Consider the following 121896-nt stretch of genomic DNA (forward strand, 5'->3'; position numbering starts at 1 on the left):
AGTGGATGTATTTTTCTTTTGGCTACAGAGGTTCATCATTTATTTTTTTTTCTCTTTAGTGAATATTGGGGTGCATCCTATGCTGTTGTTCTCTCGCCATATTAGTTTATTTCACTCTTTAATTGTTGGATTTCTTCCAAAAATGAATGAATAAATAAAACTTTAAGGATCTCTGTCAGATGCAGCAGGCAGTAATCTTCCCTCTAACCTTCAGCCTGTGTGTTATACTGGAGAAAAATGCATTTGTGTCATAATATGTTGAAAGAGCTCACCATCGGCATAACTGATATGACCTTTGCTCTATAAAAGAAAACAGTATCATCAGTGTTCGGGGTCACCTGCTGCCAGGTTGGTTCACTAGTTTGGGATCTTATATGTTAATATTAAACTTTCAGAAGGTACTGACGTGAAAAGTTGAGTTGTATTTTTTTGTGTTACCCACTCTACTAGCAATATCCAAAGTGTTACCAATATAAAGCTATTACCAAGCTGTTGCATATTATGAGAGCATGCAGCAGCTGGCTTTAACAGTTGCTGGTTAACACTTCTTATGTTTTGTTGCAATTTTAGGCTCTGATTTTGACAGGAAGTAAATTCCCTGTGTTCTCCTTCCACTCTCAAGTATTTTGTCATGTGATGCTAAAACAGTTGAACACTAAAGGTAGTCTAATAAGGATATACTTATAGTATTTAGAATATGCTATTTTTACTGCATGTAAATGCAAGACGTTTCAGTAGATTGTTTTTGTCGCCTACATTATGCAGACGTCTATATGATATGCACTGCATGTGAAAAGGGAACTCAAAACACTTTATACATCAAGCCTTATTCACACATTCACTCAAAAGCAGCCAGGGATCAAACCCCCAACCTTCTGATTAGTAGTTCCCCAGCTCTACGTCCCGAGCCGCAGCCAGCCCATAAAAAAAAGGTATAGCTAAGAAAGGGTGATATGCAGTAGCCACTGTGATATTATTCACTGGTTTCTACACTCCACATTTTTAGGCCTCAAAGTATTCTGGCCTCCACCAAATTTCTTTTTTTGTGTGATGCCATAAAAAAACAAACATTTAAAACTACTGCAAAAACAAACAGTTATTGCAGTAAACTGCAGAAACAGCAGAGGGAGAGTCCTTTTTTCATCTCACAAAAGTGAGTACACCCCTGATATTTTTGTAAATATTTTCATTTAATTACAAGGAGCAACTGGTACTGGTGTTTGGGTTCTAGGTATATAAAATCTGACGGTTAACCTCCTGTCCAGCAGCATTAAAACCGTGTTATGTTATTATATGCATATTACTGAGCGTAGTAAATCAAAGTCAACATTAATCTACAAACCCACCAAATGTAGTTTCCCTGTAATGCACATCTGGAAGAAACTGGTTTGTAAATGTGATGGAATGCTGCACAATTGTCTAAAACTGAGACCACAGATGCTAATAAAAAATGACCAAACCCTAGGAGTTGGATGTCAGCCAAAAGACTCTCCAGAAATTAACTGAACCTTAGAGAGCAAATGTTTACCGCAGTGGGATGAGAAACTTGCAATTTGTCATTTGCTTTAACTTGGTCTACAATTTGTCATAAACTCGGCTGGTTAGCGTGGTTTCGAAATAGAGGAGAGGATTCGAGCGTCCTCCCTGACACCAGTGTTGTATCACCTCCTTTCCCACTGTGCTGCAGATTGTCACACGGTTCTCAGACTTTGACTTATGAAGCCTATTGTCGCACTCTATTTGAGGCGACCATTCCACTCTGGGGCTCACTGATCACAAGGCCTGCACACACTTAAAGACATGAATAACTAAGAAAGAAACCCATACTTATGCACTGGTCATCCCGTATTCCCTGCCGCCTCACATTATTTTACAACCTCTGTGGCCTCTCTACCGGAGGTCTTGGCTGTCATTACGCGGTCCTGCATTTGAGTTTTGCAAGCATTCACCCGCTGATTTGGTAAGCGGATGCTTTCTTTTAAAAAAAAAACAAGGTACTGTATAAAGAGTGGTTTAATCCTTTTTGCCTAAACACAAGATGTCAGGGCCATTAAGAGCCCCGGACCTTTCAGTAAAACACGGGCCAGAGCACCACATATGGTTGTTGAGACATGCTCAAAGAGAGTGCAGATGTTTATTTTAGAGATTTCTTGGAGGCTGGTTTGTGGTCAGCCATGTGGTGCAAGGCCATACATGAAAGGAAATGCTAGATTTGAATGCAGGGGTACCAACATGCTCTCCAAGTAGATGGAAAAATGCATGCATACTGTGAAAGGCTGACACATGCAGAGTGCAAAGTGCAAATATGATGTGAATCGTGATGCCGTGATCATGCCTCTCTTAGCAAAGTACAGCATGGGGAACAATTGTATTTCTGTTTTTGATGTCTTTCACCTGTACAGTGCTCCAGTCGGAAGTGCTACAAGTATATGAATTTCAGTGGACTTGCTGGTTTAACCTCTTAGCATCCACAAAGTCACAAGTGACCCATCTAAGTTTAGGATCAGAGTTATAGATAGGGTTTGGTTTATTTCCTCACTGCCTGTTTACAACACCCCAATGGAAAATCATTTGACAGAAAACTGCAAAGCTCTAGTTTCCGACTTTTCACGTGGCCAAAGAAAAGCATGTGTGACCTGGTGGATATTCAAATGAAATACTGGATTAGAAGCAAACGGGAACTTTTCTTGTATTAAAAATGAAACGTATAAAGAAGGCCTGTGGGTAATTAAAAGTACAAAAAACCTAACATGCTTTAACCACAGATGTAGAGTATTTATGGTGAAACGTAAACTTCTGTTTGCCTACATGGGGATAAACAGAGCAGATTCTGAGGGATTTTCTTGAAGTCCCCTAATTTAATCCTCCAGCCACTAATCTAGTGTGAACCCTTAAACCCTTATGCACACAAAAGCTGACCGACATAATCATTCCCTCACTCTTTGGACCGCAAGCCACATTTCCTACCCTCCATCCCTGCACCGACTGCCCATCACAGATTTAAATTTGAAGGGAAGCAATGAACTTTAGGAACCCGGATGAAACAAATCAATGCTAAACTGCACAAGAGAGAAGAGCACCACTTGACCTGACATTATTAGCAGCTGTACCATCGGAGGCATGCATTTTCCTGTCACATTACCTCCCTGCAGCACATACAGTATGGTTTCAAATGGGAGAGAGGGGCAGCCTTGACGAGCTTGGCTCCTACCCACCCCCTTTACTAAAATAAACCACATTATTTGGAGAAAAATCCATGATTAGGACCAAAGGAAAAGATGGCCCCTCGGCTAGGGGGGCGAATGGGTAGAAGAATGAGTGGTGGAGGGAGGGAAGGAAGACTGGTGGGTGGAGATGGACGGGTGGGGTGTGATGGGGGGCACAGTAGGGGGCTAATTCTCCCCATGCCCTGCTGCAGCTGTGCCCCTGAAACTGACTGACAGATCCCTGTGTGTGGGGGGGTTGGGGGGTGTCTGCATATGTCAGAACAGTGAGGGGCCTGCCAACTTCCTGTTACAGTTTTCACACGTTAAGCAGCAGATGATCTTAAACTTTCTCTCTGGGGAGCAGTATTGTCGCAAATATGTTTTCCTCTGTCCAAAAGGTCATTTTAGTGCAGGCTATTTTGAGATTTTACTGAAATGCAGTAATAAGGCTCCTTTCTGCCAAGAATAGACGGATGAAACATGAAAAGTTGAACCGAAGTCTCCTCACTTTCTGTGACAGAAAATATGAGCAATGAGGTTAGTTATGTTCATGCCAAAATCATTTGTTGACACACATGTGAAAATATCATCAGACCTTTGAGCCCCGCAGTGAGTGTTTCCTATTAATTAACCGAATTAGAGTATTCTTCCAATCCTGTCTTTTTGGTTTTTCAGCACAATATACAGACTGAGTCAGTTAAATGCTAAACACCAAATATAAACTGAAGCTGAACATGCCTCTCTTATTTTATTACGTCTCTCTAGTTTTCCCATCAAGTAAAGGTGTAAAATTTCTAAAGAAAAAGATGCAACTGATTATTCAGTATTTGAGATTTAAGCTAAGCTACATGTTCTTTAGCAAATTCAATAGGAAACACCAAACTCTGAAGTTTATTTGAAGACGAGCTAGAGATTGGTCCACTTAATACATGTGGGAGCTAACAATATGCTGCTTGCAAAACTAGCTAACCACTATTGCTCCCTAATAACAAAGTAAAACATTTTCAAAACAGCGTTATAAAGAAAATTGTTAATAAAATAATACAATAACTCAAACTAGGCAATTTGCTATCTGTTAATAGTGATACATACTAAGTTACCTGAATCGTTCCAACAGTTAGCATCTGTTAGCTTTATGCTGAACTTGGAAATTAAATTTAAATTAAATTTAGCAGCTAAAGTTATATACCCACTATGTTAATTCCGCATTGGTTGCTTCTACACGGGGTCAATGGTACATACAGAGACTAGGTGTGGCCATACACGTAAGTAAAACATAGGCTGTAAATGAAAGATGAATGTGAGAGGGCCCTAAACCTGTGTTTGTTCTAATGACCAGTAGGGGGCAACACCTCAGGTTGTAGAAAAAGGACTGTTTCTATTTAAGCATATAAAAAAGTGATTGTTTTTTTTATTTATTTACGTTCTCAGTAAACATTGTACTAATGACCTTAAGGTCTTTTTTGTTGAGTCAAGTCTTTTTTTAATATATATGGTCTTCATTTTGTAAATTATGGATCCTTTTAAGAAACCCACACCAAAACAAAATAAAACATTACACAGAGTGTGTATTAAGCTATGGCTAATTGCTATTGGTGACAGTTGCTATGTTCAACCTTTATTTATAATATATGGGTCTAGCTAGTATTAGCATTATGGCTTTACATGTGGTTATTACAAATTATTAGAAAGTCTGAAAAGAGTTTAAGGCAGGCACTGCATGGATGCATGTACCCTGAGCAGCATGTCCCTGGGTTCAGATCTTATTTGTTCACATTTGCCGTTAGCTATCTGCAAATATGTGCAAATCTTATTTTGCTAGTGCTAACTAATTAGCTATAACGGTAATTCTCACAACCATGTTGTCTAGAAATTTAGCTAAACACATTCACCCAACAACCAAAAATGGTGCTCACAGCTGTATATATATAATGTTAATGAACTACCTCATGATGTGGTAATTTTTAAGCTCCTCCTCCTTCTCCTAAATCCAAAATTGCACAACACTGGCATGACTGCAAGAAAATGTGAAAACAGCCCTTTTCTTTTCTTTTGCTGACTGTTAAACACAAAAGAGAATAGAAGCACGACCTTGATCAGAACTTGCTCCTTTAGGGGTGCCCAGGTCCAGGAGAGGAGCCTGTGCGGGCATTTAAAACAGGAAGACATGAAACACTGTACTCCTAGAGTTGGGACCCCTCCTGTGGTGGGACCCTAAGCACAGTAACCTTATATCAAAGCTTGGCATGTAGCAGAGCAGCCAGGGAGAGGCACATTAATTATTGAGGCGCATACAGTAACAAGCTCTGAGCGCTGGTGATGGTCTATTGTAAAGAAGACTAGCACCCCATGTCCGATTATCTATTGTCAGCTTAGCTTTTTTCTTGTGTGTGAGAGCTCACTAGCTATGTGAGAGTAGGCGATATCCATTACCGTTCTCTCTCGTTCTTTCTCTTAACGCACATACAAACACACATGTCAGGGTACAAAGGGGAGGAGAATGTTTTATTTGGCCTTCTTTTATACTTGAACACAAACACAATAACCAACACACTGTCTCAGACACGCAGTTGGATGGCTCAAAGGGCAAGTTATTGGCTCAAACAGTGGAATAACATGTCAGCCTCGGGGGATTTTGACAGCGATACCTGCTAGTGCAAAAAGGCCGTTTGCAACCATTCTCTGTACTTCACTTTATCTTCCACTTTGAAAGCTGACCTGGAGCTGGCTGCTGTTCACTGCCCTTACAGATAAGCAAAAAGGACCACCAATGGATAATCAAACAAATGCATTGCCTTTACCATTGGCTCTTTCGGTCACTATAACATATAAAGCAGATGGGAGGATTGCCCATGAAACCACCAAATGCGTAATTAGTCAAGAACCATAATGACAGTAGTAATGACTGACGTACAGAGAATCATCAGTTCAATCTGCAGGTCGCCCAGACTCTGTAGCGCTTTACAGTACTGTGCAAAAGGCTCAAGTCACCCTTCATTTCTTTATTTGTTGCTAGGAAAATGGGAAAGACGCGCAGCGATTTACTAAACTGTGCAAACATAAATGGAATGAGGTCTATAAGAGGTGAATATTTGGTATGACAACTTTTTGTCTTCAACACAACTAACTTAGGCAAGTGTTCTGATCATTTCCTTAAGTTACCTTCAGGAATGTGTTCAAAGTTCTTCTTTGGATGTTGGCAAGCTTTTGTTTCATTCTCTTTCAACATGATCCTATACTGTTTCAGTAATGTTGAAGTATGGGCTCTGGGGAGGCCAGTCAATGACTGATAAAGTTCAAGTGTGTTTGGGATCATTGTCAAGCTGAAATTAAGCTGTTAATTAAGCTGCCAATCAGACATTTCCCAGATGGTGTACCTTGGTAAAACAAAATCTAACTTCTGCATTTATAATTCCACCAATCCCCAACGCCTCTGACTGAAATGTAGCCCCAAATTATGACAGAGCCTCCACTGTGTTTTACAGATGGCTGTAGATAGTCAGTGTTATGCCTCTCTCCTGACCTCCTTCATACAGCCTGAAGATGATTTGAACCAAAAATATGAAATTTGGATTAATCACTATAGAAGACCGGTCACCACTGATTTTTAGTCTACTTCTAAGTAATTTTCGCATACCTCTGCCTTTTCTTCCTGTTTTCATTCCTCAACAATGGCTTCTTCAAAGCCATCCTTCTACTGAGAAGATTTCTGGTGAGGCTTCAGTGAAGAGTAAGAACCAGGTATATCTATCAGGTCCTGTGTCAGGTGTTTTCAGGGGTTTCTCAGATTTCTTAAGGATATCACTTTCTGATACTGTTCATTGTCTGCAGATAGCTTTTAGGCCTGTTACTACTCCAAATACGTTTTCAAATAGTAGAAGAGTTTACTTTCCAAATGAAACCTTATAAATTAATTACAGCCTCACAGTTTTTCTGTTAAAAGATGTCAAGCCTTGGTGTTCTAAATAGGCTGAAATTTTTAGAACATGGGTGAATGTTAATCCATGGATGAATGATGACAATAGGTACACAGGTACAGGATATAAACACTAGCCAGCAGGAGAGTTCAGAAGGTTAACAATAGTGTTGCTCAACAGTATCTAATGTGGACGAGCCCTTAGCTCCTATCAGTGCACTCTAGTTTGAGGGAATATAGCTAATCATCAAGGTAAAATGACTTGCACCTGTTTTCATAATGGTCCAAAGGGTAATTGAATTTAGCTGTTGAGTTTCCACAAAGTCAGCCTCACACATGAAAATCATTGTCCAAGGGTGAATAGGCCAAGGACTGGGTCAGATGGCAAGCAGCATTTGTGTGACTCAAAAACTAACTTAGTCAAAGTAATGTGTGTAAAATATTTTTTGAATGCTTCAAAGAGTTTTTTTATTTTTTTTACCCCAGTATATGAAAAATCCTCCCCAGTGAAGGTAGAGAATGGCAAAGAGCCATTATCAATTGTGAAAGGAAAAAATAGGCTAAAAAAACCAAGAATTGTGTTTGTATTAAGAAATGTATCTGAAAGAGTTTCTGAGTGTATACCTGTTAGTTATGATGCAGTTAGTAACTGAACTGCTATGTTGTTTGCATTCGTATGCTTGCATAATGTGCTACTGAGCTAGCAGTGGCCAAACAACTGAAGAAAAAGAATACAGGACTCACTTGCACTGTTTGAATGTCTACTTGTGTTCTATCAGCTGACAGTAGATCAAACATATTTCTGCATTTTCTGCATCCAAATTTGTGGAAATTCTGCTACTTTACAGCACTGCTTCCCTCTGCTGTGTTTGCAAGATACAGCACAACAAGTTTACGTTACATTTTAACGCCCTTACTGAAAAGACTGATGTTGGTAAATGGTAAACAGACTGGTTCTTATATAGCGCTTTTCTACTCTACCTGAGCACTCAAAGCAGTATGGACGACAATTAAAATCCAAACATTAGAGAGGAAAATGGCCCCAGGGAAAGGTTCACGTCTATCAGTGTGATACCTAATAGCTATTTGTTACAAGACTAATAGATGAGCTATTTGCTGAAAATAGTGCTTTGAGACTACTGACGCTGCTTAGTGTTCATGGTCAAACAGAGTAAAAAATTTCCATTATCATCAGCACCACTGTCAAAACATCTTGTTTTTTTTTATTTCCAATGGAACTAGGTCTCCAAAGAATTGGAAGTGAGATGTAAGGAGAACATGGATCTTTATTTAAGCGAAAGATGTTAATACACATGAATTAAAAAATGTACATTAAAATCAAAGAAAGCCATCATGTTCTCATGAACGCACACATAAACTTTTTGTGAAAATGGAAATGGAAAAACTGTCAATTTTGGAAAAAAAACAACCTTAAACCATTGGGAAATTTTGGTGTTAAAAATTAGCATTTTTTCCCCTGAATACACGTATGCACACACCCAGAAAAACCCACTCGGGCTAGCTTATAAAAGTGAATGAACTCAGAGGGGCTGACCAGTCTTGACCGCTCTTTGATCAGGCAGTGGTTTGTTTCCTCAGGCCTGTGACCTCTGACCCCCACAAGAGAAAGGGCACCTCCTCAGCTCAGCGCTAATGATCCATTTAACACCCCTCAGCAGTGTTAGTGTGTGGCATGCCTTCCCTTTAGCACAAGACAGATTGTGCTGTTGTTAAGCGCTTCAACCAACACTTCAACAACATGTAACCATAGACTTTAATGGTGCAAAATGACAACTGACAGAGGCCAAGCTCTCACTTTTATGAATGTTTCAGTTACATTTGACAGCTTCTGAATGCAAACATGACCAGCATAGAGGGAAGTTGCACATGTCTCTAATAGTCACGTTAGTCCTGTCGCATGGCAGCCAGAGCCTCTCACACAGAGAAAGGAAAAACCGCAACTTTTCCAAGGCCTCCAACTTTGCACAAACCCTTCGCCACACTGCCTCCTGTCTTAAATTTATTTTTAATAGCACATTAAAGGGAATTTTATTAATTAGAAAGAAAAAAAAAGAAGCCAGCGTCACACATTCGGCTTCTGCTTGCATTTGATGCGATTTCTGTTAAAAAAAAAAGAGCATTCCCACATGTCGCAAATCCCTGCTGCCGCTTCGCCTAAAAAACAATGGCAAACAACAAAACAACAAAAACAGCCACTGAGTCAAAGTGGATCGCTCTCAGTAGGAGCCGGGGCCAGAGTCCCCTTTCAAGTGCAGTTGCAACAATTATCTTCAAAGCAGGAGCTGAGCGGGAACCTTTGTTTTCCTCCCAATCCGCATGGCTTGAACCTGACCCTGTTTCTTCAAGCCTGGTGGAGGATAACATGTTCCTACAGTTTGATAGCAAGAGTACATTTTCTTATGACTTATTCATCTTTTTTTCCTCTCTCCAGCTCCTTAATTTATAATTCATTTGATCTAAAATTTCATTAATTTTCTAAAATGTTCCAATTGGGGCCTTGCTGGGCCCAGGCGAAGGGGTTTTTTCTTTGTCCAACCCTCTTTGTAGTCGCCTATTATTCTTTTATGTAGCAGCCTTGTAGAGGTTATCGTCTTCTGAGGGCAAACAGCGCTCGCTGGAAAAGTTTTAATCAGCTTTAATGAGTGGGGTCAGTGCTGGAACCAGAGAGGGAGAGGGAGACAGACGGAAACTAGGAGAGAGAGTGAGAGGAAAAGATAGCCAGCCTCTGAAACATATGGACATTTTTATCTTTTCTACATTTTCATCTCTCATTTGCACTTTTCACTCTTCTTTTTTTCCCCTGTCCTTCTGATAGCCAGATTTAGCTCAAATTGCACTGGCATCTCAGGCATGGGAACAGATTATAGATAATGAAGGAGAAATTCATTTTGGGAGCTCACTATCTTCAAAGTATCGTTCCAATCAGACACTACAAGGATGCAATTAGAAGGTGAAAGCTAATTTTTAAAGTCGTCCGTCAATAGCGCTGGAAAAAATTCCGTTATAGTCAAGACGAGGGACTCGGAAATGCCTTAAATTTCTCCACAATGATAAAGCTAGTTTAGTCTTACTGCTTTGACAATCCCTAGCTTATCGTTCCCTGAAATACTCCGATATCCCTCTTTTACCTTCTCCTCTTTAAGTTACCTTGCTTTTCTCCACTCTGTCTTTATCAAATGTTACTGGCCTTTCTCCTGGCTTTAGCCTTGGACTCTAATCTTCTTTCAAGCGATAGTCTAATCCATTCCATTATTTGCATTTTATAGCCAAGGCTGGCTCACTCATCATGACATAGTTTGCGTCTCTTCTCAGACTGCATGGCAAGAGTATGACATGCCTCGTTTGGATGGAAGGTCACTGCAAAGACTTGTTACACTGTCAAAGTTGTGAACCATGAAAAGCTGGTCACTTCATATTAAAAGCTCTCCAGCTTAAAGAGTTCTTTACCAGGGATTTGTAAAGCATACAAAATATAAAAGCAACGTGCAGTGATATTTTTTCCTTTGCATGTTTCTTTGTTTTTAACATTGCATGCAGATAATCGCAACAGGTTATATTACTGATAAATGTAATGTGATTGTTGTAACCTGTTACACCCAACACTGTTTATAAGGTAGCAGAGTTAGCAAATCGTGCTGATTTTAGTGATGCTTCCTCTAATGAATCTTGACCTTTGTGTTTCTGAAAGAAAAGCAAATTTATGATCATTTTGTAATCATCATTACGCTGTTTTATGGCATGGTCTGTCTTGGTAGCCATAAATTTGAGCTCTATTTTCTGTCTGTACTCTGGACAGGTGTGCTCTATTTAATGTTCAGAGATTACAGAAGCTTTTATCAAATATTTGCCCCGCTGAAGGTTTAGCCAACAAGAACTCAGTCAAATATATGAATTTGATCTAAGCGTAGCAGGACATTCTTTTCCCAGTAGATAATGCTGTGGCCTTCGTGCAACTATGCATTGTGTCATGAGCATGATGAACTACTGAAACACGGTCATATCTGGGCCTATGAGCATGGTCATATTATTGTGCAAGGGATCAAAGTGCCAATTGAACTCAAAGTTTCCTACAGTTGAAAAGGGATTCTGGAGTTTGAAGTTCACAGTTGTAGGAGAGAAATGCTTTTTTTTCTGTTGAATATGAGTTGCAGAATGAAGTTGTGGTCAATTTTCCACAATAGATGTTAGATCCCAATATGAAATCCCACCTTCCTCAGCTCACCTCTTTCACACCATGAGGCCACAAAGCTCCATTGATCTTCCTTTTGCCAGCGTTACTCTGTTTTCCTCCCTTGTATGCCAAGGGAAAAGGTTATTGTGTGTATGTGTGTGAGAGTGCATATGCTAGTGCCCATATCTCCATCATCCCTATTATCTCCTTCCCCACATATCCAAATGTCACTACATCTTTCTTGCAAATGTCTTCCTGGGTGTGTGATTTGTGAATTTATGTGTGTCTTCTTTACATGCATTTGTGTTGAGGAGTACGTGCTTTTCACTCTTTGAGTGCATGTGCATGCATGTGAGTGTCTGAACATTGTACGTGTGAGTTTGCGACCAGATCGTGATGGAGCCTAGCCTCGCTGCGCTCCCAGTGGAGCTGCAGCCCGAGCTCAGAAGGCCGGCGCTTAGCCCCAGTGTCGATAAGCGGTCGCTCTTCAAAGAGCGTTGAGGAAAAACGGCTCGCCCCTGTCAAAGCTGGACAAATTCCCTGCTAACACCCTGAGCCTCGCTGCTCAAACGGTTCAAAGAGTGAGAGGGAGAAAAGCCAGGAATAGAAGAAGAAGGGGCGGGTGGGCATAAAGTAGAAATACAGATGGTGGACAAATTAAAGCAAAAACTTAATCTCTTGGCTGCTATAGTGAGGGGATCCGGTAATTCTGTGGGGCACCATCTTTATTATTAGCAAAACATGATGGTAGTTGTCGTCCAGCACCACGGTCCAATGGGTTCTCATGCTGGTGCCTCGTATTATGCTTTTTTGTCAGATGTTGGTTGTGTCATCATTGATGTCCTAGGTAGCAGTTCTTGACTCCCCAGTCATAACTGGGAGGCCAGTTTTGAAGTCCTAGCTTTTGGATTTTGTACTTTAATTTAGGGCAGAGCCATTGCGGGGGGGGGGGACTTCTAGCATAATGGACAGGTTTTTGACGGGGCTCCCACACAAACGCAAAGCAGGAGATGAAGCATCGCTGAATATGTTTCCAAACCAACTTCATTCTAAGCCAAAGACTAGAAAATATGGTGAAGCATATCTGCCCTTTGGTTTCACCTGCATAAGTGCCGAGGTAGGTCTCCCCTGCAGAATTGGTTTTCTCTTCGTCGGGAGCACGCGCCGGGCTCTCCAAATCACGGGCAAACAGTATCCCTCATTCTTGATTTTTAGGTGGTGGGGGACGCGAACATTTTTCTTGTAAAACAAAGGGGGGCCCAGCAAAAAAGTTTGAGAACCACTGATTTAGGGTTTAAAAGAAAAGACTTGTTAAAAAGGTGCAACATTAGGTACGAGTGTAGTCAATCATTTTTTCCTTTTCATTCATATACTCATATACCTTTATTTATTCAACTAATTGTCTCACATTCACAGTGACATAAAAAACAAAAACATGCGCTCCATATGTGGCATTCAATAAAGGAAACTATTTATTGAAACAGGCGAGTATCTTTGTAACTGTTTTCCAATGTACAGAGCTGTGAAAAACTATGAATCCTTGTTTATTTGTCACAGATCGTCAAATTGTCATAACCAATGTGCAGGCTGGACTCAAACGCAGGACCCATGAAAGAAAGTTTACAGTGAACTATTTACAAGATCATGAGACAAGGGATTTCCAGTTAGTGAACGTCCAAGCAGCATCACCTACAGCTCCCAGACAGAGCTCTCCTCCACAGATTACTCTTTCTCAGGTAGGCACTGAGATATCTACGCAGAGGACAAAACAGGTGAGTTACAGGCATGGAGGAAATCAAACTTACTAATGTAAAGAGACAGTTTCACTAACATGGTTAGTTCAATGTTTAGCCAACGCCTGAAGGATTCCTCCCATCTTAAATCGCAGCAGGACCTGCTGCCTAACAGGTGAACTTCTGATGTGCAGAAACAAAGTGCGATCACTTTTTGGCTCAACACCTGGATCTAGGGGGCAAAACAATCGGATGAGTGCTGCTGTTTGACTGAGGAAGAATAAAGTAGTCGTGGTAAGCCAATCACATGACCACTTCAAGATGACAAAGCAACAAGGTGATATATACCAGTTTTTAAGTTTTAGGGGAAGTTTTAGGAGTGACAGCGAGAGAGCGAGAGACAGCAGAAAAAGAGAGAGAGCGAGTTTTGAGATGTGAGAGATTTGTTACGTTTAGCATGTTTGGAGTGCGTAGTTCATGCGTTGTCTTGTGTAGTTAGTGTGTAGTGTTGTGGATAGTTTTGTGTTGTGTGTCAGAACAATGAGGCGACTGCTGTCTCCAGGTAGAAAACAGGAGCAGTGATACACCTGCTGCTGTCAGACCTGCAGGTATCAGGCTGTGATGTTCTCCTTTATAGTGGACAGAAATTTTTTTTTTTTGGTGTGGCACAAATAATTTGTGTGGCATCTTATTGAACAGCTGGTTGTTATGTAAATAGTTTGAAGTGGTTATTTTAAAAAAAGGTAAAAGGTAAATGGCTGCAAATAACTTTGTTGTTTGCAAAACTTGTGCATAGGATTTTAAAATTGACCATTTATATTTGCATTTAAAGTTATGAAATATGATTCAATAAACATGTTTGTGGTTGTTACAGTAAAAAATATAACTTTTTCAACTCGGATTTTATGTTTTCTGTCTGATTTTAGATCAATTGTGTTAATACAGTATGTCAAAATGAAAACATAACTTTAAATTCAGATACGTGAGGTTGTGCTGAAAAGAATGATGCCAAACAAGGCAAAGTAAATAGTTTTTAAGGTGAAATGTGGAGGGAAAATCAAAAGTAGTTAAAAATGGCCAATTATACTCTGGACCCCAGAGGGTTAAACACTTTTTTTTAAGTAACACAATAGTTACTTTTCAAGTAATTAATTACTTTTAGAATCTGGTAACTCAGTTACTAACTCAGTTCCTTTTTGGAAGAACTAGTAACTATAATTAATTACTTTTTCAAAGTAACTTGCCCAACACTGATAACAATAGATTTTATTTGTAGATGCCTATAAACTATATACAACTATAAGAAACAACACAGTTATTAGACTGCAGTTCTTGCAGTCAACGATGGCAAAAGCAGTTATTAGATTTAGGGGGCATTTACTTTTTCACAGAGGGTCTGGTAGGTTAGGTTAGGATAGCTTTTATTCCTCAGTAAATAAAAATCTTCATCTGAATACTGCATTTTGTATTTACTTGGGATATCTGTGTTTATTATTAAAATTCCTTTCACGATCATGTAAATGTAAAACACGTAAATTTGTCAATTATGAAAAAAATAGGAGAAGAAGAAGAAGAAAGGTGGGGGGAGGGTGCTTTTTCACAGCACTGTAAGGTGTTATTACACTTTAGTCATCACTAGTCCTGTTTCATTAGCTGACAGTCTTCACCGTGCCTGGCTTCAGGACAAGGTTTGATCCAGAAACACCTCAAAATGACCAGCAAAGCCTTTCCTTTTGGAACAAAACAACATATGATGTGCAAGATGTTGTACAAAAAGAGAGGGGGGTTGTAAAAAGCCTGGCCTCAGCAAGTCCGCATTTTTTATAGTTGGCATTAATTTGTTCTCGAGAACAACAAACGATTCTCTGATGCTCTTGTGAGGGTTTTATTTTTTTTCTTTTATCTGCCTCTCAGACATTAATTATATATTTATATACAGAATATGCAAAAAAGAGCTGAGGAATGCTGGGAAAGGCAAACTGATTAAAAATTAAACAATGCAGAAAATCACTCTGTTACCTAAAGGGATGCTACAGCACATCTCTCTCGTTTTTATCTTTATTTTTACTCCCTCTCTCCCTCGCCGCTTTCATTTGTTTTTTGTGTTTTGTTTTTTCTTTTCTTTTTTCTTTTTTTGGGGGGGGGTTGGGGTTTCTTTAAAGCTGTCTGCTCCACAGGCACCCATGCTTCCCGGCCCACAGACAGCCTCAGAGTGTGTGTTCTGCATATGCCTGTCTTTTCAGTGTGTGTGTGTGTGTGTGTGTGTGTGTGTGTGTGTGTGTGTGTGTGTGTGTGTGTGTGTGTGTGTGTGTGTGTGTGTGTGTGTGTTTGTAGCAGCATCCAGGCTATTTGTCATGGCGTAGGCTGTTTGCTGGGTCAGTCCAGATAAACTAATGTGTCAGTGCAATGGGGCTCCTCCGCTGACCAGAGCGCCTGCAATATGCAAAGACTTTGAATTATTTCTCTGCCCCGTGGCTCACCCACAGAACATCATGCAAAAAGTAGAGAGAAGAAGACCAGAAGAGGAAAGGGGAGAGAGAAGGGATGAGAGAAGACGACTGGGAATAAGCACGGGGGGGACAAAGAGAAGAAAAAAACTACTTAGATATTGGAGGACAGTGAGGGAAAAAAAGAGAAAGCGGATTTGGGAATTGTAAAGGAGGGAGTTGCCAACTAGCAGAGGAGGAGGAGAGTGCAAACAGGGAGGAAGAGATAGTGAAGGATGAAGGGGAAACACATGAGAAAATGGAGGTGGGGGCCAGTTAGTACTGAGTGTTTGCCCTCGGGGACGGCATTATCCAGCCTTTGAAGAAAGAGAGGCTTACGAGGCAGCATTGAGACACACAAGGTCACAGGGTCACTGGTCACACTGTTACACTGTGAACGCGTGTGTGTGATTTTAAGGAAATTGTGTACCTGGTGGTGACCTGTATGTCCAGATGTGAGAAACACATCAGCATTGGTAAGAATTTGCTGTCGCACTTGCATCTGATTGTCAAATGGGGGTGTTGCACGCCTCATAGACTGTGTATGAAAGATAAGCATAGCAACCATGATGTCACTGATTGGCCAACTCCCTGTTATCCATGGCAGCCCAGAGCACCAGTATTTGGAAGGTGAATCTAAAGGTGCAGCTTGGTGGTCAGATCGATGCAGAGATTCAGATAAATGATATTCAGTCTTAAATAAAGAACTATTAAAATGCTATGATTTTACTGACCACAATTATTATTGTAGGGTCTACCTTACAATAAAAAGCACACTGAGGCAATTGTTGTTGTGATTTGGCACTGTATGAATAAAATTGAATCGAAATTGAATTCAAACCACTTGAATAACATGTATCACACAGCAAACTCACTGGCTACTTCAATGGGTAAGTCTCCTATTCCACCAAATCACAAAAGTTGGATTAAATCCTGGTGATCATGGAGGTCAGCACAATAACTCAGTGTCATATTCAAGAGCCCAGTTTGATATCATTTGAGCTATTTGACACGGTGTTACCCTGCTGGATGGACATGGTAAGCATCAATACTTAAGTTGTGGTGCTCTCAGGAGTCATACCAGGTGTGGTCATCTGCTGCTGCAGCCCATCTGCTTCAAGGTTCAGCAAGATGCTCTTCTGCATTGCGGGGTTGTAACACGTGGTTATTTCTGCTTCACTTTTCAGCCCCATTGTTTGCCATTTAGTTAGTGTGTGTTAATAGACATGTGTGATGTTTTATGTAGTGTAATGTAACTGTATAAATAAAAAAAATCTTCATTTTTGGATGTAAAGTTTACAAAGGATTTTCTTTGTGACAAAGCCAGCTTGGAGTTAGCATCATTTCTGCTCCGAACACATCTTGTGCATATCTCCAGTTCTAACAACAGCAGTGCTTAAATGAGAACAGGTTTTCCTGATCCCAGGCAGATGGTGACCATCTCTTCAGAAAAGAAAAAGTTGTTTCAATTTACATAAACCAATGCTTCAATCTAGATTTCAAAAGTTGACCTCAGTGTCTTGTTTGCATCCATGGGAAAATACTTACTCCTTGGATTTTGTTGTCCTGAAATTGCCTAAAGATGGGAAACTTACAGGACAGAACATCAGCTCCAACCCAGCAATGTTGGTACTGGGCTTCAAAAAACCACATTAGTCAAAGAGAACTGGTAGTTTACCACAAATTTACTGTAACTATGTAATCATAATGACCTTGAAGGCATATATTAGCGTGTACACGCCTATGTCCCCCTCCACACACAGTACCCTAAACACACACATAAACAGGAATACACATGCTAGCGATCATTATGGTCTTATATTTTGTCAAACCTCAGATTGGGCCTGTTTGCCTCTAGCTGACAACTGTGTGAGGGGAGATTTTTTTTTTTTTTTTGCCTCATTTTTGGCAAATGATCAGACAAGAAGCACAGTGGTGTATTAAAATGTCAGCTTAAACTGAAAATAAACAACTTAGGGGAGGAAAAAGGTTTGGCGATACAGCTAATATCAACCCCACCCCCAGACAGACTTGGTATGGCCCTAGGGCAGAGTGGAGATTGACAGGTGGGGAAGCTGGATCTCACAGCCGCAGGGGGGTTTCCCTGTTTGAACGGCAGGAGCTTTAGGTCTTTAGTAAAAGACTCTGGAAATAAACAGCGATAAGGCGCAAACATTATTCAGCCGAACACATACAACCTATATATTACATGAACATAAATATATTCTTTATTTGTTGCAGCATAAATGTAAACACGCAGAAACATAAAAACCAGAGCATCAAAGGTATCCTAAAACGATATTTGACACTCTTTCTGCTTTTCTGTGTAAAACTGTCAGTTTGCTTCAAAATATGGCCTTACTGCATCACCATACGTTGGTTCTGACTTTAGAACTGGGGCAGTGGGTATTTATTCCTTGATCTGCAATGTCTGTGCTCCATCTGCTTCTCAGTCAGGGGGGTTTCCAAAACTTGGTGGTGTGTTGGAGCTCAGGAAATGTGAATATTTAATCAGAATTTAATACATCACCACTTTGCTGTCTTCTGTCTGAAGGATATTTGTTTCTGGAAAATTCATGCAGAAAATATTGGTAACAATTTGCATGCACATTCTACTGCCCAGTTAAAGATGGCACTGTGGTTATGTAAAAGTAATCATACTGCTTAAGTAATTGTACAAATGTCGCAACTTGTGTTGGGTGTAACGTGTTATTGTAATCACATTACATTTTTAGAGTAACACTGTACTATGTTCAGCAATTACATTACAGTCACAGTTATATATACATTGCATTGCAGGTGGGACAACCGAAAAAGGGGACTAAAACTAAATAGATTTTTTCAGTTCTGTCACTAGTTAGCTAACAAACTAATGTAAGCCTGTTAACCGCAGCCAACCAACGGTTAACATCGCGTTCTGTGCTAGTACAAGATGGCACTAAACATGTCCTAAAAACGTTAAACATGTATTTCAGTAGTAAATCTATGTCAGTTTTGAGAGCAGGGATCCACAGTGTAAATTAGCCTTTATAGATATAATGTTTCATGTCCACTTTAAAAGGCATCCACATGTGGCTGTGACTCGCAGTGATGACACAACCACTGTGTGTCAAACAGTTAAGCAACAAGTACCTGAAGAACAACTATTCCATGGCTCGTTTCCATCACACAACCAAAGACTCAAAGCTGAATAAACACGCTGCCTCCAACGTTCTGTCATGCACTCCCAGCTGGACATTTTCAGAATAACACCTGTTATTTTTTAACTGGCAAAAAATGGCTTCTCACAGCAAATGAAAGCTAACCCGTACAGTAGATAGGCAAATGTGTTTTTGTACCTATAACAGAGCAGACAAAGCAAAATATGGTCATCAGATTACTGCAATAATTTTTTAAAAATATAACAACAAGAAAAAATTAGGACATTTACTGCTAGTATTATTAAACATTTTTAATATTTTTTCCGTTTTTTGAAGATCAATGTAAAGTTTATTTAACAATTTGAAATCTGCTAATGGCTCTGGTAACCAATTTCATACTTATACATTATATCATGTTGTCCATCCACAGCCTCACTTTGTCCATTTTCAAATTGTACATCCTATCCTATTAGTACATGTGGTGCCTGCTCGCTCTACCCTGAATTTTTCCCTTTGCCTCCTATTGTATAAATATACAATTAACTAAAAAAAGACATCATTTGTTTGGCTCGGTGCGGTCCCCGAGCGTGTTGTTTTGGCCTCGTGTACAACACGGAGAGTGTTTGTTGGCGTTAACTAGCACATGTGTCGAAAATAAACACCTCGCTCGACAATGCTCCATTAATAACACGCCTTCGCTTTGTTGCCCGCTTGTTTCTGCTGCTGCTGCGTTTTGTTACTTTGCTGTCTTACTTTCACTGTCTTTTGTAGTGCCTGTGTGCGTGTGCGGGTGTGTGTACAGTAGCTTCTTTGTGCATGGGTGTGTGTACAGGAGTGTATTTGTTGTACATTGCTTGAAGTATGAATACAGAGATGTGAACAGATAGGAACAAAAACATGTTGAGAGTAATCAAAAGATGATCAGATTTTTAACTTGAACTGCGGAAAAAAATAGAGTGTGTGTGTGTGTGTGTGTGTGTGTGTGTGTGTGTGTGTGTGTGTGTGTGTGTGTGTGTGTGTGTGCGGCCTCTTGCTTGGTTGTGGCTTGAGCAGAGAATCACCGTAGCTTCTATATGTAGAGTATGAGTCTGTAGAGGTGTAGCAGGACCAAGTGTCAGCTCTGAAGTTCATAAAAGGAAAGTCTTGCAGAACAGAGGTTTGCATCATTGCACATGTAAACTGTGAACTCGTACATATATATGTTTGTATTACTTGGATTATTTTGTGTAGTTGGCATTCAGGAAAAAACACCCAGAATGTCACAAGAAACCAATAACTCGCCCCCCTGCAACCACAGACGCATATGAAACAAAAAACCCACAAAAAATAGAGAGAGAAAACCTTTCCTCATGAATATGCAAATATATCACAGAGGAGTCGGCACTTGTTTGAAGAACTGCTGCATTTGTTTCCAGCATTTAATGGTGCAAACAACTATCCTCCCTCTCTCGCTGTGTGTGTCTCTCCGCTTCTGTCTATCTGTCTATCTCACCCAGTCTGTGAGTGTGGTAAGCAGAGAGGATACAACTCACTCCGCACCCAGGTTCCCCAGATGGATTGAGATTAGCAATGGAAATGGAAAATACATAATGCAATAATAATAATTCCAGTCAGACTGACAGATTTTGAATAACCAACTTTTTAAAAAATGAAAAAAAAAAAAAAATATGGTCAACTTTTGAATTGCTGATAACTCCCGCAGTCTTCAAAGATCTCTTCCTAAACCATGGTAAGTTAAGAAACTTTAAGAAAGTTCAAACTTAGAAAGTTGTTCAGTTGCAGTATGGCAGGGCAGTGTGCATTGTGTAGTACGATACGATACAAGTACTAGCTCATTTGCCGTGTACATGACATACTTTTACAGAGTTAACCATCATAACATGATGCCCAAAGAAAAGCCCAGGCTGACAAGACTGCTCAATGTTCGTCGTATCATCAAATGTCAAAGGTAATCAAACCTTTTATATTTCAGGTCAAAAGTATGTGTACCGAATTTAACTGCAATTAATCTGAAAGCTTTTGGGACACTTAGGCTACGTTCACACTGCAGGTGAAAGCGCATCAAATCCGACTTTTTTGACCCTATGCGACCCATATCCGATCATGGAATGACAGTTTGAACAGCACAAATCTGATATTTTCAAATCTGACTTAAGTCAGTTTCATGGTACTGAATTCGATACATATCTGATGTTTTAGAAAGCGACTGCTGTTCGAATGGTCTGTCGCATTAAATCCGTCTTTTACGTCACTGACACAAGACAGACGGCACCGGAGAAGACAAACGAGAAAGCATGGCAGCGGAAGCGAGTCAGTGGACAGAAACTGAGGTTTTGGACTTGATTAGCATATGGGGAGAAATTGATAGACTGCCGCAACAACACCTACTAGCTCTGTAGCTGCCATTTTTACTTCCATAAACAGAGCGTGTTGCGGGCCGCTTTGAGGACCGTGAACCGTTTGCTGAAGCGCGTATGCTGTCACATTTTATTTGAAGTGTGAATAACCAGACAAAAAAATTTGATCAAAAGGGGGATTTGATCAAAAATCAGAATTGAGCATTAAGACCTGCAGTGTGAACGTAGCCTTAAATCATCCAGTTTTTCTCTAATAGTTGATTCTGATCAACACAGATACAGAGAAATGAGTCATTACCATTCAGATGACAAATACTTGTGTAGCTATAGCTAATCAGAAGGTGCAGCGTGGTGGGCTTGTTTACTCTTTTTGTTGCTAGCTAGCCAGAGTTATACAGAGAAAAGCACATTAGCATGTTCATCACATCATACTGGTAACTGGATACAACCAAAAGTCTTCAATGCATCTTAGCACCATTATTTAATCAGAATTTACATTTCAGCCGCAGAGTCATAATGTATGTATCCTTCCGCAATTTCTTTCTGATAAACTCTAGCTGAACCTCGGTTCCCCCTGGTTTAGACACCTCAATCCTCATATTTCTACAGAGGTGGACGAGGACAAGCCCTGTCACATTTCATGAGTTGCTGTGTGCTGAGAGAAGAGGGCATCTGTCCACCCAGCACAGGCTATTCCTCAAATATTAATAATGATAATGAGGCAGGGGCCGACCAGGGCCCGGGGTCCACAACTACCATTCTCTTATTAGAATAACCCCTGCAACTCTCTCTCACACACACACACAGACTCACACATGCACTCAAGTGAATATGTACATGAACTTGTGCACATGACAATATGATGGGCAATATGCACATATATGCACACGCAAATGCATTCAAGCCAACAAAGACATGTTATTCAAAAGATGGATAATGTGAGAGCATGCAAACACACATAAATGGGACAGACATGCAAATGAGCACCCACTGGGACCGAGAAGAGGATTCCCCTCTGGCCAGAGAGCTCATACTCTCAATCACCCCACCCCGCTCCAGCTCTACCCTCCTGACCCATGTCACACACAATCAGCCTCCCAGTCCAACACACGCACACTTAAATTCTCGCTATCTCTTTCCAACGCACCCCATCATCTCCCTATACACACTGTCTGCGTCTCTCCCGCACACACACAGACACACAGACATGGCAGGTGCCCTACCTCACCCCTGGACCCCGTTGGTCATTAGTATGGAGGCCTGTCTGTGTTTGTTTGGCTTCTAATGGACCATTTAAATGCAGAATATTCACAGCAGACAGGGCCATCCTCGGGGACAGCGCACACTGAGGCCTGAATATGCTTCGGCTCCATTATCCTGGAGGAAGTTATCCTTATTATCATCACACAACCCCACACTGACTGGCAATGAGTTAGAGCGCTCTGGCCCTCAGCTGCCTCTGTCTGCTCTTCATGTGTTGCTGAGAATGGAGGGCTATGTTTGACCACCAAAACCCACGGCGCCTGCAACACCACACGCGTTTCATATTGTTATCTGGACCGTAGTAAATGGTGTTAAGATTGCCTTCAGTGTTCCTGTTGTACTATTTTGCATTTATGGATTCTTCCTTTGATATCACAGATTTACATCACACAAAGGGGATTTTACTGATTTTATTCCTTTTTTCCACACAAGTAATTTGAACTTTACTTTTCTAAAACATTAGCTTTGATTTTAATGTTTTTCGGGGGAAATCATTCTTAAAACATCTAACATTTTGCTTACTGAAAATACCATGACATTTATAAAAAGATCAGCATTTGACCCACTTATTTGGAAGAGGAAAGGAGAAGACTCAAATAACTATTCACTTGGTTCTTCATTAGTCAAAACATTATGACCACCCTTGTCTCATGGGGCTACTGCAATGGCTGTGTCCAACTGAAACACAGATTTCATAGAAGTGTCCTGTTGAATCTGGGTACTAGGAGCAGATGGGTTCTTTAATACCTGTAAACTGCCTCTGGAAATACAATAGTATTCTATATAGTATATGTGTGCAATAATAATAAGCCATAACTAGTAATTCAATTTGATTCCAATCAAATGTATTTATATAGTGCTAAATAACAACAACAGTCACCTCAAGGCACTTTATAATGTAAGGTAAAGACGCTACAATGATGCAAAGAAAAGAGTCAAACAGCTCCCTATGGGGAAGCACTTGGTAACAGTGGGAAGGAAAAAATCTCTTTTAACAGGAAGAACCAGGCTCAGGGAGGTTCAGCGATCTGCTGTGACTGGTCGGGGGTGAGGGCATATTTATACTAATAAGAACAAGGCTATAATATTAAACTTCATGTAAGAAAGCACAATACTAAGATTGAGAGTAACATACTGTATTAACTCACTGGATCTCAAGAAGTAAAAGCATATCATAAAGCATTAACATTATTGGTGTCTAATTATGTTTTTATTGTGCATCCTATTGGGCTTCTGCTCTATTTTAATAGACGGAGCACCAGTCCATTTGACCATGCTGGCCTGTTCGGTTTTGCAAGACTCAAACCACTTTAAATCGACTCGACAGGCAAACAGGCAATAACAGTAGCTTTGCCTGTGCACCCACAGATAATACTGAAAGTCCTTTCAATTTCTAATATTGTGTGAACGTAAAGTGTATTTATTCATGCATTGATTGATTTAATACACATTTATTGTAAAACAACCTTTCTAATGCTTTCTGCCAACATCCAAGGCTGAACGATACGACTCCTTTTCCAGAGGCAGGAAGAGATTCCCACTGAGCAGAGTGAGTCTCAGCAGTCTCAGCTGAACAAACCGAGAGTGTTACAATTTTCCCCTGTTACAACTGGGGACTGCTGCTACCCTGGGGGTCTCATGGTTTTGTAGTTCCCTTACCCCAGTCATGATTTCAGTTGTCAAACATGCTCAGATCTTTGTATCAGCTTATTTCTGTATTTCAGGAGCATCAACTTAACTGTCCATGTATCATCTAATATACTGCTCAGAAAAATTAAGGAAACAATTTTTAATCTAAGTATAGCATGAAGACAGTCAAACTTCTGGGATATCGATCTGGTCAGTTAAGTAGTAAAGTAATGCTTTTACAGGTGGAGGCCACTGATATTTTCCCCTCTCATCTTTTCTGACTGTTTTTTCACCAGTTTTGTATTTGGCTGGGGTCACTGTCACTACCGGTAGCATGAGGCGATACCTGGACCTGCTGCGGTTGCACAGGTGGTCTAACTCCCCCAAGATGACACATCAATATGTGCTATTGCCGGAAGGTTTGCTGTGTCTCCCAGCACAGTCTCAAGAGCATGGAGGAGATTCCAGGAGAGAGGCAGTTACTCTAGGAGAGCTGGGCAGATCGTTAACGGATCAGCAGAGGAACAAGAGTAACATAGGATGACTATACAAAAATATTCATGCCAACTTTCATGGAATTTGGCTCACGGCGTGACAAAAGAAACATATTCAGCTCTTACAAGACATTGGTCTTCTAGACTTATCCTGCTATTCTTTTCTTTTCAATAACCCTCTCAATTCAGATATCCTTATTCTCCTTTTATCTAAAGTTTCAGTGTTTCCCAAGAATTCCAGGCTCATTCATCAAGGAACCAAAAGAGGAATAAATTCTAGGGGGAAAAAAATCTGAATTTTTGCCATTTATCAAATCTTTCCAACCTCATGGATTGATGCATGGATGTTCTTATTTCACGTCAGCTCACTTTCTCTCCTCTTCTCTCAGCTTCACTGTGTTCTCCCTGAGCAGACATGACACTAGCATTATATTACCTTTAGTGCAAGAAAAGTTTCACAAGAGGTATAAATCCATCTGAAATGCCTGGAAAGATTCAAGAAAGAAGCTTACGGGGAAACACACCATGAAACAATAGCTGTGTCCAAATTAATGGGCTGCATCCTCCTGAGAACCCGGCCTCCGCAGTCTATGTGGGCCGGTGTTCTGGGAATCCATCCTACCTGAAAACACATCCTGCCCAATGTTTCTGCACAGACATGCGCACAAAACCAACGCCGAATTAACTTCTTTTTTTCTCACCCATCCGGAATACTTCTTAAGGTTATGGTTATGGTTAGGGTTATGGTTAGGGGTAGGGGTAGGTTTAGTCGCAAGTCACCGTCAAATTATAATACGGGCAGGACGTTTTGTCAGAGTAGGATGGTTTCTCAGAAGGTCGGGTAGGCCGGAAGTAAACGGCTGGGGAAATTGGACGGTCTAGCCTTCTGATTAACGTCACCGCTGTCTCGGTGGAGTTGAATAAACTCGGCCGTCTGCTTCTTGCTATCTAAAATATAACAGGACACTGGCGTAAATTCTCGACCGTCTCACACTTCTGTTTAATCAGTTTTCTGTTTGACCTTTATTCAGCTGTGTGAAAACCAAGGGGGAACCAAGGGGATTAATAAAGTTTTATTTTATCTAATCTAATCTAATAACTTTAATCTCAGCCAAAGTGATTTACTCACGAACAAATAAAACACTGAAAAAAGCCCAACAATAACATTTTTAGGTTGTCTAAGTGATATGTCTGTGAAGGTTCTCAGTCATCCAGGTCATCGTAGTCAAAGGAGTTTGCAAAGAAAAGCGTCTGGACTTTGAGATCCCTTCCCAGACGCCTTAACGCCCACTCACATCCTGGGCCATCTGATCTCAGGAATTTGCATGATAAGGTGGGGCCAGGTTTCACAATGAACTCACCCGAAACTCTGGCTGATTGGGACCCACACCCAGTTTCACACCTTGGCTCAGGCGATTAGAGGATCATCAGGGGGTCCTTTTGTCCCTCTATGGGGGGAAACTCCCACTAGGTTTATATCTGGGACTCTCCACCATTTGACCTTAGAACTGAAGAAGCTTCTCGGATGAGAGGTGAAACGTCTTCAAGTAACTTAAAGAAGTCCAGACGCTTTTCTTTGCAAGCTCCGTTGTCTAAGTGACTTATATATTATGTTTAACCTGAGTAGCGAAAGTCCGCGGTGATCTGAAAATGATGTGCCGGGAGTTGTGCCGTTCTCTGCGGCTTCAGTGACCCTCGAGCTCCCAGCTTGCTATCGAGCTGGTGGGTAACAGACGTCTCCGAAAACGTCGAAACACTTTTGCAAATATGCGATATCTTGATAAACCGAGCAGATATTTGAAGTTTACACACCCACATTCTCGCCTGAAAATATGTTAAAAGTTTCTTTTGTGACCCAGAAAGATTAGTAAGAGTAATTTTAAAACTTAGTAGCGGCCGCCATTGCCGGAAACTGGAGTTTGGCTGGTCCGCGCTATGAATTCTGGCCACGATATGGTAGGCCACGAAGGACACACCCAACCCATCCTTCAAATTCGGGGAAAAGGAGGACGCACTTGTCGGCTGCATTCAGAGGAGTCTACGAATTTTTTAACTTTGGAAAAAACTTGAACATTCAGGGTTATGAGATAAAGTATACAAAGGCAAAAGGAATCACAGAGTCTGTGAGATTAGGTTACATGCAAAAAGAGAAGAAGTTTTTTAGTTACTTTACTGATATGTTTTGATTATGGCCTTCAAAACCCAAACATCACTCTGCACCAAAACATAAGCTGAATACTTCAATTTTAATTATTCTTTGCTACATGAAAAGATGTCTGTGGATCCGGGACATGACCTACAACCTGGTTGTTTGTCAACTGTTTGGATGTAATATGAATTTGTATTACTGGACGTGTCTGTATGTTTCACAGCGTCCAGTTAACTTCTCTTATTGCAGCATTTGTCTCTCACATTCTCTTCTTTCTCCTGGTTAATCTTATAAAAATGAAAGGGACTTTGGCATGAGGCTGAGCAGAGTGCAATCCTCTGCCGCCGGCTGTAGATTAGCATAATGTTTTAGAGTTTAATGTGTGTGCCTCTCGGTCGTGTGTCTGAGTCATATAGGTATGGATATGCGTGCCTGTGTATCTCAGCACATGCATGTCATTTTAAAATGTGTTTGTGCGTGCAAATTAGGCGTTTAAGACCACGCGCATGCACATTTTCCTGTCAGGGTGTGCATTTATGCTCAGTACTCTCTAGGGAGTGGTGGTGGAGGAGGAGGAGGAGGAGGAGGGCTGGAGGGAGGCTGCTGGCCCAGTGGGAGGCTCCAGATGTGGGGCTACTGAGCTGACAGGCCTGGGCCCCTCTGGGCGTATGTATGCCAACCACAACCTCTCTGACTGAGCAGCAGCCCCTTCTGTGGTCTGGTTTTGGTGTATGGACAGAGAATAGAGCAAGAGAGCGAGAGATACTGGACCATAAAAATGAGAAAAATAAAAAGGGCGAAGAACAAGAAGGGACGGCGGGAAAAAGGAAATAAGAGAGAAATGGTGTCTTAATGCCCTGGCTGATATTTGCGTCTTTAGAAGCATTCAGAATAAAAATGTAGAGAATGTGTTTTATTTGCTTTATACCTGGATGGCTCGAATCCCTAGGAGCTGACACAAGTACATCACATTGCTTTTCTGTTGCTCAGTACATCTTCAACAAAGCTGCCCTTCAACAAATCCAAAACCTTCACACTTACATGTCTCGTGTATTTAAATACTTTGACATTTTAGCAAATGTACAGTACTATTCAATTCCTAACACATTCTATAAATCAAAAGACAGAAATTGCACTATTTAACCACATTTGTAACATTTTCTGAAGTTTTGTTTGGTTGAAGCAATTTTTTTTCAGATGGTAAAAAAAAAAGGATTCTTTGCTAAGTTTGAGGAAAACTTCAAGGTCTCAAAAGCATTTAGTTACAACGTGGAATAATAATGGCGACACGAAAAAGTCACTCACCCCAAACAACCAAACAAGTTGCCTGTTGGTTCCCTGTATAGCAAAATGAATGTTAATAAAGGATTAATAATCACAGTTTAACAATAACAATAGCTCTTTATGATGTGGCAAATGTGGTAAATGTTTGGCTTACTTTAGAAAAAGTTCAGGTGTTCATCTGAATCAAGGTTTAGGTTTAAATATATACTTTATCAGCTTTAAAAAGACTTCAGTTGTTACCATAATTAAAAAACTGTGGTTATGGTTCAAGGTAGGTCATGGACAAAGTCAACTCATTGGTGCCATCTACTCACTCTGACTTCCTCCCTATATATATATATATATATATATATATATATAACTGTGAGAGAGCACTGTTATTAGCATGTGGAGGCATAAGTAGCTTTTGGAGCATTTGTTGAAAAGGCTGATGCTGGAACACTTTTTAATGACCGTTTGACATTTTCTTGAAAGATGAAAGTAATGTATTTTTTAAAGAAGCTTGCTTTCTGCAATAGGAATGAAACCCAGCGACACAAATGAAAGTCTACGAACAACTTGTGCGTACATTTTGGAGTTTTTTCTTGGTAGGCTAAGAAGACAGAACATCCCAATAAATCATTTTGAGTGTAGGCGGACGCACTGAAAAAGATGAGTCTTCAAGCTCAAAAAACTTGTTTTTTTGAGGTTTGTTATAATGAATCATTTTGGAAAATGTGCTTGGTATATTCTGAATGTACCATAGTTTTCGGGTCATAAGCCGCTACTTTTTTCCCACACTGTGAACACCGCGGCTTATACTGACGTGCGGCTCATGCATTTTTTTTTTTTTTTTTTACTTCACACACAAAGTACACTTTGTACTTAGGGGTCATTTTTATCCACGAGGACCACAGGTGTTATGAAATCCAATAAAAACCCCATAAATAAATCAAATTACTTAAAACCTATTTCAATCACGCATAGCATAGTAATGAATAACTTCTGTTATTTTCAGACCATTTGATGAATAAAAAACACTTTTTTGATAGCAAAAGATTTCTTTAGAGGACAAAAATGACCCAAGGACAACACAAGGGTCAAGCTCCTCCTTGACCAATTTCCACTCAAAGACACTACTAAATTAAAAATACAACCATTTACCCCGTCACAGAATAAAAGTAATCCAAGTATTGTGCCCTACACTTTAATATAGTAAGAGCGCATTTTCCCTTTGCACAGTTAATCAAATGCTCCTGCTTTTCCAAAGAGAATTTTTCTGCGACAAAGCTGTTTTTTCTGAATCCACACCAGCAGAGAAGTGTAATGCCAATGACAGCTGAGGGAATGCGAGCTGGAAAAGTGAGTGCATACTCCGGCCCTTAAGCAGAGCCCGTTAAGCAAGGTACTGAACCCCTAACCCTTCCAAAATACTTGCTCCATCATCACCAGTACAGGCTGCGGCTTTACTGGGCAAGTCCAAAAAGTTTAAAAGAATCCAAAGTAGAAACGAGCCAGTGTTGAAGAAGCGTGTGCTGCTTATTTAAAATTCCCCTGGAAAAAGAAAACGAGAAGAAGAAGTAAAAAACAATAATAAAAGAAACACACTCAAAGCGATTTATGGACCGACTCCTCCATTGCAGAAGTGCTGGACTGCTTTATTGAATCACGAGAGTGAAGGCGAATCAACAGCACACACAAAGGAGTTCTTTAAAAGTTTTTTTTAACGGTAATAACTCATAATCTTCTGCAAAGATGCACGCTCACACCCATGTGTAACAACAAAAACAAATTGCTCCCAGACACACAGATGCATGCAATTTAAGGGACTGTATATTCACGCACAAACAAATACAAAAAAATGCATCTATGAAACACACACAGCTTTGGGAGGTGTGTGTTGCGTGGAGTGCTGTGTCAAGCCTGCAGCAGCTCTTCCAGTGAATGTTATCTGCTCTTATCTGTATGTGTGACTGGCCGGGTAACACTGTGCCTGCTCCATACGCCTTATCGCTGGGACAGGCAGCAACCCTCTCTCACACACACACACAAGCACACTCACACATGCATACACACAAATATATATGCACGTACCATATACAGCCAAATGTGTAGCACATAGAGGATATGGCCATCTTGAGTTCATGCTTTAAAGAATGGTAAAGTGCTGATGAAGGTTTCTTGACTGAAAAAGTTAGCTGCACTTTGCGTCTGTTAGCAGGAAAAAAATGGGTCCATATCTCACATTTTGTAGGCAGCCGTCGCGTCAGAGTGGCTTCCTTGCAACACTATCAGAGGTGCAGTGTGAATACGTGCATGAACTGTGCTCTCCGACCGGTGAAAATAAGCAGCATCTTTAGGACAAATCACCAGCAGCTTTCCCCCCCTCTCACTTCCTCAAAATGTTATATATATATATTAAGAAGTGATTAAAATTTCTGATTTTTACACTTTAATCCAAATGTTTACTCCATTTTTTTGCAGGACAACAACATTTTAGAAAAACATTAAAGTACCAGTCTACTCCAATTAGACCCAACCTATGCCTTACTTCACAGCAACCACAGCCCATCTCATTCTACGCACTGAGATTTTGAAACTTCAAAGTTTTTCCTACCCTTTTTAAATCCACAAGGTCACCTGCAACATGTGTAGGGTTAGGGTAGGTTTTGTTTTAGTCACATGGTAAAAAGAAAAAATGAATAGATGTTAAAACAGTTTCTGGTTTTCTGTCTTAAAACTTGTTTAAGTTTTCCAAATGTTCCAAAATTCTGTTATTCTGGATAATTCTGCATTTTTTACAGCAATGGGGTCGGGGGGGGGGGGTTAATGGATCTACTTATTTTTATCATTCCTATATGATAAATGCTGTTCCCTTTATCTATCACAGATTTTGTACAATGTTCCAATGTAATCAACTACAGCTTTCAATGATTTTTGTTAGTCTCAAGGCTTTTCTTGCAGTAATTCTTGTTCCAGCACAGTAGTGATTAGCCACTACTTTCCAAGCAGTGATATTTTCATTCTCATGTATGACCCCTCACAACTTACAGTATCCTTTCTTTACCAGTGGGCCAAAATGACAAGTGACAAGTTTTAAGAAAAGAAGAGTTTTTAAAGCGCTCATAGATGTGTTTAGTTGTGCTGTTTTCTAAATACAGGCAAATTGCAAATTGGAAAAACATTTTACTATCAAGATAAAAAAAAATACACATGCTTTTTTTTTTACAGCACAGCTAGCAGTAAATTGCATGTCACAAATAGTGAGTTAGTAAATCAGTTTGTCCACATGACTGAAATATTCTCATTTCATACTTATACTGACTTGAAGCTAAGGTACTTGAACACAAACCCAAAGCCTACCCGGAGTCATCAGTAGTAATGATCCAAACCAAGCAGAAGGCAAAGTGGACCACCTGCTGACGGTCCTCTTTGATTGGTTGGATCAGAGGGAATGACATGCAACATGCAAATTAGCAGCCAATTTAACTGAACACATATAACAGACAGATATCTAATACAATTAAAAGCATTGTCATACAAAACTGCACGTATCAGCATGGCCATATTTGAGCATTTACCTCTTTCTCTTGACTCTTCCTGTCAGATGGCAAAGCACAAAATTAAAGTGCATTCTTCTTCACAGAAGCAGAAATGTTGGTTGATAATCAGATTCTTCAAAGCAACAGTCTAATGAAATTACAAAATACTTTAATTTATGTGATATATTGTCCACTATGGCTACTAATTCCAGAATGAACCTTAGTGCTTTTTATATGGCAGGCCTTTACGTTGCCTGAAACAGAAGAGAAATTAAGTGGATGAGTAGGCTTTGAGAAACTTGTCTGGTCAACCCAAAACTACTTTGTTCCCTTTTCTTCACTTTCACCCACATTATGAACTTGAGCGTGCACGCAGACACACGTTTAGCACGCTTGGTTGCCCCTTGGTGTGCTGGAGGCGGGTTGGGTAAGGGCAGGGAGTTGGGTGAGGGGGGCAGTGCCTGGGGCCATATGGCAGAGACACACACATTTACATAATGTCATATTTTATTTAATTAGCCATTCTAAATGCAATCAAAAGCTGATGAGGGCTCCGAGCTGCTTTGCTGATTGGCAACATGATAGCGCTCTGACCCCATACGCAGACGTGCCGCATCCCAATGATGCAATATTGAAACCATCCCCGTGCTCCTACACAAACCCAACACACAACTCTAGATGCATGTCGGAGAGAGAGGGAGAGAGAGACACAGAGGGCAAGTGGGTGTCTCTGTGTGAGTTCATTGTTTTTGCTATTGCACTCTCATAAGATGTGGAAGTAACTTCATCATTTAGTCATTGAGAAGGGGTGGGGGTAAAAAGAAAAACAAAGTTGTGGTAAAGTGATAAAGAAAAAAGAAAGGAACACATGCGTGGAGGACAGGTGTGAAAGAAGGATTCGGTCAGCCAGTGTGTGTCACATGGTTTAGGTTATATTTGGGGAATTTGCCTGGCATCATGATGCAGGTGTGTTTCTGAGAATCAGGAACTACACTGATAGACTAGTCCTCTAGGACCACCCTGCTCAGCCAAGTGTCAAGCACGAGTACAGACAACACACACACACAGACACACAGGCTGAAACTGTCATCCCAGTGGAGTGAAGCGTTGGTGGCTAAAGGTACCCAGTTCACTTGAACAGGAAGGAAGGAAGCAAGGCCTAATGCCAGTGTGAACACACACAGACACCAACACGGCAGAATGACTGCACAAGCTTGAATGCACATGTATAAACGTATCAAAGCGCAAACACACACATACACACACAAGTACAACTGGGTGTTCATGCACGCGTTCTGCCTCCACACTCGCAGCAATTCTCTCAGCAGCAAGTCAAATAAACAGTTTGAACAGGGCGGTCAGGTACTGCATGGTTTAACAGGGTTAAAAGGGTTTTAAAGAGCCTGCTGAAAGGCGCTCGATAGGGAATGGGATATTTTTTTCGGAATAATTTTTTGTGCTCATCTGCTCGCAAATCCCCTGCGATAAAACCAAGTTAAACCAGAATGTATCATGTAGAATTTGTCCCGATGCTGTCACTGCTGCGCTGTGAAAGCATTTACTCTTTTTCTTTTTGTGGAATAGAATTTTCGTGTGTTTGGAGCACATAAGTTTAAAATCTTTGAACACGTTAATTGCAATAGCAAAACATCTGACGCTCCGTTTACTCCACGAATGAGGTCACATTTTCATGTAGGGTGTAGAGTGGGGTCACGTTAACGATCCGTTTAAATTTGGCCTATGCCAACCAAAGTCTTCGAGGTAAATCTTAACAATTTATTGACCGAAAACAGCTTTACAGCCTCAAACCTATGAGTCGTACAAATGTGGTGTGCAGTGTCAACATATAGAAAGCACCGTATAAATATTTAAAATATCCTGTCATACACCTCTGACCTGCCCTTCAAGGGTAATAGGTTGAGCTGAAGGACAAAAAGATAATAGTGCTGTATAACATTCATCTTTAAAGACAGATATAAGAATAAATCCACATAAATAAAAAATAATTGTAATCAAAATTATGTCCACTATATTGAAACAGGTGTCACTAGGCCATAAAACCAACACCTGCACTTTGGTTTGTTTTTATTGCACTACAGACTTTTTTAGCTCATAGTTTAAGTGTATTTAACAGTAACAAAGAAAGCAAAAGTAATAATAGAAAAGCAATACTTTTCCCTTTAAAGGAAACACTGAGCGAGCTGCCTCGGTGGAGGTTTGCACTCTCCATATTTTGCATGTATCTAAAACAAACCCAGTCTTAAAGGGTTGCCAATAAAACTGAGGGCGGTGATTAAGCCCTTATTAATCCTTCTTCACAGCTATCTTTGACCTTATGACATTTTCTATTATGGCCAAGAAAAAGTTAGGAAAAGACAAGCGAGTTACTTTTTTTGACTCTTTGATTGCAACCACAACAGGGTCAAAGGATGTCTTGTCTTATTTTGTGACTTACTTACTTTGACCTAGAATTTATCTTTCTAACTCTAAGGCTTCTTTCATTCAAACCTATTTTATGTACTTCTTAGACATACAGTAGTTATGTGGTTGGGTGGGGGGTTCTTACATACAACATTTCCATCTGTGAGAGGAGCAAGCACTTATTGGAGATTATGTATCGACCACGCCTCCAAACACGCTCCTTCCGGTTGTCATCTATATAGGTTCCCCCACTTCTGCAAGCTGTTCATTCTCGTTTACGTGCCCCACCCTCCCTGCCTCCTTGTTCTCAATTCTTTAAATTCTTCATTTCTATTTAGTACATGGGGATCTGCCAGGCCCGGGAGCCATCGCCAGTCCCCTTCGAGGCCTTCCCCAAACCGCAGCTCAATTCACGTCAATTCACTTTTACCTACTAAAACGCTGTCAAACCTAAAATGAGGATGTGGGCCCAGCTAGTGAATAAAGGGTACAAATGCCTGACCTCCTCTTCATTTCTGTGACTTCACCTATTAAAAAAACATGCCGAATTTTGCATAATTGCAAGTGCAATTGTGACAACACACATCCATCCTTCCATCCACCTTCTGCTTATTTAATCAGCATGGGGGCTGGAGCCTATCCCAGCTGTCATAGGGCAAGAGACAGGGGTACACCCTGGACACTTCACCAGTCTTTTGCAGGTAGGTACTAATGGCAAAAGGAAAAAAATGAAAAAGCAAAACCCGGTATGGAAGTTTAGAGATGAAAAACATAACAATATTTTATTTGAATGCCATAAATATTTAAGACCACAGAAAAAGTTACTGAACCTAGGCTATAAAGGAGACAGCATTCAATTATGTCCATGTGCTTCGTGTTAACTCTAGCCAGAGTGTGAAAAAGCACTGAATCACGGGACACTAAAACCAGACAGATGAAATAGTTGTAGGTGCTTCAGCACCTTTTTAGCACAGGGTGAGAGAGTCTTTGCTTAAGTTTTCTACTGTGTTATGTAATATCCTCCCACACCACCACACTGGACTGATTTGTCAGACATCTAATGAAAGAAGCAGACTTCTGCAGACTGTAAGTACTTATGGTGGGTTTATTAAATATATGATGCTTTCAGTCAGACAACCTTGCATCTATATAGATCATCTTTTTTTTTTTATTTATTTCATTTGTTCATTTGAAAAGGGTTTCATCTTTGCACTTGGGGTCATCACCAATGACGACTTAGACCTCAGAGGGTTAAATTCAGTCTGAACTAAACCACTTCATTGATGCAGCTCTCTCAGAAAAGGTCAAATATAACTCCTGCTAACAATAAACAAACTTAGGGGAAACAGCCTGTTCTAACACTGGAATTTAATAGAATAAGATTTTGCCTCTATTTAGGATCACTTTTCCAAATCTTTTAATAAAACTGTCACTTTTGGTGTGGTGAAACTGCTGTACATGCTGGCCTCACTGATTTGCAAACCACTGATGGTTACATTGAGTTAACAGAGTGAGTTTGGTGGCATCATAAAGGTTCTTGGGGCAGACCTCCAGTTAAAGTTGCTTCATTTCAAAATGCGTTAATTCACTAGAAATTAGTGCCTGAGGACATTTTTCCATCATACACATCCTTCCTCCTTTATTAAACAGTGTTGAATGTGGTCATAAATATTGTGGTAAGGTCAGTTCCCATAGACTCCGCATTTAAATGCCCAACTTTACAGTATTTAATAAAAGAAGTTCACACCTTCCCTATAAAAAGAAAATGTTATTTATGTCATACCCAAAACTGAAATCTTATAAGAACTGCAAAATGCCTAAAATACATGACTTGATGTGAAAAGTAACATCTTCAACTTTCTTATCTGTGGTTTAGCAAATGATGCTTTGAATGCAAGACTTTTCTCACTTTCCCTTTAACGTTATAATTTCTGAAACTTTCGGTCAAGCAGAATTCACAGTGACCACAGAAGATAAACAGCTGCGAATACGCAACATTTCTTCCATCTAGAGTTCTTTATGTTGTGACACCACCCCGTCAATCTGTGTTAATTATTATCAATCTCTGGCCTGGTTCTACCAGAGGTTTCTTCCTGTTAAATGAGAGTTTTTCCTTCCCACTGTCACCAAATGTTGTTGATATTTGGTGCTGTAAAATAAAACTGAAAGAAAGAAAAAAATAGCAACCATCTCTATTTGGTTTGCCTGCTTAACTCTTTGAAGTATGCCATAATCAGTGATTATGTGATTTTTTTGGGGAGGCATCCTCTCAAGTCTTGGCAGCCATGGAAGAAAGAAAATAAAGATTCTGACATTTATTAAAATGTATTTACTTTTTTTTCTTAAAAAGTACTTTTTTCCTGTCCCCAAAAAAACAAAGAATGAGAGTTTTGGGGATCACACTGGGACTGACAGTGTCTACATCTCGGAGGGTTATTGCTGTCCATTTTGACTAATGTGAGACAATAAGACAGGCCCGTCATCATTTGAGACCCTAATTTCTCTTTAATTTCTAATACATTATATGAATCGCTTTCACTGATCTCAGTTTGTGAAATCTCCCAAACGTACTTTTCCTTTTCTTACCTTGACCGGCGCCAACAGTACATCACGTCCGTTTGGGTTTAAAGTGTAAGAAATGTGCTTCCTTACACCTTTTTGCCTGTCACACAGCCATACTGACACACACTCAGTCTTTTCAGGTTCTTGAGGCCCCTCCTATTGTTCACAGAACCAACAGCGGTCTGGTCATTGTGTGTGGGGAGTGAGTGGCGGTGTGGCGGGTTTCTGTCTGGTTAGGCATTGATTCAGTCTGGGACTTGGGTGGAAGGTCGCAGCCTTGACGGTGACCCCACCACCAGCCAAGGCGTTAAATGTCTGTGAACCTGTGTGTGGGTTCTTATTCTTATCATTATTTTTTAAATGGAAATATATGAAAAAAATGTACTTTTGGTTTTTAAGAAGTCTGCTGCGTTTACACCGTTTTAATAATGTTTAAAATGCCCTTACGTTTCACAGAGCGTATGTGTGTTATCCCCATGACAAGCTGTGTCTCATTAGGTCCCGGAGGAGGTGCAGGGTCACTCCAAAGGTAGAGGAGATCGATCAGGAAGGATATACCCCTCCGACACCCCGCTATGCCCATCACCTGCTGTACGCGCAGCTAACAGAAACATAAAGACACAGTTCCATCAAATCCCAGAAAACACTTTATTGTTGAAGCAATTTTAACACAGTTTCTTACCTTCAGCTTTCACCTCCCTGCACACTCACACACGGACACTGTTAGCAGCCACTGTTTAGTCCGCTACTGTCGGTTTCTCTGCATTGACACGTGACAGACAGGCGCATTAACAAGTAAATGAATACAAAAGAGATGTAGGCACACAGTGAAGGACAAACGCAGTGCAAAATGACCTCAACACACACACACACACACACACACACACAAACACAAACACATTCCAATCTAAATTACGGGTGCAAATTGGGTGAAGGGGGAGACGCAGGAGGGGGTTGGAGGCAACTGAAATGGAAGAGCCGGACTGATCAATACTGCTGGAGATTTTCCTCCCTCCACTCTCCTCTCAATTGTCATGCTCCCTCAAAGCAATTAAAGGCACTCTGTCTCTCTTTCTCAATCTACCCTCTTTCTTTCTTTCTTTCTTTTCCTGTCTACATGTATCTCCCTGTCACTTCTTTCTTTCACATTTTCCTTCCGTGTCTTTCTCAGTCCTTCATCACCACACTTTCACGCCCTTCTTTAAGCGCACTTATCTTGTGGTAAAAGCATTGTACATTGTCCTGTGCCACATATATATCTTATGCCTAAATAGGTTAAAAATAAAGGCTTAAAAAAGACCTGACCCAGTCCAGCATTCTGCTGTGTTTGTTTGCCCAACACCTGCACTTAACAAGGTAGCTCTATTTAAGACAAAAAGGGAAAAAAGAAAAGCATTGAGAGTATATGACATTGTAATAATATGAGATTTATGGGTTTGCTTAATAAATGTTCATATTACGTATTACACTAATCCAACATCACTTTTTTAACATAATCTTTGTTTGTTAGTATTAGTGTGATGTGTTCAGTGTTATTTGTAGCAGTGTGTATGATTTCATCTTTGCCCAAAAGACTTTGGTGCCTTTTGTATGTCTTTGTAGTCTGCAGTACACGTTTTCAGATATTTTCTCAACTAAAAGACATTCATAGTTTGCACTCATGTTTCACTCAGAGGTGTAGGAAAAGCTTTAGATACAACCACACATCTAGCCAATCGCTGTGCACTCTGGGTGTCATTGTTTGCTATGTGAGCGCTCAAAAATGAGTAGAAAAGGGTTCAGGGTTAGCGAAAGCAGCATTTACACTCACAAAGTTTGCAAAATGTATTTTTGATGTTTGATAACTAGAATTTGATGTAAGTAAATAACTGCAGGATATACTGCAAAACTATGTTAAAATATTTCAAAATAAGAGGAAACCCAGTCGCCATAGTTCACCTACAGGGTGGTCACAAGATGGTCTGGAGTATTGGATCCTGGGCTGGTTCTCTCTTCTTTTAGCTTTGTTCTGGCAATCTCTCTCTTTTTTTTTTCTTTTTTTTTCCCGCCTGTCCCGTTTGGTTCTTTTGCCATCAGAATTATTGTCTAAAGGCAAAGAAAGATGCTAAACGGATTTACTTTATCAAATGTTCTGGCAATCTCTAATTCTCTTTAAGAGTTTTCTGGACTTGGTTAGATGCTCTGAAGCTGTTTTTCAAACCAACTTTCTTTTTTAATTTCCGCCCTCATGGATTTTAGTCATCTTCTGCAGTCTTTCAGGACACTGTTGCTGAGACACCAAGTGCATGCATTTTTTTTTAACGATGAACCAGATTGTTGCTATTATGTCTGCTTGATTTATCATGAAATGACAAAAGAGCAGTTTCACCTGACCATGAAACTGCTTCTCAGTCAATCGTCCCATTAAGTGTGAACTTCAGAAAATGGTGTGTATAAAAATGGCCCTAATTTTTAAACACTTAATGTAAAACCAATTTAAATCCCCTTGAATTAAAGCTGAAAGTTTACACTTCGGTCACATGGAGTTCATTTGATTTATAACCTATTGTGGTGGTGTACGAAAGGAAAAATGACAAAAATTGTGTCTTTCTGCCTGATATTACTGAAGGCACTATATGACTCTTGAAGAAAGGACCTTTTATCCAACATAGTCTATAAATTTGCGATGGTGCATGAGCTGAAATTACAATTAGATCACAGCAACAACTGTCTTTCTTATTATAGCCTTGTAGATCAAAAAAACATAGAGAAAAACAAATGTATGAGAGTATGTATTAAATGCAATACAATAGCATGAAGAAGTCAGTGCATCAATTTCATGTCTAACAAGCCTAACTCTTGTCCACTACCCCAATGAAAATGAAAGTTCTGAGAAGGGAACTGTTCAGACATTTTTGGGGTAAATGTTATGTTTTCCATCACTATTGCAAAAAAAGACTTATGGCCTGTGGATTTCCTCCATGTCCACCAGCTACAGAGATCCAACACAGAAGTGTGACGAGCTTTGATCAGCTGCTCTGCTGGTTATCCACGTATCCATTTGAGCCTGGCTAAACTGCTCCATGAATGCAGTAAATGAGAAATGTGTGAAAAATCATAGTCTACACATAGAAGAATGTCTTCGAAGGAGAAAATTAAACTGTATATTTGTGCCAATTTGCACATGCTTGGCACTATTTATTTCTTTATTTATTACATGCTTTGAGGTCAACTCTGCATTAATATCATGATTTCATTCCTGTTCCATCTGTGACCTTGCTGTGAAATGAGAGAGATTGCCCAGTGTGTATTTGAGACACACAAACACATTTATACACTAACATTTACAGGCCAGTGTCTATTTGCACACACACACACACACACACTCACACACACACACACACACACACACACACACACACACACACACACACACACAGCAGGTGGCCACAAACAGAAGCATACAGATGCTAGGTCAGGCTGTACACAGCAGGTCAGTGTTGGCTTTGTGTAACTCAGCATGGTACCAACATAGATTAGCACCAGTGTGTTGAGGTAACACTTGGCTAAAGAGCCGGTACATGGGTATTTTAATTAGTCATCGACCTTAGCATACACCAAAGCCAAAGCATAAATATGCGTGCTACCGTGTGGTTGTTATAAGAAAACTTCTTGATAGCACTTTCTGTTTCAGCTGAGTGATAAAGGGATAATAGTAGGGTAACAAGGGAAAACATGTTATTACCATGCAATAACCAAAGTAATAACCACTTAATATCTACATAATTTCATGGTAGCAACCGTGGTTCTAGTTGAGTAACATTTATGTAACTTAATAATTTATGTAACTGAATAATAAGGGCCCCTAACTGAGAAATTACCCAATTACAGTCTTGTTACCCTATTATTACCCCTTTTATTACCGGTTGTTGTGGTGGATGGTGGGTGTACCCTTTCATGCACTGTCCCATTTATCATTATTTTCGACGGTAAAACCTCAGTGCTAAAGATTTTTGGGAGAACTAGAGTGGGCTTTCTGCTGCTTTCTAGAAAACTTTACAAAAAATGTCTTTTTCAATCTTTTTAATGTATTTTTTGAGAAATCCAGAAATTTAGACACCCAGAACACATAAGCTATTCATTTAGAAAGAAAAAAAAAAGAACTTGTCTTGGAAAAATGCACAATAGTTTCTTTGCTGACTTGCGAAACAACTTTTTGTTTCCCACGTTTCCCTGATGGAACCGCAGTTTGTGACATAACAGCCAAACTGATGGGAAATAGCAGACACCAGGTTCAAATATAAAGGACCTACTGCTTGAGGTTAAAAACAGAGCATGGCCTTTAATAAATGTGCCTGGGTCTTATCCATGTCAAACCAGAAGCATGAAATAATTTCCAGAAAATGTAAATTTATAAAAATTAGAGAAAAGGTTAAATCTGTATCATTTTTTTTTGTGTGCAATGCATTGATTAATATTTTATTTTGCAGTTTAATTAGGTTTTTCAGGGGAAAAAATCACAGTGATGTGTTCGAGGTCTCAAGAACTTGGACATTTCATGTATCAAATATGATACACTTTGCGTTACATGGTTAAGTAACAGCTGCCTTTTTTTGAATTAAACCACACCATGGCTGTTCACTAACTTTAACCAAGTGCTGCAACATGCCTTCACTTAACCATTACAAATGTTCTGCTTAAATCCACTCCCAAATGTACACCCCCACATCTTTTAAAATATACCATTTTTGCATTATTGCCAAAAATACCATTGTAGCAGTAACTTAACTGGCATTAGTCTTGCAACGGTAGTGATAACAGCATTGTCTGTAGCGGTTGTAATAATATCAGTTACACTGTGTTGCTGTTGGTGGTGAACTTAAGTGTCTTCCCATTCTTTATCCCAGTAGAAGAGTCTCTGTGTCACTCGGGCTCCCTTAGGTGTTTGGTGTGGGGGTGCAATGTCACTAAGAGAGAGCAAGAATTGCATTGTGGTGCTCTGAGTGTGACGCTTCGCCTTCACAGACAAATCGATTAGAGACAGTTCACCACCGTGGATGCTTGAGGCATTTCACATAGAGGAAGAAAGGGAGAGGCAGAGGAGGGAGGGAGAAACGGTGAGCGCTGAAGTTGGCCCTCCCCCAACTCATTTTAAGGCAAGCGGGTCCTGCCAAAAACTGAATGCATAGACACGTGACAACAATACATTGTATATTGTTTTGCCTCTAGACTCATACAACATTTGATGTGACATGACATGGTAACAACATTGTTTGGCTTAAAAACATATGTTTTTCTCCTTTATGAGAACATTTTAAATATGGAAGGGATTTAGGATTTTTTTTAACCCAGCTAACCCCTTATTATGTGTAGGTTGGAAATACAGACCCAGATCCCTGCTTGTATTATTTCACACTGTCCTAGAATCCACAAGCCTCTAAGGCCCAGAGTTTGTTTAACTTTTAATATAAACCGTTTCATCACAAGGTCTATTAAGTTGAGGATAATCTCCAAGCCTTTCAGAATTTTCACAACAACTAGGGAAATTAATTTGATCAAAAGCTCCAGAACAGCTGTTTTACATAAAGTTAGCTTTGGGTTTCCTTGTAGCCACGCACAACATTTAGAAAACTAGAAACAATACTACTTGTTGGCATCAGTGTTTCTCAGTAAAATGTTTTTCATTTGGTTCCAAACAGGAAAAAATCTCTAACATTAATGGACCTGGTCTGTAAATAACTTTCTTTGCTACCCATCTACAAGAATACACTTTCAGTCTTGAACTGAATTTGGATGAAAATATTTGAAAGTGCTTAAAAGGTCACAAATGAAGCATACATAAGAAGACTTTGTGCTCAGATAAAGGAAAATTTGGAAATTCCTCCGTCTGTTAAACTTTTATCCCTCTGAGGTCTGAGTCGTCTCCGAAGATAACTCTTACTCTAGGGCTGGGTTTATCACCGATGATGACTAGAGTCTCAAAGATCAAGGAATGTCCATGTTACTTTCTGTTCTGTTGATGCATCTGCTGGCAACTGATCTGTAATTGCAAAACCTGGTTGCACAGACAGATATTTCATGTTGCTTTTACATATATATGGTGGCCAAAGGTCAAATGCACGGCAACAGAAAGAAAGAAAGTGTTGCAAAAGTACACAAGACACCAGTAGTCTAATAAAAGACAATTAAAATAGAAAAAAAAAAACCACAAAGGAAGTAAATATCCGAAAATATCCGAAACACAACGGAAGACATGAATATGGCAGAACAGCTGTGGAAGGGACGGAAACCTAAACATACAAAGGCTCGCACTGAGACACAAAAAAGAGAGGATTCAATGGTGTTGTAAGGGGGAGAAAAAGATGCAAGGTAACATGTTTTAACTGCATGATTCATAAAATACTTTAGATAAATTTCCTATTAGCTGTTTACTGTTAGCTTGTCACTTCTACAGCTGTTCCATCTCATTATTGTCTCCCCCAAAACACTTCTGCTGTTGCACCCCCCCCCCCCCCCCTCCATTTATGTTGTGTTTTATTTAACTTTCATTTTGTTTTCTGTGCTTTTTTTACTATTTGCTAGTGTTTTCTTATGTTGCAGTGAACTGGACCTGTCAGGTCCACCATACACATTTTTAATATATTGCACTTAAGTTACAATCACAGTGTGCAATTCATGAAAACCAAGCTCTGCCAAAACGTACACAAAGACAAATAGTGGAATCATCCTTGTTGTCATTTTTTGTATGATAGTAGTTAACTTTGTATTGACAGGATTTCTTCACATTGAGTTGGATTTAATGCATTATACTGAAAACTACCTATAGAACACAAGTATATGTTTTAGGTGAAATTATTCTTTAGGATAACATCTTTTAACAAAGGTCCTATATTCCCTTTTATGCTCTGAATATTAAAAAGTTAATTTATTATAAACACATGCAGACACCTTCCTTGTCTCCTCCATCGCACACACACACACACACACACACACACACACACCACAAATCGCGCCTCCCCTTTGCCCTGTCTGGGCTGAAAGGTCAGAGTGTCTGGGAAAGCCTTCCTGGGATCCCCTTAAGTCATTAAAGGTCACTTGCATTGAGAGCAGACATATAGGCAAATATATAGACACTAGCTACACTTATAGCCACACGTTTAAACATGGAGATGAGCTGCGTAGAAGCGCTCGTAAAATGAAAAATGGCTGTCCCATGTGTAAATTAAAGGACACCACACTTTCAAATGAGCCTGTCAACATGCTCTATAATAGCCTGAGTTTAGACAATAATGGTGAAGGATATTCAAAAGTGATACTGACTGAAGCCACACAGTGTGAGCTTCAAGTACTGGTGAATGGCAGCATTTTCATTGCTGAAGTTTGATTTTCCTTAAATGAAGTCAGCTCATTTCAAATTAGTGCCACCACTGACATGACAGGTGAGAAACTTCTATTGTGATAAAAAGTATAAAAGTGGTGACAACGGTAACACTATTTAAGAAGAGAAGTGTGTAAGACTGAAATGACACCTGTCATGAACATGGTAGAGTCTTTATCAACGTTAATTACTGCTCTCATTAATTGTCCTTCCATAATAATTTCAGCCAGACTGAACTCAGAGATGACTTTTGTAATGACAGCTTGACACCAGAATGATTAGAGCTCGCTAAAATTCAACTGAAAAATAAATGTAGGTGTGAGACAATGTTATGTACTTTCAAAACCAAGTAAAATATAGAAAAAACACACAGAAAATCTCTTTATTTTAGTCTTTGTCAGTTTAGTTGAAATTTCAACACAAGTGACCTAGTGGATGCTGAGAGGTCAAAGAAACTGGTATATTTCTATTTGTGTATTACCAGCACATTTAATATCGTGAGACTCATTTAAATGTGTTACGAATATTCTTTAAGCTCAACTACAGTTGTTAAATTGATTAAAACTAGTCATTGCTTGGTTGGTGTCGATCTCTCAAACTAAGTCAAACCTTTAAAATAAAGAGACATGAATGTCTGAAATACCACCTAAAGGCAGTAAAAACAGTAATAAAATCCCCCAATGGTGTTGTGAAGTTTTAGATCAGTTCAGCTTTGATGCAAGTAAAACTGTGAAGCAACTTGAGGTGACTGCCATGGTAAAGACCCTGTCATATCACTCCTATGCATACATTTATTTATGTAGCATCAAATCACAACAGGCGTTGCCTCAAGGCACTTTATTATCAGAATCAGAATCAGAAGACTTTATTTATCCCCAAGGGGCAATTAACAAACATTATTGTAAGGAAAAGACCCTACAATGACACAGAGAACAATACAACAATACAGAGACAAGCACTTGGTGACAGTGGGAAGGAAAAACTCCCTTATAACAGGAAGAAACCTCCCAAGGAACCAGGTTCAGAGAGGGGCAGAGACAGAACAAAAAACCCTGTGAAGAGACCCAGAGATTAATACATATTGATTAAATGCTGAGTGGTGAAATAGCACATAGCAGTATCAATGGTTAGCTAATAAGGATGGAGGATTTGTACATCCTGTGAAGTATGCTGTTGTCCTGCATTTATGTTCACTTTGCCTGAATGTAATACATGTAGTAATGTAAGCTGGGACCATATAGTTACAGAAAGTAATCCTGCAGTGTAATGTGCACCCACTCCTGTCTCCCTCTCATAAAGAGTCCTTGATTTAGCTGATTGCAGACCAGGGGCAAGAGCCATGCTTGCCGATTATGATAATGGCAGTCTGTGTTAACAAGAGGCCTGATCTGAAGTCTGAGAACGGACTGTGGTGATCCAAAAACTGACCCCAGTTTAGCATGACAATGGAGTTGAGGCCTTGTTGTGTTCGTCTTTCTCTCTTTCTGTCTACTTCTCCTTTGTTCATTTGTCTACAGCTTGGAGTAAGATGGGAACATATAGTGTATTTTTAGACTGGCCTGTTGGTCAGCGATGGAACCACTCACTCCAAACTCACGCCAGTGGATCAGCTGCTATTTAAGTTCTCCATGGTAACACATTAATGGTTACATGATGTGTCATTCAACTGACATTTAACCTTTTATGAAAAGAAACTGCATGTTGTTTGATTATATATAGGACCATAAGTACTTGATCTTTAGAAACAGGTGAGCATGAAACATCTATGACATACAGTTAGGGTGCTCAAAACCATAAACCTAATACTGGGTTGATCAATAAAGAGCTTGTATGTGTTAATATGTCTACAAAATACATTGATATTTCGGAGCTGGTAATTTTCTGAGTAGTTTTAGGCTAACGTGCAGCATAGTTATAGACAGTGAGCTGCATGAGTCAGAAAATAAAATGCTAATTCTTAGTATCATCTACCAAGATCATTGTCTTACCCAGCAACTGCTGGATTTCAATGCTTCTGTTATTGGTTGCACTTGAACTGTTTAAACTAGTGAGGTCAAGTCTATGCAGGTTTTTCCCTAAAAGTATAAAATATAAAGGAGATCTATACTGGGTGACCTATGACCTGGGTTAGGTTTGGTTTACATTAATGTCAGCTTCATTATATACAATTTTAATTTTCACCTGTTAGGAACACCACAATGGAAAAGAGAAAAAATTATATTTTGTGCAAAATGTTGTTGCGGTTGATAAAAATAACTAATCATAAATGACGAGATTGTTCTAACAGCTAACCTCTGAAAAGAAGAAGACGGGCAATTTATTATTTTTTACCTAAAATCACTGTCACACACTTGAGTACTCACACAGACCATCACACTAAACTGTCTGGGGATTATTCGAATAATTATGAATAATACATGAGTGTTTCCCCTCCCCCTGGCTCCCACTGCTGCCTCTTATTGGCTTTGGCACACTGCCACTCATTCACTACTGTCGGCCAGTCGGTATGTCTGCCTATCTAGCTGTGGGACCTCGACACAAGACACGCTTCCAACAATCAGACCTCATTTTCCCTCATAAAAAGAAGATCAGTGCTGCCCATGACCACAGCAATCACATTAGCAAAACCCTTTCTTATGAAAACAGGCCAAGTTTATGGAGCAGGGTAAAATATGGGGTAGCGCTCAATCACCAAAACAGAAATATATTGTTCCCAGTTTTTGTCGGTATGAGCTTTTAAAGGCTGTAATATTTTAGAATGTAGCTGCCTACAGGGAAGAATTTGTGCCAGTATATACTTTTAACAGCATCAGTGTTACAATAAACCATTTCTTTCTTTTGGGGTTTTGTTTTCACTAAATTGTCACATTTGGGTCTTTACACCTGTAAATTTCTTTGACATCTGGCAAGCTGACTACAAGAAACGACTCCCTTTTTGCCATCAAATATATTCTAAACCTTCATATCCAAAGATAAGAAGACATTCGCTGTTAGTCTGCAGTTGATTAATCAGGGTCAGTTTGTCAAATGAAACAAGGTCTGATTGTGGACTGCTTATCAAGTTGGTCTAAGAGGCAATATCTAAAATACTCACATTTTGACTTTCATTTTTTCATTTTCATATATATCTGCAACAAATAGGCATAAGATTATGACATCTAAAAAGCTCATTCCTCCCTCGTTGTGTGTTAATTGTGAACTTTGTTGTCATTGTTGATGCAGTCTCAAGAAAAATTTGAAAAAAGCACATTTTTAACTAATATTTACAAGAAAGCATCAAGAAATCTGTGTAGATTTAGTAAAGAGATATTTACCACACAAATGTCACCACCTTTGAAACAAATGGGTTTATTCCACGTGTGAAGCTTTTTCTAATAATTGAAAATCAAAATTTACGATTTCCAATTTCTCTTTCATTTGGCACAAATTGTTTTAAAAGCCAAACAGATGACATTTGAACAGAATACTACTTTTTGATAAGTGCACAAAAATCTGAGTGCTAAAAGAGCATCATTGCTCTTTTTTTGCCCAGCAAAAAGCTTGTGTGTGATCGCCTGGCCGTGTTGCAAACAAGCAGGAAAGATGAAAGGTTGGAGGGGAAATCAATAGCTCCTCTGAGGACATCGCCTGACACAACCTTGTCAGACCGGGGCAAGGATATTCTAGGACACAGAGAAGTAAGGAAGGAAGTTCACTGCCAAATGTAAATACAAACACAATTCACAATGTTGAGATTGAAATAGTTTATCTTTTACAAACTGCTAAAGGGGAAAAGTCTCTCCTACAAAGACTACATTACCCATTAATACTGTAGGGTCCTTTCACAAAGAAAGATTTATGCCTCATCGAGGAAAAAAAAAAGCCCTTTGTCTTTCTACCATCTGCTGTTGCCTAAAATACTCCGAGTTTTAGTTGCGTTTCTGTGGTTCGGCTGTTAAACATGCACCACATTTCTTCCAACCCATCGTGGCTGCATGAAATTTTCAATATGGTCAAGTAATGTTTGCGTTCTGTATCTGACAACTGTTGGATAAAGGAACCATTAAACCTTGATCCCTGAGACCTACTATCCGTTAATCGCCTGGACGTCACTGTAATTCCTCCCCATTCCTTCGTCACATACGATAATAACATTACGGTGAACTGACACAATGTGCAGTGATGTTGGGCAGGGATGTGCTAGGACTCACGCAATTCACTGGCTCAGACAGTACCACATGGGGGATTTGTTCCAAAATCTCTATTAAGGTGAAAGGTGAGCTGGGGTCACCAGACTGCTTCTGTGCCATCTATAAGAGTGTATGCTGGCGTATTGGGAACAGTACAAGCTTGTGTACAAGTATGCTCACCCTTAGACAGTTGATTCTGAGGCTTTAAGAAGGCGAATCAGGTCATCAGTGTAACCGGGGGACAACCACCAGTCTGCTGTCTGCATAGAAACGCACACACACACAAACACACACACACCTCTTGTCCTCCTTTTTCCTTTCTTTTTTCCTTTATACCTACAACCCTTGTAAGAGAACATCATTATACTGCAGGATCTATCTTATGCGTTGACAGGACCATGTAAAATACATGGAGCTTGTCTTGGCTTAATGTATTGCTATGGAAGCAGAGGAGACCAGCCTAATGACCACATGGGTTCATTATTTCAAATATTAATGTAATTTCCCTCCTTTGTGTTTCCTGCACATTATAAAGCAGACCACCATCATGGCAGACCCACTGTAGGATGTAGAAAAAGAAGGCCATTTAATGTGCATAATCCACATTTTATCTGTTCAACACTGTCAAATAGTACAACCATTGAGACAAAAAATAAACCAGTGATTATTCTGATTTAATCAATAGAAAAAGCATTATTTGTCTATATATAATTTCCATTCCCGGTCATCATGCCCACAGCCAGTTAATACTGGTACTTCCTACCATATATTAGTTTTAATACATTTAAGTCCTGCATTATTGCTTATTCTTAAGTCAAAACTAGTCAAAAAAACAGAATTTCTTTAAATGATGTGTTTAGAAATTAAAGTTTAAATATGTTGTAAAATATACATATATATATATATAGATATAGATATAGATATTTCTGAAATATAGGTCTGAAAGTTATGATGCTGACCCAAATTGAAATATTAATATAAACAAATAAAGAACAATAATTAAAGCTAAATATGCTGGAGCAAAGGACACTTCACTGCAACTTAGCTAGCTAGTATAGTAGGCTAGCTGTAGGTACAAGCAATTCAATTCAATTTTATTTATACAGCGCCAAATCATAACAACAGTTGCCTCAAGGTGCTTTATATTGTAAGGTAGACCCAACAATAATACATACAGACAAAACCCAACAATCATATGACCCTCTATGAGCAAGCACTTTGGCGACTGTGGGAAGGAAAAACTCCCTTTTAACAGGAAGTAACATCAAGCAGAACCAGGCTCAGGGAGGGGCGGGGCCATCTGCTGCGACCGTTTGGGGTGAGAGAAGGAAGACAGGATAAAAGACATGCTGTGGAAGAGAGACAATGAGTGACAAAGGTGACTGAGAAGAAATACTCAGTGCATCATGGGAATCCCCCAGCAGTCTACACCTATTGCAGCATAACCAAGGGAGGATTCAGGGTCACCTGGTCCAGCCCTAACTATATGCTTTAGCAAAAAGGAAAGTTTTAAGCCTAATCTTAAAAGTAGAGATAGTGTCTGTCTCCCGAATCCAAACTGGAAGCTGATTCCATAGAAGACGACCCTGAAGACTCTGTCTCCCATTCTACGTTTAAATACTCTTAGAACCACAAGGAAGCCTGCAGTGCGAGAGCGAAGTGCTCTAATGGGGTGATATGGTACTATAAGGTCATTAAGATAAGATGGGGCCTGATTATTGAAGACCTTGTATGTGATAAAATGACAAAACTTTTTACCAGGTAAAAGGTGATAAAAAACAACAGCTTGTAGCGTCATACATCACGGAGCTATTGGCTTTTACCAATCAGAGGTTTTGTGGTTCACTTCCTGAATCCTCCAGTCTGTATTTCAAAGTGTCCTTGGGCAAGATAATGAAGCCTGAGTTGCCCCACAGTTGAAAAGCACTATAGAAGTAGCACTCGGTTTACCATTTTACCCATATATGTCCCTATTGTATCACTATAGCTGTTTCTGAACTGCATTTCATTAGTTCTAAAACAAAAAACAATTTGTTCCTTACAAGAACAGAGATTTCTGTTAATAGGTGTAATATTTTAAGTTAATTTTTAAATTGATTGATTCTGTATACAAGGTTTAGCAGAAAGAATCTTCCAATTTTGGATGGCTATGTGTTACTAAGTAACGGACATAGAAGCTTGTGGTATTTTATAAAATACATGGATGAATATAAAGTTTTACATATATAAATATATATATAAATAAAATTGAAATCAACTTAATCAACTATCTTCAGTTTTTTCTTCCAGCTCTTGTTTCTTCCTCTTGTCAATCTTCAACCTCTCCTGCCATTCATAATTAGACCGATACAAATCCTTTCTTGATCTTTTCTCATTTCAGCTTCACATATCCGTTGCATACCTTTCTTTCTTCTTTGTTTCTTTCACTTTTTTCTTTTGCTTTTCCTTCACTCTTTATTCTCCTTCTCCTACATGTACTGATGCCTCTATTATTTTTTCTTTTCACCTCCACTTCTCCATTCATTCATTCTTCCTTCCTTTCCTTCTTCCTGCTCTTCTCACAGATCGCGACCTTCTGCCATTTTTCTTTTTCTCCTCATTTCCTCCCCTTTGCCAGAGAATCAATTTCTGCCCTGGGCATGGTCGACATCCCTTTTCGCTGCCACACACACACACACACACACACACACACACACACACACACACACACACACACACACAAACTTTTCGCAAGGCAAATAGGAATATGAATTACACACATCCACACACACGCACCCTTGGTGTGGTCAGGCGACTTGGGCTGACCTTTTCACCGATTCCCATTATTAGAGAAACTGACATTCAAACCTCCTCAGCCCCCAGGACACTGAGACCACTCCTGTACCACACAAACACACATATACTTTCCCTACACTTTTTTGGTCTCGGAACCTGACCGTTCCATCTCTCAAAATTCAACCAGCCGGCCTTCAAACATCCATCTGTGGCTGCTGGTATAAGGTTCCTTCATTAAAACCAACAGGAGTGCTAGAAAAGTCCAAATCCATCTAAATCCAGGAAAGGAAAAGTGATCCCTCTGTGGGGTATGCTGATCAATATGTGTGGTTTGAAAAAAAAAAGTCTTAGCGTGTAAAACAGTTTTACCACTTTTACATTCCACTGCCAAAAGATTTATAATCCTATATTGTTTTTGATCCACTAAGTAAGTCAGGCAACAACTCAACACTTTCAACTCTAAATTAGTTTCATTAAAACATCATCACATGTTCTGTGTGCTTGATTTGTAGGCTGATTGCAGGCATGTTGAGACTTCAGATGAAATACTCACCACATCACTGATTGAGATGATTTGTATGCACTGTTCTGGCAGCACAAGGCAAAGCAAGCATGGAGTCTAAGCACTTTTTTTAAAGGGGAACTCCAACGATTTATGCATGAAGGTCAATTTTCTGCTCTTGGGGAGTACCCCTGGGGAAGTTAGCCTGTAAACATATCTGAATATCCGAGGCTACATCCCCAGTGATGTCATGCAAAACTAATGTCTTGAAAGCCCTTTAGTTTACCCGTGAAGTCACTGGTCTGCACCTTAAGCACCTCTGCTTTGAGAGCCTGTAGAGTTTGCAGATCGCAGTATGCATGTTGTAACTGTGTACTGTCACCTGAGGGCACTGTCAAAAATATGTGGAGCAGCTAGTAATGTGGGCTACTCTTGTTTATGTTTTTTCCTTTTGATTTGATTTGATTTGATATACCTTTATTAGTCCCACAAGGGGAAATTTTGCTGGTTCTTTAGCTTAGCCCCAGCAGCAAGAAATACAGAAGTCTTATTACACAAAGACTTCCTTTGTAGTCAAGTAAAACCAAGTGTTAAAAACAATAACAACTCTCCATGGATGGCATTATATGTGCTTCTCATGCTTCTTTTTAATGTTTTCTGGTTCAAGCCATCTTTTCAACTAGTCGTCACTTTATCTTCAAAATGTGCCATAGCAGTGGTTCTCAAGAAGAAACATATGATGATTTATTTTATTAACGGACAGAGGATATCCATGCTTACATGGCTCTGTGAGAAAAGGATCTCACAGCATTTCATAAAGAGAACATCATACCAACAGTTAAACGTGGTGGTGGTAGTGTGATGATCTGGGGCTACTTTGCTGCTTCAGGTCCTGGACGGCTTGCCGTAAATGATGGAACGATGAATTCTCTTCTATTTTAGAATATTCTAAAGAAGAATGTCCAAGTGCATTTGTGTTATGCACCAGGACAATAATCCAAAAACACACCGGCCAGTCCACCTTTGAATTGTTACAAAAACCAAAATGAATCCAATTGAGATACTTTGGCGTGACCTTAAAGTGCCGGTTGAAGTTTGAAAACCCTCCAACGTGGCTGAATTAAAACAATCCCGCAAAGAAGAGTGGGTCAGAATCCCTCTAGTGATGTGAAAGACTCATTATCAGTTATCACAAATGCTTCATTACAGTTCGTTCTGTCAAAGATAGCAAAAGCAGTTATTAGGATTTGAGGGCACTTACTTTTTCATTAAGTTCCAGGTTTGAATACCTTTTTAAGTTAAATAATGAAATCATTATGCAAAAGACAGTATTAAGGCCACTGCACACTGACATGTTGTGAAAACACAAACTGAAATTCAAAATTTTTTAGATTTGAATTTAATATGTATATACCAGACACGTGATGCAGGGGAAAAAAGTTAAGTTAACATCAAATGATGATGACAAACAAGAAAAGGAAGAAACCGAGATTTTGGATTCATCCCATTCCCATGAGAAGGCATCAGTCAGGAGATCCAGAAGTTGAAATTGTATTTCAGGGTGTCAATGCCTCAGTCTGAGCTCTTGTTAGCAGAGTTGGGACCCAAATGGATTTATTTTACTATTTCTGTTTCCAATACTGGTGCACATTTTGAGCTACAGCACACTTGCTGGCAAATGCAGTGGTCTGACTGGTCAGATCTTTTTATTTAGATCTGAAAAGCTGAAACAATAATCCTGGTTAAAAAAAAAAAAAAAAACTCAAAATAGTCCAGATTTCACAGTCATTGTGAATGGCTGCATTAAGAACTGAAGAGTCCTAAAAATACTTTTAACACAGGAACTATTGACACAGATTTTATGTATACAGACCTTTAGGCTTTATTTTTGTTTTGGCTAGTAACAAGATCTAGACTGGTACCTGTTTTAACCAGTATCAGCTAATTTCCAAAAACTAGAAGCCTTTACCTTATAAATGATTTCTGATACATTGTTTTCCTATCTTGGTGTTCCAAATATTCAAAGAGTCTATACAAAAAGTTGACGTTAAACTGATCCATGCCCTATTCCTTACCCTAGATAACGTACCAGTGGCCTGGTGGATGTTAAGAAGTTGAAAGAAGACTCGACCAACCCAGCATTATTCTAATGTGTCAATCTAATGTGATTTTCACAACAGCTTGTCATTTGTCATTTATTATTGCATCTTACTTCTGAGGTGCCAATTCTATGCATTACAATTATGAATAGATTTCTTTATTAATCTTTTTTTAATAAATGAAGTCTTCCCAATCTTTACGTTTGTCCAGACTGGTGAAAAGCATTAATGTACAGGAATTAAGTACATACACATGTATGCATTTATTTGTGCATGACCTAACCACAGGCAGTAATTGAGCATAACAATACCCTCACTTTGGTCTTATTTAAAATGGGCTGAACTGATTACTGTTATTACAGTGAAATGGTGCCTAGTTTACTGGAGCTGGCCTCAGCTCATTTCAAGTACACACACTCACATACACATGGATGGAAAATAAACACAATCAGCTCAGCCTGTGATCAATCTATCATTACTTTGTTACTGTTTTAATAGGCCCAATGGGTGGATGAATGGAAAGAAGAGATGAAAGCAGGGAAATGTTCACATATTGTCTGTGTGTGTGAGTGTGTGTCTGTATGTGTGCGTGCGCACACCTCTGTCTACAGTTTGATAATCCTAACAAGTTCCAACATGTGGGCCCTTAGCAGCATAATGGACTCGGATTAAAGCCATCAATCACCTGAAAACTGATTGCACCTAGCAACTACAATAACCTCACACACACAAACCGGTCGTGGAATGACAATAATGCACAAATCTGCTTGACCGATCCTGTGTGGACGAGTGGCAAGCTATGAGCAGTTCTTTGGTCATTTTAAAAACACTGAATGTCTATGTGAGATGCACATGAATGCGCATGTTTGCTTTAGCAGACAGCCTTCCTGCAGTTTCACTCAGCACTTCTTACCTGTGGGTGTGGCTGATAACAGGTGTGTGTGTACCTGTGTGATCTTGTGTGTGTACAAAGGTGTGGATGGGCCAGTAGAACAGGTCAATCATATGACCGGTGCTTAGGGGCATGGAGTGCGTGGGTGTGTGTGTGTGAGAGAGAGAGAGAGACAGAAAGTAAAAAAGAGAGAGAGTTTCTTTGTGACAGTTTCTGGGAAAACAAAGAGATGACTGGCATAGAGCCAGCTGTGTATGTTCAGCTGTGTGTGTGTGCATGTGTGTGTGTGTTGAGGTGGAGGGGGTTATTCTGAACTACACCAGCCGGAGGCGATGGGACAGATAGGATACTGTACATGTACACCTCTTTTCTTTCTTTCACTTATCACCACTTTGCCTTTTACACTTTTTTGGCCCAATAATTTGATCGTCTTTGCATTCAAATATGTTTCAAAACATGAAGAGAGTGATTAGTGTTCCAAGATGTCAATGTCTAAGGTCTTCTTAGAGAAATAGTTCATTAATTATGGCAATCTATAACTCTCCCATGTCTATAGACCTGATAGCTTTAAAGAAAGAATACAAAGAAGAGGACTGATTAACCTGCTTGAGGATTTGGTTGATTCATATATTCTGCTACTGCAGCTGTCACCTCCTTGGACTTTCTTAGGCCTTCAAGCAGCCATACTTGGTTTTTTGGTTGATAGCATAGCTGGACTGGCCATCGGGCCGATGGTGATTTTTCGTTTTTATGGGCCGATGGTTTTTTGTTTTGTTTTGTTTTTGGGGGGGGGTTGTAACGGTATAAACAATGAAAGGTCGTGGCTTGGCCAGATGCTGGCAGATGTGTAAAAATTACTCAGTTGTTTGGTGGTGGCAATGGCGGAGCTTCCACAGAGTCCAGCACATGGATGGGGGAAAGGGGAGGCAGGAGGAGGAGAGACCCGAGGCGGCCGCCGGTCCGAGTGTCAGGTGAACTGAACTTCAGGTAAGAAGTTATGACCTGCAGTCTATCTGGGTCAGACATAAACTAAGTTTAGGTGCAGTTTATTTTTGTTGTGCTGACTTTTTACAGTCAGTTACAATAACTGGTACTGCGTACTAGCTAGCATGACGGAGTTTCTACACAGCTGGGCGGGTGCTATGATGTTACTGATGTTGAACTTGATTTTATTCATAAGGTTAGTGAGTAGAGTTGCCAACCGTCCTGTAAAAAAACGGAATCGTCCCTCATTCAGAGAAAATATTACGCGTTTCGTATTGAGATGAGAAGGAACACAGTTTGTCCCGGACTTCAGCTAGAATGAAAAAAAGACACAAAGCTGGAGTTATTCTGGTCTTTATGCTGTCAGCTGCTTCTTCTTCTCTCATTCTCTCCCCCTCCCTCTAATGTTGCTACTTCAGTCATAAAACTGATCAATGATCACCTGATCAGCTTTTCTCTCTTGTTTGCTTATCGCGCACTTTGCGCCAGAAAGAGGAAACCAGCGGAGGACGCGCTAAACAACAGCAGCACGTTTAAGCTTGATCAAGCTGTTGTTAGAATTTATTTAATATTAATTTCTAGTATCAGCTGATGTTTGCTGGAGCCACAGCTGTAAACCTGCTGGTCATGATGTCGGTTTGGATATCTGGTGAGAGGGAAACATGAAGATGAAACCAGGAGATGTCCTTACTGAATCAACAGAGCTGATGGAGAAACAGGTTTACCTTTTAGGTGACATGAATGAGTTGAAGGGAAGTTATGAACTGTTTCTGAGAGACAAATAACACCAGGATCCTTTTTTAGGTAGCTGACAGCTGGTAACTGTGCAGGGGCGGGTCTAGCAAAGATTTGCCAGGGGGGCAGGTAGGGCATTAACAGGGAGAGGGGGGCACAAGGAAATACTTTTCTTTCTTATTCTCATTTAAAATGTCTAGTTTTTATTAAATAATTATCTGAATCTTACAACCAAAGTTTTTATCTGATGTACAACATATATATATATATATATATATATATATATATATATATATATATATATATATATATATATATATATATACACCATATACCACCATATACCAACAAGACAGTGTACATCACTGTCACAACAGCGTCTGTTTTCATTCAAAGGCTTTATGGCTTTTCCTATAATACCTGGTGGGCCGGTCTCTAGTCAAAATGCCCGGGCCGATTTTTTGTCCCAGTCCAGGCCTGGTGGATAGCATGTGTCTGAAGAATAATGAGCTAATACTAGGTGTTTAATTAGCTTTTAACTCACCTGAGTAGGAACTTCTTGGGTGGTCTATTAATATTTAAACCCTCAAATCCGAATATTTGTCATATAAATAAAGTTTTTCTCTTTTTCTTTTAGCTTCCTTATTTAATGCAGTAGGATTTGCAAGGACAACAGAGCCAGGAGTCCTCATTGGCCTCCCACCACCAAATTACGGTAAAGCACAACTTAAAAGGAGGTTCCACAACCAGTAACAGGGTGATGGGAAATGTATGTACTTCTGTCAGTGCTGCTTCTCAGTCCAGCTGTCCATCGACAGCTTTTATTAGTCTCTATGAATTTTTGATTCAACACAATTACTGTAAGAACTTTATCATGCCAGAATCCCATACTGGCTGTTTATGATAGAAAACTCAAATACTCAGAATGCCTAGATAATTTCATGGAACTTTTTTTGTGTACATCACTCCCTCTCGCTCTCTCTCTCTCTAGCTCAATCTCTCTCCCTTTGTCTTTTTGTTTCTCCTCAGTGACCCAGAAAGAGAAAAAGCCAACTCATCAGGTTCACCCTCCACCTGTAAGTCAGAAATAGAGCTGGTTGAAGAGACAAATACACTTTCTGTTCCAGGAAAAAAGGAAGTAGTGTAAGATACAAGTAACTTTAGTCAGTGTCAGTGGATTTTAGAATTTCCCAAACCAATTTGACCCCATTTCTGAGCAGTGCAAAAAGTTGGAAGTATAGAAAACACCAATGATGACAACTTGACCACCAAACCTGTTTAGGCTGCTGTCTGTCTGGTTTCATTTGTCACTCATGAATGCTTGAGAGATAATTTTACTTGTGTCTGGAAAGTTAGTGATGAAGCTGTTAATGAAGGCGAGCAGTACTTCCACAAAGTTTCTTTTGTTTGTTTGTTACCTGTTGAAATCAGTTTTTCATTTACTTTAACAGACCCGACAATAACAGTGTACGTTTGTATATAAGTAATTCAAAAAAAGATTTTTTTTTTCCTTGTCTGATTTGTACATTTTTTTACTAGTCTTTACAGACCTGAAAGGGTTTATTCAAAAACTTTGGTGGGAAAAATTATATGAAATTACAGGCAATTCCAAAGGCTTGCTTCAGGCTTTGTGAGCTATTTCTTAGGACACTGGTAAAATCTAGCATCAGGGTCCTCAAATGTCCACAGTAATAATGTTTCCATATGGATGTTTAGTGGCCATAATATCTATCATGTTTACCATTTCAATACAGCATACAGACAAGCTAATATTTGCTCATTTAAATTTTTTAAAAACACCAAAGCTGATGCCTGTGGCAAGGACTGGATCATGAGAGTTAACATCTGGAGGGGAACATGATTATGTGTAACAAATTCCATAGCGTTACATCCAAATCTTGATGAGGCATTTCAATCAAAGCTATAAATGTGAGCCTCGTGGTGGCAGTAAATAAAATGTTAGGGGATTTCCAAAGTTGTTTTGATCTTTATGAAATACAGATCTACCAAATTCCAGTAGTGGACATTGTAAGTTTTGTATGTAAAACTTTATATTGAGCCATGTATTTTAAAATTACCGGTGCTTCTTTGCCCATTACTTAAAAAAAAAAAAAAGAAGATTATTTTTGATTCTCCCTGTTTTATGTCCCAGGACGGGGTCAAAGGTCTTTCAGGGGTGCTGACCCCAGACTGAAATGAATGTAAAGTTTACAAAACCAAAATTAATTAATTAATTAAAGTTGGAGTTGACGTTTTGATGATTCTAGTTTTGATTCCAGCTTTTGAAATACTAATTCCCCCTAAATTTATTTTAAACCACTCCTTTAAACAGCTTTGTGATTGTCATGGAATATTAAAACAGTAAACCGGTGTAAAAGAAACTCTTTCCATGGAAAGGAGTTCCTGAAGGCAGGGTGAGGCTGGTTTCACTGCAGGTTTTACCAACTGACACCTCTTGCAGCTGTTGGGAGTCTGTATGTAAGTCTGTTGTGTGTATTGTGCTTGTGAGGCGTTCACACGCTTCCATGCAGTCCCGTGGTTTTAAGCAGACACTGAAACCTGGACCTGGGTGAAGAGGTGGGGCTGGAAGCTGTGTGAACGTTAACTAGACGCAACACACTAGATACACCCCCACCGCTTCTAAGTGTACCCACACATGTTTAGTCTTCCTCCTGCAACCAGCAACAAAGGTGTTTAGTCATGTGAAACCCAAGCCTCAAACCCACAGGTTGAACTTTGACCTTTCACACACACAAATGAACGCGCAGGAGGAAAATGAGTGGAAGAGATTAAAGGACAGAATGGCTGTGTGTGTGTGTGTGTGTGTGTGTGTGTGTGTGTGTGTGTGTGTGTGTGTGTGTGTGTGTGTGTGTGTGGAGCTGGGTTATAGATGTGTTGTATATATCCACACAGGTTCCAGACATAACATCGCAATATTTTTTTTCTTTTCCAACAAAGGTGACTGCCCCCCACCCCTCTCATCTGTGTAGCTGCAATTAACCTCCATAACCTCGGTGTGTATGCGTGCATGTTGGAGATTTTGTGTCCTAAACTTGGTTACACAAGATGGGCATGAGTCTCCAGGGTCATCACACACACACAGACACACAAACACACATATTCACACTGATAATCCATGCCTTTCCTGGACATCCTTTTATCCAGCTCAGGCCTCAGGGATTTTCCGTTAGCCCAGCCAGGCCGAGAGGCCTCTTTCTAGGGTCAGAGATCAGAGACAGCCCTTAATGACCCTGGAGGATCCGAACCCAGTGTAGCCCTTGCTGCCTACTGCTGCACTGTGAGGTCGAGGGGGGGTTAGAGTACAATCGGGGAGGATGATATAACCGAGAACATTATCAAGTGCAGTCAATGAGTGAGCTTATTCTTTTCATCTTTCAGCCACACTGCAAAAGGGTTATTTGGTGTTTATTGGCCTTTACTGTTTTACAATATGAAATCCCTGAAAAATAGCCAGCATTTTAAACTGTCTCTGAAGTGGCACTCATAACATATTAGAAAGGATCATAAATGCTTTATAAGCATTGCAGTTGTTTCGTAATTTTTCTAACTGGAGAAGGAAGCCATAAATACAAGCAAATGATTTAAAGTGTACATCATCTATCTGACACGTTTAAAGTTAATGATGTGGGTCCTGATTTGTTGTTTGTCACAAACAGCTCGTTTTAATATCCAGTTATATTTAAGGAAAATTGGAAAATGCTTTTCCTTTGCTAGCCCCACATTGACACATGTTGCTCTGTTTCCTCCCTGACCCTCCCCCACCCCTTCATTCATTCACTCATTCATTCTTTCATTCATTCACTTTGACAATGAATTTGAACTTCAGACTGGGTTCGAGGGGTGGGGTGAAAGAATGAAAAGAGGAGAAAAGGGAGGGAGGTTTCTCTCTTTTCTTCCGCTAAGCCTGCTCTCTCACCTTGCGACCCTGCAAAGGGCCAGACGCCCTTCCCCCTTTCCCCCAGTTTCCTCAACCCTTGGCATTCTCAGTTACACCCTCAGCATATGCAGTTTTTGAAGTGAGTACGGCAATGTTGGAGGGGAGACAAGGGGAACGCAGACACAAATCAACACACCTGCCATCACCTGCTGTTTGATTTGTCTTTTCTCCACCTTGCATTCCTTCACTGAAAGGCTATCAATAGACTTTGACCTCTCATGGCTCAGCTTAGCTTTGTGTGTAAGCATGTGTGCACTTGTGTAGGCTGGGGGTTGACTAACTGCTACACCTAAAACTGATTCAAATAGCACTGTATAATATTATCAGCAAGCAGTGAGAGAGGAGCCACACATTTCTTACTAAATCAAGAAATTTGCAAATAATCTTCTCTTCTAGGAACGTATCAGAAACACAGTCAAAGCATGGGCAGTGGGGGCATGATTATAAGGTTCGACATGAGATTAAGTAACTTCGAACGCCGCTGTGTTTTCCATGGTGTTCTTTGAATAGTCTCAACAATTCCAGCAGCTACACCAAGGACAGGTTTTGAAAAGTAAAGCATTCAACACAGTTTTATTTGTGGGAATAAAAACCTTTTGGTGCTCATGAAACACAAAAATCCTCTTGTAAGAATCAATAATCTCATCAAAACAAGGCACACGGTAATGACACAAGTTGGTGAAATCACAGCGTTTTAACAGCGGAGCGTAAGATGCTGTTGTTTTGTGAGTGAGATACACAGATGTACCTGCTTGCTTTTGTCTGTCGGTTGATTTATCACAAATGCAAAAGGAATCTGACACCTACAACTATTTGAGTGGATTAAAATGGAACATTTACCTGTGACATAGACATTGTGCCCTGTGACTTTATCATCAAAGCCAATGCATAACGACAGTTTCTTAAAATAAATGTGTGTGGGGGGGGGGGGGGGGGGTTCAAAATCAAATGGTTCATAAAATATTTGTTATAAATTAAGCTACCCACTGATTATTGTTTGCAGTGGTTATAATGTTGAAGTCCCACTCTTCTTGGAACTGACGATAAATCATAAAGACACCACACTTCACTATTATTACCACAATTAGCATTATTGTTTTCTAATTATGCATTTAAGCTTTTATTTCTAAACATTTTTACAGTGCAGTATTAGCATTTTTCTTCCTGCACTGCCTCCACCAAATTTTTGCTCTGTTAACACAAAATAGGGGTACCAACACAAAGGAATATTTGAAGAAAACATGGGGTTTGTCCAGCAGTCTGCTGAGCAGTTTTTCCTAATGTTTGACAATCAAAAGCCGCATATATGAGCATGCAGTTTGTACTGTGGCCCAGGGAGGTCAAACACACTCCAACTTGAGAAAATGGAAAAACACAGGTTTGCACTTAGACACAAGAAGTGGAAGATTCTTCAGTGTTGTAAGGGAGAAACAAATACACATTTTAATCATGTGATGTATATAATACTGTTGATAGAAACGTTTGTGATTAACTTTTGCAGTGTTTGCATCACTTTTGCAGAATCAGTGCTCTTTGTCATTGAATCTGTTATGAACAGAATTTCTAGGCACAGTCACCTGGCAAAGCCAAGCAGTGGAAGGCTTCATCCATTGTGGCCTCAGTAAAGCAATTTGCAGCTGAGTGTGAAGAATGAGGATGAGAATTAGCATCTCCAAGTCTGAGGCCATGGTCCTCAGCTGGAAAAGGGTGGAATACCCACTCCAGGCAAGGGAGCATTTGGCGCCTCAAGTAGAGGAGCTTAAGTAGCTCAGGGTCTTGTTAAGAAGTGAGGGAAGCTATAGACTGAGAGATGGATTGGGGCTGGAATGCAATGATGTGGACACTGCATCAGTCCATCATGGTTAAGAGAGAGAAGAATATAAAAGCAAGGTTGTCGATTTACAGGTCGATGTAAGTCCCCAACCTCACCCACAGCCATGAGCTCTGGGTAGTGACTGAAAGAATAAGATCCCAGATACAAACAGTGGAAATGTCTATTCTCCGAAGGGTGGGTGGCCTCTTCCTTAGAGATGTGAAGAGCTCAATCATTCAAGAGTAACGCAGAGTAGTGTCACTACTCAAAAGGAACCAGTTGAGGTGATTCAAACATATGAACACCCGGGCAACCAGGATGCTTCCTTGGTGCTTCATAGGCAAGGTGTTCTTGGTTTGTCCTACTTAAGAAGGCTTGGAGTAGACCCAGGGATGCTGGAGAGATATTTTCCAATTGACCTGGGAATGCATCAGTTTCCTCACTGACTAAAGAGGTGTCTGTAGAGAGGGAGTTCTGGGTTTAACTGCTCAGGGTGATGTCTCCTGTGAACCAGGCCCAGATAAGCAAAAATGGATGGATGGATAGTTATGTCAAAGAGTATCTGAAGCTGCCACAAAAATGGAGGCTATGTGAACTTTTGCATCTCTTTGTTTTGCTCACAGACAGTTTGGTTTCAACTCAAAACAATGCATTGTTGGTTGTGATGGGTTTGAGTCTTGCCTAATCTTATGGTGAGTGTTTTGTTATGACTATAAAAACCGTTGGTCAAAAGGGCAGAAAAATACGAAGACGACAAGAAAAATACGTATCTCTGCAGAAGCTGGCTGAATACTTTTTTCTTTTCCTTTCACATGATAGATTAGCTACCTTTTATATGTTTCAGCCATGCTATACAGGTTATTCAAGTTAATCAAATGGCATCACCACCATGAACCAATAACTCTATTTTCACCTCAAAGGATGTGGACAAAGATTTATTCTGTGGTTCTTAAGTCAGTGTGTTAAACTGGAACTCCTACACAGCAGCGTTAAGTGTGCTGCGGTCAAAGGCAGTCATTATTCCTTTACTGGCTTTGATTGCATTTTTCTATATAGTGGACTGGCCTTGTGGTCATTATAAGTGCTAAGTAATGTTCAATGACTTTCCATTATAGTAAAAGGCATTTACTTTGCTGCCTTTTCCTATAGACTACGGGGGTCAGTGTATAATAAACTGTTCGATATGTATAGACATAGCTTCTTCTATGTATGGCAGAGGGAAGCTGGCCAAGACAAAATGCACTTCTGTGGTACAGATGCCAACTTATAATGAGTTAGAAGTAAGACAGACAAAACACATTCATGCACACACATAAATTCCTTTTCTTTATCAAGATTCCATTGGAACACTGTCATGTCAAGGCCACACAGTGACAAAAGCAATGTGAAAACATGCTTTCGAAAGTCTTTGGAGAATCTCTTATTGTTGAAATCCTACAGGCCAAAGACAAATCCACAGGAGTTTATGGAGGACTGCAGGTCATGGTCATATAGATTTTATAATGGTGACAAATACAGTATACTTTTCACATAAACCAGCACAGGAGAGGCCTGCTTAAGCAGAAATGACTTGAATGCTTCACACATTTATAACATGAATTTATCACAGAAAGAGAAAATGAGCCGGCAGTGGTAGAAAGAAATAATGGTGCTGATTTGTTTTATTTGCCCAGTCAGTGGTGCTGGTGACCAGTTCTTTAGTCCTATCATGTCAATATATACTATACATATACAAGATATATATACAATGTCAATATACACGAAGCATTCACTCGTCTGCCTTCACAAGTATATGAACTTGAGTGACATCCCATTCTTAATTCACAGGGTTTAATATGATGTTGGCCCACCCTTCTCAGCTTCAACACTTCTAGGGAGGCCTTCCACAACGTTTAGGAGTTTATTGGAATTTCTGAGCATTCCATAAGTTTTTCCTTTCCAGTCACCTTTCTCACTCACTATGTGTTAACAGACCTCTCTGCATTGAATCATATCTGTTATTAATCTCTGTCTCTCTTCCACAGCATGTCTTTTATCCTGTCTTCCTTCTCTCACCCCAACCGGTCGCAGCAGATGGCCTCCCCTCCCTGAGCCTGGTTCTGTCGGAGGTTTCTTCCTGTTAAAAGGGAGTTTTTCCTTCCCACTGTCGCCAAAGTGCTTGCTCATAGGGGGTCATTTGATTGTTGGGTTTTTCTCTGTATCTATGAAGCGCCTTGAGGCGACTTTTGTTGTGATTTGGTGCTATATAAATAAAATTGAATTGAATTGACATTTGTCCTGGTCAGACACTGATGTTGGATAAGAAGACCTGCCTCACAGTCTTATCTCTAATTCATCCCAAAGGTGTTCTGTCGGGTTATGGTCAGAACTCTATGTTGACCATTCAGCATAGAGTTCCAAACTCACTCATGCATGTCTTTATGGATCTGGCCTTGTGCACTGATGTAGAGTTCACACACGTTATACCACTGCATCCCATCCTTTGTATAGTGCTTGGTGATGTAGAGCTTTGATACGGCTGCTCTGCCATGCGAACCCATTCCATGAAGCTCGCTACACACTGTTCTTGAGCTAATCCGAAGGCCACATGAAGTTTGGAGGTCTGTAGCGATTGACTCTGCAGACAGATGGAAACCTCTGTGCAGACTGTGCCTCAGCATCCGCTGTGATTTTAAATGCCCTACTACTTTGTGCCTGATTTGCTGTCATTCCCAACTACTTCCACTTTGTTATAATACCACTAACAGCTGACTGTGGAATATTTAATAGTGAGGAAATTTTATGATTGAACTTGTTGCACAGGAGGCGTCCTATCGTGGTACCATGTTGGAAATTGCTGAGCTCCTGAGAGCGAACCATCATTGTTTGTATAAGCAGTCTGCGTGCTTAAGTGTTTGATTTTATATATCTGTGTCCATGGTAGTAATTGGAACATTTTAGAAGTGAATCTTCTAAAAGTCAGGACATGAAAGTAACTTAGCAAACTTAGTTGCACAAACTTTGCTTTTTAGTTTGTTTTCCTTGCATCCCTTTGCAGCCTTTGTTGTTGTAGGGAAATCTGAGGCTTTTGCACCTGAGGGCTGCCCAGTACAAGTGACATCTTTAAATGCTCTTCTCTGCACCAGCTGAGGTTCACTGCCTTGGTCAAGGGCACCTGAAAAGTAGCAGGAGAAGTTGTTACTCCCCCAGCAGCAGTGACTGCAAGATGTTAGAAACCTGCTCCCAGTCCCAACCAGAGATCCGATTACTTCCGAGTAACGAGTAAAATAAGGGATTACTATTGCAAAAAAAGTAATTGGATTACTGTTACTTTCCCATAAGCACGCTGCGTTACTGCGTTACTAAACCCTGATTTCGTTTGCAAGAGTGTCTCATGACAATGATGTAAGTGAGTGCGACGTTCGTGGCAACAGCTGTGTGCAGATCAAAAATGGATAATATAGCGAGTGCGGGAGAGAGTATGACCGTGCAGCGTTTAAAGCGTGGAAGTACTGACCTTACTTTGAGTTTGATTCCATAAAAAGTGACAAAAACATTAGTGTCCGCTGTTCACTGCGTGGGAAGAAAACTTATTTTACAGCGAAAAACCCCTAAAGCACCGAGTACGCTGCCACAGGAATGTGAAATTCACAGAGAAACTCCTGGATCCTTCCACTGACAAAAGTTAAAGATCAGAGATCATCTCTGAATTGCGATGTTTTGTGCAAATGTATTTCAACCTAACATAACTCTGTCTTTTAAAGATAATTTTGGTTCTGATTCAGCAACATTTCCCACTTCTTGTGGGGTTTTGAATCACTTCTACTGTTTAGGTCAGTAACAGCATGCCAGGCTTGGATAGGATCTGAACAAATCATAAATTTGTTTTTGACCATAAGTCTTATTTTTATCAAAATACAGCATGGCCACATTGCTCGCTAAAGCTACAGTAAATAATAAAGACAAATAATTAACAACATCACTAGTTGATGTGCTGCAGATAAAATCTGGACTGGTTAGGGAATGGAAAATAACAAGAAACTTTAATAAATAACTTACTGATAACGGCACTGTGTGGAGTAATGGGAGAGTCCAAAACAGTGATAAAATCTATGCATGAAATCCAAGCTAACAGTAGCAAATGGGAGAATAAAACAAAGGAGAACAGAAACATGAGGAAGATACGACAAACTGTCAAAGACTGAGGGAGAAAATGGCATCTAAATACAGACAAAGGTGGAAAATGTGGCAGGACGGCGGTGCATTGGTTAGCACTGTTGCCTCACAAGATGGTGGGTTTCAATGCACCATCTGACCTGGACCTCTTTGTGCATATTCTCCCTAAACCTGCATAGCTTCTTTCTGGGTGCCCACAGTCAAAAAACAATGCAGTCAACTGATGATTCTTAACAGACAATAAGTGTGAATGTGAGTGCAAATGGTTGTCTGTCTTTCTGTGTTGGTCCTGCAACAAACTGGTGACCTGTCCTGGTCATACCCTTCCTCTTACCCTATGGCAGCTGGGAAAGAAACAATAAGCTCTGGACAAAGATGAACGCAAAAGGTACAGAATCGAAACTCAATACAAACCCAAATGTAATAAAATTCAGGATGCCACATAGATTAAATCACAGATTAAAAGACCATGACACAGGTTTCATTTAATGTCTTAGCATTCACTAGTTTACCAGTGACCTGTCTACAGCAAGAGTTATGTTTTGTGTCAAGCACATTAGAGTTAATTAAATTAAAGTCTCACACATCATAGCACTAGTCTTTAAACAGGAGTGTTTAAAAGCTTTTTAACTCCAGACAGGTAAAAAAAATTCTATATAAAGGACTCAACATTAACCAGATACTAATCCTAACTCTAGATGGCTCACATGAAGAAAATGTTGATTTTGTGATCGGTATCCACTGCATGCATATGCTAAAGAGTGTGTGCAGTGTTGATCAATATTATAATATTAATAGCTTTGAAAAAAATACCAAACAACAGAGAGTGTACACATTTCTAGACTGTTTAAAGATGTGTTGATTTTTTCTTATGCTGCTTTAGGTGATCGGGGAAATCCTTTATTACGTTTCCTGTTTTGAATGATTCCCACACTAAATGATATTCACAATGACTAAATCTTACATGTAATAGCAGGTATGCGGGTGTTTTATAAGGACGCTCAAGTGTGTGTGAGAGCTGGATAGAAGGGTGTGGTGTGTGAAGGACACAGTGCTGATTGATCCTGACAGTTTTATGAGCCTTTGTGACTACTGAACAAACAGAGGGGTAATGGTAGATAATGATATTTACTTAAGTACATTCTGTGAAAGTATATGCATTCATACGCTGTATGTATATACACATGTGTGTGTATGTGAGACTGAGGTCCCATAAGGGACATCTAATATCAGCAACAGACACTCACTGTAGTCTGAGGAGTGACAGCATAGTGCACACATGTGCTTTAAGATAGCGTGCAAACTAAGTGGAAATAGTACCCACGTGCACTAAAACAGCTAAACAGCTGGACTGTGTTGACCAGCAGATAGGATGGCACATACACTGCCCCCCCCCACACACACACACACACACACACACACACATGCACACACATACACAGAGCAAGTAATATAGTGGCCATAAAGTGCTTGAGCAAAGGCTAGGGTGACGTTTGGGGTGGAGAGCTGAGTTCATTAGGTTCAAGGAACAGTGTGAAGCAAGTATGTCAAACATCAGTCCATCAGGGGCTAGAACTGACCTGCCAAATCACTCTAATTCAAACACTGGATGTCTTTGGAAGAGGTGAAGATGAGCAAAGATTTTGGACTTTTAACTGTAGCTTCATAAGTTTTTGAGCTTCTCCTACTGATAGAGACAGCACACTGATAGCTACACCAAAGTAACTAAGCAAGAAATGAACAATTAAAACTGACAGAAAAAAATTACAGAAAGGTTCATGTTCCTTCACTTATATCTATATATATATATATAAACCTACTTAAAATGTAGTCCCAAAGAGTCCATATGCTGACAGATTTCTTCCATGACCATTTCTTCATTATGCAGACAAACAGTTGAAATCTACTTATTTTTCTTATATTCAATGTGTTGTTAAAGAAAGAGGATTTTCACTGGTCTGGCCCACTGGCCCAGATCAAAGTGGGTTATATGTGGCCCACGATGTAAATGAGTTTGGCATCAATGGTGTAAGCCTTGTATGTTAAGAAAATCAGATCAGACACTCGCTCACTCTGTTGGGGGAACTGAACGTATGGACTTGTTACAAATGGCTTTTAATGGAAGAGTTTTGACCATTTTTTAAATAGGAGATTCAAAAAGATACAACAGTAATTGCTTGATGACGAGTTTGCAACTAAAACATAGCTGTAGGGTGGGGTGGGGGTAATTACATACACATACATGCATGCATACTTGAGATAACTTGGCACACACACACACACACACACACACACAGTGGAGATAAGCAACAAGTGCCATTATACTTTCATTTTTTTATTAATTGTTTTTTGATAAAGGGACAAAATGGGTGTGTGAACAGGATTATGCAGACATCTGCCAGAAAACACAGACAGTGGTTTTCCCAATACAACTGAACAGAGACCCCAAACAAGTACAACAGAAATTAAAGAGCTCCAATGACCATCGGCCACCATTACAAAAAAAAACAAATTAAAATTTAAAAAATTAAAATTATAACATAACCAAAAAAAGTAAGAAACCAAAAAAACCAAAAAGAATCCATTCCATGTCTCTGTTTTAAACAGAGCATATAGGTAATAATAAATAGTAACTCCCATAGTAAAAGATAAAGTTCAAGTTCAAGTTACAACAAACAGCTCTCAGAACAGGAATAGAAAAGGCTGATAACAAAATATTCCGCATTGCCATTTACAAAAAAGTCTCAACTCAAGCAGGCTTCTCCACGTCCCCCGGGTCATTTTTAAATATGCTTTGCATATGAAAGTATACCCAATCTAAATATAAAGCACCATTTAGTATTTGGCAATGAAAAAAACTGCAAAACATTAAATTTGTTTTTCAACGTATTTATTTTGACGCTTTTTCGTAATCCATGTACTGCATATGAAGTTTTTTTTTCTTTTGTTTTTTTCCCCCCTAGCTTCTTGATGTTGGAATGTTGTCAGGTGGGAGGGGTGAGAGAGACAGAAGCACACAACAGAACAGGCCGACGTCAGCTTGCATTACTGCATACAAGAATGGCAGCGGGGGGGGGGACAAGGGAAGGAGGTCTGAACCAAAAAGCAAACATATGTACAACCACCTCTGTGGACAGGAAACAGCAGCGGCCATCTGATGGCCCCACGACGCCTCCCAATGCCACATATTTTAGCTGCTTTTTATGTTTTTTTTTCTTTTATTTCTTTAAACATACAAATAATTCGCACTATATTATCCTGCCAAATTAAAAAAATATACCGTGGCAGCTTGGGATTTTTTTTCCACTACCAAAAGAAGGTATGGTAAATACCTTTAGAGAGAACAAGCAACAGTTAAAAATACGAGCCTCAATATAAATACTATAGTGCCTACTCTAAGTGAACATTGAATTCAAATACAATTCTAGAAATACAGAAAAAGTAGACCATAAATGTGTTTAAGCATAGGAATCGACATGAGTGTGCATTTTCCTATATTTTAAGTTCTTTATTATATATTCATATATAATTTTAATCCTTTCCCCAATGTATTTCAACCTGAAGAGCTGTGAAGAGCCAAGGCAAAACAAAATACGGAAAAAAAAAAAATCACAGAGTTTGTTTTTTTTGTTTTGTTTTTTGTTTGTTTGTTTTTCATCTTTTTTTGTATCATTTCATATATACTGTGATCGGAGTCTTGAACACCACCAAGACGCTGAGGAAAAGAGAAACGACAATTAAACTTAAATACATCTTCCCCTAAGAGAGCGTGAAGTGTTATTTGAAAACAAAAGTTTATTTTCATATCTATAATTAAAGGAAGATTTATACAAAAAACAGATTCTTGCAGTGTGGGCAACACAACTTGGAGTGTCAGTTGACAAGCCAGTAAGGTCTATAGATTATTCAGGTACAGACGACAACAACAACAGCTCCTTTAAAATAAAGAAGAAAGAAAAAAAGTGGATGTTACAGTGGCCAGCAGGAATGAAAACTGTGTCCATTTGACGGCCGTGTAGGAGCATCGGTTACTCGCTGTGAACCTTTGAATTTACAGATCTTGCTGACAACAATGAAATATCAGCCCAGGCTAAATGTTGGGGATTCCAGGGGTAACAATTTGACAAATGGTCAAAGGTGAAATGGCAAGGGTACAGAGGTCATGAGGGTGGAGTTACAACATATTATGTGTCTTATCTTTTACTGTTCAGAACAATGGGACCCTCATTGTCTGACAGCATTTCAGTGAGGTTTTCGTCCCCTTTGACGTAAACTTGTAAACAGGAAAAAAAGGAAACAGTGCACTTTATGTCCTATAAATGACAATCTAGCTTTTAGACTCAACCTGCATTGGTGTGGCACAATGCACGAGAAACGTCAGTACGTACCCCAGGTGGAGTGACAAGTGAAAACTGTGAACGGCTTGAATGAAACAACAAAAAAAAAAAAATCTGCCTTTGGGTTAAAAAGCAACAGCAAACAAACAAAAATGCTCTGCATTAGCCTATACACACTGATTAAAATGATCTCATTCTGATTTTTTTGAAAGAGCCCTAGAGTACAGATAGATTTTTTTGCAATTCTCTATTTTTTTCTCTGCAATAATACTTATGACCCTGTTTTGATACTGGAAATGTAAAGTGAAAGACATTGCCTCTAATCCCCGTAATATGTAGCTTCCAGTTCTGTGTAGCTTTCTGTCTGTCTAGCTTGTAGTTATTTCAATGCTCTCAAATAAAGTTAGCCTCATTTGGAGCTCATATATTACTTTATGCATTGTTCCACACACTGACGTATTGAAGCAGCGTTGTAGGTTTGTGCTAACGCAGATACATGACACTTCTCAGCCATGCGTTGTATCCCTCAAATTCAGGATTGTACACTACAGGTTACCTTTGTTTTAAAAGTACCTCCTTACCAAAAAACAAAACTACAAATAATTCAGATATACACAATACTGCTTGTACCATGCTTGCCATGAAATCCACATATTAAAGATAGCCTATTGAACATGTAATAGGTAGCTAAATGATGATTAAAGAGAACTCGCTGATCTTTCATCATGAATCATCACAGTCCATTTGAGCAGTCAGGTGCTTGATGCAAGGACCTTCGCTGGGTGGCTTATGTGACCCCAAACTTATGCCAGATAAGGTTATGGCCGATGCAGTCTAAAGATATCAAAGGCACTCTTTCTTATTCTACCGAATGATAGTACAAATTGAATTCTAGCACACCCTTGTCTTTTTTAAAGAAATTTCAAGGCCCACTTACAGTTTAGTCCTCAAGCCAATGCATGTTGTTTTTTTTTAACCCTGTCTGAACATGGTATCTTTTAGAAAGATCAGGATAAGTGCATTTCCAGGGTTGTAAGAAATGGATCAAGTCAAAGAATGTTCACTTTCCATGTTACAAAACAGAACTGTACATGATATGTGTTACAGAATGTATGCAGCATGGATGTATCTTTCTTGTCTTTTCTCTTTTTGAAGAATAAAAAGAAAAAAACTGAACAAGAGAAAAACAGCAACACATTTACTCAACAACTAACCAACCAGGGACAAGTTCTTTTCTTTTTCTTTTTTTCTTTGATTAGCAAAAACATACTATGCATGCTGACTAATTCTTAAAAATGGAAAAGGAAAACTCATAAAAGAAAATAGTACACAACATGTAAATTATTGCACAAGAGAAAGGCTCGAAGTTTTGCGTCAATGCAAGAGTATTGCCCCGATACAGATCATGCATTCAATGAGTAATGGAAACAGGGTGTGCTGGTGCAAAGCACATGGTCTTAAACTTCTGCCAGATTGGCAAAAGTGGTGTGTTGGGATTGGGGCAAATCTACAAGGGGCAGGGAATAAACCGGGGACTGATGGTGGACATAACTGCGGGGAAAAGGTCCCATTGTTCGGCCTTCTACTCTGACTTAATTTCGGTACTCAAAGGACGGTCACTGTGCCATTTTTTCATGTGTTTCTCCAAGGTGCTGTAGACACTGAAGGGCATCTGACAAATTTCACACTTGTACACGTCTTTGCCCACCTGACCATGGGTCTTCATGTGGCGAGTAAGTTTGGAGCTCTGGGCACATGCATAATTGCACAGCTCACACTTGTACGGTCTTTCCCCTGTGTGGCTGCGCCTGTGCACTGTCAGGTTACTGCAGTTCTTGAACACTTTGCCACAAAACTCACAAGTATCACTCCTGCGGCCGTCCTTGGAGCTGGGGCGCCCAGGACCACCGAGGTGTGGTGTGCTGCCCCCACTGCCTGTACCACTACGGCCTGACATCCCACCATCCAATTCCCCCGGAGGGGTTGAGAAACGCAGGCTGCCGTTCTCTGAAGAATGCTCCGATGAGGATGCAAAGGGCGATTGTCTGGAATCCCCAAAGTTCAGAAAAGGGTCCTTGAGTTGTCGGGAGGCAGCATAGCCAGCCAGCCACTGAGAGTAGACATTCTCAGTGTTAGGGATTGTAGAAGTGGGCAGGTCAAACTCCTTTTCCAGCTTGATGCGTTTAGAGAAAGGACTGAGTGGACTGGGACTACCTAGAAGCAGTTTCTTGGAGAGGCCGACGGAGGCGGATTCATTAGGTGATGCTCCTCGACCGTTGACTGTTGAGACTGAGCCCTCCTCCCCACGATCGGTTTCCAGCACTGAGTCTCCATCGCATATCTCACGATTGTGGTGATGGTCTCGGTTGAGGTGGTGGTGCAGGTGGTTCTCTTGGGCCATGGCATTTCGTTTGTGTGCATTTAGGGCTTCACTGAAGTGCTGCATGCTCGCAGCAAGACCCATTCCCTGCATCACCTCAGGCAGCGAACGAGGGATCGAGCCCTCATCGGCCACTCCTCCCAGTCGACTTCCGATACTGCCGTTGTTTTCATGCTGACGTGCCGTTTCAAGGTTCAAGCCAAAGTGATAGCTGTTATTGTTTCGTCTTGCTACCCTCTCTCCATTCTGCTCTTCCTCCTCCTCCTCCTCCTCTTCCTCCTCCTCTTCCTCCTCCTCCTCCTCCTCTTCTTCCTCCTCCTCCTCTTCCTCCTCCTCCTCCTCTCCATTTTCACGTAGCATACGGTCATTCTCACTTTTCAGCTTGGCCACCACTGACTTGAGGGCATTGCTTGCGCTGCCCACATGCTCACTAGTTCCAGGCTCCGGGGATGAGGCTGTAGAGAGCCCGTCTTCTGACTTGCCTGTATTTGGTGAGGACGATTTATGCATGTGTGTCTTCATGTGGCGTTTCAGTTTGCTAGCCTGTGTGCACGCATGATCGCATAAGTGGCATTTGTACGGCTTCTCTCCTGTGTGGCTACGCCGGTGCACGATGAGATTACTCTGAAACTTGAAGGCCTTGCCACAAAATTCACAACACTTTGATTTCAACTGGGTGGTAGAGGAGGGTGTAGCCCCTGCTGAGGGGAGAGGGGTAGTGGGCGTGGTCTGAGAGCCCACAGGTGACTGCATGGAACCTGGAAGAGGCGGTGGAGTAGCAAGATATGGAGGTTTGCTGCCCCCTGCACCTCCTGTGCCTCCACTTCCTCCTCCTGTCTGGAATGGCTGGAGTAAGCGTTGCATGGGGCTTGGCCGGCTTGGGGACAGCGGGGGAGTGGACCCTGAGGTGTTGCCCGCCAGTTCCCGAAGCCGCCTTGAGAAGTCCATTGTTGGAGGGGGATCTAGAGGCAGAGGAGGATTGAGGCGCAGCACCCTGTCAAAGGCACTCGGGTGGTGGGCTGCCAGCGCCAGCTCCTCTGGGCTCAGGTGGTGGGGGTCCAGGTGGTTCCTTGGAGGGGGGCTGAAGAGGGGTGGTGTTGGGGGGAAACGCTGATGATGGCCACCACCAACAGCGCCAGTGCCAATGCCACCTCCTGCTCCAACACTGTCCCTTCCACCTGAGCCCGAGCCAGGGATGCGCAGGAGGTTGAAGGGGCTTGCATCAGGAGGCAGATGAAGGCCATGAAGTGGAGGCTGAGAAGGGCAGTCTGCGCCTCCGCCAAGGGAGGAAGGGCCACCCATGCGTGGGGTCAGAGGACTGCCATGTTCACTTTCCAGGTAGATACGGAAGCCGTGGGTGTTCTGAGCATGCTGCAGCAAGAACCAGGCGCTGCCATAAGACTGCTTACATGTAGTGCAGGTATAAGTGGTAGGCTCCTCCTTACCTGTTGTGACAAAGAAAAAAGAATGGGGGTTAGAAGAAATGATCAGTGACCTTCAACATGATGCAGACTTTGTTACATCTGAAACAGTTAATGTTATTGTACAGAAGCTGAATTCTTTTAAACATTTAATGCATTTCAAATGCTGCTCATTTAGTGTCATTTGACTCATTTTCATTGAAACAGCTGTACATGAACAGTGCTATATACGGAACGAAACACATGAAGAGCAACTTTGTTCTCAGCTGAACCAGTCTTTAAACCTAAGGCCTAACTGTTACAGCTTTTAAAAGTGGTCGGCACATGGTGTTGAGGGCTTTGCAAATACAACAGTAGCTTTTATTGAGGTCATGCCCCACATGAGTAGCATGTGAGAAGTGTGTGTGTCTCTCTCTTTTTCTCCCAGACTGCTTTGGGACATAATTTCTCCCTTTAGACTGACTGTGAGTCCTCCATTGTCAGCAGGAGAACAAAGAAACGGGGTTATCCCAGCGGACGACCACTTCCCACTGATCTACCAAAACAGAGGCTCACTGACAAACACACACACTCCCGAACACACAGGAGAGACAACACAGAAGAATCCTCCAAACTTGTAATTTACTACTTCCTTATTTCTCCAGCAACAACCTAAATACATTAACCACCTGATTCACTAGGTCATTGGAAACCTGTCTGGGGTTACAATTAAGAGTAGATCCATCCTGTTTCATAGATTTTTTTTTACCTGCCAGGCGGTGTACTGCAATGACAAAATATGTGACTTCATTCAAAATGTAACATGTTCTCCCTTCTGAAAATTTGCCTATTACACATACGGTTAAAGCAAAATTCAACCGTCACTCATGGCAGGCTCTGGCAACCTGGAGGTTGAAGCCATGAGTAGTCAGAAATGCTTTTCTATTTTTATCTCAAATGTATGCAAGTTCATTGATATAGACTGTATTTTAGAATCATATGTACTGCCCACACTTAAATGTGCATGCACACCCTTATTCACACAAACACAACAAAGCAGCTCAATCGCCCAAGGATGGTATAACAGTAGGAGTGCGAAAACATTTAGGCTCCAACTGGAGAGGAAAAATAACCCCTTGAGTCTGCTTCAAAGCATCTTCTGTCAGTGAAGCATGTAGAGTCACTTTGAGACAGCAACAAGAGGAACATCTAAAACAATAATTGCCTTTGAATGGCCCTGGTGACGATGACCTGTGGCAGGACCCGCAATGCATGTGTAATCTCATTAGGGCACTGATGGACGGCCATCAGCTCGTTTACAAGATTAGATGATAAACAAACCCCCCCATCACTGCCATTCAGAGTGCCTTCCACTATTAAGCACTGTGCAGCAAGGGTACATTAAACAAAGTGAACATGCAGATATGCACATTTTATACATTAACGAGTTTATGTATGATCAAAAGCCCAAAGCAAAAGAGAAAATATTCAGGTAGACAGTAGACAGCTAGTGTGAGGTCAGTCTGGAATTTTAATTTACACTAAAACAGAAAGTAGCTATAGCATAATAGCTATATATGTGACTGTACTGAATGACTAACACCATAGCTTTGTCCCTTTCACTACCAACAATCGTAAAATATCTCATTTAATGCATAAAATGCTTGAGCTGTCTTCAGTGTGTGGGTAGAAATAGAGTTATTTATGGAATAACAACAACTGCAATGAAAAAAAAAGTCAAAAAGTTGTAACACATAATAAGCTGAAACAGGCAATATTATTTCAAAAGCAAATGGGTGTCATTCTCGGGGTCGTAATATTGATGCTAATTATCTCAGATGATTTTTTGGTTAAAAGCTATTTTGTTGAATCGTGTCGTGGACAATAAATTACAAAACACCCCATTAATATGTAAACAGGTTAGGTGGGTTGTAAAAATACACACTAAATTGGGACGTATCACCTGCTAATTACTGGCAGAACAAATACGGCAAATTAACAGTGATACTAAAAGGATGTCATGGTTTAGCGGAAGCTTTTAGACGTCGGCACACTGCAATTTACCTCTAATAGCCAGAAAGAGAAAGTCAAAGAGGTTTTAGGGATGGAAAAAATACTTCAACAAATACATGCAAAGAGAAAATCTCTGTGTACGAGTGTGTGTTTAAATGAGATCTAATTTTACTGACAGTACAGAGCTTACAGACAGCGATTTAAATTGACAAAAGAAATGTTTTTATTCACATAAACGACAATGAATTGCGACAGAATAGCTTGTCGTCATAAGGAAGACATGATTGAGTTAAAGTGCGTGTGCGCGGGGGTCTGTCTGTCTGTGCATTTCAGCATCTGGTCGAAAGATTCGCCTTCATTTCCCTTCCCTTTTCCTCTCCCGGCTTCTCTTTCTGTACACACACACACACACTTATCCCATATGACCAACCATTTGCAAAAGCAGCCAAATTATGGATCATTAAAATCGGCACAAATTACCACTAATTGTAGGCACCTGCAAAGGATCTAACCTGTGAATATCATTTGCATTATCAGGACCAGGGAGGATTCATTTATTTATTCATGTTTTTTCCCTTTGGTTGATCTGCTCTGGTCTTGGACACTGACAATACAACTGCACTTTTTCTACCTGGACATTATTTGGCCTTCCCCTTATTGACTAGACAGTAATTTCAATTAAAGGTGAATCTATTTTTTGTTTTGTTATTTTCCCCTGCCTGCCACAACTTTGGAAAACAATTTAAAATAATACTCTAATAGCCCAGAACTAGGGTGAGAGTTGAGGTCCTATTAGCTTAGAGCCAATAGGTTTAAAGGCATCTGACATCATCTGTCATCGTCCCCAGTTGGTTACCCCTCCCTCAGCCTGGTTCTGCTACAGGGTTCTTCCTGTTAAAAAGGAGTTTTTCCTTCCCACTGTTGTTGTTAGATCGCTGGGTTTTTTCTCTATTATTGTAGGGTCTTTACTTTACAATATAAATCTCCTTGTGGCGACTGTTAATTTCAATTTAATAGAATCTGTAATAGAATCCTCTAAACACTTGGTTTCCGACAAAAGCTGACTTAAAGAGATGGGGAAGGTGCCTAAAACTGCTTGTTTCATTCAGTGGTTGAACAGAGGATGCACCGAGGCTCAGTACAAAGCTACTCGAAGAATCCAAGCATAAGAATATGGAGAATAATAGGTCCCCTTCAAGCAGTTACAGTTTCAAGCAGTAATTCTGAATACAATCATCAAGGTGCCGGTCTGACATCTCTATTTTCATACACACAAAATGAATGAGTCCAACAGAACAGAAAAAAGGTACAATGTGTACTGAGTTAGCACAGTGTGAGCAAGTTTAAGAACAAAAGCTGCCCTGTATCTCCCTGAAAAATGTCACTCTATTACAGACTTTTCAGGCAGAATAGTATCTGAGGCATGTTTTGCAGCAGTCAAAATACGACTATTAGTAGGAAGGAAGTCTAATATTTGTCTTACTTGCTGTGTAAAAAACAGAAACGCTTGTTATATAAAACTTAAATGGAGCTTCTCAGGAGTTCCAAAATGTGCATATGATTTAGTCCAGTGGGACTGGGAACCCTACAAATAGATGCAAATCAAATCTGACAAAATAGGAAATATGTTTCTCATAAGGAATAACCTTCATGCCTTTGCTTCTGACAAAAATGCCTCTTTGGCTAAAGCGGTCACATGTGCGGATCATTTCATTTGTGCAGACGCTCACAATAAGCTTTGTTTTAAGACATCTTGTGGCAAAATGCTTGGGAATCACTGGTTTATCACCTTCTTTGAGAAAAGTTTCTCTCTATATGTGTGGTTCTGCTCAAACTGATACTCCTACAACACTATACAGAAATCTTTTTCTGAGGAATATGGTGAATGTGCACTTGGTGTAAATCTTCAACTATGTCATTAAATCATGAGTATCTGCATATTCATAATTTTTGATTCATTCTGTGTCTGTCCCCGGGAAAGTACTGTCATTTGATTAAAAAAAAGACTTGTATAAAATGTTGACATTACAAACTGTCTGAAAACAAAAGAAAAAAAATGTTTCTCTCTCTGTATAAAGATGTGTGTAAAGTATTAAGTAAAATAAGTAAAAGGCACAATAGTGTAACTCTTAAGCTAATATGCGCCTTTTTGACTCGTAGCTCAGACTTGTCTGCATGCTGATTGAAACTGTAAGGTTAATGGATTTTAGAGTAGGCGACCGCTCCACTCTGTCTCCCTGTAATATACTCCCATCAGCCACTTCATTAGGCAAACTCTCCACCACTCCAAGGTAGAAAAATGAAGTGAGAAAGTGGAATGGAGACGGTGGAATGAAGACAGATCGAGCCAGAGAAAGAGAAAGAAAGAAGATGCAATAGAAGTAATCTCTGTGGTTTAAGTTTAGATAGAGGTGACAAATACCTCGCACAACTTTAAAGTTTGGCTGCACGTGTGCACCAGGTATATGGAAGGAGACGGGTGGGCAGATGGGGGAAATAATAACATCCGCTTCTTTACCGAGGGTAAATGTCAGAGCCGTGTGCCTGCTAGTGAGACTCCAGAGGACACACACACACACAGTTTCAGAAATGTCCTAGCACTCAATACCAGCCATGCTACAGTGACAAGCGCAGGCATTAAGCCTTATTAAGCCAAGGGCATTGCCTGGACACTTATGTGGTGCTAGATGGGAGAGGGAGGCAGTAAGACAGCTTGGCTCATGTTTCACAACTCCTTTGTGTGTGTGAGAGAGAGAAGGACAGAGTGCAGCAAGTTCCCCTGGCTCTACCCATCCCTCTCAACAACGAAGTGTAACACTCTGAGCCAATGGCTGTGCAAGGGGCTGAAATAAAGCCAGTGCACCAAAGCGTACAGCGACAAAACGGATAGATCGAGACCAAAATACACCAGAGCATCATATGTGGTTCAGGATTATTGAAATTGTTCTCCCAAGTCTTGGCATTCAGAAGGTGAAAAATAATTATTCTAACAGACACATCAAAAAAAAAAAAAATTGAACGCATTGCTTGGTGGTCACGGTTAGGGTCAGGGTGCTGCACTTTGATAGTCTCTCTCTGAAGCTAATTTGTTTTACTCCACTTTAATTTTCAGCTTTTCTTCTGCTGTTATCAGCTATTTTTTTCCTTTGCTTTATAATTTTTATGTCAACTGTGCTGTAATACTTTTTTTCTTTTCCCCCAGTCATACAGATACAGCCACTTAAAATGGCCACCTCGTCCCTGACAGGACCAGGATGGAATCCTGACCAACTGCCAACTGATAGATGCCCGTAACGATACTCCCCGCCTGTGACGTGGACAGCGCAACCATGAGTAGTGACGCCCCCTGAGCATCATCTCTATCCTGTCGCTGTGAACACATGCAAATGGTATTCCAGGAATCACTGATAGAAAGCATTTACAGAACAATCATCTTCTTTGTATTTTGTATAAACTTTATTACAAAGTTCAAATGAGGAATTTTTGCTTTTCTCATTTTAGTGTTTGTTGTTCAGCTGCTGTGCTTCATTTGCATATCGTCAGCTTTTAACGATCATGAAATAAGAGCCTTCTGCAGACAAGCAGCAACCCCCATGTGACAGTAACACAGAGTGTGTTACTGTAGCTAATACACCTGCAGTCTTTGAATTTATAACTGTAACTTAAAAAGATGCAGAAGTCATTTCTACTTGATTGAATGATCTCACAAGTCAGAACATGCCTGTTTAGTTTATTTAGGCCTCAGTCAGAGAAACAGTTTTCAGTGCAGAGCTGCGTTCATGAAAACTCCGACATCAGAATATTAGTCTTTTTATATTGGGGTAAATGTTCTCTCCTCCTTGAAACAAATTGAAGGTTTCAACAGAAACAACAAAAACTAAATATCAAGTAGGAAAACCCTAAATTTATGGAATTCACATAGTAGTATAGACTGCATTTTTTTGGTAGTCTTATAATGTTGTCGGCCACAGTGAAGACATAATGTTGATGAATGTAGTCACATTTTGAAGGTTAAAATGGCAAAAAAAAACTTCTTTTCTTTAAATATTCAAAAAATAAAAACGTACTGAACGATAGATGCTTACAGCATTTGAAACTGTTTTCCACAAGTTGCTGCAGTGACACATGACCTGTTACCTCCAAATGTTTCATGCATGTCTGTGTAACCAGAACAAGACATGTTGGTGGCACTAAATTAAAAGCGTCAGTGTATCTTTAAGATGGCAGCACATTTACAGTATAAAATGATTTTTATTGAATCCACCTCAGAACGTCAGCCAGCATAGTGGTCTGTCCTTCAGCCAGAATTCTGGCCTGTAAATTAGCTGGACTGCCACCATTACATCCCTCCACAACCAGCTGGGAAACAAAAATGGATGCCAGGTCTTGGCTACCTTCTAAGACAGACCTACAACTATCCTTGTAGCTTTACATGAATTCTTTTAATTCTCTATCATTTATGATGATTTCTCCATAAATCTATCCTCCTTATTTCCTTTCTTTTCTCTTTTCTCTTTTTTTTGGTACAAGCTAGGACTCTCCTCTTTATAGCCCTCCCCTCCCTTGCTCTCTCTCTCCTCCACCCATCGGTAGTTCTCTGGTGGTGTCCTTGGCTGGGTCCACCTCTGGGCGAGATGATAGTAATTGAGGTAATGGAACATCGCTAAAACAGGATTAGGTACGCATACTGAGAGTGAGGGACAATGTCCCTTAATACAATTTGGGATTTCCATCGGAGCCTCAGGCTTTCAGGATCTGCTGGTTGTATTTACATCTGGGCATCGCCGCTCACCCCTGATGAACCCCTGCTTTACCTTAAAGGGATACCTCAACATTTCACTAGAACTTCAGTTCTTTCCTTATGCTTCACCAAGCATGTCTTGCAAAGCTGGGGTTATGTTCATTTATTGTCAGATTAATTGTCTTTTCCTCTTTTTTTTAAAGAACAAAAAAGAATGAGGAATGTGCCAAAGCAAATAAAAATAGAAATAATTGAGCTGTTACATGTTGGTAAAAGGTAAGCCAGTCAGTGCGGGTCAATCTGATTTTCAAGGAATCTAACAGAATGCTATTAGAAGAATCTGCAAAAAAAAACTGCAACAGCTAATGCCTATGATTGAGTTCAGTGATAAATATGAATAACTAAGAAACCTAACAATTAAAGGCTTTAATATTTTCAATGATTCGTTTGGTTGGGGCAATAAAAGTTTGCAGAAACATCATGGCTTGGGTTAAATGTTCCCCATCAAACAGTCAATTTCAGGGCTTGTCAGACTGTAACTTTAAAAAGGGCTCATAAATATAGGCAATAAATCTGTACTGCAGTGATGCATACATACATCTATGGAACATCTAGCATATTTTATTATAACGAGTTCTGCTCACCCTTGGCCTCACTCTCTCTACACATCCTCAGTGACTCAGATACTTCGGTCTCATACTTGATACACTGACTTACTTACTTTACTATATAAAAAGTCGGTTGTGGCACGGGGAGCACACCATACCAAAGAAAATGATTTTTAAATGGCTTCAACAGGACATTGAAGTTATTGACTCCCCTATCATAAGCCATCCATCGTCTTCACCTCCCTCCATCTTTCCCCCATCATACAGCACTAAAGTGTAGCAGCTGTGGTTTGCTGCTTCTTCCAGCCTACTATACGTCTCACAAGCACTTAGCCATATCATTGTTGTCGTGTGAAAATCTTGCTACCCCTAATTATAGTCGCGTTTCAAGTTTGTCATCTCGGAGCAGCATGTTTGTTCGAGCTGAAGATCAGTGCCCTCTAAACGAAACCATCTTGAGACCAAGTGGGTTTAATTCAGAAAGATGAGGCAAAAACAAGGCAATTACCAAAACCATGGTAAGAACAAAAATAAGAGTTTGGCTGCACTGCATACTTGAGTGTCATCCTATTATAGTGTCACTAAATTCCTCTAATTGTTATTTTGCCATCATTTGCTGTCTTGCCCTTGTAGCGAGTTAAATCCTGCAGCTCCTTTCTGTGCAGTCCATAGAAAAGCGATCTGTACAATCCTCCTGTCCTCCAATTATTTTCCCCTTTATGCTCGGGCCTTCTTACTAACTGGACGGCAAACAATTGGAATGCAAACAGTGGCAGCTGGTGTCCTGTCCGCTCACTGAGGGGAACGCCGCAGTCAAATAATAACATGACAGAAACTGCTCAAAAAAACGGCACTATGCTTGGAAGGAAATCAGCCACCATTAGCAACTATGAGTCACCAGCTAGCTCAAAGGAACTTCCTCAAACACTGCACTTACAAGGCAAGTATGTCAATCCTATTGCAAAGTTGTGTAGGCCGGGGGGAACGTACAACACCAACTACCTTGCAAGATAGGAAAAAGGTTCAGTGTTCCTCCTTCTTGCTGTTACACCGCACCCTGAAGTGTTTGTTCCCTCAAGATGGACTCAAGGACTCGATTTCTTTGACAAATGTAATGACTTTATTTCTACATCCATACATTTTCATTGGCGTTTGCATCTGCTGGTCCAGGAGGCCTTTGACCTCATCTAGATTCTTTTCCTTACAAAAAAGAAACAGCTTTGCAAACACACAGGTAAGGAATGTTCATCACAGCATTGCTTTGACCCTATCTGACTGTTCACAAAACTGTTGTGTAAAACTAAGGCAAATGCCAGGATGCTTTTAGTACCACCCATGGCACTCAATGCCATAACTGCATTCATGCTTGAGTATGTTCATACACATGATGCCAATCGTCATACTATATCCCAGTTAATCTGAGAATGTCTTGATAAAATCAATATATATCCCGTGGACTATCAGCTTTCTTTGCAACAGAATAAAGTTTTCCAAAGTAAAGACAGAAACTCTGCAAAATAAAAAATATATATTTTTATCTTCAAAAGAAGGCAGATCAATCAGCAATGAAGTTGCCGGATTTATAGATGCTCAATCAAAGTGAACATCCAAATAAAATAATACATAAAAACATCTGCCAATGGCAAAGACCCACAATCTGAACTTAAAATAGCTGCGAACAAAAAGAAGTCTCCAGACCTGACAATAATGATCTGGTATTTTTGTGAGAGAAAGAAGGTAGAATGCATTTGAATTACCAAAAACAACAATGAATTATTGAGCCAGCCTGATTACATGCTGTGTGTGTGTGTGTGTGTGTGTGTGTGTGTGTGTGTGTGTGTGTGTGTGTGTGTGTGTGTGTGTGTGTGTGTGTGTGCCCGAGAATGTGCATGTCAGTGTGGTCCTGCTAAACAGCCATACACTGTAGGCTGATGAGCAAAAATACCAATACCGTCTGTCACTGTCTGTGTGTGTGTGTGTGCGCGTGTGTGTGTGTGTGTGTGTGTAGGATATATCAATACCTTCTGTCTCTGTGTTTGGAACCCCTGCTGGGCTACAGACTGTGCGATCTGCAGCTCTCTCACCACTCTACTCGTGTGTGTCTGTGTGTGTCCATCCAGCCACCCATTATAGCTGCAATGTGACAAAGTTTCCTTTTCTTTCTCCTTATGGCATACACAAACACACACCGCCGCTCGCTTGCTCTCTGGCTCTCATGCACACACACAGTAATGTATCTCGTAAAGCCTGTTCTAATGACACAGCCTGGGCCCTTAAAACTGTGTTTATAAATGTAATTAAATGCACCGGCCTTTGTAGAAGCATCCAAGCACACTGTAGCAATGATCCAGTGTGTGTGTATATGTGTGTGAGGGAGTGTATGTGTCCATTTAGAAGACCAGTGCTCATGATGGCAGGGACAGCCTCCACTTAACCCTAAACCGCCATGGTGAAATTACAGAGCATCCAAATTACAGCACTTATGTGAGCAGAGAAAGAGAGCGAGAGACTGGGGTTTGAAAGAGGAAACTTGGTCCTGACACACAAACACACACACAATACTCAGTGACTCAGTGTGTTGACTTATACTTAAAACCCATGATGTAGAAACTTTCCTTCATCTTCTAATCTGTTGCAGATTGCTGACCTTAATCAGATTTGGGAGAATCGTGCAGATATTTGATCGATTACATCCTTTATTAAAGCCATATCCTTTACAGAAATGATGGACATTCCCATTGGTTTGTGGAGTCAGGTTTGTTTGCCAGATATGGTATCAAAAAAAGCAAGAGGATGACTGCCAAAATGCAAAGGTTTACCTCTGACTGCACTGTCCACTTATACGATGGCAACTTATCAGTCATAAGGTAGTCACACACTCGAATCATACCCCGTATTCAATTCTAAACTACACCAACTGCAGGCTATGTCCGTGTTTCATATAAAGTCTATGATCAGACCCTTTATTAAATGATGTAAAATGTTCTGTAGCATTTTTTTTTTGTCTCACTTCCTATAGATGGAGTAAATAAAATACATCACGTACAGTTGTAGGCTACATTTCTTAGGCAATATCCAGGTTGACAGGCTGCTCACTGATTTGACTGCAGCAAGACTGAAATATGCAAAATACTGCAACAATTAGAGTCCTGTCCACACAAAAAGTAAAAACAAGTTTGGGCATGAAACTTTTGCTTCAACTCAATGCAAAATTATCCAGCCACTGCCCTGGCACCAAGTGCTCATGAATATAATCGATGTTCTGTTCAATAAACCAAACGGCTGTTATTTCAGCCCCTAAATGGAAACCTCTTGATCACCAGTATAGCTCACTAGTAACTGTAAGCACCACCGAAGGGCTCGCTGTGGGGAGAAGGTTTTACTGGCTAACACCAAAAGCCACAGAAACAATCACTTTTCTGGAAATAGGTCACATTCAAAAGCTTACATTATGTAACAGTGTTATGAATGGTGACGCTAACTTATGGCATTCACCAGGTGAACCAATTAGAGGTAGACTGCATTTAACAGAATGCTAAACAAGGATGCTTTCAGACACTAGAGTCACCTTTTAATGAACTGTTAATGCAGTTTGACTTTTCAGTTTTTCTGAGATTTCCATGACTATGTCAAACAGGTAAAAAAAAAAATTTAAGAAAAGAAAAGAAAAGAAACAAACAAACAAAGAGAAACAACATAGTATGGTGACCCTGACAGGCCAAATGCACTGTCAGGTATTAAGCATGTACTTCTGCTGTGTTTTCTGTGCTTTCTGAACATGTCTGCAGCTGTAGTGCATTTGACCTCTCAGGGCCACCATACTCCCCTTTGGTGTCTGAAAATCGATAACATGTGGATAAAGCAAAATCCAACCATAACCCTGGATCGTTCACCTGTGATTTGGTGAATATTAGGAAGTTCACATAAAATCCATCAAAAAAATGTAGGGAAGTGCAATCTAATGGATATGGTGTCAGCTGGTTGTTTATAAAGTCACTAAATGATCTGAACTAAACATTTAAAACACTGTTCAGGGAGTCTGACGACAGCGGGAAGCTGTAAAGACAATTTAAAGTCTCTCTTTCACAGGATCTTCTGTCAAATATTCTCAGTCATTCAGTGATGTGCAGCTGTGATTCAGATACAGTAGGTTAACATAAATGATTGATCAGAATAGGTTGATGTACTTTTTCCTAAAAAATACACATGCTTTGTTTTCCCTAGAAACACACACACACTCATGTGTAAAATCTCTGATGAGATAAGAGCTCATGCTGAGAAGAAGCAGATTTTCTCTAGTGCCACAAGCAAGAGGTTGGTGGTCACTAAAGGCACACGCACGCACACCTACACACACACACACACACACACACACTGGTGTATATACACAAAGCCAGTCTGGTATTGAGTGATCTGAGGGACCTGCAACAGCTGCCAAGTAGGACAATTCAGTCATCAGTGTGTGTGTGTGTGTGTGTGTGTGTGTGTGTGTGTGTGTGTGTGTGTGTGTGTGTGTGTGTGTGTGTGTGTGCGTGTCTTGCGGTGACCACAGTGGGAGATCACTCTGAGCCGAGCAAACACCTCAGCTGGCCGGAGGCCCTCACACACAATCACACACACACACACACACAACACAGCACTTTGCTTCCTCTCTTCATCTAATCCCTCCTATGTCCAGTTGGCTTCATCCCTCCATCTGTCCATCAACACTGCATACAGGTGGCTGTCCTCACTCTTTCTACCCCGTATCACTCGATCCCTCCATCCCACCTTTTCATTTTTCCTACACCTTGATTCCGTTCTCTGCCTCTCTTCTTCCCGACAACATCAAAATAAAAATTAGAAAGGGAGGGGAGGGCAAATCCATGGAAATTAAGGAGGTGGTGTGTGAGCAGACACAAGAGGAGCACGATGAGAGCCTAAAACACAAAGAGCCCCACACAAACCCTAAGCGCCCACACACACAGACACACACACAAAAATTTACGCAAGATGTGGACGAGCTGTGACTCGAACGAAGAAGCTGCCAAAAGCCTTTCGCTCACCTATTCTTTCACTCCCTTACACTTTCCCTACTCGATTTCCTCCCTCTATCCTTCCATCCTCCCCTCTTTTAATCCCTCCATCTTCCCCTCCCAGGTGGGAAGCACTCAGCGCCGTCTCTTTAATTGTATTCATCCGACAAGGCCAATCGATAGAGGACATATTTAATACAAATTTATGACTATCAGCCATCAGCGATAAAAAGCCTTTTTTTTCTCCTTCCAAGATAGCTCTTGCTTGTGGTGAAAGAGAGAAAGGGGGAGGAGGAGAAGGAGGAGGAAGAGGAAATACAAGCCATCCTGCTTTTAACACAAACAGCCTCCCACAGTCTCACTGTCCGACCTTGGAGAGATACGGTTTAAGCTGTAGGAAAAAACATGAGAATTCAAGATTTTTTTTCCTTCTTCTTCCTTTTTCCTTTTCAGAAAAAGCTTTAACTTCAAGAGGGTCTCGGGTGAATTTGGGAGTTTTTTGGGATTTTTTTTTGTAAAGGCATTTGATTTTTAGTGCACAGTTCACAAGAGGATTTCAGAATGGACTCCGGCGCAGCAGCAATTTTTGGCAGGCACAATAAATAATTATATCGACTGGTTATTTTCAGATTTGAGTGTGATAAACTGCTCCTCCACTGGGGGAAATTACAAAAACAGAAGCCGAGTGTGCCATTAAGATAGCAACATGATATACTTTACATTCTCAGGGTTGAATAAGTTGCGTTTTAAAAAGGCCATTTCTGGCTATTTCCACAAATTGCTGCCTCGCGAACTCGTGAAAGAGGACGAGTCGTGTGTTTGTGGAGAGTTCAATATTACATTGCCTATCAAAGTTTCAAGGTTTGCCCACTGTTCTGTTACTTTCAGAGACAAACAGCAAAAAGGAGTGTTGCAATGAGATAAAGCACGAAGACAAACTCCCCTTCAGCACTCCTTCACAGCCCTGTCTACTTAACAAACACTGTAGGCTTGATTCATTAACGCTGCAGTCACTACACCCCGAGAGCCCTATCGATCCCCCCCAGACGTTTTCTACAGGCTGTTGGAAAAAAAAGACAAGCAGAGAAAGATGGAGAAACTGAGGAAGGGCAGAAGAAGAAGGGAAAAAAAGCCAAAGAGACAGGCTGAATATATGGCTCTGTTAATACGGAGCGAGCAGCAGTTTACCTGCCTCTTTAAATTCATTCTAGTGTGCGAGGCGACTGTGACGGCTCCCGGAGAGAAAAGCCCCCCACTCGTCGCCAAAGGAAATCTTTCTCTCTCCAAGAGAAACAAGGTGTGCATGAGCTGGAACTGAAGTCAGAGGATGGAGAGATTTTGTGGGGTTTGTGTGAAACCACCAGTCAGATACATTGGAAACGCAGCGAGGGTTAGTATTTTGGGGGGGTTGACTCATCCTCAGTGAGAGAAAGTTTGACCCTGGTTCACACCCCTGAAAAACTTTTTTTATATAGCATAGTGTCAGCTTTCAATCATCAGAGGAGCTATGGTAATCCTTTAATGCACACACACAGGGTGGGTTTTACAAACTGACCCCCCCCCCCCCCCCACACACACACACACACACACACACACACACACATTTAGTGTGAGTGTGAAGACAGAGTGACAAAAAAAATCTGATTTCTGTCGAGTAATTTATGGCAAGAACAACCAACATATGCATTATTCATTACAACGTTTACCACCATTTACCCTGTTTTAGACTTTGCAAGCTGCATTCAATGCTTCATAGCTTTTAAAACGTTATATTTGCGACATTTAATATATAAGACTCTATGAAGTTGTTGTAAGCAGGGGTATACACTTCTACTATTTTCATAAAGCATTAACCTTTGTTAATTAATAACAAATTGATAGTTAATTAAACTGTAGTTAAAAATCCTTTTTCCCACTACTAACCAATGGTGAAATAATCTTTTATAATTCTTACTTATTAGTTATTAATAGTTTGATCAACCATGTGACTCACAGGACACAGAGGCCTGTTCACCTTCTCTAACTGTTTGGTGTAAGCGTCACACTTTCTTGGTTGGACTCTGGGAAAGGTTACAGTTTGGGTTCAAAAGTAACCAGTAACAGAAAAAGATCCCTCTGAGTATCTGACAGGCTCATAGATCTGTACAGTAACATTTAGTAATAATTAACAAGCACTTCAAATTATATCATCTCTTATTGGCTTTGACACACAGAAATATCTTGAATTGTTTTTATACATGCAATATAACATTACTTTATGTATACAAAATATCTATATAAACAGTGTTATGTTATAAGAATATAACTGTTTGTCACCTAAATATAAACCTATAGAACTGCATTATTATTTTGATATTTTATATTTTTAGTCCAAAAACTAATAACAAAGGTAAGCATGAGTAAGACTATTGACTATTAGCACAACAATAAGCATAATTATTATTAATTAGCTTTTCACTGTTTATTAACGCCAAAGTAACAATTTAAATAAATTTAATTAGCTATGAGCTTTCAATTTATAACTGAGGATTATTATGAAGTGTTAGGGTTATGAAAGGCTGCTGTAACATATAATGTAATAAGGGTTAAAAAGCCTTGGAAATATTAATATGTTGCTGAATTTCAATATTCATGTATTTGTGTTAAATAATTATAGTTACAGTTTTATACCTTTCCCCATAATACAACGCCTCACCTGTTCATTTACATGTGTAATGTAAATGTGTACGTAAAACCATATTTTTACAAAAGGAGAATGTGAGGTTGCAACCCTCTGAAACTTCTGTCATGTAGGATGTAAATGTGCATAAGACACTTATTTTTATACGCAAGAATTGCAATGCAAAATCAGATGTTATATCACAAAAAAAGAATACATCTCCGAAAGCCACCACACCGTCTCCCATATTGTGTCACCACTGGGGCTGTGAAAAATGGTTCCAGCATGCCGGTGACCGGTCAGCACCTGCGTGAGCATATGGTACAGACAACATTTCTGAATGATAAAAGACTTCTGTTAGTGTGTGAAACGGTATTCATTTCTGCATACACAAACATGCTCACACACACACACAATGACATATGCCTGGGGCCAAGCCACCAGCGGTGGACAAAAAGGCCAGTAAATAATTGAGAGGTGTGAAAAGCAAAGCAGAGTGGGAAAGGAGAGGGCGATGGGCGGAGCTACAGTACATGTGGAGCTTTTTTTCTGCTGATCTCGTCAACTTTGAGTGAAAAAAGTGCAGTTCAAAGCTAGTTTCTCGTGTCTAAACATCTTGTTGTCTGCAGCTTTGTGTGTGTGTGTCTAGGTGTGTCTGTGTGTGCTGTGTTGGGTCCAAAGATGCTCCATTAGTGATTTGGAAAGTGGTGTGGGGGCCTGGCATTCCCATCAGGCCCAGTATGGCCTAAGTGCTGCACCACACACCCTCCCAAACCCTCACCAACCCCACCCTCATGGACACAGCCTGGATATGGGACCCACCCCAGCCCCCCTTCCTCCCAACTCTCCACCAACCCTTATCCCACCTAGTGGGACAACCTAGTAGCGCCTCTCAGTCCAAAACACCACACACATACACACACACACACTTATTCATGGTCCACTAATGACCAAACCCAAACAGCTCCCAAACAACTCTAAAAAGCTATTAGGAGAGGGCATTTTGATGAGGAAGTGATTTTTTTATATGCCATTAAAAGCCATGGATAAAATGGGCGTTCGCGTAAATACAGCCACAGGTCGGAAGGGGATAGCCAAACAAGGATAATTGAGAAACCATACTTCCCCCCCGAGATAAAGGTAAAGGAGTGTCCACATGTTGCTCTCTGTTAGTGAGGAGCAGTTGGCCAGTAGTTTCCTCTAGTTTTAAACATACTTTTTATGACCTTTTATTCTTTTTACCAATTAATTGTGAACTTGCATTTCTTTTCTTTTTTTTTTAACTCTTAAGCTCGCTTTTCTTTACTGTTGCTGGGAGGCCTTAAATACTTGCCCTCCATGGCCTCATAATTCATGAGATTTGTTAAAGTTGCCTTATTATGCTCATTCCCTGCTGTATATTTGGGGGGGGGTTAGGATTGGCTTTGCATAATTCACAGTTGCAAACAATCCTTATTTAGTTTGGTGCAACCCCTTTCATGAAACAAGCTCCTTTAGCTCCACCCCCTTTCCCTTTAAGCTAACTTCTTTCTGATTGGCTGTGTCCTCAAGATGACCATATGACCACAGTGTTTGTTGGAGACGTGATAAAGGACCTCAACACACTTAAAATTTGCATTTGACATTTTATAATTTCCATGGATGGATTGTAGTGATAGTGGTGCATAATTCTGCATAGAAATTGTCCTCACCTTTTAACTGTTCAAGTGAAGAAACTCAGTCACAGACTGAGTCTGTCATTCAACTCAATGACAAACTTAAAAGTGAAGTTCCCTGAAGAATGCTTCCCATACACAGACACACCTGCGCTTAACACTAAACGATTCAAAGCATTTTAGTGGCGTTTTTAGAAACATCTGTCTGTTTGTCGATTCCTTTGGACTTACTCTATACACAGGACCTTGAACATCTGTGTTTTTTCCGGGTTATGCACTCCTCCTTTATTATGATTTGTTTTGTTTTGTATGAAGTTTCACCAAATTTGGATTATAGCATTTTAAATCCTCTATAAAAAGCATTGTGTAATTGTAGCATTTAATACCATGTAGATAATAAGCTGTCCATCTAAACCCAAGGCGCAGCAACTACAGCAGCTCCTGACAGGGAGAAAAGAATTCTGGTTCCAGGGTAAACAGGTTCTGTTCCTCACAAGTGGATAGCTTTGGGAATCTCGTCAGCTCATGCTCAGACATGATTTAAGGCTGAACTCTCCACGACACAACTTTTTCCTAGAAGGAGATGGCGAGCTTGGTGTACCCGTTTATTGCTATCCCTCCTCTTCCTTTTCTTTTTGCACCTTAAGATTTTTTAACCAGTTTTTTTCTCTCAACCATCTCCTTTAGAACAGATGAGGGACGAAAGAGGAAGACAAAACACTGGTCATCATCAAGAAAATACACCTACACACACCTACATGTTCACACACAAACATACACACTCCTGGCTTATTCAGCTTTATCAGCAGGTCATTCAGCACTTCAGCAGTATTTGCACGGCCTCGTGATAAAAGAAAGAACACAAGTGAGAGAGAGGAAACATTCAAGAAGCCTCTGGGCTCAACACACACACACACATACACACATAGAACACACAACATTAAGGGTAGGATATCTTTCTCCTTCTTGTTAGCTTTTAATAACCCACAAGGCCATCATATTCATAACAGCTATTAGGCAATCTTTAGAAAAATGCTTCCTGATGAGAAGGTCAGTCAGCCTATTAGAAAAGCCTATTGCTGTTTTTCTGATCATAAATCCAGCAGAGTGGCCACACGTGAAGAAAGAACTCCTCATTAGAGCCACCAGTTGCTACCCTGAGTGTCATAATGACATTAACCTCTATTACTGCTCTGAAGAGTCAGTCACAGTCTTTGTGCTTTACTTGTGCACACAAAGCATATGAAGAACATACAAAACATGAGGCCTTCTCATAGATTAAACTCCCATACAGGTTGGGCCATGTCTACTTAATGTCATTTTACCAGAGTGCTGCTAATTTTATAGCACTCAACACCAGTGAATGAGAGTCTGAACAGGACCATGTTACCAACAATTAAGCTGCACAAATATTACTATTACTTTAAAGTAAAAAGTGTGAATATCTTTTTATTCAACACAAATTATATTTAAACCCTTAAAAATTCTCTGCACTGATTTTTATTTCTGATTAAATATTTAGATTTTCCTACAAAAACTAACATTTCCACTTCAGAATATCTCTAGACTTTTATTTTTTATTTGTCACAGCAGGAGCGGTACATGTGTTGGCTCATCTTAACAGGTTTTTCATCTCACTATTAATGACACCTGATTTCCTCGCTGTGACAAATGTCTTTAATGAAAGAAGCATTTGAAGAGTAAACTTTTCATTTGAACTGTTTTCCATTAAAGAACAAGTTGCCGTGAAGCCTCCTTGAAGTGTGTTATTTAGAGTAGAGTGACAAAGACACTGCTCACAGAGGGGGAGTTTTCTGTGGATTGGATTGGAGGGGGAAAAACCCTCAGATCTTATATAGATATCATAATATTCTGTACATATTGATCCCTCTTTATTTAACCTACATGCCTCTTTTCTATATGGAGGCCATATAGCAATGTGTCAGGTACACAAATTAATATTTCCTTAACGACAAACTTTAGTTTTACTACAGGGCAGAAGCTCCCTGACCTTGTCATGCACCACTTCTCTTTAAATCAGTTATACAATTGCTATATTTTCTCAGACCTGCTACCTGTAAGCCACACTCCTCTCTCTCTGTCCATCTAAGTCCCGCCCTCTTTTGCTTTTTTCTCATTCCCTGCAGCTGAGCCTTGTAAATCAAGTTGAAACATAACTCTGCATATGAGAGTGTGTGTGTGTGTGTGTGTGTGTGTGTGTGTGTGTGTGTGTGTGTGTGTGTGTGTGTGTGTGTGTGTGTGTGTGTCCATATACTGCATGCTGCCTACTAACCACTGCCAAAAAATGTGTCCCAACCGCCCCCTTCTCACCTCCCTATATGTCTCTGCCTATAGGAGGAGGAAGAGCCAGAGGGGACGGAGGCGTGCGTGTATGTGTGAGCGTGTGTGGGATTAAGTTTGGCGCTATCTGTCAGGGTCACACGGGTTGAAGGAACATATCCTGGACGCTTATCTCGACTGGTGCAGAGAGACAAAGTAACCACACGGTCTGCAGGTCTTCATGTAGAAAGAAAGAGTAGTTGAAAATAAACAGCCACTTTATTTCATTGTAGGAGCAGCTGTAAAATTCCATCTGAGTATTAATCTAAGTAACATCAATCTCTTTCAGCAAGTTAGGCACTGGTGATGGATAAAATAACCAGATCCAGCAAATTACATACCTAAACAATAAAGGTATTTCATATTAATCAATCAAGTCCAATAAGGCCATAAAGCAGTTTCCACACTCATTTCCAAGAATGCCCAAATTCCCTTAGTCAAAGCATTAAAATCCTGCCTAGAACACAATTTTCACAAAAACGTGCCCGCTTCAGTTTTGCTAAAGAATGAGGCCATGTCTGTTTTCTCCAGTCTGCAGGGCAGAACTGTTTGATTTGAAAAGCCAACACAACATACTGCAGCATCGACTGAGTACAGGATTAAAAAGCAGTAAAAGTGACTAACACAAAATAAGTGGAATTAAGTTTTTAAAGACAGACTGCTGATGGTGTAAATTGCACACCAGAATTTATAAAAACAACGACACGTGACACATTTTCTGCCGTCATACCACATAACCCAGTGAGAAGTGTGCTGTAGCAGCAGCTCTTGAAAACAGATATGCCATTAGCTTGAAAGTGCCACAGTCCTGAAACATGGATAATACACATTTCAGGACTACTCTGTCTTTGTCAGAGTGCTCAGGTAAAGGAAGAGGAGGCTGGTTCAGGTTCTTTTAGTAAACATTAAAATTCTCAGAATCACATCCTGTTATGCGACAATAGGCTCGCCCATCCATGGTGTAGTTTTTCTTCTTTGAATGTTGGCCCATCAGAGCAACGCACAGGAAACCAAAATAATAACCAAAAAGGGGGCTTTTAAAAGTATCAAGCAAGCAAATAAATGAATAAATATGCTATCTTTTGAGTTCACTTTTCACCCCCTTAAAAAAAACACTGTATGTAAACCAAAATGTTTAAATACTGAGACAGATTTTTTAAAATTTTTTGCTGTTTTTTCAAAATGAAATTGATTATATTGATACTATTTCATGACCTATGTAAATCACGCTTAAAAGTATAATTTCAGACTACTTGTAAATGTTGGATATATACTACTCTGTTGAGTTGGGTTTTTTTTCCCCCCCACTGTGTTATAGTTTTTACATTTATGATAGAACAGCAACGCAGTAACACCTTGAGTGAAGTGGGTGGTTGAGTTATTGATTATCACTGAAGTAGCATAGATAGGAGTGAGCAGAGTAAGAAAGAAAAAAAATAAACAGATCGTAATTTTCTTGCCGGGTATTAATGTATTTGTTTTATAAACAATAAGCACAACGAACAGTTACTGCATTTACTGTGAGGTAAACGTTACTTCTGAGTGCCTAAAACAACGGACACACGGTGCATAAACCCCACTATGAACAAAGTCGTGACTAAAACAAAATTGGAGCAGACTTGATAATCAGTGAAACTGAACTGTAATAAAATAGTGTAATCAGAAACCTTTGAATTCTAAAAAACATTTGAATTTTAAATCATCAGCTTAAAAAGAAAAAAACAAGGACATCAATAGCCTCAGACAAGTTGAGTTCTGCCAAATTCTTTGGGTTTACAGTGCGGTTTTGGAGGCCCCTTTAATGCATTTGGCTCTTCACCTTGTGCCTGGTAGTCCTTTTCAGTAATCAGTCTTTCCCTTTGTTAGAAGACTGTAAATATCACAGCTTGTGTTTACTGAGCTTGCACTGCCTGACTGACTAGTGTGCCGTGGACGTATAAATGTTTGAGAACTTCTGAGACTGAGTTCTGCTTCGGTTGCTGCTGTGGCATCCCTCACAGCTCGCAATAACACTGCCACTGGTCAGTTTTTCATTTTTTTTTCTTTTTTTTTTAAATGTCATACAGTCAACAGTGTCAAAGACGTGAGCCACAGTGTTTCTGTTACTGTAATACAATGTAAATGTAGTGTTCTGAGAAAGACTAATGTGGTGTCAACTTGTGATTACAGCTCTCGTGTTAAAATATGTTAAAAAGAGACCAGTTTTAACCCGACTCTGGCACGACAGAGCTGAGTAATTTTTATGCAGAAACAGTGTGAATGTAGCTATATTCTTTATACGTTGCCGAAACTGTGCGAGAGATAGAATGTGTGTGTGTGAGCGAGGGGAGAAAGTGTCAAAAGCATGCCATATTTAGGCCAGACTGGCACAGAGCGAAGACACCGACTAACTGTTGCTTTTCACACATCGTGCCGACTCTTTCTACCATCTGCCCTCCCTCTTTGTCTCACTGAGCGTCTGTATGTCGTTCTCCTTTCCTCTGTCGCTCCTTCCTAAACTGACGCTCTCTGTCTGGCTGATAAAGTCTTGGCTATAACCTCCCCACCACCTCCTTTCTTTCTCTTTTGTCCATTAAAAGAGCCTCAAGGTCTCAACAAGGCAGCAAATATATCTATTAAAAAAAAAACTGACGGCCATCATAGCTCTGTTAATGCACTCTCTGGCCTTAAAATGGTTCCTATTTGAATCTTTTCCCGACAGAAATGGTGTTATATCAGGAGTGAAAGGCATCGACTAAGTGCCAATATGTGTCAGAGGGCTGGTGGCTGCAAAAAGAAGAAAGAAAGACACTGGGAGAATCGTTCTCATGGTCTGCTGGTATATTTAGACTAGACAACCAGAGCACGGAACACAAACCACCGTGACTCACACACACAGCGGAGAGATTACAGACACACATATGCACAGACACAAATACACTCATTCATACACAAATCATGCTCAAATCAATCCCGTCGCAGACAGCCACGTTTCGCCTCAACGGCCTTTCGCATTTCTCACTACCCGTTTTCGTCAGGCCTGCAGCCAGATGTTCACACACAGGTGAAAAAGAGGAAATGACCAGTATGAGTGATAATACTTGGTGGGGCAGGTGTCAGCAGTGGTCTGAAGGTGAAGTGCGGCTGAAGTTTAGAAGCTCACTGGTACATTCGGGTTCCTAAAGCAGCTTGGACTTTACATTATTTCCTTTCAGGCATGGTGCAGGGATACAGTTCAGACCGGCTTACCATAATTGGAGCTACAGATCCAATATATGGACACAGTTACCATTTTACATATTTTAAATCAAAATTTCCCCTCTAAAGCACCCCGTGTTATAAATTTATGCTGTTAAATGCTCAAATTTAGCATCAGAGAAAATATTACTGATGACATCATCACAGAGTTATTTTCTCCAATTTGATGAAGCTCCTCCAGACACACAGACGTAAAAATCAATTTATTATAAAATGTAAAATAATTGATCTTAGTGTTCTTAGGGACGGCACAAAGTCAAATTCAGCTTTAGTTACAGCCGATCAACTGACCTCAGCGTTAGCCCACATCAGCTCACCACTGACACAACTGGCTCAGATTCGGCTTCTATTAAAACTGCACATCAGCAAGCTGCTTTGCAACCCACTTCTTTCTTTTAACTAAAGTGGTCTGAACTAAAATACAGTTCTGGTCCCAGTACCACTCTTCTCATTACTAATCCACACTAACTAGAAGCAATTTAGATGTTTAGATTTTCAACTCCATCTACTAATTAAAACCATGAGGTGAAGCTGGAAGCTTTTTGAAAACAAGTAAGTGGACGTTTATGAAGGTTTTTTTTTTTAAGAAAAATGATTTTTCAGGAGCTAACTACGTTTTGAGTCTACCCAACTGCAGTCCATTTAGTGTTTGAGGCTCAAAAACACAAGCATATGGAAAGTGCAGATTTCACTGAAGACGTCATTAAACATTAGCCTGAATGGTTTTCTGCATTTGTCCGACCTTTGCTTAGTGCAGTTTTTTGTTACTTATCAGTCTGAATGTGGTATCTGTGATCGGGATGGGCTCTAACTCAAACTGTACTTACATTATGCTCCACTTACGGAACCTGAAGGTGTAGATTTGGCTCATTAGCACCAGCAGAGTGGAGCTCAGCACCAGTCTGACAGCAGCGGTTGAAAACATTAGCATTCCACATGCTAACAGCAAGCGCTCCTGTAACCGTGGCCGGAGACCGACGGCCAGCGGTTGGGGGGCCGTGTTGAGCTAATAAAGTCTGTTAATTTAATTGGGCATTGGGTCAGTATGTCTGTCAGTGTGTGTTTGTGTGTGTCTGTGTGTGTGTGGCTATAGCTGGCTAACCCCACCAGATGAGCCTTCACCCCAATCACAGCCCCCTTTTCTGCTGGCAGCCTGCCGTTCGACTTGGCAGACACACACTCGCGCGGGGTCTGGTGTGCATGTGTGTGTCTGTGACTGTGTGCGCACGCATGCATGTGCGCTTGAGCCCGTGTGCGATTGCACAAGGGAGAGAGGATTATAGATGTTGAACATACACACGCAAATGAGCACAGGGCCTGACTGGTCTGCATGGCGTGTGTGTGTGTGTACGTGTGTGTGTTGTAATAAAGCCAGCAATGTTTTACTGGCCCGCTGACACAGTGCATAAAAAGATCAGTGGGCCAAATCCATTAGTAGTATAATTGCATTACATGGTAAATATTCCTAAAAGGTCAATATCTCCATTTGAAACATCACCATCATCACAGAGGGCTGCAAACGAAACAGGAATTCTGGGATTTTACAGAAGCTCGGGCCACAAAATTACACTTCTAGGCATCTATTATGGAAAAGATTTGGCCGGCAGGGCCGATTTTCCACCTCAAAATGAGTGAGCGTCAGCTTGTGGCAGTCCAGATGATGATTGTTTAACATGTTGAGGATCTGAATTTGATTTTAATACTCCGAAATTCAAAATTTCATAACCAATATCGCCAGTGGCGCCCGGTCGCTTTTTACTCGGGGGATTTAATTGAAGTGATCTTGGACTGAAAATGAGCACGGGAAAGAGAGAGAGTGAAGGAGACAGAGAAACGACGGGAGTGTGGGCGAGCGCGAGACAGCAAGCGTGTGTGAGGAGCTGAGAGTGAAACTAACTTAATTTGGTGTTTATGTAAAGTAAGTCTGTGCATGTGGAGCGTATCAGAGATCTATTTTCAATGACGACGAGGGATTAAGACGCTGTTTGGGGGCTGTATGCAAAATCTTTTCCTTTTTTTAACTACTCGGGAACTCACTGTATAGCTACATAATTTTCCACATGCATATGAATGAGATTAATGATAACAATGAACCAATGAAAAACCATATCTAGCAGACAATTACAAGTGTCACAGCCCTTTTCTAATTTCCAGATATAACACCCTATGACATAAGAGTATGTGAAAGCGGGGGATGAGTGAAGTGATGTTGAGGAGACCCTGCAGAGTAATCACTCGCTCAAGCAGGAATTGAATGCATAGCCTCAGCTTGATAGTATTCTGTCCTGACCAACAGCAGCGAGCTGCCCTGTGCTACTATATGAAGAAGAGGCTCGTGTTTGGATGGCAGGGGGACCATTGTTACACACTGTGACAGGCTTGTACTAATAAACTGCAAATTCATATTTGAGGACAAAAATCATGCATGAACAAGGCTTCCTGAAGATGCCTGCTAAGAAACGGCTATATTAAAGCAGCTGCTGGCTAAAAATTTGTGCCCACACTATTATTTGGTGTAATTTCCACATGCTCGAAGGGCATTTCATACCAGAAAACATAAAACTAGAGTGTTTGCAGGTGCTACGCCATGAGAGACAAATGAGAAAGTATTTTTAGTTTTGTGAATAGGCACTTTATATTGTAAGATTAAATCCAACAGTATTAGAAAGAAGCCCCAACAATCAGATGACCCTCCTCCCCATGAGCAAGTGTTTGGCGATAGTGGGAAGGAAAAACTCCCTGTTAAAAGGAAGAAACCTCCAGCAGAACCAGGCTCAGAGAAGAAGAAACACTCAGTGCATCATGGGGAGCTCCAGGGTCACCTGATCCAACACTAATTACAAGCTTTTAAAAAAGGAAAGTTCTAAGTCTCATCTTGAAAGTAGAGCGGGTCTGTCTCTGAATCCAAACTGGGAGCTGGTTCCATAGAGAAGGGGCCTGAAAGTCTCCCATTGTACTTTTAAATACCTTATGTAAGTGAGCCAGCAGTCTGGGACGTGTCTTTAAGATAAGATGGGGCCTGATCGTTCAAGACCTTGTATGTGAGGAGAAGGATTTTAGATGAAATTCTGGAATTAACAGGAAGCCCCACAAACCATGTTTATTTTCACAGGCTCACTGTGTACTGATTCGAGCACAGCGGGCTTGACTGACTGACTCGCCAACAGTGTCTATGTTATTAAAACCAATATCTGACATAGTTGCATCATCGACTTCAGAAAGTGAGAAGGCAGATGGAGAAGAAAGCAGAAAAAAGAAAAAAGAAACAGGAACACAGAAACACACAGAGGCAACAAAAAAGACAACACATACTGCACGGTATGTTCACTCAAACACACACATAGCCTCCAGGCTATTGTCCTCCACATTTAGGTCACACCGAAACTAACAGCTTCTCACACACACACACACACACACACACACACGTTCCCCAGGAGGTTCTCCTCACCTGCAAAGAGGCCAGTTTGGACACAGTGTCAAAGATTAAACCTGTGTTTTATCTCAGAGAAGGGGGCTGCCTGGGGGGGGGTGCGTGCGTGTGTGTAGGTGTGTGTGTGTGCTTATGTGTGTTAACTCAGTCCCCGTTCACTAGAGGGCAGAGGGTCACTGGAGAATACACTTTTTCACTGACACACGCGCACACAGCTGCCCTTCTCTGTGTGCGCGGTCAAGTAGAAAGGTGGATCTGTGTCAGGTAGCAAGGGTATTTACTGTTACTGAGACAAGCAGGCCGAGAAAACACAAACACAGCAGGGGGAGAGAGTGAGGGCGAGTGGGGCGAGCGACTTAGAGGAAGACTGGAGGAAGAAGCAAAGGAGAAAGTGGAGAGGGAAGAGGACGGCTCGCGATGCTTCTCGAGCCTTTCAGGGGCAAAAAAACAGCGCAGCCGTGTGCAACATCAGAGACTTAAACAGGTGGAAACAAAGCACATCAGACTACTCTACACTGCACTTTAATAAGTACACATGTTAACGCCAAAAAACACACTCAAGCAGCAGATGTCTCACAGTGGTGGTGCAGGAGAAGCAGGTGGGAAAAAGTGTGAGCAAAGATCTGACACACTGCAGTTTTAGGGAGGAAAGCCGGGTTGGACGTCCTGGATGATGAAGCAGACTCTATCACAAATTAATTAGAGTGCGACCCAAAAACAGCACACAAAAAAACTCCTGCACACACTCCTCACCGCTCTACCATAATAACGTCCTACATGTGCACCGCTTTCCTGTCCAAATCAGCTCTTATATATCAAGAAACCACGCTCTCTTAACCTCCATTAACAACTCTGTCTGCTTACCGCTACACTTAATTCACTCCTCTAATCTTTGCTGAGCCTTCATATAAACATTTTATTCTACTTCTGTTGTTCTTTGCGTGCTTTTGCAGCGTTTTTCTTTTTGCTGGTATTTTCTTAAGTTGCAATTCGTTTGATCTCTCAGGGCCACTGGAAATAAATCTGCTTTTATAGCATTGAGCTAAAATTATTAGTCAAGTAATAGATGGATGTTTGAGCACAAAAGCAACGTGCAACAAATGAAAATGTCCAAAAAGCATGTTGGGTCTAGCTTCTCAAATATGAAGAAATGCTGCTTTTCCGTTCTAGGTTGGTATAAAGTCAGATGAAACATTAAGTATTTCATTTTAACTTCATATGCCAATTCAATTCAATTTTATTTATACAGCGCAAAAACCACAACAACAGTCACCTCGAGGCACTTTATATTGTAAGGTAGACCCTGCAATAGTACATACAGAGAAAAACCCAACAATCATATGACCCCCTATGAGCAAGCACTTTGGTGACAGTGGGAAGGAAAAACTCCCTTTTAAAAGGAAGAAACTGGCAGAACCAGGCTCAGGGAGGGGCGGGGCCATCTGCTGCAACCGGTTGGGGAGAGAGAAGGAAGACAGAGAGAACATCATAAATACAGAAAACAATCGGATGAACCAGCGCTGTAAATTCTCCTTCACTGCATCGTGAAATTAGCTGGACTTTCATGTCAATGGTGAAAGGCCTCTCAAAACAAGGCTGCCAACAAAAATCTTCCCTGACTGCTGGGTTTGTATTATCTGTGCAGACTCACAAAAGCAGAGACTCAACTTGGGTCAAAAGTGGACAACAGGAAGGTGGTTAAAGAAAAGAAACTTATTTCATTTTCTGTTTATACATAAAAAAAATAAGGTTGTATCCTGAACAAGCCCTGGAGACAAAAAAAACCCTCTGCATCCCTGAAAGGCCTTTTTGTTTATCTCTCACTTTGCTTATTTATTTATTATTTCTGCTTTCCTGCCATGCGGCCGGGGGAGAGAAGGACCACAGGTGCTCGGGTGAATCCGATGGACATCTGCAATTTATCATTCATACGCCACTGATGGCAGGCCGGGCCGAAATATGGCACGGTAAACACAAACCATAGATCATTCACGGACACAGATACACACAGACAGGCGCCGACGCACACAAACACACATCCATGCGCATGCACGTACCTAAAATGCATCTTTGAAGACAGATGCTTTTATGCATTCACAGAGCTGGACACGGGTCACACTACAACATGTTTCTTGCAGCGTGGTGTAGATATCTTTTTCTTTCCATCTCCTTCCGCTTTATCTTTGTCTCTCTTTTGGGAGCGCTTGTCCCCCTCCTTCACTTCCATGTCTCCTGGCAGGCCAGACACTTAAAAGCGTAGTCCCACCACCCTCCTATTAGTAAAATAGAAGTTTTGGCTTTCTAATTTGCTTTGTAACGTGTAAAGAGCAAGATTTTATTTCTCTTGAACAATTACTGCTTCCTTCTCTTTGGAAGTCAGAATACAATCCAACTGACTTCTGACCTTAGTTCAGTCTTTCCTTTTGTTTAGTCATGCATAAATAAAGAGATGATAGCATTCCACCCAGAAAAAAAATAGCTCCTATATAAACTTTCCTCCCTTAAATGCTCCCTGCCTCCAAACTTTTAATCCAGGCTTTAGAGGGATATATCACAGTGGGACATCACTGCTGGCCTGCATCTGCCAGAGTGAGCTTGGAGCTGATTTCTGTGTTTACATAAGATTAGAGCACAGGGAGAAAAGAAGGTGGCCGATATGGTAGCTCCAAGCCAAACAGCTCTCATTTCTAATGCAGCAAAAGCTGCCATAAACAGCCTGCAGGAGGGAGGGGGGCTGAGGAGTGATATAGCCAAAGGTAGGACCAGTGAGTAACACCACTTCCAAGCCTGAGGGTGTGTGTGTGTGTGTGTGTGTGTGTGTGTGTGTGTGTGTGTGTGTGTGTGTGTGTGTGTGTGTGTGTGTGGGCACGATGGCCTGCTTATTCTGGATTTGCAGCAGTGGTCACTGATCTTAGCCACACTTCCAACACGGCGATATAAAAAAAAAACCCATGAGAAAGCCCCACTCAGGTGTTTTTGTCAAAATAGCATTTAAGGGTATAATTGGAAGGATTTAAGAAGTGTACTTTTTTTGTGAGAAAGAATTTACTTGTGATGGATTAAAGCTGAAAATTCCAATGTGCATCATTGGCAGGGAAGTGTATAGAGGTGGGGGTACTGTGACTGCAGCTCAGCCACCAATTCAAAAAGGCAACAAATTAAATGCTCATAAGAACAGACTTCTGCAACAACTCTTGAGAACCAAAGAAACAAAGCGGCTTTTCATAGCTGGGCACTTCCTCTCTTGGCAGTGTTTGCCAACAGAGGATGCTAATGCGTTTAATGTGTACAAGCTAAGATGTGGAGACACCTGAGGGGTGTACTACAAAATGAGATTAATGGCTTAGCGAACTATGTCAACCTTAAAGTCAGAGCTTCTGTGTCATGAAAGTGGCGCTCTTTTTACCTGACAAAATCAAAGGTGAACACATGGTCAGGAGCAGAATGTGGAAACTTTGCATCGCAATTCACCAGGTTAACAATTTTCTGCAACACTAATCTCTTATCTGAAACGGTTACTGTTCATTTTTTAATGTCCTTTATATATTTTTAATCACCATTTCATCATTACCATCTAATAAGTTCCCTGATTGGAGCAGGTGACTCTCATAGGGATCATTTTGTGTGGAAGAAGAGACACATGACCTGCTCCCTGTTATGTAAAAAGGCCCAGTGATGTTTCAAGCTCTGTAACATGGTCAGGCTTTCTGTTTCAGTCTAAAACAGAAATCTTAACAGAGAAAGTTGATAAGCACTGTTGTGGTTTCTGTTATCTCTAACTGGGGTTTTAGGTTTTGGTTCACCCAACAAAGAGCTCAGAAAGCCTCAACAAACTGCTCCTTGGTTAGTTAGTAAAGTCTAGTCTAGTTTAAGTTAGTCTAGTTTTTAAGGTCAAGAAATAATGTATAGTGTGCCTGCAGGACAGCTTGCTGTAAAAGACGCTGCAGCATTCTCAGCATGTATTTCAGTATATGTGTAAAGTCATGGGGTCCAGTTTACAGCTGCACTGAAGGTAAGAGCACACATAGATTCCACATACCACCTGGCCTATCATATGTCGGACATGAAATCATACACACAGTATAGCTCCACCAACCAATGATAAATGACACAATCATGTGACAGCCCTGTCAGAAACATGACTCCATATCTATACAAAATAAAAATCATAAAGATTTCTTGGTCATGGCTTTTAAAACTCTCATGAGGACCAATGATTTGTGTCTCTCCAGACGTACATATTTACAGCAAGCATTTCACCAGAGCACGGCATCTTTCTACACAACTATGTGAGGTTGAGCTCCTGCACGCTCCTACATATCGTAGCTGTCGTGTATCAACCATGTTTCTCCAGACGAACATGCAGCAAAGGCAAATTGCCTTTAAACATACAAACAGCCTTGCAGAATTCTTTGGATGTGTGAAAGAGGAGCAAATGATACAAGATATTAAGTTCTCATTTTAATAACACTTTATGAGGAACTTCTATTTTTTTTTTTAAACTGCAGTGGTGTGAGCATACACGTGCTTGACCTGCTGACTATAAAAAGCTTCTTTTCTTTATGTCAACAACCATTTTACAGTAACGCAACTCAGCTACTCCCGTCACCTCTGATCCTTGTTAGTGATGGGTTGAGGTGAACATGCCGTACTTTATTATACTGGCAGAAAAATACAGCAAAGCACATCCAAGTAGAGGGCAGAGTCTAGAAGAGTCAACATTCCTAACGCAGCCATTTTTAGAAGAAAAATCGACAGTATCAAACACCTGTCACCTGATCCCAAAAAAACAAGAGTGCTGCAAATATTCCCAGAGCAATACAGTAAGAAGAAGTAAAGAAGCACAGGATAAAGTAAATGCATCTTAAAACAAACAACAACCCCCATGACAGTTACAGCTAAAAGCTCTCCTCTTACTTCCTATATTGCAACCAGACAGCCAACTGACGTGAACGTGCCCTTAAGCAAGGCATCAAACCCACTGAACCTGCTGGGCAGCAGCAGCAGCAGTGTGAATTCACACACAGTGCATAACCCTCCCTCCTTCCTGCTGATCCTCCTGACCCCGGCTGTTGCTGTAAATATCTGCGTGCTCCTGCACTGTCAACTCGCGCTCAGTTACACAAGCAACAGTTCCACGGAGGTTAAAACTGTATATTTTACTTCCTCCTGCTTTCCCTTTGCCTTGCCTGCATCTGTCCCATCTGTCTAACTCTATGTGCGGTTTTCCTTGTTTTCAGTCTTTCTGTCTCTTGAAGTGAAGGGCTCGGCAGGTCAGGGGCATTAGTGGAAATTCTGCTGTAAATTTCTCTGCCTATTTGAACTTTTTTGTTGTTGTTGTTTTTATTTTTTTATTTTTTTTATTTTTCACTTTTCTGCTTTCCTTCTTTAACCCTGCATGGCACGGTTTCCATGCCAGCAAACCGGTCTGAACTAGTCCTGCTGAATTATGAGCGCACACGCATGTGTGTGTGTGTGTGTGTGTGTGTGTGTGTGTGTGTGTGTGTGTGTGTGTGTGTGTGACAGAGAGAGAGAGAGATACCAAAGGCTGTGTGTGCAGGTAGATAAAAATGAGAATGAGAGCTTACATTGAACACCAGGAGAGGGTTAATATGCAGAGCAGGAGCAAGGAAAGACGGTGTGTGTAATCACGTGTGCGTGTGCATGTGAAGCCCCCCCCCCAGCACACACACACACACACACACACACACACACACACACACACACACACACACACACACACACACACAGCCTTATGACACCAGTCTCATCAAACAGTTGGACGTCGGCCAAGTTCATCTGTTAATGGACAGTCGCCACCAGGACCCAGTCTTCTCTACCTCACTCCCCTGCGTCTTTCTCTCTCTTTTTCTCCCCCTCACATCCCCTGTCCCCCTAGGGCGTTCTACCCCTATGCCCTCTCCTCCTCATAGCCCCCATGTTTCTGTCTTTCTGCCCCCTCACACCCATTCCCTCCCCTCATTTCTCTCAACACCTCTCCCAGCATTGCAGATTGGGGCCTGCGTTTCCCTCGAACAGCAAAGATAAACAGTGTGTGTGTGTTTGTGTGTCCCTTTGTCTTGTCTGTCTGTCGGCAGACGGCGCTCGGGGTGTGTTGCATGTACACGCAGACACACATGCACGCACACACACCTATGCAGTGGAGAGTACCTTTGAACAGACGGTTTTCAACAAGCTAGAAACCAAAAAAATAAGGACGGAAATTACACAAAGGCCAAAAGACGAGTTAGCTTCCATTAATTTAAAGGAGACAGACTGTACCTGTGTGTCTGAGTGTGTGCTCGTGTGTGCTTGTGTGTGTGTGTGTCAGTGAGAGAGAGAGATCAGCAGTGTCAGCTACAGTCCTGAGCGTGTTGAAACACATCTGTATTCCTGTGGAAAACTGCAGCACGGGAGAAGAAAAAGTGAAGAAAAAAGGGTGAAGACTGACAAAGAAAGTGAAAAGCAGGGGGAGTAGTTCATCAAAAGCAGGTGAAAACGTTTAAAACACATGAATTTTTTGCAGGGGCAGGAGCTCAAGGAACTACTTTCACACCTCTTCATTTTTTTTTTTTACATTTAGAAAGACGTTTTCATTTTTAAGCCCACTTTATTTTTATTTGGCGGAGGTGAGCATTAGCAAGTGTTAAGTGCAGCTGATGTGACGTCCGATGTAATTTGGAGGGCAATTTTGTCATCATAGCGGAAGTTAAATGATTGTGTGATTCTGCTGCAGGCTGGGGAATCTTAAGGACTCTCGAAGATTTTTATGATTTAAAAAACGTTCCCACCTTCACAGGAGAAAAAAAGAAACGAGTTACTTTTTGTTCTTCTTTACGTCCACCTTAAAACTTTGTGTTCTTAAACAGTTTTATTAAACATCTGGACAATAATGACTGCCACTGCACTGAAAAGTGTTTGGAAAGCAGTCACTGTTTCCACACTGACACACACACACACACACACACAGCAAACAAGTGTACTGCTAAACACCCGCGCACACCGAGACAAAAAAAAAAGTCTAAGAACTAGATTTTAATGGTTCTTTATCTGTTTTTTGGGGGGGATAAATTATCCATTAGATTTCATCATATCTTGCTGGGGCAATTACATCAAGAAAATGATAGCGGGCACAGGATCAATTATGCATGCCCTTGGCCAAAGACCAAGCATCGGGCAGAAGGAGAGGGCATGTATACACACACACACACACATGAAGAAGAGGAGGATCTCATAGATGTGGCCCATCAGTTCATCTTACTGCCTAAAAAGTTCATACGCTTAATAATTTAGCTGTGTTCTGGATACAGTTTCCCAGCTGAATATTAACAACTTTGAAGTGAGTAACAGCAGCCAGAGGTATATATAGTGTGTGTGTGTGTGTGTGTGTGTGTGTGTGTGTGTGTGTGTGTGTGTGTGTGTGTGTGTGTGTGTGTGTGTGTGTGTGTGTGTGTTTGCAACGGGGCTAAAAGAGACCTCAGGAAACAGGCCTCGTGAGTCCTACCAGAGACAACCCCTCGAAACACACACACAAACACACACCTTCCACTCGACTGCGTCCATTACACCACCGTTTGTAACATTGCTCATTTCTGGGCAATTAAGAATTCCTTTTCATCGCTATGTAGGTTCACATATCTCCCTCACAGCGCTTGTACACAAACTGGGAAGACATGAGGAAAACGAGGTGTGTTTGTGTGTGAGGCTGAGAGAGGCTAAAAAGATGAGAGGAGGAAAAGCAACAAAGGGAAGCGGAGAAGAAAACATGAAGCTTAGCGCCCTCGCGTTAGTTCTTCTTGGTTGCTGTTCTCACTTTCTTAATTGTCCAGCCTCGTTATTTGATTTTAAAAAAAATGGCTTTATTTCATCGACTTTCCCCCCCTTTTGTCTTCCTCTCACAGGAACCTTTTTCAGAATGAGTTTCTTTTTGAAGGCGTGCGTACAGGTGCTTGCATTTTGTGTGTGCACGTTTTTCTGCTGAGTGCAGAACAATGGAATTCATTTTCTTTCCGTCTCTTTTTTTTTTAAAGAGTTTTCACCGATGTTTACAGAGAAACTCACTTAGCAAGACGAATCGCTGTCTCCAAAATGGCAGCCTTAGATGGAGCTGGGGAGGGACGAGGAGAGAGAGAGAGAGAGAGAGAAAAGAGAGGTATCTGACATCTGTTTGTTCAAGGAGAAACAGAAAGCAGTAAGAAGGGGAGGGCGCTAAAAATGAATAGGCTGACAGAACGAGAGAGCGAAAGAGAGATGAGCATTGAGAAATCATTTTACCATGTCAGGACCGACACGTACAGGAGCGAGCCAGATGGTTTGCATTGGGTGTGCTTTGTAAATTTGTGTGTGTGTGTGTGTGTGTGCGTGTGTGTGTGTGTGTGTGTGTGTGTGTGTGTGTGTGTGTGTGTGTGTGTGTGTGTGAGACGAGCAGTGTAATGAGGGAACAGACGAGACATCATGTAAATTAAATATGTCCAATCTCTGGCTCGCCTCTCAATCTTCACACAATAAAAAAAAATGTTACTTTCATTTATATCAGCCTAAAAAACACACCCAGCTCACACAAACACACACCCACATATCTCGAAAGCAAGGCACAAATGAGAACATACACACACACACACACACAAACACCCCTTGACATGCCAGCTCTGACAAGCGTGGCTGATGTGCGCCACGAATGTGCATGGTAATAGGCCAATCAAAAATGCAAAACAATTGGCAATTACTGTGAGGACCTAATGGTCATTAGGATTTACAACTAGGTAATGAACTAAAGTCTGCCCACTGCATGCATATTCATAAAGCCATTTGAGCTTTGAAGATTAAAGTAGTGCTTAAAATTCAAATGAGCCTCCGCAAATTATCAGGAAAAGTCAGTGCCGCCGCCGCCGCCGTCGCCGCTGCTGCTGCTGCTGGTCCTGGGTGTGTTGGTGACAGCGATGGGGGAGTTCCCCATATGTGCTGTTTGTGCGTTTATATGTGTTATTTTTTTTTAAGTATTATTAAGCGGCGTGTTCCTCAGCATCTCAAGATGGAACAAGAAAAATTACAGGTTTGTTTGTTACCTGACATATCACATGAAAATAATTTTCTGGGGCAATGTGATGGTTTTTTTAACTCATGAATGGAAATATTCAATTACAGGTTTTTAAACGATACCAAATACATCTGAAATGTATTACGATTCTTTTTTTGTAATTCCACACCAACAGTCATGTTTTTCTTCTTTCAAATAATCAATATTAAAAGAGCAAATACTGCCAGAAACCGTGGGATCAGGTGTTTTCCTGGATTATGATCCAACAACGCTGTCTCATACAGAACTATTATGTAATGTAAAGGATTCAGAAAAACGTAGCAAAATTTCAACTATATGCCACGATACCATTTAGTTGAGGACAGCAACTACTGGAACTGTTGAGCGTAACAATATGCCGTTTGGTTTTTAACAACTCAGTGGTTCTGGAAAAAGAAGAAGAAGAAAAGATGATACACAGTTCTGCTACTTGTTAGCACTGTCTCTCATGAGAAGAGTAGGGGGCATCATCAAACCTGATAACAATATAATTTTTCCAGAATTTTGCCATTCGTGGATAAAGAGTCAAATCTGTTTCAGAATTTGTGACAAAGCATTTTAGGAGTAAGTTTTTATTATCTTTTATTAATTGTTCATCAATACCGATCAATAAAATAGCTGTTTGGTTTGTAAAATGTTAGAAATTAGCAAAAAAACCCCACATCTCTCACATTATTTTTGCCTACAAGAATTCACATTTGCAGCTGAAAATGCTGATTAGCATGTCTGGTTACTATGATACTGGCTTTGCAAACTAAAAGAGCGAGGCTCATGACATACCTGCTGGAAGTGGATGAGGGAGCGTTTCGGGCTTCTTGTATTTCTGGTGATTTTAGACTGCAGGAGTCAGGCAGTTTAAGGTTGTCTACTCTGTTGCCGAGAGTCGAACGTGTTAAACAAAAAAAATGGAACGACATGCGTTATCCTACTTTGAAGAGGACTTTATTTGGCACTACGAAATGCTTTCAATTTGCTGACGAAGGACAGAAAGTGGAGGGGAAAAGGTGGCGGGAACGACAGAAAGAAACAGACTGATGCACGTAATGCCAAAATAAAAGATTAGACCCACTCATACAGAGCTGTGCGTGTACAGTAAACACACACACAGTCATAGGGTGTGTGGTGTGTGTGCACGGCCCTCTGCTGCAGTTGTAGTAGCAGTTCAGCCAAGCGGGGAACATAAAACCAGAGCAAGGAGCCAGGCTCCTCCACACATATGCACACACACACACACACACATATGCATTGTCAGCTCTGGCACACTTCACAAAGGGATGTCCTGCATCCACACTGCCAGTTCACACACACACACACTTGTGCCACAGTCATGCAGGCCTGTTGTAATGACAGGTACATCTGCATGTACATGTGAATATATGCATGCGTGTGTACGTGTATCTGTGTGTGTGGTGTTTAGAGCCAGGCTGTAATCCAGTGGCCTATATAAATAAGCTTTGTAGTGTATAAACAGTTTTATGAACAGCCCTTCAACTGGCTTCAACATAATAAGAGAGCTGCGTTACATGTGCACCCCCCGAGCAGACCGAGCCGAGTGCGTGTGGAATAAACACACACACACACACACACAGAGCGAGCAGCGAGTGAGCCAAAAACAGCAGCTTTCCCTCTCACCACGAAGAAGTAAATGCAGCATGGATGTCGAATCATTCGCATAAACACAAAGAGCCAGATCAATAAACAATCCTCCATCACAGAGCGCGTACAGTAGTGGGCTTTGACGTCACGGACGTCGCGGACACGCTGTCACCGCTGTAAATACAGCAAACTGCTTTTTCTTTTCTCATCGCGCCTGCCGCTGTCATTGTTTTGGAACGGGGTTTTGCCGGCCATGATCATCTGGAGGTGGTGGGGGACGGGGGTCTTTTTGTTTCAACTGATCTGTCTCTGTGTTTGGCCGACGTCGCTGCGGCAGAGTGTCTGCGCCGCACTTCCCAGGGATCAGCTGTCAGTCAAAGTGTGTGGGCAGCGTGACGTCTTTCCCTCTGATTTTTCTTCTTTTTTTCACCCTTTGATGTTGTTGTTGTCTCTTGGTGGCGGTGGTGATTGCTGTCCATGCCCTGTTCTTTTTATATTTAGTCCAAACCCACTGCACATATAAAACTCATCACTTCCTGTGGAAGCAGGGTTTTTTGTCCCAGGAAGACTCAGCAGACAATGCTGTAAATAAAAAACGTCTCTTGTATCCATTTTAAATCATTTCCCACAGAGCTGACAAAGCTGATTTGCACTGTAAAAAATAAACAAAAAAAAAAAGAGGCTTCCATGTTTTGATCTTCCCATTGCACCTTATGTAATTTCCCACTTCATAGACAGTTCATGCTCTTCTTCTACTTAATTCAAGTCAATTCAATTCACAACAGCAGGCACTTTCTACCCCCCTAACATTCACGAGGTCACCAGCAACCTGTTCAGGCCTAGGTTCAGGTTCACGTCTAGCCTTTTTATAATATCAGACATACTCAAAAGGAAATCGTACAAGAGAAGTAGCATGAAATACCTGTTTTGCATGAAGCTGAGATGCATTTTATCCCTGACCCTAAACAAGTGGTTCACCTGGCGGATGTGAAGAGGTTAATTAAAGTAAAAACTAGGCGGCATCAGAGCGAGATTCCCAATGATCCGACAGTCCCCTGTGAACAAGCACCTGACAAAAGTATGAAAGAAAGAACGCCACATTAAGGATTCTATTGTGTGATTTTAATCTATTTGTTATTAATATAATGAGCACTTTTTATTCTACATTGATTATGCCATGATCCGTGTGCAGAGGCATACTCAGCACATGTGCACACGCTCTCTACTCGTCTACTTACTCCAAAACCACCGTAAATGTAAACAGTGTAACATGTGCAAATTGAAACGGACGCTTCCTGCCCAACCGGGCGATGATTCGGAGGAAAAGGCTCCAGCTACTTTTGCAAAATGTTTTGCATAAATAGTAGAAGCCAGCACGCCTTTGCAACAATAATACATCTGCTTTGCATTTCATTGAAACGCTGCCATCTTCTAAGAAGCACTATAACAAAGTGAATCTGACGGTGACAAAGAAGCTCAACAGATCAAAGGTCACAGCAGCCGAGGTCAGCCTAATATGCGTCCAGTGTTTCAAAGAGTCTCGGCTGGAATGTCACTTTACTTTGTTAGTCCTACTTCAGTCAAGAAATCAGCTGTTTAATGTCCCCTAGGGGAGTCACAAGTAACCCGGCTGATGTTTCTGTGATGTCATCAGGGTTACCTCACGAGTCAGCCTCACAAACCGCAGCAACCGGGTTTGAAGGATGAGGGGAAAGTCTTCTAGAAGCAACTCTCGCTGCAAGGGCCCCCCTCTTTTCTAGGATTACGTAGATTTACTGTCATTTCAGTCGTCTGAAGGACTCACAAACTGCACGTGTACAATCAGCAGTCAGATCTGGTAAAGACTGCTTGGAAGGTTTGCCCAAAATAAACCTTTAAAAAAGTTCTACTTCTCCTACCATCTTGGAACTCTCCACTACATATAATGTGCATGACGTAGAGGCAGCGAGGGTTACAAACGTCAGGACACATCGTGCTTTTGCTGTGTCACCATCCAGCTTTGCAGAAGTTCAAGATAACTAGAGTGGCTCTCTAAATGAAAATGCAGGCTACGTTTTTGTTCAGCGCTGTGACTTATGTAAAAAAAACTATGAGCATTATAAAACAGGATAAAGGGCGAATCAACAGGCTTGTCTTTGTTTTATTGCTACTCTTTAACACTCAGCACCAAAAGGCTTTTTTTTCCTTTGCTGTTGTCCATATGCAGAGCTTCAGTTACTTAATCGTGAATTTTTTTTGTGAGCATCAAATAGAAAACATTAAGGCCTCTCTGAAGGATTATGAACTTTTCCCACTCATCTCAGTGTGCAGCATGCTCTACCCTGCTGCTGATGTTTCCTCGCACACACCGGCAGCGTTTACGTTCGGCAGGCTTCCTTCAAGACAAAAGCCACATTCCCACTGTTCAAACGCTGCACTCGAGGCCGCTAAACAAAACGCAGTGAAGGGAAAGAATGAAAGAAAGATGGACATAAACAGAGGGAGGGGGCAGCAACAATAGATTAGTGATGGCAGCCAGCGTGTGAAATCTCTTTGTAGGCTCGCTGGGATGCGCCACAGCACAACACACATGGCCGCACACGCACACACATACACCGAACGTACTGTAATTGATTCAGTATCAATTGGCTATCTTGGATTTGCATTGACTGCTAATGTTGCAGCGAGATCAAGAGAGAACGAAAGAAAAAGATAGAGAGACGCCAGAGCCAAAACAGAAAAAAAAGAGAGGACGAGGACAGACGTGAGATGGAGAGCGAGCGATCTGACACCAAGCCAGGCAATGAATGGGTGTTAAAAATGCACTAATGTGTATTGAGGTGGGCAGCATTAGCCGGTGATGATAAGCTAATTGCTAATCAGTAGATCATAGACTAACAATGCTCATGTTACGAGGCTTTGAGCCAGGATGGCTCCTCAGTGGGTTCACTAGCATGAAGAGCTGCATTTGCCTTTTTTTTTTTTTTTGGAAGGAAGGAAGGGAAAAAAATGGGAATGATAAATTTGTCTCAAGAAATGTAGCGATTTATCATCATGTCCAAGCGGCGATAATATCTGGGTTAATGAGCTAATATTGATAAGCTAATTCAGCTTATCAGCCAATAATTCTCAGTGAAATCACTGGTCAGTAAAGACGAGCAATTCTCCGCACTGGCCGTGTATCAATTTGAGCTCATTAACACAAATATTAGGACTGGTTTTCAGCCCTTTGTGCTAATTACGAGAAATCAACTGACAAATCAGGATAGCGCGGGAAAAAAAAAGCATTTGCCGTCGAAGTAATCCACGAAGAATTGATGCTAAAATTTCAATTTTCAAGCCTCTTTTTTTTTTTCAATTTGAGTAAAAGGAGCAAAGATGAAGACGCAGCCATTCACACGCAAATACACACACGCACACACACGGAAGCCCCACTCTTTTGAGACATTAGCGATGCTGTTTCTGAATGAGGGATGCCTCAGGGATTATAATCAGAATTTTCATCTCAGTCAGGGATTAATAGAATAAATGGGCGAGAGAGAGAGAGAGACAGAGCACTAAATGTGTGTGTGTGTGTGTGTGTGTGTGTGTGTGTGTGTGTGTGTGTGTGTGTGTGTGTGTGTGTGTGTGTGTGGGTGAGCGTTTACGCTGGCTTTTTTGCATCACCGATCGGCATTTTGCCTGTACAGTCCTCACTCTCTCTCTCACACACACACACACACACACACACACACAGGTGTGTGTCAGCTCTACTCGGTCGGGGCTGTTTGATATGTAAATAGCAGCGTTCCGGCACAAGTCGGACGCTTTGTGTTCCTCTGAGCCTCACAGCCACTCTGTGCTTCTCTGACCACAGACATATTTTACAACAAGCAGTCGGAGCATCATTATATACATGAGAAGATACATGCAGGAAAAAGTATGCCGCGATTAAAAAAAGGGAGGAGGGGGTGCTGTAAAATAATTCCTCCAATGTGAGATGAAAAATATTTGGTTGTTGCTAAAAGAAAGCAGATGGAGACGGAGCAACAACAACAAAAAAAGGGGGGAAGGGAAGGAAAAATGAAGATGGTATGGTCCTATTTTATCTGATTTAAATGAACAGAGTAATAATGAGGCAAAAACTAAACCCCAGTAGAAATTCTGTTAGACTGAAAATACTGAGATTAATGACAAAGCATGTGTCTACAAGTGTGTAGATTTTTTTAATGGCATTAATTGCATTGCTGTTTTAAGGCCTATCTGTGGGAGCAGAGGCCTCATACACAGCAAGGAGGAAGCAGCAGCCCTCACCTTGCTTTGCTTGTGTGTGTGTGTGTGTGTGTGTGTGTGTGTGTGTGTGTGTGTGTGTGTGTGTGTGTGTGTGTGTGTGTGTGTGTGTGTGTGTGTGTGTCATTGTTTTTGGATGGCAATAATCTCGGCTGAAATTCCGGCAGATTATTACTTTTTCTTTCACATATTTACTCCACCGTGACAGTTTGAGGTCAATTACGATGAAAGCTATGGGTTTGGGAGGGATGGGAGGGATAAGAGAAAGAGGAGGAGGAGGAGGAGGAGGAGGAGGGAAACGCTGGCTTTGATTATCGGCTATCAGACTGAATGTGTTGCGCAAATTCAGCATGTGAGGTTTGTGCTGGTGTGGATCCAGCGGCTGGGAAAAAAGAAAAGACGAGAAGGGAAGAGGGAAAAGGAGAGCGGACAGGGTGTAAATAAAGCAGACGGACAGTTTAAAGGCTGGGGTTTTCCTTTTCCAGACGAAAATTCCCAACATTTAATAATAATGCTCGGCCGGTCTCCCGTCCACCTCGACATCGACATCAGACAAGATATATAACGCTGCCTTCTGAGCGTACAGCTGTTCCTACCAAGACGTTCCCACACACAACGCTATTGAAGCCACCAGACGCCGGTATTATGATGTAAATCGCTCTAATAACCCAGTTTAACTGGTGAGCGTCTGAGTGTGTGTGGGAGTGGGAGTGTGTGTATGGGGGGAGTGTGCAATCAAACATGCAGACGCTACAGAAAGTGAAAAAAAAAGTCTTTCTAGAGCCGTAGAGACAAAGGTCAAAGGTCAAACCCATCCCGTTTCCTCGCCTCCACTGTAAATTTTGAGCTGGTGGTTTCGATCACGTTTGCTTCCTCAAACGCTGAAGCGGAAAAAACAAACTGCAACATTTAGGATTCCCGAGTTACGTTCAAGCGACAAAGTGTGCTGCGTTTCAACGCGGATGCGTTTCCGCTGCTCCGTGTCATCTCTCTCTCTCTCTGTAACAGCTAATTTAGTACAGGCAGCCCGCCACTAAAAACTACTGCTAATTAAAATGCACGAGAAAAAAAAGAAAGAAAGAAATGGCGCCGCAACAAATAATTAGTGGCGTTAAGACGCTTTAAATAAACGACTTTCCCTCCATGAGCAAAACTTTTTTTTCTCCCCCCCTCCCTCGCTCTGCTCGCCTCTCATTTGATTCCTGGGAAAAGGAAGAGAGGCGGAGCGGCTAAAGTGGAGGAAAAATAGCCAGTTTTACCTATGAAGTCTGGCACGGAGGTAAACTCAGAGAAGAAGAAGAATGAAAGCTGATGGAGAGCTGGGCTGCATTTAGTCGGGTAAGATGTGGCGGTGGGAAAGAGGGGGGTGAAAACCACACCAAGAGCAGGACACATCTGCTAGGGCCACATGAGAGGGAAAAACACACACACGCACACACACATTTCATGCACACAGATTCTCTGCACCCAAACTCAAAAAGAGGCCGCAGCTACTCCCCAGACTCAAAGTCACACACAAACACACAACTAATGCTGACCAGTGGCACCACAAAGTCAAGGTCACCCTTAGCTCTTTGCAACTGGCCTGTGGGATTTAGTCACTGTGGCCAAGCTGGGCAAACTGGGAAAACACTCACATTCCATAACACACAGACACACACATTGGAATTTTAGGGGAACTGTAGAAGGGGTACACACACGCTTTTTGTTTATAAAAACACACACATGTAAAAAAAATTTAAAAGAAAAGAAAGAAGAGAAAGACGCCCTAAATCAAACCACAGGGCGTCAACACAGGTGAACCCTCGCCACACCTGTGTTGTTTGTCTCACAAAGCCCCCCCCCCACACACACACACACATACACCTCACCCGCTCCACCCCCTTCTAACCACTAACAGCCAATCAGATTTCTGTCACGTGTGTGTGTCTCAAAAAAAAAACCCAAACAAACAAAAAAGCTTCCTTGGACATAAAATGTGAAATAATGAAAGCAAGAGCTCACGCTGCAGAAAGCACACACATCCGCTCATCTGCAGCAGTGAGCGCATCCAAAACACTGAGGAAATAATCTCGACAGTGAGCCCGTTAGAACACCTACGGGTGACATTTCTGACTGTGTCTTGGTCACTTTCTGGCTTCTGTCTGATCTGAATGGTTTGTTCACACTTAAGCTGATACTGAGGGGTCCTCTGGGGATATGATCTTGCCACATGGTGGCTGTGCTTGTATCCAAAAAGAGGTGATGTGTGTTGGTTGGTGTGAAAGCAGCTCTGGTTACCTGGGAGGGGCTCCTGTTTGGGGCAAATGCCCCGGGGTGATGAGAACCGGTCATCATCTTCATCTGCCAGTGTGGCCTGGACACCCACTTCCAGCCTCCGGCTGCGCAGGGAGCCCATTGCAGGCGAAGGAGTGAGGGCCAAGCCAGGGGAGGGTGAGGGGGGCTTGTCCAGCCCCCTGCCCACAGTGAGGCAGGGCGGACCGTGGCATCGCTTCCTCTTGTGCTCAATGAAGAGCAAGATGTCCGCCAGGGGGAAAGTGGCCTGGCACTGGCCGCAGGTCAGCAGGTCCTGCTCCAGAGACGGGTGAGCGTCATGACCCAGCCGGGCCAGCCGGCCCACGTTCGAGCCCGGGTGGTGCCCGTTGAGGCTGCCACTCTCCTCCGAGTTCTCCGAGCAGCGCTCCGACAGCTCCTCCGACGAGACAACAGCCGTGGAGAGGGGCTCAGCTGCTGGCGAGTCAGAGGGGAAGAGGGAGAGAAGAAGACAGGGGTGGGAGGAAAGAGGGAAATTAGAAGGCGATGCTTACTCAGAACAGAAAAGCAAAAACCACATGTTTATATTTTCCTTTTTTCTCTCTCCTGTAATTCGAACCTATTAATACAGTTGTTTTTTTGTTTTTGTGAGAATTGATGACAAGGAAGAATCTACAAAACCTCTCTCAGTGTGGATCACAGTTAGAGAGACACAAAGCTAAATAAAAGGTCGGCATGCGGCACGCACAATAAGGGGGGTGAGAAAATGTGCCTTGTAATGATAGAAAAGCATGTAATACAGGGAAAATGATTACAACGCGAGCCGGTGTGGATCACAACAATAAATGGTGGGAAATTCTATCCTGAAAAGCTGCAAAGCTCCAATCAGATTGCTCCAAGATAACAATTTGGTAGCCAATGAGAGCTTAGAAAATGATGCTTAAACACAGTATTCACCGAAAGAAAAATAAAATAAAAAAAACTAAAGATGTGGACGAGTTTGACTTGCCTAACCTTGTTTGTAGAGGGTTTGATCCTGTAATCAGCAGAAGGGAAAACTGTCACAAACATGTCCAACATATGTGCCGGGGAAAGGGAAGAGAGGACAGGCTGCACGAAGAGAGTGCGTCTGTGTGTGTGCACGCGTGCCCGTGTGTGTGCATGTATGCGTGTGGGCGAAATAAAACTCTTCCCTCAATCCTCGGCCTCGATTACATGTGGCTGACTTATAGTTCTTAGATACCAGGCTCTTGTACAGCGGGAAAATCGCCCCAAAATGAGCCGTTCAACCCGATTCCTCACCCCTCCGAGGCCGGATTAACTCTTCGCTGCTTTTTTTTTTTTAAGAAGCCTTTTGTGGAGGCCAGACTCGTCCTGCAGCAGGAGGGAGAGGAGCGGCGCAGTCGGCCGAATTAGGGAGGCGAAACGGGAGAACATAATTCACCGTCCCTCTTTTAAAGAAAATCTTCCAGTCCAAGGTGAAGAGTGTGACTCTGCACTAGCCGCCTGATGCGTGTTGACCTTCTTTACTCAGCCGCCAATTTCACATTTTAATGAACTTAAGACCACAGAGAATCAAAAAATAGATTTTAATTTTCACTGTCTGGCTGATTGGTACAGATTTTGTCTGATAACAGGGATAGGTTAGAGCTCCTGCGTGTGTGTGGGAATGCGTGTGTGTGTGGGTGGGGGGGGGGGGGGGGGGTCTAAACGTGGACTACATCCCCTCAAGGAAATATCATCAGAATGCCGCAACCCTGCGTGACATCTGTGCGCAAACTGGGACATGAAGATAACATGGTAAATTCCACCAAGACCGCAGCCGCTGCTGCTGCCCCATCAACACCCCCCCACCCCACCCACACACACACACACACAGTCACACTTCTCTTTGATTTAACTTGGGTCAACACAATGCCACACAAGTTACACAACAGCTCCCAGGAGGAGGAGGGAGGAAGAAGAAGAAGGGGGCATTAAATTCTCCGGATAAAACAACAATAACAACAAAATCTAATGGAAGCTGCATAAGCCCCTCACCTCTAAAGTTGAACTTGAGAGGGGATGTCTGGGGTGTTTAGCAGAGCATGAGGAGAGGAGGGCGAGAGACCTTAAATAAGATTTGATTCAAAAAGCATATGAACGCTAAATTCAACAAAACGTGTTTAAATGAGAGCCGTGTGTCTATTTTTAGAGCAGTGCAGGTAGATGAAATAAACAGGCAGAGAGGAGCAGAGAGGAGGATTATGTGTCTAAATCCACATGTCGGAACATGCACAACAAAGCTATCACATTTCCTAAAGGAGGGGGTGGAATGACTGTAAAAAATAAAGTTATAAATGTTTCATCAATTAGAAAATCATTTCAGCTAAGTCCACCGTTAAATTTCCACCTCTCTCATCGATCTGTAAAAGTAGATGTTTAAACTGCTGGCTGACTGCCTCCCAGAACAATAATTTAAAAAAAAAAAATATCATCTTGGCAAAACATGAAAATGACTGATAATGTAGTTTATTCTAGAGGAGGAAACATCACTGAAAAAATAAACAAAACAATAAAACCCCACTGTTAACGTTTTAAATCCAGGCTGGTCTGCATGTGTAAAAGCAAGCACTGGGGCTGCGATGAAAATGATGTTCTATAAAAAACTGAAATGTAATAAAAATTAAAGAAGAAGAAGGGGAAAAAATCGATATTAAAAACACAGGTGCTGAAACTGAAAACTGACCACACGATGTTGATTTTTTTTTCTGAGGCCAAAAAATCTGAATTGCTTTAGTAACAAAATTTATGCAAAAATAAAATAAGCGTGTGTGTGTGTGTGTCAAGTGAGAGCTATAGGGTAGGGGGGGAGGGGTCAAAAGTCTGCAGAGGTGATGTATATTCTGAGTGTAAATAAATGATGCACAAGAACAATAAAAAAGAAAGTAGGTTTGAGGTGATGAAGAGGAATTCAAGATGGGGATGTATGGTGGAGGTGGTGTGTGTGTGTGGGGGGGGGGGGGTCTCCCTGCTTTTCTTGTTTTCTCCCCCCCTCCCTCTTTCCTTCCCCATGTCTTGTACACTCTCCCTTTATTCTAAAGAGATCGCCAAATAGTAGCCCGTGCAGATAGGGGCGGCAGTGAAACTCATCAGGTTCGAGTCGAGAGCCGGATTTTCTGATCGCGCTCTGCCTCCTAGCGACGGCACGCGGTCATTGTGACTGTCACCCAACTGGACACACACACACACAGACTCATACAGAAACACACACTCTGTCTCACTCCAACAGCCTAACACGGGCTACAGCCAGTCAACATACCGAAACACCGAAGCGTAAAGATGCCCAAATTCCCTCGTTTTCGTGTTTGCGGGCACTTTCCGTCGCTGAAAACGCTGCGAGGCGGCGCACCGTGCGGCACATGGCGCGGTGATAAACGCCACTTTGCCAATTGCCCTGCAGTTTCTCAGCACACTCATCTGCTCTCTCTCAAAATATCACGCTGAAATAACTCTGATGAAGTGGAATTAATTAAAAGATCCGGCGATAAAAGAACGCCGTGCGTAAAAGTAGATTCTGTCCAAGGAGTTCAAACAATTTTGTCAGTTTTTTTCCCTCACACACGCTGCAGCTCCAAAAACCCAACAGGCTGGCATTCATATCTTACCTTAGCTCTGTATAGCTTTGGAATCTATTTTTTTTAAGTTGGGCCACATTTATCTCTGTGGAAGGAGAGAAAAAAGACGAACAAAAAGACCGAGCTGGCTATGCTGTCGTCCTGTTGCTGTTTCTTGTCTTTAACTGAACTGCAGGAGGATCTGCACTTTCAGGAAGAAAGCCTCTCATCTAAACTAAACATCAATAAACAGCTTTTACACAAGAGGCACAAGGATTTTTTTTTTAAGTATAAGAAAAATATCGATCTGTGTCGTCCGTGTTGCTGATACAGAGACTGTCAGACACGAGATTTTTGTCCCCCCCCCCCTCCACTCGATCCAAAAATCCACCTCCAAGTTTTTTTGTTTTTGTTTTGGGGGGTTTTCTGAAAATAATCCCAAAAAAAGAAGAGATGTGAGAGCAAGCAGATGAACAAGCAGCATGCAGAACTAGCAGGCAGCGATATTCCGGGGTGAGTTCTCCACGAAGCTCCGCGGAGAGGACGCGCTCTGCTACCGGCAGCCCTGCGCGCTTCCACTGACCGGAGCGACCGCGGGGGCACCGGAGCCACAGCGAGTACATTTAACAGCCCACAGAAGCGAGAAGCTGCGGCGGGTTTATACCCACACACGCAAAACTTTTTCTCTGTGACAGGCTTTGAGGAGGAGGGGGGAAGAGATCTCCGAGCAGCTTTTACGCACGGAGGTGTCGCACTTTCTCGCCACGCTGTTTAAGTCCAGATGACCGCGGGTCCGAGCGGTGCGTCCGGTGTCCAGGAGTTCCAGCTTCGCTCCCGCCCCCTCCCCCCCGAAAAATCGTAGCTGAATGAAGTGAAAAGGGACCCAGAAATGACATTTTGTTTATCTCATCTTTTACTTACGCGAAAAATCCCGTTTGCTTAAGTGCTGGGGTTTGCCTTGCTTGCGGCGAGACATGGTGGCTGGCGGCGGCGGCGTTCAGCGCGGATCACATCGGGGAGAGCCAGGGTTAGAGAGGAGACTCCGGTGGGGCAGGAAAAAAAATATCTTCATCCAACGCCTCTGACATCCACGAGAAGAGGAGGCGGAGGGGCAAGGGGAGGAAAAAAAATAAAAATAAATTAGAAATAATATAAAGATGGCGCGGAGGCGAAGATGGATCGCGGGATCGCCGTCATGGCTTTTTTGAGAAAGGAGAGCAGAGAGAAAAAAGAGAGAGAGTGAGATAGAGGTGGATGGAGAGAGAGAGAGAAGGGGAGAGAGATGGAAAAAATGGCAAAAGCCCCCCCCCCCCCCCCACACACACGCCACCCCTCAACCCCCCCTCCACCCCCCACCCCCCTCTGAGCCGTGCAAGTTCAAGTGCACGGACGTGACGTTCCCGGCGAACTTGAACGTCAGGCGATGGACAGACACCCGACATACAAAAACATGGGCAGGGCCGAGGCACCCGAGTGGGAGTGGGAGTGGGAGGAGGGACGGACGGGACGCGCAGTAACAA

The 121896-nt window shown here is 41.1% G+C and overlaps 1 protein-coding gene across 1 annotated transcript; it reads right to left on the reverse strand.

The window, feature by feature from the left end:
- Positions 1-68111: 68111 nt before the first annotated feature.
- bcl11aa (BAF chromatin remodeling complex subunit BCL11A a) lies at positions 68112-121677 on the reverse strand. Its single transcript, XM_040044623.1, has 3 exons — positions 121298-121677; positions 116808-117257; positions 68112-73954 (listed from the first exon to the last, which is right to left on the reverse strand). Exons 1-3 carry the CDS (start codon positions 121350-121352, stop codon positions 71712-71714), a joined length of 2748 nt encoding a protein of 915 aa, XP_039900557.1. The 5' UTR covers positions 121353-121677; the 3' UTR covers positions 68112-71711.
- Positions 121678-121896: the final 219 nt, after the last annotated feature.

This window comes from Simochromis diagramma, unplaced genomic scaffold (genome assembly GCF_900408965.1).
Source record: "Simochromis diagramma unplaced genomic scaffold, fSimDia1.1 OVJJ01000486.1, whole genome shotgun sequence".
Classification (NCBI taxonomy): domain Eukaryota; kingdom Metazoa; phylum Chordata; class Actinopteri; order Cichliformes; family Cichlidae; genus Simochromis; species Simochromis diagramma.

Excerpts from the sequence above, each read along its gene's own strand:
- bcl11aa (XM_040044623.1), bottom strand. The coding sequence starts at position 121,352 with ATGTCTCGCCGCAAGCAAGGCAAACCCCAGCACTTAAGCAAACGGGAT. Across the intron at positions 117,258-121,297 it reads AAGCAAACGGGATTTTTCGC|CAGCTGAGCCCCTCTCCACG; the intron begins GTAAGTAAAAGA and ends CTGACTCGCCAG. Across the intron at positions 73,955-116,807 it reads CAAACAGGAGCCCCTCCCAG|GTAAGGAGGAGCCTACCACT; the intron begins GTAACCAGAGCT and ends TTGTCACAACAG.